The sequence below is a fragment of the Chlamydotis macqueenii genome, chromosome 4 (genome assembly GCF_036417535.1).
Source record: "Chlamydotis macqueenii isolate bChlMac1 chromosome 4, bChlMac1.mat, whole genome shotgun sequence".
NCBI classification, from domain to species: domain Eukaryota; kingdom Metazoa; phylum Chordata; class Aves; order Otidiformes; family Otididae; genus Chlamydotis; species Chlamydotis macqueenii.
This window is the reverse complement of record NC_141559.1, coordinates 26,009,406-26,115,200: the sequence shown is the minus strand read 5'-3', so window position 1 is coordinate 26,115,200 and position 105,795 is coordinate 26,009,406. Positions and strand designations below refer to the sequence as shown.

General features: G+C 45.3%; 1 protein-coding gene across 5 annotated transcripts; it reads right to left on the bottom strand.

The window, feature by feature from the left end:
• Positions 1–11,230: 11,230 nt before the first annotated feature.
• LEF1 (lymphoid enhancer binding factor 1) lies at positions 11,231–81,883 on the bottom strand. Of its 5 annotated transcripts, none has more exons than XM_086746258.1 (12): positions 81,728–81,883; positions 80,888–81,116; positions 79,959–80,022; positions 78,323–78,456; positions 40,751–40,883; positions 36,645–36,735; positions 34,108–34,191; positions 32,144–32,266; positions 31,242–31,404; positions 28,488–28,595; positions 24,668–24,716; positions 11,231–12,354 (listed from the first exon to the last, which is right to left on the bottom strand). In XM_086746258.1, exons 2-12 carry the CDS (start codon positions 81,095–81,097, stop codon positions 12,275–12,277), a joined length of 1,239 nt encoding a protein of 412 aa, XP_086602384.1. In that variant the 5' UTR covers positions 81,098–81,116; positions 81,728–81,883; the 3' UTR covers positions 11,231–12,274. The 5 variants fall into 5 exon arrangements, with proteins under 5 accessions (XP_086602384.1, XP_086602385.1, XP_086602386.1 ...); XM_086746259.1 differs by lacking the exon at positions 81,728–81,883 and adding an exon at positions 81,503–81,523 and having other exon boundaries at positions 80,888–81,119; XM_086746260.1 differs by lacking the exon at positions 81,728–81,883 and adding an exon at positions 23,982–24,022 and having other exon boundaries at positions 80,888–81,308.
• Positions 81,884–105,795: the final 23,912 nt, after the last annotated feature.

Below are 105,795 nucleotides of genomic sequence, written 5' to 3'. Positions count from 1 at the left end.
TGCTTCTGCTGAATTCTGTTAGAGAAGGGTTAAGTAGAGCCACAATCTGATAACCGTAAAGATAATGTGTAGAATGATCTGTCTTTAATTTTATGATCTTCTCAAAAGTTCATATCAAAACTTAAATCCCTTTTTATATACCATTTGCTATCCAGTGTACTTTTCCATTTATAAATGCAGTGCTATACGATCATAGAACACTATGTAATGAGGTCTGGGGTTGTGATTGATAATATACTAATCAAATTTCGGTTTGTATGCCCCTGGAGCAGCTTTGCATTTTTTCAACTCACTCTTCTCTTTTATTCCCTTAGATGTTTTCTATTTGGTTTTCTATAAATTGCAAATAACTCGCAGCAGTGCATTCTTTGCAAAGAAACTAGCACCATAAAGCTCTAATGCTGACTGGATGTTTTGGTTGCTTCTGGGGTAGGAATAATACAAAACATCAAACCCAGTTATTAAAGGAGCTGTTCCTTTTGTCATGTGGTGGCATGAAGCATCATAATGAGGCATAAGGCCAAGTTTTGTTTCCAGCTTTGGGTCAGATGCTGTAAGTTGGCCAGGACGCAGGAGGATATTTTAGCACAAGGCTTTTGCTTGGCGGGCGCTGAAGAACTTGTCACTTGCTTTGGCTGTTCCATGCTGCCAGATAACAGGATTTTTTTTTTTTTTTTCCCTGGCCTGTTGTTCACTGCTGCTTTGCTTGGTGCATCTCTGTCCTGCCTGGTAACAGCTTCTTCTATTCTGGTCCCATTTCTCTGCCAGCAACCACTTCTAGGGTGGTTTTCTGTAAATGGACAAACCCTTACAGTATTCACTAGTTAAAGAATGCAAAATTTCTGTCATTAGTAACCTAAACCCCCCATTTGGAGTCTTGGCTTCAGCAACAAAAATCTTGTGGATTAACCACTTTCACCAGCAAGAGGCTTTCTGATGAGCTGTGGGAAGAAGTGTATGCTTGGTGGTAGGTCTACAGTAAACAGCTGGAATTTACATGTGGTGAATTAGCACCAAATAAAATCCCCCTTTTTTTAGCTTAATTATCCTTGCATACTTAAATTAAAGTATTAAACATTTGTGCAATAGAAATTGGTAAAACCACACACTTACAATAAGTGGGTTTTGATTGTGCACAGACCGAGATTTGTGTGCTCTGCTGGTGGCAGGGCCTGTGTAGGTAAAAAAAGAGGTCTATGATCTGATGAAGGACCACTGTTCCCTGGCTCCTTCTCAGCATGCCACGATGCCCTGAGCCAGATTGAAGCACTCCAGCCATTGGAAGCCCTTGCTTCAACTCTGAACCGTCAACTACTTTACGTTAACTTTTGAGACCTGCTGTTTTGAATCGTACAAAGCTGCAAGCATAAGCAGGTGAAAGATATACTGCATTTATATTACACAAGCTTTTTAGTTGTTGGTTTTCTCTAAAGAGGTTTTAAAAGGTAAAATGTTTCTGACAACTACTTGAAGTCCTTGTTTCTCTGAAGACGATAAGAGGGCTAATGGGTTCCTTACAGCTGATGTTGCAATTCTTTCTTCTTTGCAATTTAGGATGAGATTTCTAAAAGCCTTTTGTTTCAATTGGAAGCCTAGTGATGTTTTCCAGAATGTCTAAGCAGGTGAGGCATCTAGCTTACAATTATTTCTTTTCAGCACTGAAATGCCTCTGAGAACTTAAAAGAAAAAGTTTTTATGGAAGAGCCTGGTTTTGAGGGTCCTGGTTTTTTTTAAATCTTTAACTTAGTTTTCAAAAGAATGGGGAATATTAGAAGAGAACTGATGTGAATTTTAATGACAAGTTCCCCTATCCTGCTCCCGTTCTTGAGCAAATGTGAAAGAAAACAGCAATTTTCAGCCTTTTCCTTCTCTGTTTGCTGTTTATCTGCTTTTTTGAACAGAGCATCAGTTGCAGGAACAAAACTCTGCTCATGCTACTAATTATTAATTTCAGGCAGTAGCAATCAGACTGTACTTCTAACAGTCAGAAAAAATACTGCCTTTCGATCTCTTTACCCTCCCCCTTCACTTTCTTTTGAGCCAAAGGGTTATCATAACTCCTTATGGATGGATTTCTGGGTACTGTCTTGACAATAGTGTCAGAGAGCAGGCAGCAGAAGTTAAGTGCCCAAATGTTTTAACCGCCTTAAAAAACTTGTGGGTCCTTTGAGCATGGACTGTGGGTGAAATAGGCTACAGGTAAATACTTCATTGAGAGAGAGCTGATTTGAATGAAACTGTGGGTTCTAAAACCCAGTCAGTGCTTTTAGGAAACTGGCAGCGTCTGTTAAGAGTGAGATCTATGATAAGCATTTACACAGCTTACTTTAGGAGACAGGAGATACTTAGATAGTTTATTCAGTACTAGAGAGATGAGGTTTTTAAAGTGGTAAATTTTTCTTTTAAAAAGAGGGAGAATATGGGGGGAGGAAAGATGCTGTTAATTTCACATAAGTGGTTTTCCTGATACCATCTTTTTATTTCTTTAAACAAAAGCATTAATTGGAACTGAGGAAGAAGTCATTCTCTTTCTTACAGACTTGGCATTTTATTTTTGGCTAAGACTAAAAGCTATTGTTGCCTAAGTTGACGCTAAAATGGCAAATCTATGAACTGAAGCCAGTATTGTTACTTGGATCTAAATTTGTAAGGACATCTGATTGTCTTAGAATGAAAGTTGAGTATAGTTTACCTCAAGGGCACTTAAATTCTAAAGATTTGCACAGGTTTACAGCTGAAAACGTTGCTTAGCTTGTTGACACATGACTTTTAAAGTAGCATGTTGGTGGAAGGGAAGAATAATGGCAAATTATGAATGTGTCAAATGGTCATACAATAGACACAATCTTCACCCGCAGGCTCACTGCTCTTTGGCAATGGGCAGATGCTAGCAGCAGCTAGCATTACAAGGAGGAAAGTTTCCAGTGAAGACTGTGATTTTGAAAAATCACTTTTATTGTATTTTTAGGGAACAAGCTATTTCAGCGACAGATAAGACTGGGCTTAGCTGTGGCTGGTATCAGTTTGACCATCTAAGGAACCTGAAGGTGATGAGTCCATGGGACTTCATGAGATGCAACCACAAGTCCTGAGGGAACTGGCAGATAAAGTTGCCAAGCCACTCTCCATCATATTTGAGAAATCATGGCAGTCTGGTGAGGTTCCCACTGACTGGAAAAGGGGAAACATCACCCCCACTTTTAAAAAGTCAGACCCAGGGAACTAGAGGCCAGTCAGTCTCACCTCTGTGCCTGGCAAGATCATGGAGCAGATCCTCCTGGAACCCATACTAAGGCACATGGAAAATAAGGAGGTGATTGGTGACAGCCAACATGGCTTCACGAAGGGCAAATCATGCCTGACCAATTTGGTGGCTTTCTACGATGGGGTTACAGCACTGGTGGATAAGGGAAAACCAACTGATATCATCTACCTGGACTTGTGCAAAGCATTTGACAGTGTTCCACACAACATCCTTGTCTCTAAACAAGACATGGGTTTGACAGACGGACCACTTGGTGGATAAGGAATTGGCTGGATGGCTGAACTCAGAGTGGTGGTCAACGGCTCAATGTACAAGTGGAGATTGGTGACGAGTGGCATTCCTCAGGGGTCGGCCCTGTTTAACATCTTTGTCGGCGACATGGAGAGTGGGGTAGAGTGCACCCTCAGCAAATTCACCAGCGGCACCAAGCTGTGTGGTGTGGTCGACATGCTGGAGGGAAGGGATGCCATCCAGAGGGACCTTGACAGGCTGGAGAGGTGGGCCAATGCAAACCTCATGAAGGTTCATCCAGGCCAAGTGCAATGTTCTGCACGTGGGTCAGGGCAATCCCAGGCACAAATACAGGCTGGGCAGAGAATGGATTGAGAGCAGCCCTGAGGAGAAGGACTTGGGGGTAATGGTGGACGAGAAGCTCAACATGAGCTGACAATGTGCACTTGCATCCCAGAAAGCCAACTGCATCCTGGGCTGCATCAAAAGGAAGCCTGGCCAGTAGGTCGAGGGAGGTGATTCTCCCCCTCTACTCTGCTCTTGTGAGACCCCACCTGGAGTACTGCATCCAGCTCTGGAGTCTCCAACATCAGAAGGACATGGACCTGTTGGAACGAGTCCAGAGGAGGCCACGAAGATGATAAGAGGGCTCAAGCACCTTTCCTATGAGGACAGGCTGAGAGAGTTGGGGCTGTTCAGCCTGGAGAAAAGAAGGCTTCAGGGAGACCTTATAGTGGCCTTCCAGTACCTGAAGGGGGCTTCTAAGAAAGACAGGGAGAAACTCTTTAGCAGGGCCTGTTGCAATAGGCTGAGTAATGGTTTTAAAATAGAGGGAGGTAGAGTCTGAGTGGATATAAGGAAGAAAAATCATTTACAATGAGGGTGGTGAAACACTGTAACAGTTTGCCCAGAGAGGTGGTAGATGTCCCATCCCTGGAAACCTTCAAAGCCAGGTTGGATGGTGCCCTGAGCAACCTGATCTGGTTGGAGATGTCCCTAGAGGACCTTTAAAAGTCCCTTCCAACCCAAACTATTCTGTGGTTCTATGACTTAGAATTTCATTTTAAGTCATGCTATGCGAGTAGTGCAAACATACAGGCACTCAGCTCAACTTTCAACTGATTTATATTGAAGTTGGAAATTAAAATCTAAAAATCAGGCTAAATAATTAAATTAATTCAGTCTAAACAAAGGCAGTGCCCATATAACTGGCTATCCTGATATAAGTATAGCGGTTTGCTAAGGCTTGCTTGCACATAAAGCTTACTCTCTTTTAGCTAATATTCCATGTAAATTTTTGGTTACTGTCAAAGAAGGAGAGCCACTTTCTCTGTCCTTTGCATGGAAGGAAGTTCTTTTCAAGAACTTGCTGGATCTGCTGAGGAATAGAGAGAGAAGTAACAAAATGTGATCTTTGGCATGGCAGCTGTAAATCCAGGGTATGTTAAAGGATTTTAGATACCTTTGACTAGAACTGATTCGAAGATGTGAATTAGCAAGGACATCCTTCAGCCTCAACTAGAGGAACTTTGCAGGCTTTCCTGTCCTGTTCAGAAGTTGTCATGTATGTAAATTGCCCAATTTGTATTGGCTGTTATGTCTGTAAAAAAAAAAAAATGAAATTTGGTAAAGGGACAGGTGAGAAAGTGCTGCCTTGTCTTCAGTCATAGTAGTGGTGGGTAGTTGGGACTGGTGTTACACTTTCCCATTTTGTCTTTTCTGTGAGCTGCTAGCTCTGCTTCCCTGGGAGCATGGAAGAGTAATGCTATAATACTGCACAACAGAAAATAGTTCAGGTAAAACACTTAAATTCATGCCTGTCAACCTACTCTGTTCTCTTACTGTTCTCTGAGTTGTTACCATTGTCTCTGGAAGTAAGGTAACTCCCAAAAGTGACAAGAGGTTAAGTTAGTGAGACAGCTGTCAGAGTAAGGTGATCTGAAGAATTCTCTTGATTGTTGGTTGATAAATACAATATATGCCATGTTTATATAATTGTGTGGTAGCAATTATAATTATACCCATAGTGTAGTTTTATGCATCTCATTTAAGATATTCCTTAATTCCTCTGTCTGTTGTTTACACTAGTTATGTATAATCCTATCTGATGCTCACAACGTGTCTGTGAGCTAAGGAAGTACCATCCTTAGAATGCATTTGGGGAACAGAAAGAGAGGGAAATTCTGCCTTAAATTGACTTGAAAGTAATATTTTCACCCATTCTTCCCATTCTTTCTTCAAATGATATTTATTTCCAACGTGGACTGAATGAAGATACAGTATAGGTGTTAGACTTGTGCTAGATTTAAGTCTGTCTTTTTATGTTCATAGGAAATCCAGCATCAGGTCATTGGAAAGAGGAGATGACTTCCCAGCAGGTGAGAGCACTTAGCAGTGCTGTTCCATCAGCAGGGAAGCTCCAGCTGCCCATGAGGACAGGGGAGGAGCAGAGGGGTCAGTCAAACACAAGAGAGAAGTAGGAGGATGGAGAAACCCTAGAGCAGGAGTGAAATTGAATGGACCAGAGGAAGAAGAGAATAAACTGCTTGGATAATGAAATTGCTTGCTATACTGTTTCAGTAAGTAATTTCCGTAAATTCACACTTTAAAAACAAACAAACAAACAAAAACCAAACAAACAAACAAACCAAACCAAAAAAAAAAAAACGATGGGGAATAACTGCTTTAGAATACCAGCATAGGCAGAAGTAGACTGCTCAGTGGTTAACTGAGTGCTGTGAGTGGTTTTATTTCTGAGTCATGCAGTTATACCAGTGCCACACAAAGGGAAACTTTTAGACCATACGTCAAAGTCTTCCTTATACAATCTGAATTTTCAAACTGTGACTAGAACTCCTCATTATTAAATTTATTGAGGGACCTTGGAATAATGTGTTTTGATTGTGAATTCTTTCAGAATGTACTAAAAAGTTGAGTAGACTTTGAGCTAGCAGGTTTTTACAGGAAAAAAGCAGTGGCCATTCTGGATTCCTCAGGCATGGTTTGTTTGCAAATATGATTACTGCCTATCTAATTTAGGATTGAGTGGAGAGGAAGAAGTTGTTGCTGATGATGTTAGTCATGACAAAACAAAACAGGTTTCACAGGAGAAGAGTAAGAAGGAAACATTTCAGAGTATCAAAAGCAGCAACTAGATTTTAAGAATCTCGTCTACGTCAGGCTTTGAATCTTCATGTCAGTCAAGGGGTGCAGCCACTGCCATGTTCTGGTGTGTACTCTCTCTCTTTTATTACCCAGCAGTTCACTTTCACAGGCAGGTGCTGAGAAAACCAAACTCTTATACAGCATTTTGCTGTGTCAAGATCTGAGTCCTTGTTTCTGTGGCTTGTTCTGTTTTGAAAGAAGACGCAGAGATGGTCGTACCTCAGTGCAATCAATATCCTGCAGGATTTCTTAGCCAGTTTTCTTAGCTCTAGGTAACTAGTCCAACAAGTTGCCTCTCCAGGTAAGTGTATTGACCATCGTGAAGTTGTGGAGTATGTTGTTTAGTTACCTTTTCTCAGGACAGTGAACAGGACAGACCAGGTCTTGGGTGAGTTGCTCTTCTGATATGAGGCAGATGAAAAGTTTTCTTCTAGCTCTGCTGGTTCATGTTGGTTTTCCGTAGCTGTGGAGAATGAACAAACCTGTCACCTCCTTGTATATGTTGGGTTTCTGGGAGATGGGATGGCTGAGTTTATCAAAGTGTGTTTTAGGTTTTCTTCCTGTGAATGATTTTCTTAGTCTCCCATACCAGGTAAGCAGTGACTATTATCTCAGCCAAGCAGATGCTGCTTCTGTGGCTCAGTGAAGTTATGGTTGTTGCAGGAGGAGCGTGCCAGCCAGAGAGAATCATAGAGTCTTTTAAGGTTTGAAAAGACCTCCAAGATCATCAAGTCCAACTGTCAACCTAATACCACCACACCTGATGGACCATGTCCTGAAGTACCACGTCTACATGTTCTTTGAACACTTCCAGGGATAGTTACTCCACCACTTCCTTGGGCAGCCTGTTCCAGTGCCTGATCACTCTTTCAGTAAAGAAGTGTTTCCCAATATCCAACCTAAACCTTCCCTGCTGCAACTTGAGGCCATATCTTCTTGTCCTATTTGGGAGAAAAGACCAACACCCGTTTCCCTACAACCTCCTTTCAGGTAGTTGTAGAGAGCAATGAGGTCTCCCCTCAGCCTCGTCTTCTCTAGACTAAACAATCCCAGTTCCCTCAGCTGCTCCTCCTAAGACTTTTTCTCCAGACTCCAGAAGATGTTGTCTAAAGCCCATGGCCTGAAGGTATGACTCTTTACCTGGATGGGGAGCCAAATTTTAGTCCTTGCTTTGACCTGTTTGAAAGCTGGTGGTTAAGAGGTTAATTCCCCATATTTCTGGCAGATGTTTCCCTTTTCCTGGGGAGGCAGATGCTTGTTTGCTTGCTTGCATTCTGAAATTGACCTTTCTGTCTGTGAGGAGACTCACAGGGTATATTTGTACATTAATCCAGAGTTTCTCTTCCTTGCCTGTCGTGTGGAAAAATTAATGTGTTTGGGCACACTTTCTAGGTTTTTGGCTTCATCTTGGAACGTCTGTGTTTACAGCAGGCCATTTTCCTGTTACAGTGGCTCTCCTTTTGGCTAACTTCCTGCTTAGCCCAGTAGTTTTGTCGCTGACCCGACTTAGGAGAAATGTGTTTGTAGCTGACAGGCTTCTGGCTATTGGTGGAGTCACTTCTTTCCCCCATAAAGTTCTAATTTATATTAGGTTTCTCTGCTGGAGGAGAGGCTTCCCGGCATGTTAGCCCCTTTATGAATGCGAGGGAACAAACTGCAATTGTGTTTTTAGAGCATTTCTTAATCTCTGCAGTGTCCTTCATTTTCTGCCTGTCTTGCTTTCACCTAATTAGCCACCATGTAGATCAGAGCAGGAGGCCATCAGGAAACAGGGAGTGGTCGTTTTGAAGCCTTGTGCACTGCTGTGGTTTCAAAGGAGTGCAGATGACTGACACTCTGGATTCTGCTGTCCTACAGCATGGAGCAAGGATTGGGTCCTTCAGGTCCCACGTTTGCTGCAAATTGACCTCACGATCAAGCTATCACTTGTACAGCTAACTTACTGCCTTTTCTGTTGGCTAATCCAAAGTGGAAACTACAACAGAAGATAATTCTCTAGAGCTGGTGAGTCCATGTACGCACAACTAGTGAATCTGTCATCGCTTGCTGTGTGAGAAGCCAAAGTTAGCCTGGAGCATTGTTCTTTTATGTAACAGAGGGGAAGTGGCTCTGATCCAGGTGATCCAACCTGAGGAGCCAGACCATCCTGTGATGTTGGCCTGACTAGCTGTAAATAATCCCGCCTCAACTGCCCTGTTCTGTGGCTTTGCCCTTTGCTGTTTCGTGGGTGAGGGGAGGGGGAAGGACACGTATTTTCTAGCTACTGGGGTATCTCCTGTCTTGATGAACGGGACTGAACGGACCCTGTACTATGATCTGAGCAGAAGTGGTTTTGGTGCATGCATGAAATTAAGTATGGAGGGAGAGAGTGGGTTTATGAATGCGTGTACAGAAGCATCTGGATAATTAACTCAGCCATTAGGTAGGAGCCTTAAAGACATTTTCTGTGGAAATACAGGGCAGTAATCTCCTCAGACACCTGGGAGAGACATGGTTAGGTGCTGACTTCTGCCTTACTTGCACATCACAAATTTAGGTGCTGTTTTTGAGTCTCACCTGGAATAATTTATTCAATATCACCAGTATTTAAACCTAGGGCTTAGTAACACCGTCATCGCTAGGCCATTTTTACTAGCTCCACTGACAAGCTGGTGCAGTACAGTGAGGGCTCAGGTCACTTTGCTCTTTCAGTCCCACAGGAAAATGTGACGATCAGCAGTTGGGGCCAGGAGTGGACACTGACCCCAGTCACAGAGGGTATTTCAGGATAGCACAGTTACTTCATTTCAGGTGCTCTTATGGGAGCATCCTAAGCCTTGCATATTAGTTAACCTTTCCCATAGCTGCTCTATGTGAAAGGTCTTTGATCTATGAATGAGCCCAACACATGGTGCTTGCTCATTTTATGTTAACAGCAGAGATGTTATTTTTAGCTCCCGAGTTCTTTTTCTCCTTCACTGTAAGAGCTGAAAGACCTTCTGTCCTTAAGACAGGTGACTGTTCGCTACATGGTATATTAGGGAAAATGTGTTACATAAGGCTAACACCTTTATAGGCAACAACTGTTTTGCAAAATGGGTAAGTGGTTTTTTAAAGAGCCATTTAAAAAAATCTAAATAAAGTAGTCATGCTTTAAAAAAAAATTTAAAAGAACTGTTATATTTGGAACATGTAATTTACAGAACTCACTACAGTAATCCTCGATTTAGAACAATTACTGCACTGAAGTACTTGCTTTTTTCCCTTTAAAAACAAAACCAAACCAAAAACCAGACAGGTTTCCAGCAAAGGCTGAGATAATTGACTGAAATGGAAATGTAGCCAAGTCTTGCAAAACTCCACTATACAGCTCCTGTTTTCTTCAGAGGTCTTTTCTCCTGCCATCTGAGAGCATTCCTTTCCCTGGTCACTTATCTTGTTTGTTGTTTTTTTTTTTTTTCAACATAATCACTAGTTGCTAGAAATAAATATTGCAAGAACTAATATGCTGGTTACATTCTTACAATTGGGTTTGTGTGCAGTGCCTGCTGGTTTAAGAGGAAGCTGTTTTATAACACTTTTAGTTATGAAATTTCTTATGCAATGGAGTTTAAGGGTGAGTTACAAACAATCTAATCACAAAGCTTCCTTGGGCAGTAACTCACCTATGTCACTTCCTGTAGCTCAAGCTTGACTCAGTCCAGTCTCACACCAAACAAGATTCAGGAGCTAGAATACAAGGTATGCTGATCCAATGTACAGTTCATAGTATTTCTTTTGCAGTGGTGCTCACAAACCATTGGAGTAGCTGATCTATGGCTACAGTGGGTTTTTTCCTTTTGAAGTCCTTCAGTAGAAGTCAGGCAGCTGTGTGTGGAAGCCCTGGAATAGCAGTCCCTAAACAAAAGGGGAAAGGTATCAGAGAAGTTGCTGGTAGTGCTTGGGGCTTGAAAGACTCAAACGCCTGTATTTTCAGTTTTGAGGCATGCAGAGGAGCTCCTTGCTACTGCAGGAATGTCTCATGGGCACCACTGGCAGTAGGCAGGCCACGCAGACTCTCTGGATCCAACAACATGAAACTGGGCCCTCTGCAGCTGATTCTGCATCTCCAGTCACTGCGGGATAATTTATACAGCTGTAAGAAATTTAACTATAGTCTCCTACCCCTTGTGTGGGCATGGACTGCATCCAGAAAGAAGGGAATCCATATTCCTGATCATCAGCTTAACCACTGCTGTGTTCACAAAGATTTTAGTAGGAAAATGAAGATAGAGGGAGGGATCACAGACCCTGGTACTTCCACTTGGGCCGTATCTAACTGGGAATACGGGAGCACTGAGCCTGCCCATTCCTTACTCCTGGTATGAAAACAGAGACTTCTGCTCTCTTTAGGAAGGAAAAGAAAGTAATCTTCCAAAATGACTTTACTTCAGGTGACCAAACAGACACGTTGTGTTTTCTACAAGGGAAGACTGAGCCAAAAGCCTTAGAAGTGACTGTGCCTTCCCAGGCTTGCTTCTACCTTTGAGGGATTTTACTCCATCAAGTGTGAGCCTTTCTTTCTCATCTTTTTTAAGCCAGACAATTGACTTTAGTTTTATTACAAAGCTTTTATTAAAAAACAAATGCTCAGCACATTAACTCAAACTGGAATGACAAAAAAAAAAAAATCGGTTGACAGTATTTTTGGCAAAGGCTGTGCCTTACTATTTTAAAAAATGGGTACATCAATGCTCATTTCAACAACTGGCATAAAATCCCACTAACAGGCTAACAAAAACAGATACAAATACAGAACAATTGAAGTAATAATTCAAGTGCTGGGCTTTTTACAAGGAGAAGGGGAATGGGTGAGAAGGAGAACTCACTGCAGTCAGATTTGCTGGATGTATTGCTTATGTTTACAGATTAGATGATTCAAGACTGACGTGTCTACTGACCAGCTGACTGTTGTTACATTTATTTAGTTCTATAGGACACTGTATTATATAGAATGAGAGGCCACTATTTGTTACAAATAGTTTAACAAAAAAAAGCCACCTTTTTTCCATACAGGTTTTTCCTCTGGCAGAAAAAAAAAAAAGAAAAACCCCTTTTATTTAAAAAAGTATTTCAGAATTCTGACACTTGTTTAAAAGCTCATACCTAGTAAAATATACACCAAAGAAATTAGAAACTAAAAGTTAAAATATAAAAGCATTCAAGTTTCTTAAAAAAGCTAAAACCAAAATTGATCCTGTCGCACCATTAAATAAAAAGAAGGTTGAGTGTGTCATCCTGGTCCAGGCAAATTCCGTTCCTCGATGTGCTGTATGGGGCAGCTGTGGTCTGCGTTATCCTGTTGGCTGAAGCAGGCAGAGAAAGCCACGCTACTTTGTTTGCTGGTTTGATATGGACACAGATGAGACAGGGGCTTAAGAGTGCAAGGCAGAGGTGGAGTGAAGACAAAAGCTGCTCTGCTGACCCAGGAGCTCATTTGCTCTATTTATATCGGGGCTGGACCTCATGATAGTGAAGGATTTTGGCAGTGATTGTCTTTATGGTTCAGTGTCTCTAGCAGTGACATCAGGGTGAATGACATCCTAGACAGACTCCTTGGGGGTGGTCTGCATGGATGAAGGACACACCTAGGGTTTAACAAGCTTCCATCTCCAGAAGGGGTCCTGGTGTCGCCGCCTTTGCTTTGCAAGTTGAGAAAGCATTTCTTTTCCCACCTACAGAGAGGGGGGAGAGAGAGAGAGCATGATAAAGACAATTTGACACTTTTTTTTTTTTAAATCCTTCAAAAGCCGGTTATGGGTCACTGTAACTCTATGACACAACTGGATTAGTGGAATGCGTTCTTTGCGATGTCAAAGTTAAGTGCAGAGTATTGCTATTTGCTCTTGCTTGAAGTTTGCAAGAATATGGAGAGTACTTCGGATTTTAAATAGATGTCCACACCAACTAGAAAGGTGAGGGGTTTTTAAAGCTATTTAGACATTATACATACTACAGAAGCAATTCCCTTTTGTAGTGGATTTCATTTATCTAAAACATTTGACCCAGATACCTGTTATAAAACTAAACATCCTCAGGCTTTGGTGCTACAGTGATTGAGGTCAATTAAACCTCTACTTCAGAGCCTGAAGCTCTGCTCCCTGCAGAAATGATGAAATGCTGTCTTCTGTAAGCAGCTGTGTAGAGGAATGTGGTGGGTGAGGTTTGTGTGAACACTGACTCTACCATGCATCCACACGACTGAGGAGGATTCGTTCTGCTCTTCAGTGAAGTAGGGTACGTCTTCCAGTTGCATAAAAGCCACAGGCCTCTTACCTAGCAGTAAAATTCACTAGGATCTTGGAAGGAGAAGGATTTATGTTCTTATATCATGTCAAAAGGACAACAGTGCAAGCCTTAGGTATTGCTCATCCAGAGAGGAAAAGTTCTTCATCATTAGGTTACATCATCTGACTTACGCAATTGCTAACTCAACCATCACCCCTGCCCTTCTGACCCAGACAACTGGGTTACAACAGGGACTCCACCCAAAGACTGTCTAATGAGTCAGGCGTTTTTTCCACAGACACACATGCTGTCCAGTAATGGCCTCAGGATTATTGGTAACTCAAAAAAATCAAACCTCTAGGCCTCCAGGTACTGCTCAGCTGCCAGACAAGTAGTGAGTGAGTTCAATGAGCAAAGTGTTTGAGAATGACCAAAATTAGCACAAGAATGCAGTTTGGAGAAGGGGAGTGAATTTTCACCAGAAGAAACACAAAATGCTTAATCACACTGCCAGCACCTCGAATCACACAAGACAAGACAGAACAAGTTTATAAAGAAATGCTTTAAACCACAAGTCAAACTTCTGTTAAGATTAATCATAACAGATGATAGACTGCTTGAGCCTGGAAGAGCCACAAGCAGATTTAATCAGCAAATATTACAGCAGCAGTATTTAGACCAGAGCCATTTATAACTTAGCACCCACCTCCCATCTGCTGCAGCTTCCATGTTAGCCTTTACAATGCAAAGCATTTTGCCCATACTGGTCGAGTACGGCTCTGGAATAAGAAGCTGCACAGGCTAACGTACTCCAAGGTAGAATGCTTTCGAAACTGATTTTGGACCCTTTGATTTTAGCCAGCGCACAGAGTCCCCAAAATCTTACTAAACAAGGTGACTCCTCATAAGAGGCCACCCACATGACCATTGTTTTAGTGGAAAGGAAAGTTGAGGACACTGTAGTTCAACTGCAGACTAAGTAAGGTAGAAGGAACAAGCACAAATTTATATCGAACTGTCCTGTATAGCTTTAATTTGAAGGACACGCTCCCCTCCCCAAATCCCACCATCCCTGTTACATAATGAATAATTTTCACCTGCTGCTGGTAGCCACAAAAGGACAGTTAAAGCCACTGCGGCCTCTTAAACAGCACAGCTGAAAGTCCACTGGCAAACCAGTGGTTTCAACAGAGGTGGTCTGTATTGACTAATTCAGTTCCTATTTCCTCATAAAACCAGCCCAAGTCCCAACTAAAAAAAGCCTTCTGAGCTTCCTGTCTCTCCCTCTTTTTTTTTTTTTTTTTTTTTTTTTTAATAAAGTAGCGCAGTGCTCCATAACACATGCGGATCAAAGAGCTGCGAAGGGCTCTACCTTTCCAAGGAGCACGAAAGAGGGGCCAAGCAAACAGCAGAGGAACACTGGGGAGAGCACCCTGCAGCTTTATATTTATTTTGTGCCTTTTCATCCCGGATTTTCAAAGGTTTGGTCCAGGTTGCTCTTTCTGGGAAGGTTTTCCTCTCAGTCTTACATGAAAACATTCAGCTTCCTGTTGAGGAATGGCCTTGAGGCGCCAGGCCAGTAGTTCACAGCAGTCTGATACAAGCGCTGTGATTCAGAGCTACTCCCCATTAGCAGCCAGGAATGTCTACTTCACTGAAGGAAATGAAATGCTCTTCTGTTGAGATGGTTCCCTGCCTCCTCCCCCCTTCCCTTAGCAGCAAGCTGTCTTTGAAGTCAGGAGGTTAAAATAACGACTGCGGCCTTGCTCTGGCCCTCAGCTTTTTCAAACCTCAGCCATCGCCTCTTCCTCCATCCAAACGCAGCTTTCGCAGCGCCTGCCTCCTTTCCACGGCCCCTCTCGGCGCCCAGGAGACAGACTGCAGGGAGACTACTGTGATTCTGCAAGGGGACAGGCACAGTGAAGCCCCAAAATATTTGTATTTCTAAGCGAATACTGCAGTACAGCAAATTACACAGTAGCTATCCTGAAAACATCGCCTAGAACCCAGCCTTTCCCCAGCTGCACATTAAGGCTACATGCTGGAAATTGCTTCTACTGCTGATAAACCAAATAATACCTAAAAAATACGAATGATGATGGTGTTGCCTTACAGATATAAAACAGGTCAAATCAGGATTCTTTTCAAGAAACCACAGGCATGTGCTAAGGAGACTGAAGACTTCCCACATCTAAGGCTTCACTGGGGGGCTGTAGCTGAAGTCTCGCCAAGCAAGGCATGCCCTAGCAAAGCCCAATCCACAAGTGAAGTCGGCGCAATCAAAGACTGCAATTACAGCTCCCTGGCTGTGGTTAGGCTTCAAAGAAAGTGCTGCAAGTCACATTTTACATATGTGAAGTCTTGAGCCTGAGCCACAATAGGAGGCACTGTCTGTGCCATTTGCAGTGTACATCTGACTGCAGGAGGAAGGTGGGGGGAGGGAACCTCCTTGAGAAAGAAGCAGAAATAAAGTTCAATAATAATTCAGTGTAAAAAATAAAAGCCTTACTACTGAAGTTATAAAACTGTATTCCGGGTAATTTACAGTAAAACTAAAGCCTCCTAACAAGCCTGGGCTCAGTGGCTGAGGGCAGGAGCATCAGAGGGGGAGCAGCCATCCTCCCCATGCTTGGGAATGAGATGGATTGAAGGGTGGATCCTCAAGGGCCTTGTGCTCCTCCTCTGGGCTTTAACTCATCTTCATTCTTCTAGAACAAGGGAGACTATTATGCAGCTTCATCCAGGTCATGCTAATCGGAAGAGGTTATGGAAGGAAGTCAGGAGTGTCTGGGTCAGTAGAGGAATAAGCACAGAGTGAAAGAGGCAGCTAACTCTTCACAGAAAGCAAGAGAAAGTAAAAATTTTAAACTAGGTGCTTTTTTTTTTCTACACCTTTCCCTGCCATAGGTTGTTCTCATACAGTTGTGAGAAGAGACAACACTACATATAATGGTAGTTATATGTATTTAAAAAAAAAAAAAAAGTCAGTCTCCAACCCTGGCTTTTAATCCAGTACTTCAAACAACATAGCAAACTCAGGGACCCGGCAGCTGAAACTGTCATTTTTCTTTTGAAGTCCAAAACGAACATGTTCCACTTACTGCCAAGGTCTACCCAATACTCCAGAAACTTGGGTATGCAAAACCAGGTCCTTATTTACCAGAAAGGTTCATGCTGTTTGTGAAGCCCCTTTGTATTTTTTTTAGCAGCAGAGCTGGAGAGAGTTTCAGGCGCAAGCAGATAAATGCCAGTGCTGCAGTCTACTCCTCTTCCTGCCCAGCTGTGCCATGGTTTGTGGGGTTAGCCTAAACCCGATCCTTGAAATGTTCTGGGCAAACAAAAACAAACACTCCACAACCTTTGTTGTTTCTAAACAACAACAACAAAAAAAATAAACAAAAAAAACCCCACCTCCCAACAAAACCCCAGTCATTTTAGTAATCCGATTTGCTTCAGGGTCCCACAAGCTGTTACAGCACATGGATGGAGACACCTACGGGAGAGAGGAAAAAGCCCCCTCTGCAAGAGCTGGATACCAGCAGGCAGCAGAGGAAACCTCTTAAGCTGCCTTTGTTGCCAAAGAAATTACATAAAGTTGTACCCTAAAACTGTAACAGATACTGCCATGTTGAAGCTGTGTCAGTAGTAAGGTTTTGTTTGTTTGTTTGTTTTTGTTTTTCCCTCTTGCTACTGTTAGCCTCAGCCCGTTGCTGCAAACTCTGAATGGAGACTTCAGTAACAAATTCCCCACTAGTGTTTTACATGCCCTGAAGTAACTAGCCCTAAAAATGCCTCTCCATTGATTACAGGTGAAGTCTGAAGTCCTAACTTCTGTCCTCTTTGTTTGGCCTAAGGTAGATGCATTAAGTGAACACCAGGAACGCACCTCTGTCTCTGTGACTCCGAAACCTCTTCCAGAGCAGGTTAGTGTCAGCACAGGAAACGCCCAGGTATTTTAGGGCTCTTGCTTTGTGCAGCTGAAGTCAGTGATGCCAAAACAGGTGTGGCTCTTATCAAAGGCCCCCAGTGTAGGCAGCATGAAACTAGAAACTCTATCACTGAGCTGCAATCTTTGAAATGATCCCACTGGAAGACCCAGGACATGTTTTTTCTGTTGGGAGTGGGAGGGGAAAGAGGTTCCATGTTTATAATAAAGAACAGATTACCTCTAGACAGCTATCTCTAGCAGCTTTTTCAAGAGGACCAATATACTAAAAGTGATCTGCAAGGGAGGAAGAAATAAGCTTGCCCCCTTTTTGTATTTCTATGGCATATAATAAATATTCAGAAGACTTTTTAAAGTTATTTATTTTATAGACTGAGAGCTGTGAAGAAAGATGCATCAGTTCTAGGGGTACTGAAATTGCTACCTCAGTTTTTACCTGCTGTAACAGAAAAGGCACGAGGTACAGGTAAAGTAGTATGTGAAAATTATTTCTAAATAAATAAATAACATAGGTGAAGTTTCCTTTGTAGATCATCTTTTCTGCCACAATTAAACACAGGTTAGAATTTACACTGTACTTTGAAAGACAATCTTAACATTTAAATCTTCTAATATATGGAATAATTTAAATAGTTGCTTTCATGCAACCAAAGGTAAGTCAGATGTAACTTGAATATCTTCTTGAGCTTCATCAGCTCTTCTACACGCAGACATCTACAGAGCAACACTACCAGTGTGAGACAGCAGCACACGGAAACCACTACAGAATTCAGACAAATCAACCTCACTTCGATGCAATTAAGTCATCTCAGCGGAAAATCTCTACTGGTCAAAAATACACAAGCCTCCTGTTGTGTATCTCAAAAGTCACAAATATGGGAAGAAACCCAACTATTCATCAAAATATAGTCTCACCTAGTGTCAAGGCAAATGCATACACCATAAATCTAACCATATGTAGTTATTTTGGCAACAGCTTGTGCAATTTCAGGTATCCCCTGAGACGAAGGACAGAAGGGGTCTGAAAACTGAGCCCTTAACATCAGTGAGGAAACATGCATCTTACTTTTGCAAGAAGGAAGCAACTTCAGAAATTATGTCTCTCTGCTCAGCGAAGCCTCCTTAGTTGTCTTACCCCCTGATCCTGCCCTACCGACGCCTGTGGCAAGAACACTCATTCACAGAGGTGGTCGTTGGTACCATTGCCCTAAGCTGCAGCTAACCCTGCTCACACACTACACCCCGGTGCCAATGACGCCTTCACTGCACAAATGCATCTGACATTTGCTCCTGTCAGTGGAATCAACAGCAGAGAGATGGTGTCCTGAAAGGTCGGACTGAAACCCACGCTGTCTAACTGACGGCCAGTCTCACGGCAAGCCAGCGGTACTTCAGCTGGCCCTGCTGTGAGCTTCCTTCCTTGTACGGCTTTCCAATCTGCACACTTTCAAAACTGTTTATATAGTACAGCCTTAACAAAAGAGTAAAGGATCAGAGATTTAAAAGATAATTTGCATAAAAAGGTCTTAAAGTAGAATATTAAGGAACTGATTGGTATGAGAAGGTTGGCTCTTATTAGCAGTGACTTTTGCAACATCAAATTTAGGCTTTTTGGTTTGGTTATGTTGGTTTGGTTGGTTTTGTCTGCAGGACGGCTGGTTTTGCATTCATGTCTATCAAAAGACTGCTTCAATCAAGTCATAATCTCTAAAAGTCAGAGGCAGACAGAGACAAAACTCAGTGCTAGAGTTTGCTAAGCTTTCACAGAATCACATTTGAATACAATTCTGTTAAAATTAGAGGACAGATTTCACCCAAACTTACGCTCCAGAAACAAATGGGAAAGACTTTGACAATATCATAACAATTTGCTTTCTGGCTGTTCAGGAATACAGGATCAATTTCTCATTTTGAAATTTTTCATGTAAATACACTGAAAAATTAAAATGCAATACAGACCTGAGATGAACACTAAAATGCTGATGTTTCTTCCAACTGGGAATGAAACCACATTTCAAAATCTTACATTTTCTTTATGAAACAGTTTGTTTCTACAGAGTTTTTCTCATGACCTTTGAATTCTCAATCTGGTGGCGAGTTTACTAAATCCACTAAAATACACCGTTTTCAACCAGAGAAGAATTGTGCACCGGCCATCAACTCCCTGTCCCCACCCTATCCCACAGGAAGAGTTAGAACAATAGTCATCCCACTGTTCCTTCATCCTAGCCCAAGCCGCCTACTGCTAACAGCTCAGAAGTTAAATTGTGGCGTTTTTTTTAATTACCTGTAAACGTGGCTGAGTTCAAACTCAGTTAGGCATCTCTAACTTCACAGCAGGATCTGCAACTCAAGCATCTCTGACAAAATAAACAGGCTCTAGACATTCACCTGCTGAATTATCTGCTTTTGCTGACACTGTCAGTTTAAAAGACAAAAGGCTGAAGGTCAGCTTCATAGCTGACCATGCTACACCCTTTGACTGCAAAAAACTGTTTTGTAAATACGTTAAAAAATTTCTTTCTCTAACCCTCGTATCTATGCCGATTGTCTAGTTGAAGGTGTTCTGCTCTTTTTTTTTATTTAGAAAACCTATGCTTGGCTCCTACCCTGACTTACCCTTATCCCTCCCATAGTCTCCGATCACACCCAAAATAGCTTTTATACCCTTTCCTTCCTTCCTTCCTTCCCTCCTGCACTTCACAAGGCTCCTCCGCCAGGCTGGGAAAGGAAAACCGGGAATTTGCTCTGCTCTGCCGCATCGCTCCCAGCAGGTGTCAGTACCCCTCTCCACCTGCCCCCTACACAGGAGGCGCCTTTTCTTCAGGTTTGTGCTTTTGACGTTTTTCTTGATGTCAGAGAGCCTGAAAGAGAGGAGGTTTTCTATTTTTCACCCCGGCAAGATCAATGTCAGGTCAGAATTAAGTTGCGGGAGGAGATCTGTGCAACGGCTATACCGCTTGTCTTTGGAAATTTTTATGCCTATCTGAAAAAGGCTGAAAAGTTAACCCACGTATTCAATAACAGAAATGTTTAAATCCAGGAAATTCTCTTGTGTTCGTTCTGCCCCTCTGGCCTGTGCTGACGGCCACACTGTTCATTGGCAAAACAGGGAACGGGGAAACACGAGTCACACATTTTTAAAGCAAATCAGGACATGTCTGTGCATCACCATCACCACACCAGTTCTCACACTAATTTCCGTGCCAGTCCTTCAGGCTCTGTTTAAAGCTTCCGAGCAGTCAAGGGGTATGGAAAGGGGTAGAGAGTTTGATTCACTTTCAACTACTCCAGCAGCAATTTCAGGGGCACCAGACAAGCCAGGTTAGGAAACACAGGCCTCAGAAAGCAAGGTACCACATCCTCTTTGCATCTGCTTTCTAGGATGCTGGCCAGAAACCCATGGTCAACCATGACCACAGTCATCAGACAGTTCTTTTCCACAGCATTCTGCCTGTAGATAGGTCCACTTTGTAGTCTGCTTTCACGTCATCACTCCACTTTATTTCTAAAAGTAATAATACAGTGAGAAATTGTTTGTTTACAGGACTATAAAAAAGTCACTTCTGCACCAAAATTTGGCTCTGATTTCCACGTAGGAAGTTTGAAACATTATAGATAATTCACTGTTTAAACTTAAACAGTCTTAATCTGATCCTTTTAAGTGCTTCTGATTGTAAATCAGTATTAGTCAAGTTTTCTCATTTTTGAAAGCTTTGCTAATCTAAATGCTAATTGTAATGGATTTTTGCAAGCCACAAATATACTTCTCACAGGTTTCCAAACGTCTATTAAGCTTCTCTATCACTTTTTTTATCCCTTGAAGATATGCCAAAACACAATGTTAAATGATGTAGCTTGTGAGGACTTCCCAACTACATCCTTCTGTATGTCAAATGTTGTGCCTTTTACAATTACCGTATGTAGCAAGTCAGAAGACGTTAACTATTTTCACATTGCAGAACAATCAGGAGGACTTTTTGTTAGTAGCTATTTCCTTGGTGATTTACAAATACTCATGACATGCTAAAAATCAGCTTTAGTCCCTTCCAGAAGTCATATCAGATAGGAAATCAGGAATCTCCACTTCTGACACAGAATTGTTCCCATTTACAAGGGAGACTGTGCTTAAAGTAACAAGAAAACACCCACCTTTCTGAAAGGTGCTCAACAGACAATCTTGACATTGTCCATAATCTTTACTTTCCTCATTTCCCTTTCCCTCCTGGCCTCTCCCAAACTCATTTTTATCATTATCAGGTTTTACACCACTCTTGGTTGATTTCAAAAGGGGAGAGTAAATAAAAGTTATTTCAAGCTTTGTGTTGGGCCATGTCAACTGCAAACAAAATCCTGCTTGGGAGCAGTTCTACAGCTCTTCAGGAATGGCCACACACTTTGCAGTATCCCAGACTAATTTAGCAAATACTGGAGCACCAGGTCACAGTATTCCTTAGGCATTCTGACATTAAGATGTTTTACAAATTGGCTGGTCAGCAGGCTGGAGGAGATAGCAGAACTCAGCTAAATCCTACGCACTGAAGCCATAAGAAGCCCTGCTGCTGTGTACAACCCCCGGAAGAGGAGCAACTTAACACTGCTACTTTGACTTCATCACTCAAATGATGTCCAAGCCAAAAAGCAGGTTAGAGGTCCACCTTAAAAATCAGTTATGTGCTGAAGTGTTCACGGACACAAAAACCCCCCGAAACTTTAACAGTATCTTAAATAATTTCTGTTTGCCTGTCTCTTCCGTTACTTTGCTCTGAACATCCCACCACACAACCCTCCCACTATTTCATCCTTCTCACTTACATCACTGTAATTACAGCCCTGGCTGATCTCCTTTGTGCTGATCTCGAGATTCTTTCTTTGGTCTTGCCACCTACTCATTTCTGATTCTTCTCAGATAACAGAACGCTTGTCTCCTTCCCAGACCTCCCACCCTCCTTCCCCCTCTTCCTTGCACCATCCGTATGAGTGAGAAAGCTAGTGTTTTCCTGTCTCCAAGAGCTCTTTGCGGCACTCATTGAAAGGCATTCCCAAACTTATTATCTCCATCCAGTAAAGACTACAACAGCTCTGCTGTGGGCCTGGTAAGATATTATGCTTGTGGGCAAAACATTCTTTGGATTAGGCTTGCAAAGGGCATGAGTCTTAACCTTCAGAAGTTTACTTTGAAGTCTGGCTGATTCAGGTTTCCTAAATCATTGCGTTTACTTACAGCTAGAGCACATTGCTGTGTCTCCAGTGGAGAGCATTCACTTGGTACACAACATTTTGTGAGGCTCCCTGCATGCACATACAGGGAGTCGACAGCACACTCCCCCTTCAGTGGAAGAATACTGTTCCCATACAGCAGGTTATAAATTGCATGGGGACAGAATGACAGGTATTACCAACAGTTTCCACACAGTTACAGAGCTTAAGGGGAAGGAAAGGAGGGGTGTAGAGGTAAAAGGCAAAGAGAGAAAACCCACATACTCAGAACATTCATCCTCTTCTATTTCAGCTCATCCTGTACTATGGAAAATGCAGAGTAACTCCAACAAAGGTAGTTCAGTGTAGGCAAGACAATCATCCTTACAGTGTAAGGTATCCAAGAAACCAAACATCCCTGCTTTTTAACTGTCATTTGAACCTTAGTTCTATGCCAATCCCAATTGAGCGCTCTGCATCAATTCAGATAAAATTATGTGTGTTTTGCTTACTGGCACTGTGTTAACATCAAAGGGAAAAATACTCACAACAATCATGGACCTGAGCAACAAAGTTGAAATATCAATTATAAAACTCAAGGTTAAAGCACTTGCCTTTTTTTTTTTCCCCAATAGGTATAATACTTATGGCAGTGACTGTAACTAATGATACTTTACAGCTACATTTGTTGTGTAGGCTACAGAACCCAAATACTGCAATCCACACCTAAAATCAGCGTGACTCAGGCATATTGCAAAGGGCAAGACTATCTGCCTGCCTGAAAAGCTTTTGCTTAGCAGGATCAAAAAAGAGCATGCATTTTGCCTTTTCACTTTACCTCAGCTTTAAAAAAAACCCTAAACCCAACCAAGTTTAGACTAACCAGCACAATGGCATAACCACAGAAGAGACCTGAATCATGCTGACTGACTGTCGGCTGACACACTGCACAGAGCAAACTTAACTTGGCTTTCTCTGGCTTAAAGTTCAAGCAGAGTGGAAAGCCAAGAGGAGGTCACTTTGCTGACCACTCTGAATGTCAGGGGGATCATGTGGCCAAACAAGTCAGAGGGAGTGGGCATAAAGAGCCCGCTTCTGTTATAGTCCATAGGTGAGTTTAGAAAGTGTTACATCTTGCATGGTTCCTGGAATTCTCGGCAATCTCCCAAGAGCGGTTTGTGTTAATTAGACAGCAAAGCCTATGTCAAATGAATGCCATTCCTACTAGAAATGTATCACACTGAGAGGAAGAGAAGGACCAGCCTTCCAACACAAACACTGAGCGATGAGGATCTCGCTGAGCACTCACGAGCAGCCTAGATGGTGTTACTGGCTGTGTGTAATCAGTAGTCATTCCACCTTCCGTGCAGATGATGTGATACGAAGAAAGAAAACACACGCTGGAAATAAAACCGAAAAACCCAACCCGTACCACACATGAAATACCACTGTACAGTTGAGGGAGAAATTCTTCATGTAACTGAAATACAGTCCCATTTTCTTAGCAGATGTTTTGTTAGTATACAGATGAATAAATTTTTAAAAGTATACTCTGCCAGACAGCACCTTGCAGATGTCAGCACATAAAATGTACTCTGAAGCCAGCGTCTCACCTGCTCTTATGAACTGTGACAGTCTGCTGGCTGGGAGGGTTTGCACTGCTTAATAAACCCATCCCTGTGTTTCACAGGCAGACTTGCAGCGAGTCAGTGAGGTATGGTCAATTTGAAAATATTAAGGTTAAGAAGTGAAATGGTGAACACCTGATAGATAGCCGGTATAAAAACCATCAGTAGTCAAAGTAACATTAGCTTTGGGATATGATACTTCTGCAATTTTTGCTAAATTCATATTATTGCATAAAATTTATAAGAAAGCTTATTTTACAATTCAGTTTTATCATCAGGAAAGCTTTAGAGATGTTCTTACCATGCTTCAGATGTAGGCAGCTGTCATTCTGGGGCCTGTACCTGTAGAAGATTGTTTTCCTTTAACAAATTTCTGTTACAGAGTTTTTTTGCACATTCCAAATAAGTTTGTTTGCTACAGCATTACATGGATTTTTTTTTTGTGTGTGGTTTTGGTTTTGTTGTTTTGGTTTTTTTTATGGTTCTTATACCAGCCATTTTTGTTGGGGAAAACAGGGTGTTTCTCTGCATCTATTTTACAGGCAAAGAGGAGACCTCACTGATGCTTTTAGCCAACCTATTAGGCAGCTGTTAGTGTACACAGAAATGTAGAATACAGCAACAAAAAACAAAAGGTCAGTGTAAAGTCTTCAGTGTCAAATAATCCCACAAAGTATTTGAGATATAGTTAAGTCTATGATACAACACTGATTGAGGAGAAAAGCAAAGGTAAAGCAGGACAGTGATTGCAGCAATGCAAAAGTTCAGCCAAAGATGTTGATGCTGTCAGGACTGCTGCACGGAAAGGTGTAAGGGAAATGAGACGTATTGTGTGCATTTTCACAAGCTGGCATTCAAAGTGAAGTATCTTAAAACATTCATCAGAAGCAAGTGTTAGAGAAAAGCATGTAAAAATTAAATAGCAGAAGCCCTGGTTTCTAAAATATACCTGAGGTGAGTGGTAAGTAAGAGTTGGTCATGGCCTACCTGATGCTGATTCCTGCAACTTTTCTCTCTTCCTCTTCTTTTTTTTCCCCTGAAAAATAGGCAATTTTACCGTTACAAGCACAGGACTTTTTTTGTTGCTCCCTCACCTCACAGCATAGAAACAAAAGCCATCTGGACACTCAGAAGGCAGTTAGGAAAAAAAAAACAATTGTTTTGGGGGCAGTTAAAGCCTTTCCTAACCCACTTCCAACCGTTTCAATGGTAACAAGGTTTGCTCGCAGCATCTGTGGAGAAATATGCACAAGAGCAATACACATTTTTATATCCACATGGAATTACAATTTCTGGCAGTTTTTCAACTAACACTGGCAGTTGCAAGCATCTGAAAGACTTCTCAAACTTAATAATCTGATGACACATATGTTGATACCATAATTCATGGCTCTTACGAGAACTCTTCACATATTCAGATACTTACACTGTCAAACACAGCAACAGCAGACAGGGTGTTGAAAGTACCGAGGACGACCATGACTTGTCCCCAGGGTGCAAAGCAGCCAACTAAAACTGTTCTGATAGCACTTGTACCTTAACAAAAGCCAAATCTCGTATGGCTGTGCCCGGAGAAAGCGCTGTGCAATAAGCAGAGTGCTGTGGAGCGGAGCACCCTTAACACGACCGAGGTGCAGGACAGAAATGGACATCAGGCAGCTGTCTTTCTTGGACACCACATTGGCACCAGCGTGCCGGTGCAGGCTCATCATGCCAACCCACACACTCAGCCTTCTCCCGCACCCCCATCTATGGAAAAGGCCAGAGTTCCCGGTTCGCAGAGTCTTTCAGGAAACAAAAGGTCAGCTTAGACTCACAATTTTAAACCTCAGTCATCTTGCATTGCCCTAATTACCACTTTGATATTCCTCCATATGACTTCTCTTTATTGTTCCATATTGTCAGTCAAAGCTTGTTTTTGTTTATTTAAAAAGAAAAAAAAAGGAGAGTCATATCCATTTATATTCTAAAGAAGCCTTCAAGCTGCCAGGACAGGCCAGGCTGTTACAGATGAGCTCTGGCAAGCCCTGGTGCAGTTGCTGTAAGCAGGACTGCAGCCTGCTGTCCATCCTTCTGCCCCCCAGCCAGAGGGCACCCCACTTGGCACAGCTGGCAGCCGTCGTGCATGTCCTAGTGTAGACTGTGCCACACACAGTGGCCACAAACTGGAAGGGCTGGGGTGGAAGGACATCTTTCCATCAGGTAGCTCTGCAAGGCGACAGGATGGATAGCAGGTGATGTGAGAAACCACCTCAAACCACTGCAGTACTCACTGACAGACAGCAAGCCAGGGCTCCAAATACAGGCTACAGTGAAGCTATGGCAGATGGATTTGAGCAGTCTCCAGTTTGCTCTGACAGTCTGGGCCTGCCTGACTCTTAAGCTCCTGTAATTTATCCTGAGGCTGGCAAGAGGGCTGGGCAATGCCTTGTGAGTGAGCTCCCAAAGTTCGGACCAAGACTAGAAAATGTAAAGCAGATTTCAAGGACTCTGGGAAACTCACAGTGATACGCTTCATCACTTAGGTACCAAGGAAATACTTCTTTACAGAGGGAAGTGCACTAGTGCAGATGTTAACATGGAAAAATCATAGGAGGAAAATCATGTCTTATTCTCTATGGCAGGCTGACTTCAAGTGCTAAAACATACTGGAAGCTGATCTGAGATCCATCTATGAGATAACAGAAGCAAAGAAACAGAAGCAAAAGGCTAGGCTGAAAACTACTTGTCAGCATTTCCAAATGAGGTAGTTTCTGACAACTCCAGCACACACAGATGCCACCCCGTTATGAAAACACTGCTTCTCGTGACTATCACACAACTTTGCAGGACTACTTTGGGTGCCAGTAATAAAAAGCACACAGATGCTGTCAACAGTTGAATAGCAATGCTTAATATTTTTTCCTCAAATTTCTGAAATCCTGAATAACCAGGCTTCTTAAAATAGAAGAATTAAAACCAAGTAGTACATATTTTAAACTGTACTGTTTTGTGAAATTCAGCCATGTGAAACCGAAGAGTAACCCCTAACTCACTTTCAGCTCTCAAAATACTGCAGTAATATCTGTGCTAAATGAATACAATTTCATTTTTTGACTGCTCAAGTTAGAAAAAATGAAGAGAAAAAAAGGAAAAAAAAAACCAAGATGGCATATACCTGAAAAGGTTTCAGTGATAAACTGCAATCTACTGTGATCACCTTCTCACCACCACTGCAACAAACATGTGCATTCCTGGAGAGGCAGAGAGAAGGACTGCAAGAGGAAGCTATCAGAGTTCTCCATTGTAACATATAGGACTGAAGTATGTCAGAGCTATACTTCCACACAGGATGTAGGTTGGAAGCACATCAAAGAGAGAATTCATATGTGCCACCTTACACACTCCAAATGTCTATCAAGACACTTAAGAAACTGCAGGTCCACTGCTTGTGCTATATGGCAGTAGGCTATGGCCTCAGAGTCAACATGACTGAGCAGCACAGGACAATCTTGAGGGCCAATGTTCAGTATGCATGAGCTGACAAGGCTCAAAAGCGGTTTGATTTTCCATCAAGTAAGTTCAAGATAATTGAAATCCCCTTGTTTTCAGGGAGTATATCACTAAGGCCCTATTTGTTCCCAGGTGTGTTTCACGAGAGCTCTGTTGACATGGTCTGGTTCCTGGAAATAAACCTTACCTGCATAAGGTCATGACAGTTCATCTGCTAGAAAAGATGACTGTATAAAACAGGCTAGGGCTTACAGTAGTGTCTGTGCTCACAAAATTGAGCATGGATGTCAGCAAGACCAAGGCATTTTCTTCAGAGACAATCACACAGTTTCTGTGTCAATGCTTTCCATGCCAACGATCTCCCTAAGAGACTCTAGCCATCAATGAAAATTTTGTTTAAGCTGAACAGTAGCTGTGCTGGATTGGAAACGTCGGGTTCTTCTACAGTTTCTGTTAACGCTGTATTTAGGTACCTCAATCTTTAATGTCCATTAGACATAACTGAAGTAGAGAAATACTACTGTCCACCTATTGCAGAGGGAAAACTGAGCCAGATATACCATGTACACTTCCTATCACAGTAAATAATGCCACAGCTGATGGGGGGATGGAAAGGAGCCCAGATCTCAGGCTATGATCAGTCTCTCAGGATTGCAGCTTGCGAGTTTCATAACATATGACTACACTGACAGCTCATTGTAAGCACAATAGTGTAATTGTGCAGCACAAGCTGTGCAATATGCTATTAACACTTGTTTGATATTTAATTATAAAATAGGAGTAATTGTAAGAGAATTTCTTAGCTGCACCAAAAGGTATAAAAGCAGGAGCTATCATGAAGTTTACTTATACAAATTTTGCAGGCTTTATTTCAGAGACGGACCGTTCTGAATTACTTTCAGCTCAAGTTCAGTCTGCATTTAGACCCCAGGCTTTTGTTTCTCTTGAAAGAGACACATCCCTTTATTGCTCAGGTCTAAAGAAGATATCTGGATAGCAAGTGTTCAAATAGAAAATTATGGAAAATTCACAGCTGTACAGTAGAATATAAGCTTCCAGACAGTACTGGCCATTGTCTTCAAAAAAACCCTTTCCACGTTAGTTTTTAAAACTGTGACCTTCTCAACAACAACAAAATCTCAAGTTTTCTGGATGAAGTGCAAACAAATTCTATGATTCTAAACATAAGGCTTATGTTATTTTGTTCACCATCCCTCCATGGAGAACTTTCCTCAAGTTAAAGAGAAAAAGAAGGGAAAAAAAAGTTCGGTAAAGGAAGTTAATTTTTAAAAAAGCCTTCAAGTGAGTGACTTACATAGTTGTCTCTTGCAGACCAGCCTGGATAAAGCTGCATGTGTAGCTGCCTTTCTTTACGAGCTAGTTCATAATATTTCGCTTGTTCTTCACGGGAGAGAGCATGCCACTGCAAACAAAATAAACATACCATTAGACTAGGAAGTAGCTCATACCTAGGTAACAGATGACATGAGCAAGTGTTTTTGTGACTTTGATTCAGTCCTTCCTCACTGCAAAAATTAAATTCATTAGCAATTACAAGCACCTGTGTTTATTAACCAACTTTCAGGCATTTGTCAGCTCTGCAATTGCCAAGTGCCTTGAGCCAGACAAAAATCATTTATGAAAACAGGGCTCACAAAATAATCTGCTCACAGAACCATGCTCTCCCAACTCTACTTTAAAAAAAAAAAAAGCAACCCAACATAAAAAACAAAAACCCAAACAACCAAAAAGCACCCTTTAGCTCCTAACAAAATAGAAAGGTTTTGTGCTGCTGTTAAAGGGCAGCAAGCTCCCTACCACAGAAGGATTTCCTGTCTTGTTTTTAAGCAGCAGCTACACACGGGTTTTCAATGCCAACAGAAGGCTTTCTGGGCACTAGCAGGCTCCTGTTCCAAGATCAACCACTAAGTATTGAGCGTCAAGGTACCTGCTTTCTGGTTAGTTCTTGTTGTAATAGAAAAAGAGAAAATGGCAACTGCAAAAAGTTTCTAAGGTACAGAAATCACAGCACTGTAGTTTCCCCAATTACATGAGCTGACCTCTGTAGCCAAAAGTAGGGATAAACTTCCTGCTTTTACGTACTTAAAAAAAAAAAAAAAAACCAAACAGAAAACCCTCACAACCTGCACATTTCAAAAGGCACCAGCTACTTCAGTATCTAATAATTTTGTTCTTGTTGAAATACTTATCATAGACCTGAACCCAAAAAAGCAAAGGCCTTTTATTTAGAATCAGGTTCCACTGCTGCTGCATTAGACTTGCGTCTTGCGTGACTTTGACAACACACATGAGGAGGTGGAGGGAGAAGTTTGTTGTTTTTTTTTTTTTTAAAAAAAGGACAGATATGAAATCATTAAGACACTCATGCAGGAATAATTTACAGAACTAGGATTTCAGATCAGAACACATTTGTATGATTTAATACGACATTTTGTTACACATTGGAAGATGTGAACTAAAGCACTTGTCTGTCTTGACTTGGCAAGTTCGATGTGTTACTGAGAGCACAGCAGTTCAGCCCATTTGCAACTCTCAAACTCCACATGTGCATTCCAAAGCTGGAAGGTAGTGAACATCATGCCGTGACACCAGAGAGCCTGGCAGCATGCAAAACACCAGCTCCTGGGAACAGAGGTGGTTCCTGTTCCGGAGTGGTGACCAGGATGACTGAACACAAAACATTTGATAATAATTAATCTCCAAGCAATGATATTGGATAACTCATGCGTTGTTTGCACCACAGTAAAAGCGGAATTTGAGGTACTTTCACGGAGAACAGTAACTTGAAAGGAGGAGTACAAGTTGTGGAAAAAGCAGGCAATGGAGCACTGAGGCTTGATTAATTACCAAAATGGAGATAAATAAGCTAATGCCCTCATTCAGGCCAAGAAAAAAGGCTGACATACTAAGCAACTAAGATCAATTACTGAGGCAGTGAGAATGAAAACATGATCCTAGACACTTCTGAGAAAGAATGGAAAAGGCAAGCACCAAGATGTCCTTTAAGAGGAGGTAACAAGAACATCAGCGAGAGGGCAGAAGGCTGTAGGAACCAGTTCAAGTACCAATAGATTTCTGCTCTGTTTGAGAGGTGGGGCGGGGGTAAGTCTTCAGACTGGAACAGAGAAATAGCATTTAAGGTCACGTACTGACTTCCCACCTAAAAAGAACCGGGTTTTCAGAGCTGCAGTGTCTCTCAAAACTGCCTTAGTCAGTGGTCAAGAACAGGGGTTCACTGAGCAATAATAATGGAATAATCTCTCCTCAAATTCAGATTGATACAAAAGTTGTCCCTTTTCTCATTTCTGGTACAGTCAAGGGCAAACTGGGCATTTACCTCTGCTGCTTTCCCTTGGAAGAGTAACACTGACAGTGAACATGAAGTTTGTAATTGTGGGCTGGCCTGTGTACTTTTTTTGGGGGGGGTGGAAGGAACAAAATATGCCTACAATACCAAAGAAGCAAATGGCTCTTAGCCAGGCTCTGGGAGGTATACCAGGATCATCAGTACTTGCCTGTTGACTTCAGAGACATTCAAAACTCGACTGGACAAGTCCCTGAGCAACCTGATGTAACTGGATCTGCTTTGGACAGGTGCTGGAGTAAACGACCTCCACAGGTCCCTCCCAACCTACATAACTTTACAATTGGACCACGTTATATTCACTTTCAAGTTCCATCTCCACTGCCATCCACTGTCCATCTTTAAATGATCCCCTCCTGCTCTGATGGATGCCAGCCTAAGGGAGGACCCAGAAGGTGATCTGAATGCTCCTGCCATGTGTGAATGAGGATATTTCATGCCTGAGGTGGGTGGAACCATGACATGAGTGGAACAGACACCAATTTGATGATGTTGCTAATGCTGAAAAAAGAAAATCAAGACACTGCTTTTATTTTTAGTTGCATGTTTTATCTTCTATAGCTAATTTGATAGTTGCACATTAGTTAGCACCTCGAGTAGAAAGGGAGCCATCACACCCAAATAAAAGGAAACACACACAAATTAGCAGCACACACGAGTACATACACACCCTCCTGTACATACCCTTCTGCCAAGAATCTGGTTGATAGCTGCGCTTTCTTTCAGAGTACACTCTGCTACAACGTTCGCTCTCATTTCTTTCATGTACAACATGAAAGCATTCAGAGGTTTCTTAATATGAGGTCTTTTTGGCTCTTGTTCTTTTCTCTGTTCATGCTGAGGCTTCCTAAAACGTGGTGGGGGAAAGGGAAAGGAGGGGGAAAAAGCATCCATTTACCTTCAGCCTAAAAAAATCCCAATGGAAAATTACCAACCTGTGGTTACAGTAGCATTTAAGTAGTAAGAATTTCAGGAGTCATGTCCCATCAACTCTCATATCTTTTCAGAGAACTGACTTAATTTAATACTCGGGGAGGAGGTCAGGTTGACATTCTCTAGCAAATAACATTTGATCTGTGAATTCGCTCCAAATTCATCACTTGTCTCAATTATCTTTTTGAATGGCTATCCACAGTACCCTAGAAGATCACTGCTACAGGCAGCAGGATGGCTCCTCATCCACTTCTTTCTTAGGCCTTTTGCCTTCAAGTACTAAGGAAAAGTGCTGCTTTTTACTTGTACATTTTACAGTTAAGACCTTTTCAGCAGAATTTCATGAGTTCACCCTCAAGCAACATCCACAGGTAAACAGATCCATGATTATGTCTGAATCAAGATGACTGTTGCTGATAGCTTAAAAGTGCTGGACTGGAATGAGAAATGGTTTCATGTCTCATTACTCTTCCCAAACAGTAGCCCACATCTCCTGTTGTAGTTATAGAGTTGTAGGAGAAGAGTTAAAATTCAAAGAGGACATGAAAGGCACTTTTTTTTTTTTAAAAAAAAAACCTTCTTGACTCTTCTTCAGATAGAGTTAGTTCTTAAACATTTATAGATTAAGGGCTAGTGCAGAAAGGCAGACTCACACATGCATTAGCTCACTGTCGTTGTGCGGATGTTCTTGTTTTACTTGAGGTGTTACAATAGCTGGGTGAGGGATTCCAGTTGTGTGAGGGCCTGGAGGACCAGGAATCATGTGATGTGAAAACCTAAAAGAGAAAACAAAGGAAAGTCTGAAACGCTAGTGAAGACAGGCATCAAACATGTATGACAGCAGCAGAATGCAAACGCTACGGAGCTTGCAATGGAGGATAAGTCTTTAAGAATGCATGAAAAGTAGTTGGCTAAGATTTGTGCACTGTAGCCCACTTACTCAAGAAAAACAAACAAACAATCAGTCAACATTTTGGTGGTAAAAAAGTTACTTTATTTCCTTTCAGGCAAACAGTTTTAGCAATGCACACAAGAAACATTTAATGGTTGTACTGTTGCACTGACTAGCAATAAAAAATAAACGTTTCTTAACCAAAAACTGTATTTCCACACCAAGATACAAATATTCCTAAAATATCCACCACCAGCCAATGCAAAGGAGGGAACTGCCATGCAAAAAAAAAATAAAATAAAAGAAGAGTCTTTTCAAGAAGTCCCTGATGGCTCTCTAAGGAATCTCTTACTTTTCAAGGTACTTAAACTAAAAGATTTTAACATCACTTCACCTAAACTTACTATCCTTCCCTCAAATGCTTAAAATAAAAATAAACTTTAAAAATCCTGCATCCTGAAAGAAGACTGGGGGGCAGGGAGACTTTTGTCCTAAATAAACCTTCCTTTCATTTGTACAAGAAGGAAAATGGAAAAGAAAACCAAAGCTAACTCAATCATCCCACCCTACTAACCCAGATCATCCTCAAGGACAGCTGAGATGGATCTTGAAGGTGCTGAGCATTGCAAGGTCAGGCACAGCAGAAAACCTGCATGCTTTATGTTGAATTGGTGGAAAGCACCATTAACATCAAAAACAAGCTCATGCTCCAAAAGTTTGCTGAATGAGTGCTGGTTAAGGAATCACATCCAGCCTCTCCTTTCTCCATCCCCTAGGCACCTCGCCCTTTTCCTTCGTGCCATCAAAATAAAGCAAACACAAAGCCCTGTAACCAAATCAGGTAATTTTATTATGGAGAAAGAATGGATTTTCTTCCCAATCACCCTGACAGGCACATGCTTATCATTCCCTGCAAAGAAGTGAAGGGACAGTGATAATCCAAAGGAGCTGACACAAGTAGAGGCAAGAGGACCCACCACTCATCAAGTGGCCTGTCTTAAGTCCCCATGCAAGAGGATGTGTCTTGTACAAGTCACACAAAAAAAGCCCAAGAATGGTATATTGCAACCTCGTGTACACCAAGCACAGGATGCAGAAGCTGTCTTTAGAGTGCAAAAGCAGAAGAGAGGAGGTCTGGAGTGTGTCTTGGCCAAGTCTCAGTTAGCATTGCTTGCTTGCACTTAGACATAAAGACACAGTGCCTGATTCACACACCAGTACAAATATACTGTGCTGGCATCCCTTGCCATTAGTGGCTTTGGGCTATGAAATACCTACTTGCGAGCAAGTTTCCACAAGGAGTGATATCTAAATGGTTCAAGACTAATTACCAATGACTTTGAAATTAGAACTAGAAAATGCAGACTAGAGTAACAATCCACCTGGTTGCATACTTGCATGAGCAAAACCCAAGGATGCACACTATATGTTGCATCTAGAAATGAACTAATGACTCATTTCAGATGAAACAGCTCAATTAATTGTTGACAATTCACCGGTGCTCCTAATTGCAATACTTCAGAGATTGCCAAGAAAATGCTGAATGAGACCAGTGTGGGATCCAGGCAAACTGTATATACACAAGTATGTTAAAAAAAAATGTACGCATAAAGTTTTAGCTGACTGAAATGCAAGCAAAGGCAGATCAAGATGCAAGCAGAAGAGCAACTTGCCCTCTAATGCCAGCAGTTACTCCCCAGTCAGTCATTCACCTCCTACACCTACCTGGACATGGAAGGGTCGACTGAGAGTGAGGATGGATAGGGCTGCCTGAATCCACTCGAGATGGGATATACAGGCTGACCTTGCCTGAGGTCACAGAAGAAAGGAACCCATCAATCACACGATACGGTATTCAGTAGTTACTCTAGAGTTACAAGCACTTGATGGGAAGTCAGTAACAGTCACAAAAAATAATCACAGGTAATACTTTCAAGAGTTCTGCTGTATTCAAAGCTAACGGATACTTGAACGTTTTGGACTTCCTCCCTTCCTACTGAAAGATTCCCAGTCTGGGTTTCCACTGGGGAAGAAAGCAAAATAGAGGGAGGTAGATTTAGATTAGATATTAGGAAAAATTTTTTTACAATGAGAGTTGTAGAACACTGGAACAGGTTGCCCAGAGAGGTGGTGGATGCCCCATCCCTGGAAACGTTCAAGGCCAGGTTGGATGAGGCTCTGAGCAACCTGATCTAGTCAGGGATGTCCCTGCTCCTTGCAGGGGGGTTGGACGAGATGACCTTTGAAGGTCCCTTCCAACCCTAACCATTCTATGATTCTATGATTCTATAAAAACAACCAGCCTTCCTACCCCAGACCACACGCATGCACGCTCTCTGTCTCTCTCCCTTTCTCACTTAGTTTTAAAAGTACTGGAATCAAATTTGGTTAACTAGCTCTTAGGAAAGAGGCGTTTTATTCCAAATAGTTCTGTAGATCAGACTGTGAAATGTCAAGCTAGGAAACCTTTAGAACAGTTTTATCAAGTCTTTGGAAACTTAGGACTCTCTCCATTTGCATCTTCTATAGTGAGGCAGAAGTGGCCAGCTTTCCTAAGAAAGTAGAAGTTTGATAAAAAAAACTCCATAACCACCTAAAAGCCGACAGTAACACAAGTCCATCTTAACCAGTTAAAGTTCAAACTTTGCAATTCAGTAAAAGAAGCTTGTGTGAAATTCTTACCTCCTTTATACTCCCACACATACGGAATATTTTGTCACCAGCCTGTCATTTGGACTCTCTAGTTTTTATCATCATCACTACATTAGCAATGGTTCAGGATGTGACTACAATTAACACCCTGAAGTAGCATGCTATGGTAATGCAAACAAATACCAGTTCAGCCCAAATACCTGACCCAGCCCAGAAAGACCACCACACATATCAATCCTGTTCAAACAGTTACTTATTGACTGGCAGATCAGCTTTCAGTGGGGGAAAAAAAAAGGATATTGGCCTTTGTCAGGTTCAGGATATAGGTTTCACACTTGGAATATGTTACTGGAAATGAGCAGTGCTCAAAGGGAAAGGGAAAAAAAAAAAAGATGGAGGAAGTCTCAGTAGTGCTACTGCACAGAAGGCAACTGGAAACCGTATAGCATAAGGGACGGCTGGGGTATGTCCTGCTGTCAGTGAGTGCTGCTGAACACATCCCCAAGCTTTATAAGATCAGATCTTGTCTCTCCTCTCCTTTCTCTTTTCCTCTCTTCCTTCCCCCCAGCCTCTGTATCGAGAAACCATTCAAAAGAAATGATTGACCTCATCTGGAAAACTAATGCTGGGTATTGCCTGGTGGTGGTGGAGGTGGGGACTCAGCAACAAACAGGGAGGAGGGAGGGCAAAAAATAAGGGGGGGGGGGGAAAGAGAGTTAGATATGTCCACATTTTAGTTTGGGATCTGATAATAGTTTGTTCCAAAAAGGCACGTGGCACCTCCTGAAAGATTTGCCAGCAATAGAGCATTTCACCACCTTCCGCTATTTTCTATGCCTACTGTCACTGGCATCATATTTCCCTCCCATAAACACACTAAAAAAAAAAAAATCTGCAACGCTCACTGCATGGGCACAGATTTAGTGCTTTAGATTCTCAAGCACTAAGATTGTTGCTGAGTTTCCTTATTCCTTGCTCCAGCAGATCTGAGGGCAAGTACCTATCTACTCCAAGTAGACGTGAAGAATCCTGCTCAGCTGATTACTCTGAAAATACCATGTGTTTCCTCCAAAAGGAGAATGACACCTTGAATGTCAGAGAAAGATCCTGAGAGGGTTACTATTAGCAAGAGCTGCAAAATCTCCCAGTGACAGAGGCTTCTCTCCATAAAGAAACAGTAAAAAGCAGCAGACTGCAAAAGTTTGTTTGCCATTTTGGTGCAGTTTCAAGATTTCCCCCCCCACACATACTTCAAAGTTCCTTCTTACCTCCCCTCCGCTCAGTAATTGCAATTTTGTTTATTAAAAATTTACATTTAATTCCTTGAGAACTGTTTTCTGCTATCTTTCCAAATGCCAAGAGCCACAAATCAGAGCCATAAGAAACATATAGACTTCAAAGTGAAATCTACACACTTCAATTTCTGTATGTGTTCAAAAACCACATTCAATTCATTTCAAAGATCGACATTTTTTGATCTTTTCAACTAAAGTAACGTCGTAATTTCTTTCTGCAGTGACAGTCTTATTTTGTAAATGCTGCGATTGATTCAACAACAGTGAACGGTGTGAGCATGCACCTTAGTCTGAAAAGAAGCTAAAAGATCTTACCAGCCAAGAGGTGGTGTTATCTGTCCAACCCCCCCTGGAGACAAGGGATAGAAGGTAGGGAGATCAGGAGCTGGAGGATGCCTGGACATGCCTGTTAAAGAGCACAGAAGAATGAATGATTTTCCCCTCAAAATGCTACACGTGAGCTACAGTTCACAGCTAACATGGCCAACACCACAATGGAATTAGTGCTCTGGATAAGAAATAACCACCTTCTTGGTCAGTGTTAAAAGCAAAAGCTACCTTTAAAATAATAAGTCACTTGCACATGATATTGAAAAAGGAAAATAGTGGAAAAAACAAAGTGGAAGGAGGGAATGAATGTATGGGTAAGGCCCTGCACAAGTTTAGATCTCCTGCAAAGCACATTAGGCAATGCTGTCGTCTCAATGGTTTCACCAAACCCAATCGGGTCCCGAGGACCTCTTCTAACACAGCATGAAACAAGAGAAAAATAAAGCGTTGTCAAAGAGGCAGCGCAGCAGAGCTATTAGATTAGGTAAATTGCTACTTGTACGTTTTCGCGGGTTCCCTTATGGATTCACAGATTTTGGAAACTTGCTACCACAGAGGATCAGTGGTTAATTAAGAATCATTTTCAGGCCTGTAATGGTCACACTTGATATGATTCATTTGGCTTCCAATTGTCACTCCAGCTCCAACTAAGCTCTTCATCAAGTTGACTCCTGTGGGCTCCAAGGTCAATCTGTTTTGCATTGGTAGTATTTCATGAAAAATAAGAGTCCCATCAGAAATGATCCATCAGCTCACATTCCCCAGAACACAGAGTCCTACAACTGCAAGAATCACCTCAAGATTAAAGCTAATCCTCATCCCAAAAGGGTACACGGTCTCCATTCTTCACCTAAACCTCGTGCCCTCAGGAGACATAGAATTACGGTTGCAGAGGCCACAAAGACATTGGTTTATTTAAATGTGTTTGGGGAAGAGGGGGCTGAAGCAGAAGGAATTGTTAAGTCTACTTCACATGTTAAATCAGCTGCTTTAAAAGGGCATTAAATATTTATGTGGTGACACTCGAAAGGTCCAAGATTGAGTGTATGCTACCTTGAGATTTGGTTTATAGATTGATGCTACTGATTTATTTTCCCTTCCTAGTTTGTATTTAAATCTTCTGAATTTAATTATAAGATTTGAAGAATATCTTTCAGGATTGTGCACACAAAAGGATGGAAAACAACACTGGTAGTGTTACTGTCTCAAAAAAGCTAAATTCTCAGACTTGGGACCACAACCTAAGGATCATATTTTTGGCCAGCTGTCTCTTCAATGGTGTAAAACAGCTGCTGGTTGATAGGAGAGGGAATGCTTGATATATATCCCAGGGTTTTTATGTGAGAGGGAATACTCTTTTAGAACAGTTTTTAAAAAAAGTGAAAAATAAGCCCAGCCTCTCATCTCTTTCATCTCTTGTGATGGTTGATGCTCCTGGGAATGATGACATAACTTTGCCTCTGCCAGACCAGGTTCTGTGCAAGGAGCTAGCCCGTTCCTTCCCCAAAATCTGTATTTCTGACCCATGCAGACAATGCAGCTCTTTCTGCCCTAACACACAGTGGTTACTGCTAGTCCAAAACTTGTGGCCCCTTATGGTGAATTGTCCTCAGCAGGAACATACACAGCTACTGCGTGGCCAGCACTCTCCAAAGCAAGCTCTTGCTCACGGGAGGGTTAAGAAAGAAAAGAAAGAGAAAAAAAGAAAAGAAAGAAAAGAAAGAGAAAAAAAAGAAAAGAAAGAGAAAAAAAAAAAAGAAAAGAAAGAGAAAAAAAGAAATAAGTGATCATCTTCAGAAAGGCAGTGTCCATCCCAAAGGGCCTGGGCTGCCAGAGGCAGTGCTGCGGGCAAGCTGCTGTGGTCCCCCTTGCCAGGGGATTTTGGCTGGGAGGAGGGCACTCTGGCATCAGGGCTGGGGCACCAGGGCAGTGCCTTGCTCCAGACCCATGGTGGGAGGTGAGGACAGAAACAATGGTCAGAGGCGTTTGGCAGAGGACCTAAGGGAAAAAAATCCTCTCTTTTCAGCAACTGCATGAGACATTTCACTGGGACTGCTCCCACACGCTAGCAGCACTGAAATGGGAAGCATGGAAAGACCACACACATCAAGGAGACTGTCACAGCCAAAACCAGAAGTCTCTAGCCTGCATTATCCATCCCCATCTTCACCAAGATGAGCAAAGGGACCAAGTGCCCATTCAGGAACACCAGAGGGGCAGGAGCTCTGCACCAGAGACGCCCTTGGCCGCCCCACTCCAGGCTTGTGCTCAGGGACAGGGACGTGAGCGGTGGGATGCACTGGGGCTGGAGAGGGGAGAGGGTGAGAAGCAGCAGAAGGGAGGATGGGCAGCAGAAACAACAAACCAGATGTTCAGTGTGAGTCTGCAGGAAAGGAGTACAAAAATAAACCAGGGGTAAAGGCAAAGAACTGGGGCACAGGAGGGCAAACCCATCGTGCAGTAAGTGAAAGTCTCTTGAGTTCACAAACTGCAGCAGTGGCGTGTGCCCCCGCCATCACAGCCAGCTTGGTCAAGAGGTGGAAATCCTGTTCTCTAGTGTATGGCACTCCTGGGATTTCAAGGAACAAGTGTGAAAATCTTTCTCCTGGGCACTGATGCAAAGAAGGAAGACAAATGAAGACAGGAGGTCTCAATTTGCTTCTTCCAGATCTGAAAAAGATATTATACATGTATGTACAGGCCAGGCTTTCCAGGCAGAGTGCTTTTTGTATTCCCACTCCCTAAAAAAAACAACCAACTAACCAACAAACAGCAAAAAACACACAGAGCCACAAGGGCATGGTATTTTCTGGATGTAGCCCATGTTATTATCTGCGTAGCAAGGCCAAAATAAAAACTAGGCATTCAGGGAAAGTCAGAACTAAAATAACTCTCCCTGAACAATGGTGGCTAGACACTTCTCCAGATAAATGGGACGACTGTGCATGTGGATGTGTGCCCAGGTAAAGCAGAGCTTCATGATCTTGTCAACTAGGTGCCACGCCACGTGGTGGGACACGTGACCGCAGAAAGAGGCAGGGAGAGGCACCCTCCAGGAACAGTCCCAGCACCAACCGACTTCACACTCACACACAGACATCCCAACTACAGCAAATGTCTTCATAAACCCTCTACTCCCTCTCCTTCCCTCCTTACCACCACCTCTTCTGCGCAGGCTTCTCCTCCTCAGGTGCCTACCCAAACCCTGGCTCAGACCTGTGCTGGCCAGCATCAGTTCTTCCCTTGCACCTCCCCCAACAACCATCATGTGCTCTCTCCAGCTCCTACATTCCAGTGCAAGCAAGCACACTCTCTCCAGGAAACCCCTGGGTTTGCCGGGGCGCTGGGTGGGAATTCTCAGTGCAAGCTGGGCTTGGCACTTCAGAGGCTGCCAGCACTTCCCAGGGGGCCTGCAGACTGACCCCAGAGTGGGGCTGCTCTGACGCTCCCAGATGAGGACCTGGGAGACTTTTTTTGTTTGTTTTAAGGAGTCCTAGGGATGCAGAGAAAACTGACACCCTCAACTTGGACATCTAAAACAATGTTATCTGCAGAAGGCAGTGGGCATAGGAAGGTTAAAAAACATCACTTTTGAAAAGCCTTAACTTGCACAGGCTCAAAACTGTATTTTATGGGCTACGCTTCAGTTATAGCAACTGACATAAGGAAGAATTTGAACAGGCAGAATGCAAAGACATAAAATTTTGAGTAAAAGGAAAAAAGAAAAGGTTTCAATAACATCACTACTGAAGTACTCTTCCCCTGTTTTTGGGAAGGTGAGGGATCATTGCTGTTTCCGCATCTGCGCGCTGCAAGCCTCAGGCACCACAGTGGGTGGTGGGAGCTGACTGTTGCTTATTGAGATTTTAAAAGATTTCAATGAGTAAAGCAAGCCTGAATTATCACATTAGAAAGAGCAAGAAGACTTACACAGCCAAGTTAAATATCAGTATCATGGCAGAATTACCGTCTCTGAAAGCGGGCATGCACACCTGGAACCCTCCCTCCAAAATATTACAAATAAAGCCCTATCAGCAGCGCAGAGGGCATTGGGACAGCTCTACATCCCCACCATGCTGGGATGGGCTCACCTTGTTTGGAGCTGACGTCAGAGGGGATGTGAGATGGGTGCGACCCCGGGGAAAAGTGCTCATCGCTGTAGGTGATAAGAGGGGTGAGGGGGTGAACCGCATGAGAAGGCTGTACCACTGGCACCTTGTTTGACTGCAAAAGAAGAAAAAAAAATAAATTAAATAATGTTAGCGAGGTGAAGCCTCTGTATTAAAAAAAAAGAAAAAAAAAGGCACTTCCAAAATGCAATTTTTACATATTTGTATTACTGAAGGGAGGGAATGGATGGACAGACATGATGTTGGGACTGGTGGATGGCAACCAGGTTTGCTGCCAGAATTGGCATGCTCAAACCACTGGTGCCTGGGGAGGGATGCGGGCACTGAGGAAACACAAGGAAATGGGTGGGGCCAGGAGCAGGACGAAAGGCGTCTAGGAGACAGGCTGGGGCCCTGGGGCCGAAGCAGGTGGAGAGCCACAGGGCAGGAGGAACACCACGCCGGGCAGGCAGGCACCACACACCAAGAGCTGCAACCGAAGGATGTCAGAGCCAGTAGCAGCGCTAAAGAAACCCTTCAGTTACAGGTTCAGCGTTAAAAAAAAAGGTTTGAAGTGCAGGCTTGACAAATCTCCAGCCTTGAGAGCAACACAAGCTTCATCAGCTCCACTCTTCTCCCTCGCTCTCCTGTTCAAACGCAACATAGCACAGTGGGGACAAACCCCCACCGTTGCCAGAGGGTACGGCGGGCTTTTCCCCTGGCAGTTTTACAGACTCCAGTTGAAACCTCCTCATCTGTGTGGCTGGTAACTGAAAAGCCACCCTTAAAAGCCTAATTTCATATACAAGTGGTTGCCAGTGGTCTCGCAAAGGGGTCAGAGTTAGGGAGGAGACCTGCTGACTGCACAGGGATGGCTGGGAGGCCTCTCGCTGTGTAATGTCACGGAGAAACCAAAGTGCTACAAACACCCCAGAGAGTCCCGAAATGGGTGCCATAAAACAATGTCCATATGCAGGCCAAGATGCACGCTTCCTATCAGTGCTTCTCACAGAGGCATAGGGCAGGGGGTACTTGGCATGCCGAAGGGATGTCACCCAAAATCATGGTCTTGGATCAAGACCGCAAGACAATGGGACTCGTCCATCCCAATGAAATGCTGCTCTGTTAACATTGCTTGAAACACAAGTTGCTCCTCTCATGGTGGGATGAGACGTACCAGCAGGCACTCCTCATTTGTACCCCACCACTCTACCCTCTCCCTTAGCAAAGATAATTATGGTACAAACAGGTTTTTAATAATTAAAAAAAAAAAAAAGCTGTCCTTCAGACAGAAACAGTGATAAAACAGCCTGTCAAATATAAGGAATTAAGAAAAAAAAAAGTTAGAGCCCAATGAAATTAATTTTCTTTGAGTTCACTATTGAAATTCCGGCACAAACAGATGTTAGGACAATACTCAAGTACAAACCCAGGATTCCTCTGGACTTCTGGAAGCAGAAGGGTTGTTAAATGGACAACTCAATTCATTGTTAAGGCTGGTAGGAATAGAGGAAAGGGAGCAAATGGGATCCAGTGCAGCATTCTCTGCTTGCCTTGTTTCCAGAGCACCACCTTAAGGAACTTGCATTAGCAGGCAGTATCTTCTTAATGTCTGACCTACCCCTCCAGTCATATAGCTCAGAATCTGGTGCCATGAATTTTTGCTAAATTATGCTATCCTTGCTCTCCTCTTAATTTTACGGTTTTCAACACAGATTTGCTTTCCTGTGGGAAAGAGATAAGAACCTGAGGATTTTAATTTAAGCTTTGGCCTTGTCTTATATTTTGCAAGATGGAGAGAGAAAGCAGCGCTAGTAGGTGTTTTAAAGCCAACAAGCATTAGGTCCATTTTTGTGACCAAATAATAAAAGCAATATGAATTCTCAATAATATATATGAATTGAGTTGTAAAGGGGATAGCTCAGACTGCTATTCATCTTCCCTGTCTGTATAAATTTGACAAAAAACAGATGCCAACAAATTTCAGATGATTTACAAATCAGGCCTCAGTCTTCAGCTACAAGACTTGTGGGCCAGCCCACCATTCAGTAATTACTTTATCAACAATAAACTGTGTATTACAAATAAAGATCAAGTAATAGATGTATTTAGGTCACATACACGCAGCTGCTAATCAGCATTAATTTCTCAAAATTCAGTAATTAACATTTTGTATTATACTGGATGTAATTGTTATGCACAACTCTGGTATCAGGGTTATTTGCTTTCAGAAATCACCCATTCGTACTCTGAGCAAGCCAATGCCCGTACCCCCTTGCTCTCCAGCATCCTGCAGATTTTATTTTCTAATTCTCGACACCTTATCCCCTAAGCCCACGGCAGCGGCTTTCAATGGGCGAAGGAACCGTGAGAAGTCAGGAGAAAAGCAAAACCATTTGTCAGTGGGCTTAAAATTAACATATGAACAGGCTGTGTCTCCATTAAGAGCATTTGGGGGTCTGCAGAGCCAGGAACTGGGGGGGGAGTAACAATAAATAATAACACTAATAATAATCTCCCCAGCCCTCCTGCTCCACATCGCTTTGGGAGGACCTAGGGAGCTCTGGCAGCTAAATCCTGCTGGGCACCCAGGTGTGCCACCAGCCGGGGGCTTGGTGGGCACAGGCTGAGCCTCCCTGTTCCCTGTGGTCCCACCAAGATGACCACAGTGACTGACAGGGGGAGAAAACACAGGCCAGCACACGCAAAATAAAACCTGGATGAGAAAGGCCTGCTGACGTATTTTCCAAAAGCCCTATGGACTAAATCAGTTCTGCTATGGCACCTGCCCTGCAAGTCAACCCAGATGGGTTATCTGGGCCTTCCTCCCACAAAGGGTTCAGGGCAGAAGACCCAGATCTTGTATACAGATCTGGATGCCTCTCTCGCCACCCTCGCAACCCTCCCACTCCAGGGTGAGGAGCAGATTGGCCACATGCACCCTGTCTGGCCCCACAGATTCTGGCCTGCACCCTTCACTCTCGGGGCCATCCAGTCTGGGGACAATGTCAAAGCCCCTTCTACCACTTACTGCTTGCAGTGGGCATTGCTGCCCCAAAGGCTTTTCAGGGCTGAGTGACATGGACAAAATCCTACCTCACACTGAGGTACAAGACAGTGCTCATTAAACTCCTCCTACTACAGCCCAGTGTCTTTGCCCATAGGCTTCCTCCTTCCCCCACAGACATGCCATCCCTACCACATTCGTCTTCCCAAAACCTCTAAAGACAGTGCATACAGCTGCAGAAACACTTGAGTGACTGACAAGAGACCTGAACCCAGGGATCACCGATCTGGGTCAACATGATCTCCGTGCAGCAGCAACTCGGTCTCCCATGCTTTGCTCAGCCCCTGCTAACCAAGCCAGCAACTACCACATCTCTCCCCAGCACACTGGTGACATTTACATCTAATAGAGGCACAGTTTGCGGAGCACCTTTTCTCCTCAGCACAACCTTAAAATCTCCTACAAACCTCAATCAGTCCACACGCTGTTAATGAGACAATTACATAATCACCCATTGTCCTACATGAGGTTTTCAACATTTCAGTACAGAAATTATACTTCATCCACTCACCAAAACACAGTATTTTGGTGCAAGTTGGTATCTAAGCAACTTCTAAAGAACTGCATCCTCATCTGCTTTGTTGTGTTTCATTTCCAAGACAATCTAAAGAAGCTGGATATTTGTTGAAATGGTTCCTGACACAGCTGCTATATGGTGTACTACCAAACCACATCAGTTTAGTCCCCTTCATTAAATTCTGGGCCTAAGCTTCTACCTGGAAAGTAAAGGAAATTGAATGTACAGCCTAGCTCAAGATCCACAATTAGGAAAAAATAAATCATTAAAAATGAGGACCTGTGGTTTACACACCTGAAGACCTTCTGTTAGGCTTTAAGGCACCTTATCACACCTGTTGTGAACATTAATGATTAACAGTGAAGGGATCATCAATGCCTGTTGGCCTGGGGACACCCAGCTGTGCCCTGTACGCAGCTCAAAGGGACACTCAGCTCCTGAGCGACTAAACCTTGGTGGGCTCCTTCTCAGAGGCCGCTGGCCTACCAGGGCTCCAGTCCCACTGCACAGTCTTGCAGCATGGCCTATGGTAGCACCCTTTGGGAACTGGCCTTGCATCCAGGAGACCTCTCCCCCACCCTTCCTGGGGCACTTTTGCTGCTTGGGCATTTGTTCATCAGCTTGGCCTTCACAGCCGTATCTTTTATCTCTCCCGAGCACGTGTGCAGGCTGATGTGAGGCAGGGCAGGCAGGGGATGGTCCCCTGAAGGGACACCCAACAGGGCAAACAAGCCAGGCTGGAAGAATATACATGTACTGGAAACAGCAGGAAACAAATTATTTGGCCGGTTAGTGCAAGGATAAAGCTGCTATTCGGTTTTATGGCTGACCTGAAAAAACCAAAATCCCTAATAAAATGATGGTGGGCAAAGGGTAAGAGTTCGCAGGAAAGAGGACCCTGACCCAGCAGTAGGCATTACCCTGGCAGAAGCTTCGCTGTGCTTCATACACCAGTTTAAAACTATTGCTGTGTTATGGTAACGCAGGAACAACTGGCCAAGTTGGTACAAGAGCAAATGTTTCCATTGCAAACAGCAGTCACTGTTGGCAAGTGTCTGCCTTGAACCCATACTCAGGCATTTTGGGCAGGGCAAGGATAGGGGGAAGAAATCCCCCTGCCACAGCATTCGCACAGCTGCTGCCACACGGCTGGGTAACCCCTGTCAGGGCTCCGCACTGGCCATGTCCTACCTGGGTTTGCAGGGTTACTCGCCATTTTAAACAAGCACTGCCCTAGCATCCAAGGAGTACACTTTGAGACACTTTGAGTTTAATGAGCCGATGGTGAAATGCTGCATCTCAGATTCAGTCTGGATCCAGGAAGTTTTCCCTCTTTTTTTAAACGGTCTTGAAAAGAAAGACAACCAGAAAAAAAAAAACCACAAAACACCAAAACCAAGCCTTCCCCAAACAGCTAGCTAATGCTTCAGTGAAGGCCCACACCTGTAAGGTATCCTATATGCAACAAGTGTGCAAAAACTATAAAAAGCCTGAGACAGCCACAGGAAAAATGCCTATAGGTCAGCGCCGGGCGAGGCGGGTGGCTTGGAGCTCCCGCTGGAGCTGGGGGAACCATTTGTTCCAGCTGCTGTGCAGAGAAAGATATTAAATTAACGACCCTTCAAAGGACGCACGTCTACAAAGGAGGTCACAGATGGGCAGGGAGGTTCGCAGAGAACTGTGAGCAAGTGAGCCCGTGCACACAAGACCCCAGTGTCCCCAGGTCAACACCCAAAGAGGTGCTGGGTTGGTTTTTGGTTTGTTTTTCCTCTTTTCTTTAAACACAAAGCTACTTCTGAAAGTCAAAACAGGCACCAACTTGTCTACTTTTCCTCTCCTGTCAACAAGTTGTGTGTTGGGTACAGGCACTAGCAGATGGTCTTCTCAATTCAGGCTAAAATAAGCCAAATAGAAAAAAAAAAAAACAACAACCAATCAAAACTTAAGGATGGAGAAATACATGCATTTCCTTTTGTTCCTGAAAGAGAGGGTCATTTTGAAAAAGCATGGCTTCAAGTTTTTGACAGCAAATGTTAAATCCAGGGGGAAAACACGGCAGATGATAGCTCCTAAAAAAAACCCAACTCCAAACAACTCAAAACCCTTCCACTATTGCGACAGCAGTACCTCAAGACAAAAGAACCAATGACTTGCTGGAGGATTTGAGGATACCTTGATCTGAAAAGATAAGAAAAATCCATCATTTTTTAGCCTATTTAACTTGTAGTTTCTAGAACTCTGAAATCACCTTCAGGCAGAAGGTTTTAGCAAACCCAGAAGACAGCAATTTCAGCTGTCCTCTCAAAACAGTGACAGCATTTTAATGGCTAAACTAACCCAGCATTTATGCCTCACTGACCACCTGTTGCAATAAAAATGCAAGACCACAAAGAACGTAGTTCTGGAGCACTGTCAAAACCAGGCCCATGCCCAGGCTCATCATGGACAAGCTTTAGCACAGGGTGACCAGAGGCAGAAGAAGTAAGATGACACAGTAAGGCGTTTTGGCCAGAACTACCTACCAACAGATGAAATAAGCCCACCAACACCAGCAATAACTGCAGTTACAATTTGCCACCTCCCTGGGAGCTATCGTACAATCCCTCTCCATAGACAACTTTGCAGAGGTGTAGCAAGCTTGAGACCTAGAGAGCTCAGGTTACTCCTCCCCATCCCCAAACCATTTATGTAAAGCAAACAGTTTTATGTGCAAAGCCAATCTCCTTCTAGGCTCTTGACAGGAGAGATCATTTTATGCTTAATTTTAAAACCTCCTCCAATCCTTAGACAGTACAGTTGGGAAAATGACACAGCAGGTGTGAGAGTGGCGGATTTGTAACCTCGCTTTTAACCCCGCCTGAAGCAAAGAGGAGCAGGGATGGGAAAGCATGCCCACAGGAACACCCCGCTCACAGGAAACAGGGGCTTAGGAATATTGTGATTTATGAAAGCCAAATAAAAATGGTGCAGCCTTTTTACCCTGCTTCACAACTTGGCAACGGGAGGCCATTTATCTCACTGACCTCTCATGCTCACAAACAGCAGGGGTGACACCTCAGGGGCACGCCACGGTAAGGCGGCAAAGTGAAACGCTGCATCCACACCAATGTAAAGCTTTATGGCTTTACAAATGTTAACACTCATTCAGAAAAAAAACTAAAATAAAAATTGCACATTTCATGGGGTAAACTGATGGCTGACTGAGCCAAGATAAAAATCTTCCAGGTCCCCTTTTTCCCCACGTACTATACTTCAGCGCTTCGCCAAGTAATTAAGTTGTATTTAGTGCTGGGAGCCAGGGAAGGGGAGAACAAGAAAGTTACTTTAAGTCAGTCATTGAAAGTTTCCCTCCTCCCCAGAACATGTTTCATCAGGTGACCACAGAGCCACAGCATCCCAGGAGAGCCCTGGGAGATGGAGAGAAAGCAGCTGCCAGCACATTGACAGGCAAAGGAGGCACACAGGATCCTTACTAGAGCTTCCCATGGTTATTCAGGAGCAGGAAAAGTTTGTGTCCCTTTTCCAGCTGCCCAGACCACCTTCCTTCTTGGAAAGCCCAGCAGCAAATGGCTGTGGCTGCAATGCATGGGAAAGGCAGCTTCATGGCTGAGCGTGCTGTGCCACGGTCTGCAGGCACAAAGTTCAGGGGCGTCACGGCTGCAAACGCACACAGCATACAAGGAGAGGCAAGAGGAGTTGGAGCAAACTGCTCTGCCTGAAGCCCAAAGTGTTGGTGTGTAATAAAAACTTCAGTACAGCAGCCAGGGGAGCATTGCAAAGAAAAGTGTAAATGCGATTTGATAAAGCCTGGGATAAGCATCTATCTAGACGGATTACAATCAGTAACCAGATTCAGGTTAATTGCCACGTTAGTGAGAAACCACCATGCTAATGGCTTGTCTACATTCTTTTCTTTTTCCTGCTTCTGCCCCCCTCCACTTCAATCTTGGAAATTAATACAGCACAACTGTGATGGGTTTTTGCTGAAAAGTTGTAATAAACATTTGAGTTCCCTCAAGACAGCTTTAAAAACATGGGTGTTGAATCTCTGACAGAAACATGCTTTATTTCAAGCGTTCATTAAGCACTGCCATTAAGTAAGTGATTAAAGCACATCCAGTATTAAAATAGCTTGATTAGAAATCCCCTGCTATCTCAATTTTCTTCTCTCCCATGACTTCTTAATTTGTTTGTTCTTGCCTGCTCAGGAAGGCTGTCGGGAGACCCAGAGCACCAGTGAACCACGCGGGGAGCCAGGCAGGTCTGGCAAGGCTCTGATCAAGGGAGGACAAGCCCATTTCTATTTACGTACTGCGAGTTCACATATACACAGACTGTACTTAGCTTTCCACTGCCCATTAGTTGTAGAAATATGTACTAACAACTGATAGGGCATTCAATCACCAGCAAAGTCACATGCTCGCAGGGAAAGCTTTCCTTGTTAAAGTATTTTGCAATGTTTCGTTTCATTCTCCAAACTCAGCAGCGGGTCCTCTCTGATAGAGATTAATTGCCAGTAAATGCTCTGCAATCTGCCAGCCAATGCTCAATTTAAGGTCTGGTTCCCGCATGATGGTGCTTTTACCTTTGCCCATCCTGAACAGTTCATCTTTTTCCTGATGTAAATATGTGCACCAAGAAGTGCACACCCAACAAGCGGCAGCCTGCAGCATCAACTCACACACTCGACCTCAGGGGTCACTACGCACTCCCCAGCCCTGGTAAATGGGACCACTGGCATTGGAAATACTCCGGACGGGAACACGCCCCATGGGCCGCAGGTCCCCAGCCTTTACCCTGCTCAGCATCCCTGCTTCTGCCTCATGCATCCTTGTCGCACAGAAGTCAGTCCCGTCAGTCGAAAAGATGTTTCTCCCCCCTCATCATTTCCTGACCTGCCCACACCCTTTTCTCATCTTTATTGGCCAAGGGGAACACAGGCACTGCAATGTTTTAACAAGCCCAAGCTCAAGCCTCTGAGTTGCAGGGGTCTGGTTCATTAATTGCTTTGACGATAAGGACAATTGCTCCAGACCAGCAGAGGAAGCCCACAGGACATCAGAGGAACTGGAGCCCAGAGCCCGGCCACTTGCCGGGGCAGGATCCGCAGGGGCCTTATGTGCCAGGGAGCCCCAGGGGTTTTGGGTGAGGGGAAACATGCTGGAGCATCTTCTGGTTTCTGTCAACAGAGCCATCTGCTGAGTTAAGACAAAGACACAAGCTTGTTTTGCTTGCCTCAAAAGGTTATCAGGATCCCTGCTGACAACAGCTTTGGCATCTTCTCCAGGGTACTCAGACCCCTGAGCTAATGTGCCTCTCCCGGGCAGAGGGATGTGCTTTGGTCCAATATTCAAACCAAGGACTCCTCTGCACCCTCGAGCACCCACTTAAATCAAAAATGAAAACTGCTCAGGCAAGTGAAACACCATCTACCACATAAGCATACAAGTTTTGTGTGAAAGCAGGTGGTCCGACAGCAGCCTCTGAAGCTGGTTGTTCCTCTTCTGGCAGACAATGTGCGTCACAGGATGGGACGACTTTTCCTCATCGACCTCCTCATGTCCCACAGGATATGGACCCAGGCTCACGGAGGGGAACCAAGGAAAAAACCCATCCTACACCCTGGTGACACTGCACACACGGTGGATCAAAAGTGCTTGAAATAGGACCTCCCTTAAATATATTTACATTAAGGCTATTGTTCCAGCCTATTCAACACCACATACCATAACAAAGACCATCAGAGACCCAGAAGTCTGAGAAATTGGTCAGCTTCTCTTTGAGCAGCAATTTTTAAGATGCACTGAATAGAAATGTCTTGATTAAGAAAATGTGAGAGCATGACATGCATCAGAAAGACATCTTAGCTCTGCCTCATAGAAAGTACAGACAAGGGCTCAGATGCCTGCGCAAGCACCTGACACACCTTTATGTGTCCAAAACCTCTGTTCACCATGCCTAAATTTGCAACTTGGAGGTTGACCAAGCAGCAACTGTTTACTTCTAGCAAAACAGAGATCAAGCTGTGCTGGCCACGCTACCCAGCGTGACTGACATTTTGGAAGTGTTCCTGCCTCATCCACCTTCTAAAAACATGGGGAAGATAAAACCCATAGAAATGGATGTGAAGATGGAGGAGTGATGAATTTGATTACATCGATGACTCCGCAACTGGTCCTTCGTCCCGGCAAGCCCCACTTCCCACTGCATCGCCACTGAAACGCTCCTGCAGGGAAACTGCTGCTGAACCGACCTCCTCCAGCCCCAAAGTGGCAGGGCTGCCCATGCTTTGCTGAGAGGCAAGGAGCCCCTGCTGCTGGGATTTCAGCCGCTTCAGGGGGATTTCCTGGCAGATGTGGAGCAGGGCTCGAAGCCCAATGCCAACAACCGGGGCTGCATGAGTAGCGTTAAGGATGGCGCAGGCAGGCAGTGCCAGGTGGGATTGATCCAGGGGTCGCTCGGTATATGATGGGGTATGAAGGAAGCACCAGAGGGGCCAGTTTCTCCAAATTCAAGGCTCTCAGGCACCGCTGACCTTGTGCACGCACTGGAAAAAGTTTTCACGAAACTTCCCTGAGTCCAGCTAAACCGTATTAACAGATTTATCCAATAACATGCAAATTTAGGTTTTAATGAAAAGTCTTAAGTCCCAGCTCTAAGTGATTTGGTCTTTTCTGCTAATGGCATCTGCTAATGACCAAAGATTTAATGCATCAAGTCTTAGCATACATCAGTGCAAACAATATAACCATTTAGTGGAGGTAAAAAGTCATCTCATTAGACATCCATCACTGGATGTGGGCAAGATGGTCCAAAGGCTTAAAATAAAATATTCATTTTTAAACTAAAAAAAAAAAAAAAAAAAAAAAAATCCCTAAAAACGTACAAATGATTAGGCCAAAAGTAGCAGTCTGCTAAAGCTTCACTAGGATTGAAAATGCAAACTGCAACGTTTATCTGGAGGTAAAACGCATTTGCAAGTACTTAATTTCTGCAGTACTGTTCCACAGAAGACAAAACCAATTTTAACAGGAATTAAAGCAATAGGGCCCTCCAGAAACAGGATGTCTCTCAGACAGGTTATTTGAACCATCAGTTGAAGGTCACAACGGGAATTACTTCTCTACCACATTGTGCAAGATGATTCAGAACAAACAAAAGTGTTGAAAAGCTACTTATTTAATTTTATAGATCAGTCCCATGAGGGTTCGTCACATCAATGAGACACAAAAACATAAAATTACATTTATGTGTAGCTAAAAACATAAAAATCACAGCACACAGGTAAGGACGAGCAAAGAATGACTTGAGGAAGGCACAGGCTCAAAGGAGCAGGGCTGCAAACACTTTTTTTGGCCCTAACCATTGATGCCAACTGCTTCATTTGGACTCCTGGCATAAATAGGACCAGTAAACCTACTACAAAACACTGCTGGATGCTGAGCTTACTGACACATAATCTAAGTGCTCAGTATTTTTAGTCACATTTGCCAATCAGCATCTCAGAAGATACCAAAAAAGGGACTGACGCCTCCCAGCCACAGGCTGCTGGTGGGAGATTACCCAGGTCAGGGGAGTGCTGCAATTATAATGGGTCTGTGAAGGCCCCCAGCCTGTTTCCAGGAGAAGCGGAAAAAAATAAGGGGAAAGGGGTACCTAGACTAGATGGAGCACCCCATCTTCGTGCCTGCTATCTCCCAGGGCCGCTTAGGAAAGATTTTTTTTCCCTGCCTCAACAAGCAGACACAGCAACCTCTCAGCAAGCCTTGCCTCCAGCTGCAGAGAGGGACCAATGAAGCAGCCCTGGAGGGATGCTCCAATGTTGGCTCTGGGGCTTAATCAGCTTCCAAGAGCTGCCCGTCCCTGGTGAAACGCACCCTTGTGCCCAGGGAGAACTTGGAACCCAAAATGCATCTTTCTCAGTGTTGGTAGCATCATCTCTCCCCGGCTTTGCTCCAGCCCCACTCACTGCCCACCCTTGCCTCTGCCCCACCACCCTGCACTCACTCCCAGGAACCCCCTGGCCCCGCTCGACTCATTTTACCACACTGCACAGCATTCTTGGGCTCCCCCAAAACAGGCATTTACTCTAGTTTTCAGGCCTTGCCCATGCAGGCACACAGCCATCCTGGGCACTGACCCAAAGGCTCTCCAGTGGCTGGGGTGGCCCCAGGTTGGGCAGCCCATTAGATGGGGAGAGAGAGAGGCAGAAACATGGGGCTCACCTGCTCCCCCTTCCCACCTCATCTGATTTGGCCTGTTACTACAAAACTCCTTCCCTCAGTTGGCCACAGGGCTTAAAAAAAAGTTGCTGGTATGCACAACACACGCGATGCCTTTTAAATCCTGCGTAGGGTATTTCTGCCTGCTGCTAGACTTGATTTTTTTTTCTTTTCCATTCAAACACTGCCCTTTAAAATTTAAAAATCACTCTCAAAAGGAAAAAACACACCCAGCCTACGACCTAAGTTTTGTGCAGCAGGCACCTACATCCTCATAAAACCCCAGGCTGCACTTTGTAACGTGGGTAGAAGTCTAAACATTGTAAAAAAGAGCCTAAATTGCCAGATTGCCCAAACCTCCAGTAAATCACCCTTCCAGATGGGCTTACGGCTGCACACAGAGCCCTGCTAGTAGCAACGGGTCACCCACGATTATATTTCAATCCTACTACATTCAACAAACATTATATGAGAGTTACGCTTGATTTCATTAAAGAGGCACTTCCGAAGTTTACCATCGCCCTGTCATTACCAACAGTTTGATTTTTCATGCAATTAGCGCTCCCCTGTGCAATTAACTCCCCCTCAAAGCGTGGTGGGGGAAGAGGTGGACAATTTCTTATCATAACTGCATCCCTCCTCAGTACTTTCCATTGCAATAAAAGCCACGCTTGGGAGAAATACAGCCACATTAGACTCTGCAAAACGCCACTAAACAATTTATCAGGCAAAAAATCAGCTTATGCTAGGAAAGCTTGGGGAAGCATTCAACCCCTCTACCTCCTCTGCTGCTGACACGGCAGATGGTCAAGAGTGCCAGAGATGCCCAAACGCAATGCTAACTCCTTTCTTTTTTGGGGTGGACACAGAAGGTATCTACAGGAGACCTGCCTGTTGCACGCACGCTGCCGTGAGGCGGTAAACCCCGAAACCGCTGCAGCACCTGGGGTGTGCTGGGCAGACTCAGCCAGCAACATTCCCACCCAGCAACCCCTCCAGCTGCCACCACCAGCCAGGAATGTGGTCAAGGTCTGCAACCATATACTGGAGAAAATGTTAATTTTTACATTTCCCCCTCTCCCTTCTCTCTTTCCCCTGCTCCCAGCAGAACTGGCAGGCTCCTTCCCCATTCCCAGCACAGTATTTTGGAGGTCAGGACCAGACCCTGCAGAGGGAGCACAGATTTTAGCTTGATGCTCTGGGATCTGAGGATCATCTGGAGGTTGGGCGTCAGACAGGTGCTAAAGGCCCAGCAGATGCTACACACATCAGTTGGCTCGAGAGGTCACTTGACCATAGCCAGTTGCGCAGTTTCACACATTTATTTGTGGATGAGGTAAATTTTTACTACCTCTTCCTTCAAGCAACAAATTGGGAAATAAATTCTGGGGCATCGATTTCAGACCTTTAAACGAGGAACCAAGTGCTCTGTTCTAACAAATAATATATAAATTTTCCCCTTTCATGGCAGTAAGTGTCCTTGCTGTGTAATATTGCATGCTGCTGGAGAGGAAGCATGTCTAGGTCCCTCTTACACCTATCCTATACCTAGGATAAGGATACCTTAACCTCATTTAAAAAGAAAAGTTACCCTAAATTTCAGGTTGTTAACATGCTTCTACCATCTCACAGATGCAGAGTTACAGCCAAAATGCTATCATACTGTGAAACATATGATGAAAAAGAAAGAAGTCCCTTCTGCCTTTCCTGTAGTTTCAGCACCCATGCCCGAAGACAAAGCTGGCAAAAACACCACGCCAACCAACCGAGCTCAGGACAGTCAGCCCCCAGCCACAGCCACAGCCAGGACCACAAGCCATGGGACGAAACCTCATCATCCCAGCTTGAGGGGTGCAACCCCCCCACCAAAACAGCACAGATGCAAAAATACAGCATCTAACGTGCGAAAGCAGAGACGGGATTTGCTCATCTCGAACATCTCTTCCTTCCGCTCACCCTCCCCAAACCTCTCTGTCCATGCACAAGCTGCTCGTGGGGGACAACCAGATCAAAGCAAGTCACGAGATGCCAGTCTATCAAAACAATGAGAAAACAACATCCTCTCACTGGAAGATACCGTGGAGAATTTCTCATATGCGCAATATTTTGGAACTCACCGTTTGTATCACTTGCACAAAACTAGGAGCTGAGAACATGAGGAAAGCAGCTCCTTCGGTGTAGCACAGAGACGGAGTACAGCTTTTCTCAGCATCGAGCTCTCTTGCACTGTCAGAGGAAGGAAATGCTGCCTCCCCCACAATTTTTTTTTTTTTTTTTTAAAACCACCTTTCCTCTTCAGAAAACTCAGGCCAGGTGTTACATGCTCTTGACGTCAAGCTAAGGCCGTGCTGGCTAATCTGTAGGTTCACTCGTTAACGAGATAAAGGATTTCAGTGCGGTGCCGCAGCCTGGGCTGTGGGAGCTACGGGCTGGAGGAGTGCTGCTGGCAGTTGAGTGTCACTCCTGGAGGAATGCCTGACCTTTCCTGGGGCTTTGATCATGCTGGCTCGCAGCGTGAGATAACCAGCCCTTTGCAGAATCCGGAGGTAATAAAAAAAGCAGCTTTGAGGCCTCGTGTTTTTGCAGGGAAATACTTACCTGTGTTCCCAGCACACTGCCCACGCTCGCCAGACACCAGCCACTTTAAAGCCAAACCCATCACTGTCAACGAGGAGAATCACTGTCTAATGAGAGTTTTTAGATGTTCTTTAATTTCTCTTAATTGAAGAGGGTACTTGTGTACCGCTCTCATAGAAGATGCACGTTTAGATACTGAAAAAAGAGCAGAGCAACAGGAGTATAGTGTCCAATTAGTATGCGATTAAGCTGTAAGTAAGATAATAGGAGGAGAAATTTTGTATCTTACACAAACAAGATAGCGAAAGAGATAGATAAAGGCACAGAAGGGGAATAAAGCTTTATCCCCAGTTCCCCTCTGAACACTGAACCCGTACAGAAAGCTGAGGATTTGCTGAGGGTTTTTTGTTTGTTTGTTTTTAATTATTTTAAATGGAGGATGTCTTTCTCAGGACAGTTCACGATGGGCAATTTAAACAAGCCAGTGTAGTACCAGGTTAGTAAAGCGTGAAAACACCTGGAGCCCGGGGCTGAATGTGCTGAATCTGTAAGCGATAATTAGATCAGTCTTGAATACTTCCTTTAATGAGTCTACGCAAGCACGACATCCACCCAGCCTGCTTTGGGTCACCAACCTAGAGAAGTTCGCATGGTCTTCTCAGGGTGGGTCGGTTTGGGCCACTGCAGTACCATCTCTAAAGCTGGAGCTATAATTCCTGGGTGCTCCCTGCAGGTCGTACAGGAGGCGTGGGGCTCGCTCTGCAGCGCTCCGCAGCTGCAAGCAGGCTGATGTTAAACCAGGCAGACCTGGAAAAGTTACCCCTCTGGGGGGGAAAAAAAGAGTTGTGCTCAGCTATGCTGTCTTCCTCACGGGGGTTAACTATGTAGATTTCAGATGCAAATTTTACTTTAGGGCAGGCTTTATGGTATTAAGAGTCTCTTTTTCAGCCTTCTGAAATTTCATATGTATACATGCTAGAGCTCTCTCATCTCTGTTAATTGGGTTTTGTGGAATTTTGAGGCCCGGGGGCCAAGGGGGGAGGGCTGCTGATTAAAGTGCGCCATGCAGAAGTGGATGCAGAAGTGTTGCACGGTAACAGGAGGGAGACTGAATTCCTCCAAGCTACCTGCTTTCATGCGTGTGCACCCTGCCTGCCACTTCGGAGGAACCCCATCTTTTGCCTTGGCCTTCCCAAGGGTGCAAGGATGGCTCCTGCCCACTCCGAAGTGCATCGCAGGGAGGATGCTCACCTCTGCTTCTCTGGTTGCACAAACAGATTTTAGAGATTTTGAGGCTGGTCTGCGGCTCCATTTCCTCATAGCACGGTGCCTGTGTCCTCGCTGTAGACCCGAACGGGGCTGTCTCCCTGCAGCCCTAACCCCAAAGCAGTGGCATGGGGAACCCACACCCTGACCTACACATTTCAGGACCATAAAGGAGGAATAAAAGGACATTTAATCTCCCTTCATCCCCTTTCATAACCCAGCATGCACATGTGTGTCAGAATCTGTTAGGCTGCGATGCTTGAATTGATGAGACGACGTGTGTGCATGTGGGTGTCCATCTCCGTGTGTCCATCTGTCCCCACAAGAAGGGCACAGAAAATACCCATTCCTGCACTTGGCCAAACTATATCTCTCCACATACGAGTATCCAGTCCAGAAGCTTGCTTGCCGGAGCTAAATACAGACATTCACACACCCATTATAAATGTAGTCTAGTTTCATTTTTAACCCACAGGAGGGTGTGGAGGGAGAAGACATCAAAGCATGGACACAGGCTACCCTGGCATTCTGGGCGTGCAATTTTATCTTCCCCTCATTTCCCTCCTCTCCAAACCAGCTGCTACAACTATCATGATGCTTGCCCTCCGGCCAGTATGCTGGAAAACTGGCTTCCAAGGCAGTCATTAATCTCCCCCCATTACCCAGCTGGCACAAGATTTTGCTTAGCTTGGAGGAGAGTCAGCTCCGTGCACTCCAAAACACCAGTGGCAGCTCCTGCAGCCATGCGGGCCAGGCACCCACGGGCCTCGCCGCCTGCACCACTGCGGCAGAAGGGCCACCGCGCGAGGGATATGGAGGGTAAAACCCAAGGGAACATGGGCACCAAAGAGCACTGAAAGAAGATCTTTGCTGTGAATTAAATAAAACTTGCCTGTCAGCAATGACGGTGAGAAGAGGTGCTATGCACCTTCACGGGAAGGTGGCTCGGATCAGAGCTAAGTTTAGAGGCTGACTTCTTGCATAGCAATAGTGGCGGAGAGTAGGCCCTACGTGTGCAAGTTATGCAAGTGAAATGAAGATGCACGTAAACCTCCAGCAAGAAAACGCAGCTCAACAACATTATGCCTTTTACTCAGCCATCAGGTTTCGACCCATCTGAGGTAAGAGGGCTGAAAATACACAGATACGGACGTGGTATGCTGAGCACAAGCAAGGGCTGCTCCAGTAAAAGTCAAGCTGAAATGAGAATAAATCAAGCTTAGAAAGTAACAACGCATGATGCTGCAAGTTTGTTAGGGACCTAAAATAAAAAGAAACATGCCATGTGCAATTACCACCATTTTACCGTCCCCCACCATACCCTGTGCTGTCCCAACAACACTTTGAGGCGACATTTGACCATCTACACCAGAACAAAAATAACCTTTTCAGAGAATACTTTTTTGTGTGTTGATGGGGTGATTCATACCTAACCTGTCACATCCTCTCAGTAATACTGCTCATTTGCTACTTTTAGAGGGAACAACAGGACCCACTGAGAGCCCTGTGTATATATACCTAAACCTGCATTTGATCTGTCTGTAGGACCATAGGTTCCCCCAAGAAGAAGAAACACACAGACAAGTTTTTGATCTTCCTTAAAGTACCGCTTATCTCAGCTTTTGTTTGTTTTCTGGTTTTTTGGGTGTGGGGTAGCATCTGATGTGAATGCCACCCACTGTAAGCTATCTAGGCAACGAAACAACCACCATAAACCACCGCCAGAACAAAAATAGCAGCACCTTTCTCTCCCTTGCCTCCTCCAGGCATGGGCCACATGCAGGATGGTAGTGCCAGCATGTGTAGCTACAAACATGTTTTGCAGGTCAGACTCAGAGATGCTAAACACACGTCTCCGATCATTACCTTGCACCCAGACACTCATTAGGGTACTGCGGAGTCCCTCCTAACGGCTACCAGAAAGAGCAGCCCTTCCTAAACAGAGGAGCGAGGGACCGTCAGGATGCTGGTGGGTGCAAACTCCAGCTTGGCCCAAGGAAAGCTGCTGCCCATGGTACAAACGGGTGAGTTAGCATCTCAGCAACACCTCCGAACAGTTCGGTCCTGTGCAACAAGACTAAACCATGGCACACGGAGCCTTCCCCTGCTGCCCAAGTCTTGATCTTCTCACCTTGCTATTTAGAGGGAGTGCCAGTCTGCAGCTAGACACGCGATGGGGTGCAACAACAACTCTAATGTCAATGGGTTGATCTGAAAAGGATCTACTTGAGGTTGCAGATTAAACCAATCTTTGCCCACACTTACGGCTTAGTCCCTCTTAACTCTGGAGGACGTTGGCCAACTGTGGCCACACCTGAGCAGGGGGTAAAGGTCTCCAAGCAGCTACATTCCCACCAGCTTTTGGAGGGGAGAGAAAGCATAAAAATCCCAGTGGTGAGGCAGAGGAAGAAGCTCTTCATTAGCCGGAGGCAGCAAGCAGCTGCTAGGCCGCCTGTTTTGCAGCAGCCAGCCAGGCAAGCACGCAGCACGCGGGGCCACCGGCAAGCACCACGTGAGCTCTCCGTCCCCGGCACATCCTTCCTCACCGGGAAAGGACACGAAATCCCAGGAAGCCCAGCTGCGGGGTCTGCTGCCGAAATCCTGCAGGGCTCCTACTGAAAAACACACTTAAAATGCATGCTAAATATAGAGCCCGCACTGACGCTATATTTAGCAGGAGGGTGCATGCTTTCAGAAGAGCCGCTGTCCCCTCCAGCAGCAGGGATGAGGCAAATGGGCAGGCCCTCGGGATGGTCCCGCATACTGGCACCCAGCACGAGTGTGCCTTGGGAGTGACGCATTTTCTTAGGGAAAGGTGAAAGCAGGCCACAGGAGACCATTTGCAAGCCTGCTGGGTAGTGGTCCACGCTCCAGAGCAGCTGAGCAGGAGGCAGGAGCCTGGCCCACCCTGGAAGCTTCACCGCTGGCCTGTCCCACGAAAGGATGCTTCCTCCCCTGTGCCCGGCTTTTTCTACCCATCTAAGTGGGATAATGGGCACTGTGTTCTTCCTAAAGCACTTACGGATGTGTCACTTCATCCAGGCATTCAGGAGAGCCAGGCATGGCCGTAGGGGAAGTAATATTTAGTAAGGGCCACTGAAAAATCGTCAGCTGGTGAAAACACAAAATCTCCTGCTTAGTTTGTTGATCCAAGCATCTTTCAAAACCCTTGACTTACCTCTGTCTACTGGCTGGACTGCGTAGACTAAGGGGGCAGATCGGGAGCCACCGCAACACAGGCACTGGGCTCCGCACCAGCAAGACCAAAGGGGCTGTTTTGCACGTTCCAACAGCTCGTGCTGGGTCTCCTCTCCCCTAGAGCAAAGCCGAGGGCATGCGTAGCACAAAAAGGAGAGGATGCCATGTGGTCCCTGTGGATGCTGCCCAGGATGAAATGGCACCTTGCCCGTTGACTCGCAGAGCCCTGCGGGGCAGTGAGGCAAGGCGGGGGGCATCCCACCTCCGGCACCCGGGAGGAGCCACTGAAAGCAGAGCTTCTAATTAAGACCATGGCTTTGGTTAATTGAGTCCAATTCACCTGTGACAAGAAGAGCCCCAATCCCATCAACAATAATGGAACTGCATCGGCTTACACCAGTAATGACTTCAAATCAGCAGCATAATAAAGCTAATTCAATACTTCTCCAGGTCCAGCTGATGAGGCTTCCACAGGAGAGCAGGAGGCAGCCTTCCTCCCGCCATGCCGACACTCCTCTGGAAGAGAGGGCGACGTGAACAGCCAGGGGGCCAGGTTGGTTAGAAAGGTAGGAAATGTAAAAAATAAAGTAAGTTTCCAATAACGAGACTAAGGATTATTTTTAAAATTGAATTACTCTTGAGGAGGAACCTGCGCGAGTGCTAACGATGAAGCAGTGCTCCCCGTGACTACCTGCTGGGATGAGGGAAAAGCAAAATGCTGTGAGGCAGCCACAGGTTTCCAACCCACTGAGCGCTGCTGAGCCACCCCATTGAGCTGGACCCACGGATTCTGTGTACTGGAGGAAGGAGTGGCATCACGTGCATGCCGGGTAGCACCCGCCAGGGCGTGGGAAGGAGCTCACGGGAGACGGCCACGCGCTGGCAGCCCTGGGGAGGAAAGTGGAGTGACGTGAAAGTTGCCCGACGTAGGCAGACATGCAAATCAGCAGCTGCACGGCCGCACTGGCAACCTCCTAATTGCTGCAACTGCGACGGCAACCTCCTAATTGCCACATTGCCCGCTGCTCTCTCAGGGCGGGGGCCAGAGGGAAGCCAGGAGGAGTGGGAGGGAGCGAAACTCTCCTGCTGGAGCAGGGGATGTGCCGCCGGGGCTGGAGCCGTCCCAGGATGGTGGGAATGGCACGGCTTGTCCCCCGGCCGCCCTACACAGGCCACTGCCCTGAGCACACAAATTTGCCTCTGCCTCCAGCCAAAAGAAACTCAGCCGCCACTCTTCTGAAGAGACACGCATTATTTTAGAACAGTCAAGTTATGACTGGTCTGATTTCCATAATACACGTTCTGCAAACATCTGCCTGTTATTTAAGGCTCAGCTCCACCGGGACAGAAGTTGAAGAGGGCAGACATTCGAGCCAGCATGTCTGCAGAAAGATCCTTGCTGCTGGAGCGACGTCAGGGCAGAAGCGTGCCCACCAGGAGGTAAGGGTGATCGCTCATCCCTCCCACGGCCACAAATCAACTTCACGTTTCTGCAGTTTTCCCCAATGTAGGCGAGGCTCCCGCTGCCATCGCAGGAGGGCTCTGCCCCTCTCTCATGCCAACTAGCAGCCCCCAGAGCCTCTGCCACCCGCCAGAGGACCTAGCCAGGGTCACCTTTCCCACAGAGACACGTGCTGTGTATCACGGGCATAAAAAAAAATCATTTGGCACCTTCACATCGTCTGCCGCTTTTGCAAGCCGACTGTCGAAACCTGAGCATCCCAATTAAATGAAGTTAAATGCTGCCCTCAACGATGAGTGTTGCTGGCAAGAAAGTTATCCTGGCGTTATTGGACTGCTCCCTCCCTACCAAGGGACTGCAAATTGATGTTTACTTTAGAGGCTAAGTAGGCCAGCTTTGAGAAATCGCGCCTGCCCCACCATCCCATAAGCTCCAGCTTCCCAGAGGTCGCAGGACAGAGCACCGGCTCCTTGCCAGGCACCTCCGCATCATCCCCTTGCTCTGCACTTAGCCCTTACTCTATCCAGCCCAACACAGCGTCAGCTGCTGGTTTTAGTCCCTGCACGCGGTACTGGGAGAGCTGAAAGAACTGAATCTCTGTACTGCAGTGAGTTGACACAGGCTAAATCAATTAGCTGCTATTGCTGGGATACTCAGCTAGCCCAGATCAAAAAAGACAAAGAAAGAAAAGCCCCATGCTGAGAGGAACCAGGCTCAGTCAACACATTTATCTCCAGTACTTGAATCAACGTATTTGAAATGGGAAAGGGAGACTGCTGGCGCTTCCCAAAGTGACAAGGTGCGGGCTTACTCTCCTAAGGCAGGAGGGGCAGAGAGGATAGGCAGAGCCTGCAGCTCCCATTCACCTCTGCTCCATCCTTTGTTTCCATTCAATACACACTTCAAACAAACACACAAAAAAGTGAAATGCTCTGTAAGTTCAGTTAAGGCACTTTCCATTTCAGGTTGGGTTGTTTAAGCCCTGTAAGCCTCCTAGTTCATCCTGATTCAAAACAGCACATTTTGGAGCTTGCACTTAGCATCCTTTAGCAAGGACACAGGAAAGATCACAATGCACCACATGCCTCACGTGCCCCCCTTCTCTGGGCAGGATTTAATATTTTGCAGTAGTCTTTGCTCTGCATCAGCTGTCCCAAGGACTACTGATCTTCCCACTGACTTTTGCAAAACCACAGCAGTCGGTAAGCAGCACATCCCATACCCAGCATTTTGAGTACCAAGCCCTCAACTTGTTTTTGCCTCCATGAAACATAAAACATTTCTTTTGAGCGACTGACAATTACTGCTGACAAGACTTCACCTACAGCTGAGACTGGAGGAAGCCAAGACTGGTAAAGGATGAAAGGGGCTCTGCACCACCCAGCTGTAGCTGAGCAGCCTCCAGCTTCAGCTCAGCCCCTCGGTGCAGCCGCTCCTGATGAGAGGTATCATGCCATGCTGCTCTTCACTTCAAAGAAGACAACCGTAAGGAGAACTACTAAAGCAATTAAAAAAAATTATCTTTAAGATGCAATCTACCCAGAGATGAATGGGAATAATTATCAAGCTGCAGATTTCTGGTTTTTTAAGGCAATAACTGGCTGAATGTTTCTTCTGAGTAAAGTTACCTATAGTAACTTCTACCTTATCCAAATGAGACACTGGAGATACCATTTTTTCACATTGTGGGCCACATCTTCCATACTGTATCTCGTAGTAACATCTATATTCACTAACCCTTTTCCTGTTCAGTTCGTAATCCCATAAACACTTCTGTAGCAGCGAATGCAATTGTTTACATAGAAAAGCGTGATTTATGTTTTTCTCAAGGCAGCAGTTCAGCAGCCTGAAGTGAGAAGAGCCAGCTCTAGGTTACCAGGTAAGTGTCTGAAATCACCTCCTCAAATTCTCGGCGAAGAGCAAGACCTAACATCAATACCCTTGGCTCAGCTTACTTGCACCTGCATATCCTGAATCTTTTATTCCTCCTCTTCTGCTCTGTTGTCTCATCTATGAAACGGACATTATGCCACATGGCAGATGGGAAGCAGGCCCTGAGACATCAGCTACTGAGCTGAAGTTGTACATCAACTAGATTTTCCCAAGTTCTTTGAATATTAGTGCATTCCAAGTATTTTTGCACACAATGTACGATCCATGTCTATTAATCACTTTCGGTTGGATAAATATGTTTTCTGCTGCTGGAGTAGCTATTGCGTGAGGCAATACCCACTCCTGTCTGACCACGGGGAGGTACCAGCACCATCCCTTCGGAGCCACGGATGCCAACAGCTGCCTTGAGCTCCTCCCGATAGGACTCGAACATGCGTGCTGGCCCCTGTTATAAACGCCTTTACAGATGCAATAGAAACAGAAGAAGCTCAAAGTCAACAGACCTCTTTCCAAAGACGGCTTTTTGGTTTGACTGCACCCCGAGATGTTGATCCTGAAGAGGGACACAGAGGGGTTTAGCTTTCATATCGCAACTTTGGGGCGCAATGCTCTCTTCTTTGCAGGTTAAGGCTTAAGCCACATACTTAATTCAATCAAGACAGTTAACTGGCATTAAAAATTTCATGAATCAGCTATGAAAAAGGGTTGTAAAAAATCTGTTGCTTTTTTAAAAATCTATTTTAAAAACTCCTTTGCAATTTAAATTTATTGGGAGGCAGAGGGGGTTGGGAAATAACACCAGAAGGAAATGGTTTTACTTTTTTTTGAGATTACGCATCTTTCACCAAACACTTAAAAAGAAACTCAGTTCATATTTGTAATAACAAGGGATTACCAGAGTCTTTGATTTACTGTTGAAGTCTGCAGTGAAGTTTCGTACCTTAGTGAGGTGCAGCCTAATCCCTGTGTGTGATTACATTTAGGAGTGAGAGGGAGGTGTGCGGAGGGTGGGGAAAAGCAACTTTTATTGAAGACAACGCTTCAGGCAGCCCTGGAGCAGAGTGAATCCAGTTTGAAAAGAATTGGCAACCCTAAAACTTTTTGATAAGATAAAAATTCATTGATGTTGGCTCACACTAGGCCTACTTCAACTCTGCACTTGTCCTCTGTGTTTCCTTGGCATATCTGTTCCTTTCCTCTATCTGCTTTAGCATAACTTTATTTTTCTCTTTTATCTTTAGCTAACTGCACCCAGGGACTGGAGGGATTGATTTTTTGTTTTGACTTATTGTTTGAAGATCTGTAACTCAAAGCAGCTTCTTGCGCCTCTGATGTCTAAGCCTGAGCAGTATAAAAGGTAAAGCTCGTCCTGTGTACCAAACTGAGCAGGGATACCATTTCATAATCAGGCATCTGTGTTTTATTTTGCCTTTTTGGGAGGAAAACTATTTTAAGATTTTATAGGCAATAATGCTTTAAATAAATATTCTCACGGCAGATACTACACACACCAATTCTCTTTAAAAAGAGTCAGCTATTGCTCACCACTCAGGGGAAGGAAAAAAAAAAGTTCCTAATTAAAGGAGGCCATTATACATCAGAAGATATTTCGAGCATCACGTCACACTACCGACAGCCTACTGCAGCCAAAATGTTACCATGCAAATCTTAAAACGCGCTCGCTCAGAGATGCGCTACCACAAGGCTAGCCTAAATCCCCGCTGGGAGGGGAAGGCAGGAGACGCCAGACAGGCTCGTCAATGCCGTTTGTAAACAGCCATCTCTCACTGCCAAGTTAATACCACCCTGTCCCGAGATACCGAGGGACGCAGAAGGATTTTCATTTGCTTCCTCTGCCTTCTGAGGGCTGAATGCGGGAGATTTCTCCTTTTCCCAGGCAATTCTTCCCTCCTCCACCAAAACACGCTGCTAGGCTGTTTCAAACGAGCAGTTCTTCAGGACACGGCGCCCAGGTTTCTCACTGCACATACACATTTCTGCATCATAGAAAGCCGATAGCCACGGCACACACCGACTTTGTTTACGATCACCCGTCTCCGCTATTCCCTGAAGTTGCCCAGCTTGCTGAAATATGGTTACATATGCAAACATTATCTCCCAATTGTAACCTCATTTTCTGCTCTGCTGGACAGCGTGACCAGCATTTGTCATCTCGCCACCCCCGCCTGCCACATCATTCATGTGTCTATAATTGTCATCAAGATGTGGCATGTCAGCAGGACTCCCGCGTCCGCTGCTTCCCATCTCCACGCAGTCACTCAGGTAACAAACCCATAATCTCGCCCTGTTTTCATGATGGTTGAATTACACATAATTGTTTCTGCACAGTGATTGATTTCTGCCTGAATAGAGACCTCTGCCTTTTTTCAATGCGAGCGAGTGGCAGCCAAGTCTCTCCATCTAGGAGGAGGCAGCAGCCTTTGAAGAGATCAAAGCCAAGGCCGCGAGCAGTTGTGCGCCCTGGGAATATGGAAAGCCTTTATGCTCTCAACCCCATTTCCAACATCATGTTGGATTGCAGCTGCATTACATTCTGCCAGCATTCTTAATGCTTTTAGTATTGACTCTGACATCACCGATAGCTGTTTGAAAGTAACAAAAGCTGAAGGATGACTTATTTTCACAACTCCGTAATTGGAACATGCAAAGTTAGGGGAAGGGAGCATTTGTTTTTAATCTGAGATACAAAAGAAAGCACAGAAAATTATATAAGTTCCTCGAAATTAAAAACACGTTTTTCATATGGAAAGAACAGAGGGGGCATTTTTATAGCCTAGACCACACAAAATGAACTGATTATGCACATGCTTTTTCCAGCCTAAAGGCTGAAGTAAAAATATGATTGGGCAAGCGAGTCAAATTGGGAAAAAATATTGTGACTCACAGCACGTTTAGTGACTTTTAGCACCTGATGCAAGGCAATATTATGCAGATGCCCAGGCTGTCGCCTCCCCTCTGCAGCTCCTTGTAGTAAACTGACAGCGGTCCACTCGCCCTACGCCAGACACATGGCACATGGCAAACGAAGTCCCCATTAGTTATCTAAAAAGATAAAAAAGCGATCTAAAAGTGTAAAACACCACAAAGCGTCCTCTAAGATTCTCTCTCCTCCAGTCATACAGATAACTCATAGGCTGCCTTAAAACTGCTCTTGCCACAAAATTGTTTTCAGGGGCATCAAATGCTCCCACGTTCCTCCTCCCTCTTCATCTGGCTTCGCTGGTGAAAACAAAAGTAAATCTCTATCGAGAAAGACTGTCCTGAACTTTAGTTAAACGTACATCTACACTACCCTGAAAAAAAAAAAAATTTCCAGGGAACTTTTAAAACTTATCGATTCAAAGGAGGGGGGATAAGGACATTAAAAGCGAGAGCCCGGGAGGGTGCAATAGCTGAACCACTCTGCGTCCATACACTGACCAGTCTGACCACCACTGCTACTTCCATAAATACATTTATTCATTCTAAAACCACTGAATAGGAGCTTTTAAAAGCAGTAATTTTGAAACATGGTAGCTGCCACTACAGCACGCAGAGTGGTGAGGAAGGGAGAAGGTGCAAATAAAGCATAAGCTGTAAAGAATTAAACATTATAAGCTGTAAAGAATTAAACATTATGAGCACCCATGTATTAGCAATAAAAATAATTTCCTCTTAGCTGTATCATTTTTCTTCTGCTGTTCTACGACTCCTTTTTTCCCTGTAGTCATTAAAACCCTGACTCGAAGACAACAGCAAAGGGATCTGCCCTCCCTCCCTGTGGACACAGAGCTTATGCCCTTGTCATTTCAAGGCTGGGAAACTGTCTCATTTTTACTTCGACTGATTCTTAACACACACTAACCATATTCAGGCTGGAACTAGAGCCAAACGTAGCAAGCTCTTTACCAAGATGTAAAACCTTATGTTTTTTTTTAGTAGTATTAAGACAGAAGTCTTTTCTGTGTTAATCCAAGGTTTTGAGTTGCCCCCCGCCCCCCCCCCCCCCATTCTCCTGTGATCCCCAGCAAATTTACTGCTTCCTCTACAGCCTTTCTTAAATCAGGACTAATTCTTTGTGGCTCTGGTATCCACTCCGATAACCAGAGGGATGCTTATAAAGCAACACGGAGGAAAGAGCGGCAAGATACAAAGAGCTGGAGCAGACACTGTTAAGTAGAGGTATCTGCTGCCATGTCAGCAGGGCAGCCAATTCACCTTCTGCCTATCCCATAAGGGAGTCCCAAGTATCTGGAAACGAATGCCAGCCTCTGGAAACTGAGCTAGCAACGTGCATAGCACTGAAAAGGTCTCCAAAACACTCGCTGCTATGAAGAAACAGCAGCAGAGAAGTCACTTTTATATGATGCTGCAACCGTGCCTTTCAGCATCAAACCATTACTGTGATGAAAAAGTATGTTTTACCGTAATTACTGCTTATTTTCCCTTCCAGGGACTTTTCTGTTCATTTGCAGAGGATTCACTTGCTACTTGATACTTTTGCTTGAAAGCTTGCTACTTTTTTGCACTATTCACTGACATTTAAGAGGCACCATTTAGCCCAAAAGAGGCACACAAAGGCTGTTGGCTAGCTTTTCATCCTGCACACCCCACCGCACAACCTGCGCAGGCAGCTCTCCGTGCCCCAGCAGAGGCACAGCTTCTCCTCACAGAGGCTTTTTCAGTGACCGCCTCAGGGAGGGCCTGACTACAAACCTTACCAGCTCCTTCAATCCTGATCCCAGCAAAGTGACGACCTGCACGACCGCAACTGAGTTTTAGGCTCGGCTGTCGTGCTGAGGAATGTGCAGCTGCCAGCTGTGGCCACTGTGTATAGGCTGCAGCTACAGGATAAAGAAAGAAAGGAAAAAGAAAACGACACCGATGACTTGGGTAACCCTGGGGAGGTGATGCCACGGGGGCACGCCACTCAAGAAACACAAATAGGAAGCTGAGAGCTGTGCTCCAGTGAGCACAGCCTGGGCACTCATTGAAGTATCAGGTATTTCAGGATGTCCAGAAGTTGAAAGTCCCCAGCTTTAAACCAACCAGCATCTCCTTGCAAACCACTCTTCCCACCGGAGGCTGCTGAGGTGCAGGGCACGGACATGGCTGAGGCCACAGCTGGTGCCCACCACGGCTGGAAGAGGAAGACAGATGCCATTGCTGCCAAGACGCCATCCCAAATCGCTGCTTTAAGAAGCAGCAGAGCAAGGTCCTCCCAGTTAAACGACAAAAGCCCCACCACCATGCTGCAGCCCAGGGAAGGCAGCTGAGAAACCCCAGCCCATCATGTGCAAGAGCTATGAATTGATGGCAGCTTCCTGGGAGACGGAGCACACCGTGCTGGTTATTGAGCCACGTCTGGGCTGAATTTCTGAGAGACGGACTGCGACAAAAGTGGGAGCTGCAAATAACGATGCTGAGCGCAAGCAGTCTGCCCCGTCTGTGGCGAGTCGAAAGATACGGGTGCTGCTGTGATGGCAGGGAAGGAAAATGGGAAAAAACAAAGTCTGCTTTTGGACAAAAAGTTTTTAAGCTAGTTTTTTTAAGCCCCCCCTTCCATTTCCTTAGAAACTTCAATAGGATTATTCGGTCCTTAACTGAAAGGCTGAGTATGAAATACAGCCACAGCCAGCACTGCCACCAACTTTCTTCTTATCGGCACTGCCTTAATCCTCTTATTCCCCTCTCCATGCACATCCCAGTTTTTACTTTCTCAAACTTCTGGTTTGTTTTCATGAAAAAAAAAAAAAAAACAACCAACCCAAGAAACATATCTTTACAAGCAAGCTGTGTTTCAGGTGGGTTCCTGAAGTTAACTTGGGAAATGTGTATTTTGTTCCCATCTCTGCCATTACCCTCCTCTAAGTCTCTGAACAAATTTTATTTTTTCATTTCCCCATTTGCAGAAACCTCCTCCCAGACCTCTGCTTTTGGGAGCAGGGTGGGGGGGGGGCAGGGGATGTGACCCCCCCTCCCCTCGTGCCGGCGTGGGCGCCAGGGATACCTCCCAGGAATTTGCTGGCAGCCACCAACGCACTGCGATTTCCATGGGTCACGTCCTCACGCTAGACTCTACGTTGGGTAATTATACACAGAATTTACCTATTTCATGCTTAATTGCACAGGCACAAACTTTTGCTCCACCCTCGAAACAGCTATAGGCAGCTCGCCCAATCCAGGCTTAACCCCCTAGGCTCAAATCTCAACCACTGTCTTAACCAGCCATCCCTTCCTGGGAGAACCCACCCAGCCCAGCAGAGGAGAGGGGACACAGGTAACATGTGAAAGGCCAACGTCAGCCCACAGCTGACTTCAGAGCTACAGGCTCCCAGGCTGTGAAACACTGCCTCCACAAGAGAAACGCAAGACCCACCTCGCAGGCTCTTCTGCTGACTGAACCTGAAAAAATGCTTTGTCCAGTAGACACTGTCCAGAAATATTCATTTAATGGAGGAGGGCATATTTTGTACAGTGAGCACAACTGTTCAGCTTAACTGAATGTATTTACTTGCAGTCCTGGAGCAAGAGCTGGAAGACAAGCTCCACAAAACCCCCTCTGAAATCTCCTTCTCCTAAAAAGTCTGCCTGCACCCCAAACACAGGGCCTTCTGAACTGGCTTTGATTAAACCACATTTCCTGACTGAATATTTATTGTTCTGCCCCATTAGCCTGTAATATTCTCATTCACACACATATCCCTGGACAGAAAAAGACAGAAAAGGAAGGATTTACTGTTTCAAAGAAAGAAGGAAGGCTTTCTACACAAGTTGTTTTGAGAGGGCCCTTGAATTAAGAAAGTTTCAAGCAAAACAGCATTTTGACCAGCTCTCCTAGAGTCTCTTAATATTTCCTTATTACAAAATATGAAGTCATCTTTCACAGGTCAAGAAGCTTAGTAGTTGTCAGTTTAAAAAAAAAAAAAAAAAGTGTTTGCAATAGCGCTGTAAAACTGTCTGGGGAGTTGCCTAATAAATTAGCATTTTTTCGTGGTTCTCCTATTCCGAGTTTTCCTTCTAAAGACTTACATCTAAAACAGGGATCTCTGCACTATTATCTTAGAAACATCCTCAAAATAACTGAGAGAGGAAAAAAAGGTCTCAACAAAACCTTAAAAATCCACACACTTAAGAGCTAAGCTTTTTAAAGTTTTAGTCCTTTTTTCCAATAAATCCAGCACAGCTTCCTTTTCTCCCTAGACCAGAGGTATTTAAGACATGAAATAATGCGTGAGAGAAGGTTCTGAGTAACAAATTTCCCAAATCCAACGTGCTCAGTTCAAACTTATTTTTTATAAGCTGAATTTCAGTTGCGTGCAGAAGGAAATCGGGCAGTAAAGAACAGACACAAATACAACGCTGGGTGCTAGTGTTGGAGGGCAGCAAAACAAAAAGCTTTAAGGGCATTCTATAGGGTAAATTATTTTAATTGCTGATACTTTTCAAAATATATTTCAGTATGTTCCACAGATACAGCTTATTTCCTCAACATCCTTGAAAGCTCTCCCTGCGCCAGCTCGGTGAGCTCACTTCTTGCCATGCCGATGCCCGGCAGCCCAGAGGGGTCCGGGGCACGCTGCCGCTTGCCCCGCCGCCCTGGGCTCCTACACCTGACCCTCACCCACCTGCTCGCTCCCGCTCCGCTCCCAAAAGCTCCTCAAGAAGCTGCACCTGCACATGCACTTACATCTGGGAGAGGAGGACCTGTACGTGAACCATCTTTACTCTTTGCAGGGGCTAATTCACATGGATGTTGAGAGGAGAAATCAGAGTCTCCCCCAGTTCGGAGGGGTCCCTGCACTGTGTCAGGCCCAGCTGCTCTCTGGGAGACGTAACACTGGGTTACGGTGGTGGGAACCTTACTCACCATGGGGGTACATCGGAGTTATACAAAATGGCCAAAATCACAATTACCACTTGTAACTGCAGCTTCCTAAACCTGATATGACACCAGTCAGACTTCAGAAACTGGAGATGCTAAACAAATCACTGGATTGTGGCATTTTAACAAAGTAAACACATTTGCACTGCTGGACACAGTTTATCTGAATTTTAGCACATCACCAAGGAAAGGGCCATCTCTCCAAGCAGGGTCTGCATTTGACAAGTGTTGACACCTTTAATCGTCACCTCCGTATTGTACTTTTTTTTATGTTATACAAAGCTTGCCAACGCAAGATTTGGGGGGAGTGAAGAAAGATCAAGGCAAGAAGATATGCCAAAACTGTGGAGAGACAACAGACATCCACAAAGATAAATCTCTGAGGCAGTTCTGAAATACACAAAGAGGCAGAAAATAGAAGAAATAGAGCCTTGTAGCGTAGCTAAGTGACCAGTTACTAAGACAGAGCCTTGACTCCGAGCAGCTGGTGTCACTAGGACCTCAACCCAGAAATGCAGGGCCTACAGGGATGGCTTTTTAGAGCTCACCGCTCTCCAGCTCTAAGCCAACAAAATTGCCCAACAAAAGCCCCATGTTCACTTTCCCTGTTTTTCTGGACGTAGCTGATGAATCAGACCATATCCAGACTAGTTTTCTTTGGATAACCCCTACATCCCCGTCCAGAGCTCCGTTCAAGCCCGCCACGGGGGAAGCCGAGCTGCCATCAGCTTTGTTCGAAGTGCCAGCATTTTCAGAAGGCACTTCATGGCAAACACATGCATCAAATCACTGCCTCCCACAGGACTTCTCCCCCGTGCACCAGCCTGGGTGAAGCAGACCTGCCCGTTGACATGCGTGGCACTGTTTGAAGTACTGGGCTAGAGAACTGAAAGTGCTTGGATCGACAGATGCGTTTGGGAATTAACCGCTCTTTGGCTTGCCTAATAACTCCTAACCAAAGCAATTCTCGGGTTTATATGTCACACCTGGTGACAACAGTACACTTACTTTTTAAGTTAAACTGCCCATTTTATAAATATTCAATCAAAACCTCGTAACTTTACACTTGTAATTTGTGCTGACTAAGCTCATCCTATTGATTTTATGCCTCAACCTCACCTATATCCACAGCCACTTAAAGGAAATAAACAAACATCACGTGCACTTTTCAGCTGCATGAGAACGCTCTTCTACACGAGGGATTTGGTATCTTTGAAAATCACAGGCGAAGATATTCTGGGTCCTTCATCTCAGCCTGAAGCATCAGTGAGCAACACCATGGCCAGAAGCCAGGGGAAGGCATGCCACTTCTCCTCAGGCAGTTCAGGCCACTTTTCTTCCCCTTTAGGAGAAGAGGCAATCCCTGGCTGATTAACACAGTTGGCGCACATGTTAACTCCCTCCTGCACTTTTAGCTCAATCCCAAAGATTGAATGAATATATTTTTATTTAAGTGCTCAATCACTTTCTTGCTGAGAAGACAGATTCCTTTGAAGTGGGAAACCCAAACTAAATAAACATATCCACAAGATTCAAGTCTCAAAATAGAAGCCATTGAGTTGCTAGATTAACTTATTCTAAATGCAATTTTCTTAAGTGAATCTAATGCTTACGAAGGGCTGGAGTGACAGAGACACTAATCCCCAACTGCCCGGGCAGGAGCAGCACACCGAGCAGCTGCGCCGCCTTTCCCCCAGCATCCTGCAAAGAAGGGACCAAACCCAACAGTCAGATGAGAACATGCCAAATGTGCCTCACAGCCAAAAGCAGCTTAGCGATAACCGCCCACTAGCAAGGACAGGGGCAGTTTGGGGTAAGCGGGAGCTATGTATGCACAGCTGGAGCATCATGGCACACGGCTCCCCGGCAGCAGCGGGGAGGACACATGCCGAGGACAGCCAGGTCGAGGACCTACAGACCACCCAGCTCACAGCACCGTTTCCCTGGGACCAGTCACACAGTAGATTGGTGTCAGTCCATGCAAGAGGAACACTGGAGATCACAGTGGGCCACACGATGCACAGATCTCAGGCTGCAAAACGTTCAGTGTCTGTATTAAAGCATGCTCTTGCATATGTGTCTTCTTCTGAGAGACACAGACAGTATTTTACTACTAGCAAAAAAAGCACATGCTCTAATGGGACTTCAGTAATATTAAACCAGCAGTAAAATGCTTTTGTGTGGCTTATTTCCTTTGCATATCAGGAGGAGTTTTCCTTAACTATAAACAGAAGTTAAGTACTCGGGAGGAGCCAGGCCTGCGGTACCCAGGCTTTCGATGCCTGCAGCCACACAGTGCTGCAAGTATCTGGAAAAAGTCTTTTCCTCTTTTGATGCCTGAACCTGTGGAGCTTCAGGCTTTCTTCTCGAGCCATATCCTCCCTGGCACTTGCAGCCTGTAACAAGCTATTTTTATTAGCATTTTTTCTGGGCTGGGATTAAGTTGGAGAAGAGGTGGCACAGCACCAAAACACCAGGAATGACATTTTGCTTTTAAACCACCTTAAAACGAAAGCGGTGGCTCCACCTTTTACAGTTTATCTCAAATTAGCTCCTAGATAAATAGAAAAAAGGAGATTCAGCACATAAGCATACACACATATTGATATACAAAAGCTCCAACTTTGATGATTTACAAAGGGTGGGGTTTTTAATTACATCTCTGTTGAAGCCACACACACGTAATTGCTGCCTCTGGACTGAGACATCAGGAGAACATTTTCTTTCTCCCTTGCCCATTCACAATTAGGTAGATTTGCTAATTGCATCACCCTTACAAGGAGAATAGGCTGTTTTCTTTATCAGCATGTGCCCAAAGACCAAGCTCATGATAGACATACGTACATAAGACTCTGCCTGGACAGTGCCATCTTACCGCGAGCAACCAGATCAAGCTTCAGACAAAAGCCAACCTAGAGGCACCACAGTAACTTCTTCTGCTCCCCTTTCCAAATGGAAAAATCATTTTACTAAGGGGGAGAAAGCAAGCACCACCCAAACTCGTCCCACGACCATTCATGGCTTGGATTTGTGTTTCACAGAGACCTGGCTCATATCTTAGACGGATCAGCTGTGACGCTTGAGTCAGAGCAGCTGACAGACGCGTTCGCAGCAGCGAGGTCCCTCTATTAGCACTGAGCAGATTCCTCTTCTCCCCTGGTGCTGGCATTTGGCGCGACTTGCCAAGCCCCTCAGCAAATAGCGCTGAAATTCCTTTCCGTGCAAACCCAAATAAACCCCAGCAAGTTCTGCTTCCATAGAGCTGGGAAGCTCTGTGCTCCTTTGCACCTGATTTCAAAGTTATTTAAGGAGCTAATCAGCATCATTCAACTTCATTGAGGAGACACGCACTGCGCAGGGTGAAGCCTCGGTGCCAAGTGAGCAGCTCCGGCTTGTTGAGCCCCTCAGCTGCCCATGCAACCCATTTCCTCAGGCACAGATCTGAGCCTGCAGGGAGAAAAAAGAGATGCGTGACAGGACCACAGCTGCCTGCGGCCCTTGGAGCATCCTGCTCCGATGCCAACCTAGGAATCAGTGCAAAGATGGGCGATACAGGAGCAGGAGCTGAGCCCCAACATCTGTGCCACTTCGCACTGGGCCAGGGAGCTTCCCACTGACCACGGCTCCCAGCAAGTGCCTACAATTGCACAGTCAGCAGAAGCTGACTCTCAGGAAAAGATAATATTATGAAAAATCAGGTTCGTGTCCTTCTGCAGCTGGATATGCTAGCTCTAACACTCCCGTACATTCCCCTAGGGGCCCCAAAAATTCCCCACAAGCCAGTGAACCAGTCTGCTTTCAGAGGGACAGTAAGATGCAGCTAGGAAAATAAACCACTCTTACTGAGGCTTTGTAGCCACTCATTCTTGCTATTTCCACCCGCATCCTTCCTCCTGTCCAAACTATCCACATAATCTTTCCCAGGACGTTAGCTCTTCAAGACAGCAGCTATCTTCATACCCCTTGCCATGCAGAAGCACACAAGGAATATCCAAAACTTGGGCAAGGCAGGCCGGTCCTGTGTACAAACATTGTTCCTTGCCTTCAAACTCTCTTAGCGGAATTCCTCATCCATTTTCAAACAGCTATGCTGTGTTTTGCAAGTCGCTGTAAGGTGTTTACAGATTGTATCCCCCACCTATTTAACACCTCCAGCTGCTACAAAGAGACAGTTTAGCCGCCAAGAAATAAACTCAGACCCCAAGAACAGATAAGAACAGAAAAAAGGGAGGTTGCAGAAATCCTCTGTCTTCCCACAGAAAGTTTAATTGATTGGCAAAGAGGGAGGAATAAAGACAAAGTGATTTTCTGGACGGACTTAAGACACAGAGAAATTATTCTTCGTCAGTCATCTCCTTTGTCCCCACGTTCTCATCACACAGACGAGAAAGGTTTGCTACCCCAAAACTAGCCTTGTTAACGAAAAAGCAAGAAAAAACCCACACGTGTTAGAAAACAAACAGCTGTCTCCACCTCCTATCTTCAGTACCCCCACGATGCCGAGAAACCACCAAAAGATATCTCGAGCACACAGGATGCACGTTCACCAGGTGTTACTGCGGTTTTGGCACCATCACGTGCCACTTCTCCTGCAGCCTCCCAAACCAACTGCTCTGCTCTCTTGCTTAACCAGCTATCTGATAAGGACACGTACTGCGGCGCGCGAGGGCTGTACCTGGACTCGTAACAAACACTCTCCTGCTCCTACAAATCCAACTTGTAAAAGGTAAATCAGTTTACAGTAAAACAAATCAAAAAAAAGAAAAGAAAAAAAAAAAAGGAGAAGGGAAGATGTGACCACTCTAACAGTAGTAGATTCTGGAAGCTTTTAAATCCTCCTCATACACTGTCTCCTCTCCAAAATCTGCACTGAAATTACACTTCAGTTTCCTCCTTTTACGACTTATTAGACACGTTTTCTCTGACTACAGATTTGTATTTTTAATCTTACAGAGTAAGAACGTGAAGCGCTTGCCTTTTTTTTTTTAAAAAAAAGCCTTTTTTTTTTCCTACATATGTTGATGAAAGTAACTTTTTTCCCATTCCAAGAAATCTTTGCTCTCTCTGCGCTGGCGCAGGGAGCCAAAGCCACCTTCATCCAAGATGGTCCCCGTCCTGGCTCTGGCCACCTTTCTCCGGGGCCACATCCCCCGGGGGGCTTTTGCAGGCAGCCGGGTTCTTCCCAAAGGTTTTGCACCGGGCGGGGGAAAAAAAGATTCCGAGCCCCGGGGCGGCTTTTTAATCCTGCCTAACACCTCCAGGCAACAGATGCAGCAACAAGAAGCGGCTTTTGTCATGCAAATGGTGGGCCGCAGGTACGCACCGCAGGGCTGCTCCCCGCACAAATGGCCGGGGGCTGACACCCCAGGGGAGACCCCCCCACCTCCAGAGCTCTCGGACTCCCAAAAAAGGGGAACAAGAGCAAACCCGCCGGGGCTGGGGCTGCGGTTAGGCGTGAGGGCGAGTGAGCGTGTCATCTCCTGGACGCGGCGTTTTGATCTCACGCGCATTAAAACCCAGCTGTCAGCTAGGAGACTTACAAAGATTATAGTTCAATTAAACAAAAAAATTATTTAATAACTCGAGCGTGTAGCCTTGTGGTTAAACTGAAAGAACTCCAGGCTTATGTCAACATTGCAGCCCCGCAACAGTGCTGTTTTACTGAAATTGTGGTGCTGCCTCTAACACGCAAGAGCAACGCTGAACCAAATCGGCCCCTCAGATGTTCGGCAGGCAGTTTTACAATTCGAAAGCAGATGTGGTTCCCCCCCACCTCCCCTCCGGCATACCCACGTAGGACGGTTCCTCAAGCACCTGAACAGCCAGATTCAGCAAGAAGCCGATATTCCAGGGGCATTGACGCCAAATCAGTAAAGAGCGACAGCCCCACGGCATGTGTATGTGGAGAAAATCCTCAGTGAATAATTAAACTGGATTTTGTTGTTCAAAGCCTTGCACCAGCACTGGGGACTTCCTTAGGAAGCTAATGCGGGAAAGAGGGGGTGAAAAAAGAATCTGAAATTTCCCAGTCCTCAAAGGGGCAGGTTTGAGTCTGGGTGCCCTCTTGAGAAGCTGCATCCTTTTCCCTATGATACATCTGAACTGAAGTTTTCTGCAGAGCAGCGTTTACAGCAACAAATATCAACAGATCCCAGTCATCATACTTCACCCTAAATGGCTGTAGGCCTCTGAAGTGTGATTTATACACAAAGTCCTTTTCAAAAACAGAGCCATAGAAAGCAATATGCTGTGTGAGTTTTTGCATCTTTCAAACGCAAGCAGCGACGCATAAAAAGACAGATCCGTGTATTTCCCAAAGAAATGTGCCAAAGCACCCTGCCATTTCGAACCCAAACATCCACTAATATAACACACTTTGCTACTGCCAAATTACCAGTACAGATTAGGCTCCCTCTTCTTTTGTTTTTGAAGTCAAGAGCCACAATTCTGAAAAAAAATCAAGAACGTTGGAGAGCAAAATAATGCCAGTTGTTTGACAGAGACCACCAAGCAAAAATCTAAGAGCCAGTAAGACGGAAACCTGCTTTATCACAGGGAAATAACAGCATCCAACTTTTCATAACACAGCACACACAACTGCAGCAGCATTTTTTCAGCAGGATGCCTAAAAGCAAATTTGTTTCCTGCTCCACTCTGGTTCTACTAATACAATTTCATCAGCGCATTTTAACATTGCCTCTCCATTGCTCTACACGTATACAAAGAGGTTTACAGAAACACATGGGAATTGACTATCCAAAATTAAAAGTACATTAAAATGCGTCTATACCAATGGAAACAGAGAGACCAACCTGGAAGAATCAGTGCCCACCACAACATAAAAGAAAGCTGTAACTACTGCGTCACAGTTGATGTTAATTCCTAAACGACCGTTTCACAATTTGTGGCTGAAGATAGAGAGTATGTTTCAAAGCATACTGCCAGATACATAAAGCCTTCACGCAGAGCAACTGATGGCAAAAATAAATATCAATCAGCGAAGAGCAGTGACATATCTGAAGGTAAAAAAAAAAAAAAAAAGAATCCAATCTTTTCATCTTACTGACAAGCAGCCTTAACAGTTCTGCTTTCAGCCCTCGATTTTCCTCAACAAACGAAGAGTTAAAGACAGAAAATTCACATCTGTCCCAGTCACTACAAAGACAGCATTTACATCATTCCGCCATACATTATCCTACAGTTGTAAACCAGGCTCCCCCCACAAAGCCACCAGCCCTGTTCAAAGGATGTCAGACACCGCAGATGTTAATCTCAGCTTTTCCACTGCAGTTGTGACCAACACCTCTAAGAGCTCTCAAACTCCACTGGCCAAAGGCTCTGAACAGCAGAAGCGCAACCTTCACTGTAACTGAAGCTATCCGAAAAACCCCAGCATGGACACGCACTGCAGACCAAACAGGAGGAAACCCGGCTCGCCAAAACCGGTCTTTGGAAGAGATAACTCACTGTTCTGGGGATTGGTGGCGACAGAGATCCATTAGGCATGTACGGGTCGTTATTCATATTTGGCATCATGATATACCCAGAATAACCAGAGTATGATGGTCCCTTGCTGTACAAGCCACTGTCTGGATGCTTTCCTATGGAAAAGGAAACAATTATTACATTATTCCCCACATACGCATTTCTTGTGAGTTACAGCATTTAAACAGGTACTGTGCATTCATAAAAATGTTCCACATGCAAACATTTCCTTACTCGTGGAAATTACCTCTGACAGAAAGCGGCCCGCAGCAATTTGTAATAACATTTTTTAAGAAGAGTTAATTCTTAAAGGAATAAGTACTTTCAGTGAGGAGTTTACGCTTAAAATATGGAATAGCCTCAGAGTAACCAATTTATTTTTACTACTCGCTGTTCAAACCAGGGCAAAAACATCAGCCATGACATTACATTTCTCAAGTAGCAGTTTTCCCCCATTTTATACATCCCTCCAGGATTTGTGGATTCAGAAGTATTGCCAGCACAGGTCTCTCCAACATCATTTTTAGGAAAGCGAGAAACAGGGCAGTGATAACTAGATATAATAATTTCCTCCTCTTGCTGAGCCACTGCATGCGGCAAACAATTCATTCTGGCCACGCTCACTGGGAACAATTAGAGAGCAGAGGCTGGCTTGGAAGGAGATCCTAAGGATTTGGAGGGGGCGGGGGGGCAGGCTGTTGAACACGCATGGCACTAGAGTCAAGAGGAAGCCAAGTGAGGGAGGCTTTTTCGTAAGAAAATAAAGAACTGGGGTCCAGGTCCTGCAAAGGGGGAGTGAACAGGTCTCCCACCTATATGACCATTGACAATGATACTACTCAAAGCTGAGTTTTTAAGAGGATGCAAGGTTGCGAAGAAAACTACACAGGGTTGACCTCCTCCCCGACTGCCAAAATACTATGAGTGTGGCCATTCTTGCTGTTAGGCTGTTTAACGGCCAGTTTGGAGAAAGATGGCCACAGAATCCCGGGAAGCACCAGGACTGAACTGTGTCCGTCTTTACACGGAATTTATGATCCAGTGTAGTTCGTGATCATAAGCATTTCATTTTAAACATAATCTCCCATCATTCACAGCACACATTCTTTGTACGTGTGTCCAGCTTCCTAAGTGATATTCGATGAACTCTGTTATTTCCTCTGTCCTCCTCAATCAAAATTAACCAGCTGGAAGATTGAAAAAAAGCAAGAGGTCTGTTCATGCGTAGATTTGGAAGAAGAGATTTAAGCAACAAGACTTTGTCTAGGGGAAAAAAAAAAGCACAGGAGTTTCTGAACACACACAACTCAGCTGCGCTGCATGAGTGAAGAGATAGATGTGTTTAAGCTGATATCCTAAAAATAGTTGGTTCTTCAGCGAAGATCCATTTGGCCTACTTATCAGTCTCTAAACAACTGAAATGCCATTTGGTCACTCAAGATAAACGTGCTGCACATTCATCTCCTTTTTAAATGCGCTTTGAAAGCACCCTGGCATCCCCCTTCCCCAAAAGGTACTAAATTTACGTTTCCCAAAAGAAACCCAGCTCCAGTTGGAGGGCTGTGTGGAGGCTCACAGAGAGGGACAATATCGCTAGAGAGGACCGCGCGCTTCTCACCTTCCTCGGGGTGCTCTCTGCCTTTATCATGGTAGGAATCCTGCCCTTGAGTCTGCCTGGAAACCTGAATGCAGGGAATCCACCGTCAGAAAAAGAAGAAGAAAAAAGAAGGAAAGTCATCGTACGGGTTCTCATTTATCGACTACAGCGCTACAGCTTCTGCTAGAAAGAAGAAAAGTTATGGCAAGAGATAAGCATCTTTCTTTTCCCTCTTAGGCCGCGGGGAAGGCAACTGTACCAGAAACACTTGGCTAAACGCTCGTTTTTATGATGACGTGAATAACTATGGTGCTTCGCAGAAGCGCCCTACATTTAACCAAAGGGGCTGACGTCTGGAAAATATTTGGAGCTTCCGCGGACAAAACACTCTCGGTAAAGAGATAGCAAAAATAATAACGAAAATCAGGTTGCCCTTATTACCAGATCTTTAGGAGAAAAATAAAGAAAAAAAAAAAAAGGAAAAAAAAAGAAAAAAAAAAGGAAAAGAAAAAGAGCAGGTACTCCGCTCGCCCTGAAGTTGTTTTAGCGCCGGGAATTTATTCCCAGTTTCGGGCAAATCCCTTACAGAGCTTACGGCCAACATTCCGACCCTGCCAGTTTTATCGAGGAAATTTCACGGCTGCTTGCGGTCTGACACCACCGCACCGTCGGGGGACCCGCGGCAACTTTCTCGTCCCGGGCAGAAGCGCGGAGGGGGCTGCCCCTCCCGCCCCCATCCCCCAGCCCCATCGCCGGGCGCGGAGCCCGCCCGCCTCTGCCCGCCGCCCCTCTGGGAACGGCAGTTGGGGTGGGATGATATATATATATATGATTTTTTTTAGGGGAAATTGGGAAAATAAGAGCTGCCTCCCTCCCTCCAGGCGGCGGCGGCGCCCGGGACCCGCCAGCATCCCGCGACCCTGCCCCGCGGCGCCCCCGCGGCCGCGCACCTCGTGCCCGTTGGCGCCGGGGGCGATCTCGGACTCGTTAACGAGGGAGGACTTGATGTCGGCCAGGTCACCCTCCTCCTCGGGGTGGCTGATCTCGGCGAAGATCTTCTCCTTCTGGGGGTCCCCCTCGTCCTTGAAGGGGATCATCTCGTCGGTGGCGCAGAGCTCCGGGTCCCCCCCACCGCCCCCGGCCCCCGGCAGCTGCGGCATCCTCACGGCAGCGCGGCGTCTACTGCGGCCGCCGGCCCGCCGCGGGAAGGGGAGCGGGAGCGGGAGGAGCGGCGGGGGGAGGAGGAGGAGGAGGAGGAGGAGGAGAAGGAGGAGGAGGAGGAGGAGAGAGGAGGGAGGAGGAGGAGAGAAGAAGGAAAAATCCCGTGAAGTCCTCGAGGTTACTTGGGGCAGCTGGAGACCCCCACCCCCTCGGGGCCCAGGCACCCCCACTCCCTCACGGCACTGGCCCCATGGGTAGCCGAGCCCCGCCGCGCCGCGCGGCCGAATAATTTGGAATACACCCGGTCGTGTCCCGCCCGCCCCCAGGGACCGCGCCGGGGCCCGCCCCCCAGCAGCCCCTTCCCCCCCGCATCCACTCCCCCTCCCCGCGGGGCCCGGGCGCACCCTGGGGGTGAGGGGACGCGGAGGGGACGCGGAGGGGACGCGGAGGGGACGCGGAGGGGAGGGGAGCGGAGCCCGCCCGACTTTCGCCTCCGAATGAAGTTGCCGCCGCCCGGGCGGGCTCGAGTTAAAATGACTGGAGAGGGGGGCGGGGGGGGAAGGGGTGGCGGGCAGGAGGAGGAGGCGCCCCGGGAGATGGGGACGGCGCTGCCCGCGGCGCGCACCCACCGGGCCTTTGTCCGCGGCTCCGGGCACTGCTGAGCTCGGCGCGGGGGGGATGGGGGGGCGAAGACGAAACAGCCGCGGGAGGGAGGGAGTGATGGAGCGGGTGAGGACGCGGCCCCCCCCCGCTTCCCTCCGCGCCCGTAGGCAGGGAAAAAAAGTTGCCGCCGCGGCGCCTCCGCGCTTTCGGGGCCGCCTCCGCCTCTGCGAGCCCGCCGCGGGGCCGCCTCCTGCAGCCGGCGGGCGCGGTACCCCACGAGGGGCGGCGGCGAGGCGCGGGGTGGCGGCGGAGGCAACTCCAGCATCGCCCCCGCCCGCTCCTCCCCTCCCCTCGTCTCCCTCCCTCTCTCCGCCGTCGGGGCGGGGCGGGGGCGGCGGAGATGAAAGGAGCCGCCGCCGTGACGGACAGCGCGGCCGGGGCGGGGAGGGGGCCGAGGCCGGCGGGGAAGGGGAGCGGGGGGCGGGGTGAGGGAAGGTTTGGTCGGGCGCTCTCCGGACCCGCTTCGGAAGAAGGGCAAAATAAACTCATCGCCGTTAAATCCATCAGGAATGTGCGGCAGTCCCCGAGGGACGGGGAGAAAACCGGCCGGGGTGAGCTCGCCCTGGTTTCAGACAGGGAAAGGGAGCCCGAGCAGGGACAGAGATTCGCCCCGTGCCGCTTTTTCAGCCGTCGGGCCGCCCCGTTAGCTCCCCGGTGGCATTGCCCCGCTGCAGGCTGCATAGAAAAAAAAAAAACAAAAAAAAAAAACAAAAAAAAAAAAACAAAAACAACCAACAAACCAAAAAAACCATCCAAACAAAAGCAGGCGCTGCGCTTGGGAAACGTCAGGATCCGCAACTTCTTTTATTTTGCCAACGAGACGGGCGCACATTCTGCAGGAAACAACTTCCCGTAATTTTGGCGTGGGAGAAGCGCGGTTCCCCCTTTGCACGTGCCCCGCCCGGCCGCTAAAGCTCCCAGCGCCGGGAGACGGAGAAACGGGAGCGTGGGGATGCTGAATCCGTTTTCGGCAGATGCGGGTCTGGGCTGGCCGGGACACGGGCACGTTGAGCCCGGCTGCCCACGCCCGCTCGTGTCCCTGCATCGTTGCCCACCACCCGGTAATTAAAATCCAGCTGAGAAATGAGACCCTGCCGGGAAAAGGGAGCAGGTAGCGGAAAACGGGGGATGGACTAGTCAAGCCGAACAAGCGCGTAAAAAAAGAAAAAAATAATCGAGAAAGAAAGAAATCAGCAATGTAAACACTGGGAAGCGGCTTAATTGGGCAGCGCACCCCGAGTGCGGGGAAAGCCCCTCTCCCCCGAAGGCGCATGTTTGGGGGTCGTTTGGCAAACGGCAACGCGGGGCTCGGCGCATCCCTCCCGCCCCTCTTCGGCTCTCGGCGAGCGCGGGGCATCCAAGGCCGAATAAGATGCCCCGAGGCGGTCTCTTTGGGAATAAATACATAAACAAATAAATAGAATCCCCTACGGGGAGCGCCCAAGGGTCGCAGCCCGCTCCCCCCGACGGGGCGGCCGGGGCCGGGAGGAGGCAGCACGGCCGCCCCTCTGTTTCATTACCGGCTGCCGCTGGAAAAGCAGCCTGCCCCCCCCCTCCGCCGTCCCGGGGTCTCCCCCTTCATGTGGGCTGGAGTTTTTCCCGGATGGTTTTTTTTTGGTGGAAGGATTTTGAAGGCAGAAAAGGGCCGGGGTGGGGGCGGCGGGGAGGGGGGAGGGAGGTGGAGACGGTAATGATTTATGACAAGAGGATAAACTCAGGAAACCTCAACTCCAACGCCAGATTTGACTGGAGACAACACAAAGCTGTCGCTTTACTCGCAGTTCGCGGGGTTGGGGGGGGGGGGGGGAGCACGTCCCAGGGTTGGGGGGGGGAAGCATCCCGGGACGCCGCCGCCTCTCCGGGGACCGCACCGCCGGGAGCGCGCCCGCCGCCGTGCCCGCTGTCTGCCGGCACCCGGCTCCGCACTGGCTGAGCGCGAGTCGGGACTTCAACAGGATTTGGTTTTGCCTTTTAGGTGGTGGGGGCTTGTTTGCTTGTTTGTTTGTTGTTGTTGTTTTCTTTTTAATTTTAGCATGGTTTTGTATTTTCGCGGTTTTTTTTTTCATTTTGGATGCTTTTGCATTTTCTTTTTTTTTTTTTTTTTGGTCGTTGGAACGGGTTTTCTCATTTCCGCGGTTTTTAAAATTTTTCTTTTTCTTTTTCTTTTTTTTTTTTTATTTCATCCTTGAGGGAGACCCCACTTCGAGCACTTCTCGACGGCCACCCCAGCTGTCCCGTCCCCGGGGGCGGGGAGGTGAACCCACCGCCGGCTCCGAGCCGAGCCCCGCGGAGTTTCAGGGGGGTGCTGACCGAGGTCAACCGGGGTCCCAAGGACGAACCCCCCCACCTCCGCGCGCATTAAGCGGGGGGGGGGGGGGTGGACACCCCCTCGCATGCGGAGCGCCCTCCGCCGCCGGCGCCCGCGATACAGGGGAGGGGGCGGGAGCGGGGCGGGGCGGCGGCGCCTTTGATGTCCCGCCGGCGGCCCCTTTCATCCCCCCCCCCGGGCCCTTTGTGTGACTAAATTTGGCAGGAGCATGGAGCCGCGCCAGGGCGCCCACGTGTGCGCCGGGCTCCCAGCTGAGCGGGCGAGGGTTTTCTTCCGGGTAAGGAGACAGCGAGGGGGAGATCAAAGAGTTTGGGTAGCTGGAGCCGAAATGTGCCGTGGAAATAAAATGAAATAAAAATAATAATGCAAAAAGAGACAGGGGGAAAAAAAAAGACCTCCTGGGCGCATGCCAGCCCGGAGGCACGGGGGAGAGGGGAGAGCGCCGCGCACATGGTGGGGAGGGACCGGCGGGAAGGAGCTGCTTTACTCCGGGAGGGGGGAAAAAAAATTAAAATTCCTATTGCAAAGGGGGTTGCAGTTCTTTTCTAAGAAGAAGAAGAAGAAAAAAAAACAACAAACACAACCTAAAACAAACAAAAAAACCCTGAGCCCTTTTGTTTCGAAGCACCGGGCTGTGGAGCCAAGCGGGCTCGGGCTGCAAGAGCCGCCCGACGGCGCGGCCCTGCACCCGCCCGGCCCGGGGCTGCGCGCCCCGGGGGAAAACTCCTTTGTATTGACCGACAGACGCGCGAACAGGGGAAAGCCCCGTCCCCCCGCCCGAGGGGCCAATGCCGGTTTGGAGGGAGTCTTTCGAGGCAAACCCTCTGCGCGTTTTTCTCTTCCGGGAAGCCCCTCGAGGGGTGGGTGTGCGGGAGCTCTTTGCGGCACCCCACCCTGCGCCCTGCGGCTCCCCGACTGGATAGGCGTGTGCCCCCGCTGCTGAGGTGCAGCACGACGTTTTTATGAGCTGTGAGGTGTGTGGGTGGCAGAGCTGGGGTGCGGGAGGGGAGCCCCACGGGGCCCCACTGCCACCCTGTGCACCCTGCCTGCCCCAGGCCTCTGGGGACGACCACCCACCTCTGGGCTCCCGCTCCTCCCTCGGGACTTCAAGGCACAAAAAAGGATGTCAGATTTCAAAAATCTCAAACCCAAGCTTCCACAGTGCCTTTCCGAGGCAATGTGACCAAATAATGTGTGTTCCCCAGGTCTGCATTTGCCACCCTATTTAGGTAACACCTGTGATTTATGTGGGAGTTGAATATATAGGCTGAATTCCCAAATTCCTTCTGAAGCAAAGAAATCCTCCTCTGTCAGGACATGAGGTGAGCAGGGCCTGAGCAGGGATATGACAGTTAGCCCTGGGCTCTGCAGCGTTATCGCTGCGGTGTCCCGTGCATGCCGCTGCTGCGCAGCACCGCTGGGAGCCAGCCCTGGGCTGCCTCAGGATGCATCAGTGTATTTAGAAATGGGAACCGATTCCTCACCTCTAAACCAAGGATAATACTTCTAAGCCTCTTTTTCACCCAGTGAGAGTAAATGGGATATTGTGTGTAAGAGGCTCGCGTGCTCCTCTGACGAACACCATAAGAAAAGCTGTAAATAACAGATCTGGATGGGTTTTAGGGCAAAAACCAAAGTGTCCTCACTCTTGTGTTGTACCCAGCAGATGGTCCCTTTGGCAGTGCAGTCCCTTTTCAGTGCTTTTACTAATGCAGGGTCCAGATACCTGGTATGGCTTTGGGTTTGGGTCCAGGTTTGGGTTGCAGACACTGTGGCCCACAGCCCCATGACCCACATCCATCTGCTCATCAGTGTGGGTCATCTGCTGTGGTCTCCAGATGCTGCTGGGGCTGTGGAGTCCCGGATGATGAAGCAGTGATGCCGGTCCCCGGCAGCCTTAGGGGGACTTAGGCAGGGGTGATGTGGGGAGGATTTCTCACCACACGGTTCATCACCTGCCTCATGCATGCTAAAACAAGTTCTTCCCAACAGTCCATGGTTGGGCAAAGTCAAGAGGATATTGACGAGTGAAGGGAATAGCTCCGTATTTGCCGCAGGTTTGTGCTTTGAATGGAGGAAAAGACAAAAAGGGAATAATGCGTGCTGGTTTCAAAAACTCAGTTATTATGAGTCTTTATGAAATGCAGACTCATTTTTTTAAATTATAACAAAGGGCATCCTGGCTGTGTTTCTAGCAGCTATATCAAAGAGTAACTGCGTTTCTCATTTAAAGCTACTTTGAAAGAGATCGCATATAACAAGTATTAGGATATTAAGAGTGTATATGTGCTTTTTGCTTTTTAATTTACACATCCAGCTTTCCAGTTCTGGGATGCCATTAATGTTCTTAGCCCAGAATTATTCTATTTGAAGAGCTAGGTTTTCTTAGCCCTTGCGACAACATGAGCTTTATGAGATTTGAGTGGGCAAATCTCACCAGCGCATTTTTACTGTAAGAGCTTTTGTTTAGAGGAAGGCCTTGGTGGCTCAGATCTCACGAATATGTTGTTATCTTGTTTTGAGATTAAAATAGTTAGCAGTTCAGGGGCTGCTTTCTTCTTCGTTCTTGAAGGGCAAGATAAAATACAGGGGAAGTGGCATGGCTTATTCAAACACATGGTGACACGAAGTAGCTTGTGAACTAACCCTTACATCGAGCAGTCCCATTGCAGGATTATTTCTGATGACTCATCAGATCAGATAATCCGCAGCGTGTGGATAAAAGTGGAGGTAGGACCTAGAGTCAGAACCAAACCCAGAAATCCACACATGGGAGAATGCAAAATGTGTGGTTAATGTTGTATTAAAGGTAAGGTCTGAAAAGAGCACAGCAACTTGCTGCCCCCCAGCAGGGATTTTTAGGCTGGGATTTTTGAAAGGACCGAACAGATGTTCAAAGGGAATAGAGTACTACATCCCTGAGGGGGACTTTGAAAACCCACACTTCAGTAGTTTCGTTGGACACTGCATTTATGAGAGATTCTGGCTGAAGATGTGTGTTTTAATTGCAGAGTAGCAGTTCTGCCCATTTACATCAACATTTCCTACTTTCTTAGAGTGGGAAGTTCTGCTCCTGAATAAATAAATGTTATACGTGGCCCAGAACGGATGAGATTTTCTCCGTCCCCGAGAGCCAGGATGCCACACCCGGGGGCCGTGTCCGTGGGCAGGCTTTCAAAGGCACCTCCGACTGACCCCTGCTTCTGCTCCTCTACCTTTGCTCTCTGAAGTGCCAGAGCATGTCTCACACTGGGACTTCTTGGATGCACCAGGGAAAGGCACCGAGGGGCTTTTGTCAGGGGTTTTGTGCATGCGTTGTCAGAAGCCTCAAGTTGAAAATGTTTATTTCTATTGGTACTTGCTGGTACAGTGTAAATTAGTATCTGTAGTCCCTGAAGTACGTAAGGTGCTTTGTGGAGAAGTTATCCTTCTACAGAAGCCCTTGGTATGGCTATAGCTAGGCCTGTTTTGGAATTCAGTATAAAGCAATTTATATATTCTGCCGAATATATAATGAACATGCAGGGCTGACTGTGCACCAGTGTTTTCTCCTAGCTTTTGAAAGGGTGACCGTTCCCTTTCTGCCCTCCCAATGGAATCAAAGCATCTTGTAATCCCTCGCTTGTTTTTAAGTGACAGTAGTCCTCTGTGTCCTGACAAATATTGCCGGCAGAAGCCTGGTAGCTCCAGACAAGGTCCTTTGAAAGAGGTGGGAGGGGAGGGAGGCTCCGTGGGCAACTTTCCAGTGGCAGCTGTGCTCTAACGGCATGGGAGTGTGGGAGGCTTCTCCCGGGTTAGTAAGACAGTTCAGCAATGTGGTGAATGTGTGCTCCCCATGCATGACTTCTATTTACTTCTTTTTAATTCTCTGACCTCTGTCTGACCAAGTCCGTCACACATACGCAGCTGGACGGGGAGGGGGAACAGCAGCCAGGCCGTACCAGGGATCTCACTGCGCTCGGAGGAACGCACAGCATTCCCCTGGGGGAAGAGTTTGAAGTTAGTAGTGAGGTGGTGAATTTTCCTTCTGGGAGGTGGGTTTTATTTTAAAGTAACATCTCTCACTTCCCAGGGAAGTAACGGCCATTAACTTGCCCAATGGAGGTATTAAACAGTAACAGCTGAATGCCAGTCAAAGGTGGTGGTGATTGCTAGGGAAGTGCCAGAAGAAGACAATTAGAAGTTTGCAGGAGTCTGGGGTATTGTTCAGAGCCTTGTCATCTCAGTGTCACAGCTTCATGGTTTTGAGTCTAGTAACAATCCAAAAATATGCATCTTCATGGTGACTGGAAGGCAAGAGACAGCGCATGGGAACAGTGGTTAGGGCTGACCTTTCGACGAAGAGCAAGACCAGTCCGAATTGCAGGTGGTTGCTTCACCTTTAGCTCTATTCTCCTTTGTATGGGTCTCGTAGGCTGCTGTGTCCATGTCCTGGGAAAACGGGCAGTTTCAACTTGCAATTCAGAATTTCAGAAAGGCTTTCTAAGGCTGAGAAAGCTAAAGGGATGTGAGCAAAAGTCCTGCAGGTGTGTCTGGGTTGTCAAAGGACAGTGAACCCCCCTTACAAGGAGGTTTGGGTCAAATTCTGCAGATCTTGACTCATAGTTGTGCTGCAGCAAGGACCTACAGGAGAGACCTTGAGCTGAAAAAGAGAAGCTGAGACATTAAGGACAGTGTAGGGTGGAGGAGAAAACCGTAAGCGAATGGTTGCGCTTACCGTCACAAAATTCCCTGTGCGGTGCTGGGCTGAGTCTCTCAGACCACTTGCGGTTCCTGCTGTGTTCAGCCAGAGCTGTGGGTGCTCAGCCTGGCTGGGAATAAGCCCTGCCTGAGGAGGAGGATGGCTTGTGCCCCGCTGGAGAATGAGTGAGAGGGACCTGTTGAGACTGGCCAGGCAACTTGTGGAGTGTTGAAGCCAGACAGGGTGCAGATTATGGCTGTTGTTGCTCGTCTGCCAGGTCAGGCCATTACACCACAATTGATCAGCCCTGTTCTGGCTTGCGTATCTCCATAGAAAGCCAGGCTTTCTCTCCAGTATTTCCCTTTCATCCTCTCCTGCTTTGTGCTGGCCACAAGGAAGGAGTCGTGACAAAGTTTGTGTATCTGGGTGAATCTCCATCAGCCTTGCCCACCCAGCAAGGCTTTTAAACAAAACAAGGGACTCTAGCGTGTATTACTCTGCTTGGCTAAAAGACTTTAATGACTTTTACTAGTTTCAATACCTTTTTACACCATGCATAATTAAACTATGAAGTGCCTTGCCGTAAGATGTTATGGAGGCCGAAATGTTGAATGGATTCAGAAAAGGATTAGGCAAATTCATTTTGTCTATGAAACATGACCGGTTGGATACAACCTCTGGCTTAAAAAGTCTCTGAACTCCAATAGTAGAAAGTCCTTCTGGACACAGGGAAGGTACTGCAGCAGAGGAGTGCAGAGTGGGAAACCAGAACCTGCAGAAACCAACCCAAACACATGCTGTGACAGAAAAGTCAGATGTCTGCAATCTGATCCAACTTAAAATGAGATTTAATATATCAATCAAGAGGATCACCTTTTTTGTTCTTCAGAATTTGAATTTGCAGCATGCTGTCAGTCACTGGCCTCAAGCTATAACCAAGATTAATACCAGCTGATGTGTGTGTGCCGCTAGTATGTTGATAATGAAATAAAACTTTCCCTGGTTTATTTGTCTGTCCCTCCAGGAATTCAGTCTTTCAGACCTCTCTCGCAGCCAAGACTACTTTTTATAACGTTTATTTATGTTTGCTGGCAGTGAAGCGTCTAAATAGTGTTTCATAAAACAAAAACTTTATACAAGAAAGACCAGAAGTCTTGCATGGCGTTTATACTTCTTTAAAGAAAGTATCACTGGCATGCAGACGGGCTGCGGCTCAACATTGTATGTTAACAAAAGATCATCCATGAAACATTCACCATAACAAAAATAATATTAGATAACTAGAAAAATTAGTTTGTAATGGAATTTAATTTAATTTGTGATATATTACTTTGATTTTCGGTAAATCTTTCTGGTTTCCCTTGAATGCAAGCAAACACTTGTTACGTTGACCTCTCTTCTTTTCCTCTTATGCATCCTACATTTAGCCCTGATACGGGCATAGGATTCACCAGATTATTTTGCATTAGAAGAGTGCTATCTTTAGTGAGAGCAATTAAAGCAAAGGGGCTGCAGGCCAAAGCGCTAGAGCCGTATAAGGATAGCAGAAGCTGTAGATTAAGCTATATATTAATTACTCGGTTCCCTACTTGAAGATATGAACAGTGAATTCTTTAATTTTATGTTGCATTTTTAAGGTAGTTTGCGGTTCACTAAACCCAACACATCAGGAGGTTTTGTACATAGATATTAAAATGGTGGTGCTTGAGGATCTACTATGGTGTTTTGAAAAACAACTGAGGCAGACTCCAGAGGCGGATCCAGAGGAAGGGTGCAGAGCAGCTTTTGGGGCTCCTCATTATGCATGCTCTTGCGCAGGGTTGAAACCAGCTGGTTTCATTTCATCCGCACCCTGACCTGTGCTGGTGGATTTGATGTTGTGGGTCCTCAGGAAGGTCAGATTTAGGCAGAAAGGTCTCTCCACCTGCTCCCTGCTGTGGTTTATGGAGGGGCCCATGTAGCCTCTGTTGTGCTCTCTGAATTAGCAGGTCTCTGCTCCAAGGGAGCTTCTGCTTTGGAAGAAGCTCTTATCTTTGAATTTATTTGAATTATCCTCATCTGGGAACTGAATTATCCTTCAGCTCCCTCCCACCTCAGAATCTCCCTGTCCCCTTAGTCACACTTTGTCTCCCTTGCTATTGCTGCACATCCTCCCTGTGAACTCTCCCCACAGCCAGGGAAGCCTGCAACATCCCCTGGGAGCTGCTAGTAATTCCAAGCCATGCACCAGGGCAGCAGCCTCGTGCCCAATGCCCAAGGAGGGGAGGGGGGTCCTGCTAATGTTACTTTGTTCAGTTGGTCTGGGTCTTATAAAACATACGTGCTTTCAAAAGTCGTGACTCTGATCTGGGAAACAGGTGGCACCTCATAAGCCTTTTCAATGGGAGTTCTCTTCATCTGCTGTGTAATTTAGGCCCCTGCATTAAATATAACGCAGTGTGGAGCAATGCCTGGAACTACTGCGCTTTGGCCAACATCTGCATGTTGGCTCAGTGGGGCTCTGTGTAAATGCAAGAGTCCCCGCTGGGCACCCCCAGCCCAGGCTGAGGGCCTCTGCCTGCAGTGGCTATCGTCTGTCACACAGGCAAGGGATCCTTTGCGCCTTACTCCCGTCAAAAGCACAAATACCCATTTGCTGTATGGTAGAGGAGTAAATGGCAGCAGCAACAATTTTCACACTGATTCTAAAATCCATCCCTGTGATAATGGAGAGATTCTCCTGATGGTATTGTTGGAAGTGGTTTCGAGGGAAGATGGGCCAGGCTGGCTGAGGACAGAGACTGTTGCGGCACGGTGGTGTGCTTGGCAGAGGCACAGGAGGGGAGCCTGGGAAATGCTCAGGAGCAACTGGTGGCTAAACGAAATGGTGAGGAAGAAGATGGAGGAAAGATGGGGGAAAAATCCTTGAAAATGGCTCCCTGGCCATCTCAAGGCTGGAAGAACTTGCTAGGTGTTCAGCTTTGAAAGCCTAACCTGTTAGAGGCTAGAGCTAGAGCAGATGTGACCACAAGACGTAACATAGCCTTTGCAATTGCCCTCTTGGGAGTCTTTCCCTCCATGCTGGATGTACTGGAGGGACAGGCCCTTTTGCCTGTGAAGTTACGTGCAACAGATAGATGGTCTGAAAATTGTCCCAAGGTCACTTACTGTCTCTTGTTTTTATGAGACTCAGACATGAGGTCAACAAAGAAAAAGAAAACAGCATGGACCAAGACCTAGAAGTGTTTAATGTCAATTGTTCCTCAGTAAAGGGGAGAAAACACAGACTCCCTGTGGAAGAAGTCAAGGAGCCGCTGTGGTGCTGCTGGGCTTAGGATCGAGGAAGAAGTTGTTTGAAGGAGGCCGGTTGCTCATTCCTAATCTCTTGGCCTCCAGCACAGGGGACAATGGGAGAGCTTTCAGGCACATACTTTCAGTGGTCTTGGCAGCAACTGCGTAAAATTAATCCTTGCTTGTGGTTTCAGAGACTTGCGTCTTGGAGCAGGCTCATGGTACCCTCTGCATTTGTACTGTGAGAAGCCCAACAGGAAGCCAGTCCCAATTAAAATACACACCTATATGTGCGTGTGCATATACGTGTTTGTATACGTATATACTATATAACCAAGCTGAGCAGCTTGGTGTGAACACCTGTGTGGCCAAGGCAGTGGCCCAGGCCAGCAGACCTGGAAGAGTCCGGCCTGGCCCTCCTTTCTCTGGGCCGACAGCACAGGTCCCTGCCTTGCCACAGGAGAAACCTTGCTCCCCTCCTTTCTTTGCTCAGATGAGGCGTGCTTGGCATGTGTTTTTCTTGGCAATTGTAACACTGCAGGTCTGTGATAGTCACTAAATATAGGTGTTATTTTAATTTGTAAGTGCCCCTTACGCCCTGTGATTAGCTCATGTGGAGGGTGGTGGAAGCCCAGCGGGAGCCTCTCAGAGGAACAGCCATACAGCACAACACCTTGTGTGGTTTTGAGGATAGAAAATGTCTTTATTTCAACCAGACAGCCAAGCTGGGAAGCTGCGAGGGATTTTCCTGAGGGGAAGTTTTTAGCCCTCTCCCTGGAAAGGTGAGAGGCTGCCAAACCAGGGCATCTTATTTGTTGTGACCTCCTTGCCCTGTCTGAGTTTAGTTCACGTAGCTGTGCGGCGATGCACGTATGCCTAGCTGGGCTAGTTTGTTGGCTACAGTTTTCCTTTCCAATGAAAGGCTTTCTTCTGTGCAAGTTGCTGTAGATGAAAACAAGCTATTGTCCTGGGCTATACCATTAACCATACTTACTTAACCTAGGCAGGTTTCTGTAAACAGTCCGTATTCTGTTTAGTAATGGTGAGTAGGTCTGGCCATTCAGACACAGTGGTGTAACAAGAAGGCTTTATCGGTAGGAATTTTGCAGGAATACTGATTTATTTCATTTACACAAAATTATAAGGACAGCTCTCTAAGTTTGTAAGGCTTTAAATGCTTGAACCAAATGAAACTATTAGAATACAAAGCTGGTCACTCACCTCTGCGAGCCCAGCTCCTCTCTCAGAAGTCCACCTCTGCCGACTATAGAATAGATATGGTTATATATTCTTTGCAGTGCATGAAGAGGCTTTGATGCTGTCCTGGGAAAAGTGGAGAGAGCTCTCCATAAAGCTGAAGGGGCATCACAGCCAAATGCTGTACCCCAGAGCCCTTCTTCCTTCAAACTTCACACCATTTGGCACAAGCACCTCTGCCAGCTGTGGTGGTTATGGAGTAGTGCAAGCAGAAAAGCTGCAAGCCATTTGGAGAAAAAAAAGTAAGACATCTGACAGTAAGAAATCACGTGGGGGTATCAGGGATACTCAACAATTACACCTGTGTGTTCATGAGCAACCTCAGTTTTGGGGTTGTGTTGGCCATTTCCCTGACGTACAAGGAGGATCTGCCCTGCTTCTCTAGAAATTTGGAAATCATTCAACCTGAGAGTTGGTCAAACATACCATCTCATCATGCTTATGTGCTTTCTTGTGTGTTTTAACCTAAAAATATTTTTTCAGCAAGATTTTGGAGCAAAATCTATTTTTAGTTTCTTTTACAGCAATTTGAAGCCAGAAATAAACAAAAAAGCCTCCAAATCCCAAACGAAAGGGTGCCACTGAACAAAGGGGCTCTTGTTTATAAACTTCTACTTTATAGTGTTGTTGCGTATTTGACCGGAACAGTTTTTCATGTTTCACTTACACAGTCCAATTTTTAAAATACTGACCTATTCAAGAGTCAAGTACTTTTTAGTGCCTTTTTGAGCATCTTCTCAGTGCTGTGTCTCTGTTTCCCAGAAAGCTGAACTCGCTTCTCTCCCATGTATCAATCCTCTTAGATAATGTCTCCAGCAAGAAAAATAAGGGAGTGTTTTAGTTAGCAGAGAAGCAAAGTTAAAGAGACCAAGCTGAATCTGTTCTGTAATCTGTCAGCCACAGAGCCTTCATCACATAATGATCCTCACCTCATGTTTCTGCCACTTGCAGCACAAGAACAGGACTCGGTTTCAGAAAAAAACAACCCAGGAACAACAAAAAAAATCCCACTCCCTTGCTCCCCTCTCAATTTTCCTTTGGATCTAGACGTGGTCTAGCCAGGAGACTTTTTTTTCTCTGCACTTCTACCTTAATATTTCTGTCTAGATTGCTTTGCCTTTTTCTGCCGCCAAAGCTAAGTGTTTGCTGAATTAAATAAACCATGCCGCGTTGACAGAGCTTGTGAATGCTGCTATTGTCACCAGAATCCTTTCGTTGATCCGACCCCAAATCCTAATGCCAACTCTGCGCTTACTGGTGCAGTAGTATGTGGGCAAAAATTGATCACGCTGACGAGGCTAAGAGAATCTCCAAAAAGTCATTTTATAGGCTGGCTTTGTCACCATGCAGCAAAACTTTGAGTGTGTTGTATCTGGAAATCAGTTCTGTCTTTAGTAAATGCTCAGTAAATTAGCAACACGTTAGAGAAAAGCTTTTTGTCCTATACTTGAAATAAAAATAGTTGATGATTTCAGTTGTATGGCACTTAATAATATTGGATTTAATTGGTTTCTAGTATTTGTGTAATGCAATAGGGGATGGTGCAAGGATATGGATTGTTCCTGTCTGTACTGTGGTGAGGAACCATAAAGCTGATGCAATATAAAGTTTCTAAGATGAAAAATTGAGCCATTTTTGACAAGATGTCTTAAAACCTGAAGAGGACATGTCCTGTAACAATTTGAGTCTCCTAAATTTGCATGTCTTAAATGGCTACATGCTGTTATATATTCCAGAACCAAATAGCCTTGTGTCCTACTGAGAAGTTCACATAAAATATTGGGTCTACTGTTTTTGTGTGAGGTCTAGAAATAAACGTGTCCACTCATTCTTTGTCAAGCTACCTGGGAAAAGAACATCTTGTCTCAAATCCCATACCATTATTTCCTCTGACGCCTATTGTTTCTTCTTTTGGGTAGGCTAAACAGTAGAGCAAGAGAAGAAATGCTTTGGGCAGTTATGGCGAGGAGCTGATGGCTCCGACTGGTATTGAAGTTCCAGAAGTGGTACTGGCTTAAGGTTTTCGTTTTCTCTTTTGAAGTATTTGTGTGAGACAGAACAATAGCCTTTTTTAGCAATGTTTTCCTTTCTGCTTTGTTTTTCTTTCTGACAATATAGTGCACAAAAACTCAATGTGATTGTATAGAGAGTTGCTGCACAAACGGCTCATGCTGTCTCCAGACATTGTGTTTCACCAACATGTATCCTAACTTGAGAACTATGGTTTCAGCCCTGTGGTTTAGGTGAGTCATGCTCAACTCAGCACCTGGCAATAGGAGAAAGGAAGCTTTCATTGATTTTTCCCAGTTTGGCCCTTGTCAGGGCATACTTACTACTGGGTTACCTGTGTTCTCGTGGAAGCACTCTATCTGTTATGCTGACCTTTGCCTCTTAGGCAGGGTCCCCTAACTTTATTGATGGTTTGGTGTCAAAGAAGGTTGGAAGATGCCTAGTTTCTCCAAAACTGGGCCCTTTCTGTGTGAGCTTTCTAATTTATAGAAATGAAGGCAATTATATTCTTTCTCCTTAAGGTTTGAGGAGAAAAGTGTCACAGTTTATAATGCTTTCAGGTTCATAAGCAGAAGCTCTGGGCCATCAGGGCTTGCTCTGCTCATGCTCTGGCATCTTTGAGCATTGCAGGAGAGACGGCTCCTGCAGGCTTTGGAGGCAATGCAAGAGCATGGCAGTGGAAAATAACTTCCTTCCTTGGCCAGGAGAGACCCACTGCTTTTACAAAATCTTGTGTTCAAATGATGACGCCAACCTTACCACAGCAGTGGCCAGCAGAGTCCAGGTTGCCATTTGACTCCTGCTACGCAACTAGAGAGCAGGGGCTGGTACAAACCAAACTGATAATTCACATCCACTGGAATTCAGGTTGCAGCTCAGAAGTGACTCTTTAAAAGCTCCAGAATAATTATTTCACCTGGAGTTGGAAGTTTTTCTCCAGGCTCAACTTATGGTTTATAAATATGTGAGATAGGAGATTGGTAATTCAGTTTATAGTTTGTATGAACCCTGAAGCTTATGTCAATGCTGTTATCTATTATAGAAATGCAAACATGCTCTTTGATGTGTTATTCTCAGTGACTTGGGAGGATAAAGACGGAATACTCTATGGGCATTTGTAAAAGAAATTCAGAAATTGCAAGTCTACTAGGACCTAATAACATATTTTCATTTTTTTTTTCTCTTTTGCAATCGTCTCGATTACAGTAACTTAAAAACAAGAGAAATATTGCATCTGTCTAGATTTCTGCAGTAGGAGAGCTCTAACCAGTTTCTCTGCCTGTGCCAAAGCCCCCTTTTTGAGTATGCCGAACTTTTATTATATTATAGTGGAAAGGAAATTTGGTGCCACGTATCTATGGTTTATTCTGTCGGACAGATTTCCTTGCTATAGGAGCACCTCCTGCTGGCTCTGCACTGCGCTGCCCTTGAACTGCTCTTGTTTTCCAGACTTGGGAATAAAAAAGGAAGCCAAACAAAGTTTCTTGAGTTAAAGTGAAATGATAAGCGTAGGACCAGCTCTGCTGCTGTGAATGGTGATAGGGATGGCTCTGCTGACTGACACTACCCAGTCTGCTACAGATACATATTTATATAGTCCCTAATGGAGTAGTGGCACTCCACTAACTCAGCTCAAGAGGGTCGTAACACACTTTCTGTTCTCACAGTTCCACGGTGACCCAACTGAAGTCCACAGAATAGCTGGCAGTAAAACTCAGTAATAGGGAGGTGAGAAATAGCAAAATGGCCTTGTGCTTGTCCCTGGTAGTTTCAGCTAGTTCATAAAAAAATAATTCAGAATGTTTTCCCACCAAAAATGCCATTTTTATTTTTAAAAGGGAACATCTAGTGGGTTTGTGACCATTTCATTGAATTTTATTTGAAAATATGAAAGCAAGACATTAATATGTCCTTTTTGATTACTGCCACAAGCAGCTTCAGTGTTTTGTTTCCAAACAATTTTTTTTTTGAAGGTTTGCATTTTATTTTTTTAGGATGGAGTTAAAAAGTAATTTTTAAAAATAAAATAAATCAAACTACAAATGATATGTTCAACGTAAGCTAAATAAGCTATCCTGACCAGAGTGGCTTTTTCTCTTGGCAAACTAAAACAATTGAAAATACTTGCTGTCATTCAGATGCACAGTAAAAATAAGTTCAAAATATCAACATTTTCCCCAGAATGCGAGCACTGCCAGCACTGGCATGTTCCCTTTGGTGATCAAAGCCCTTGGGATGGATGGAGATGACATAAAGAAAACCTAGTTTGTTTGTTTAAATGCAGTAGGTGGAGAGAATGAGAGAGCAGAGTATTGTAGGGAGTAGGACTCGCACAGAAAATGAGCAGTAAAGATCTGTTCATCAACGCCTATTACTAGTAGTAAGCATTAACATTGTAGCAGCACTTAAAGGCTCCTGTTATTGTTATTCCAATAGTATGTAAGGAGGATGTTGAGATAAGCACCAGAAAACAAGCGCAAAAAGACACAGACCCTGTCTGTACAGCGACTGAGCTTTTGTTTTACAAAGGGACGACCCATGGTTTATTACAAAAACATTTTCTTCTTTATTGTCCCATTTTAATATTTTGACACATCCTAATGAAAACACAGCATGCCATCACAATGCCATGCTATACTCTGTTGTCATGTATTTTATGGCTGTGTGTACCCTCTGGTGTGCTTCTGCAGCCTCCTCCCTTGGTTAATTGTCACCTGTGGCTGGTTGGCTGCTCCTAGGGAGGATGTCACAAAGGTAATCGATAAGTGTTCGCCTAACACCCATTGCAAACGCACATGCATTGGCCCAGACAGATACTCAGCCGGGACAGTGCCCACAGTCCTACACCTCATATGGCACACATTTTACAGAAAGGAAAACTAAAAAATAATTTGGAAATACTGTTGAAAATGGCTTAAAACTTCTCTGGGGCTATTTTGGTAAATCTTGCTTCTTGTAAAGCCGGACTCCTTTTATCTCATAGGGACTGAAAGGCAGAAGAAAATTATGACTAACACATTTTTAAGAATTAGAAAAAATTACCTAACCCCACATATTTGGAATATCAGAATATTACCATTTAAGGCTGTGATTTTCAAAAGAGCTTATGGGAGCGTGGCACCCGGACCTACTCCTACCCCCACTGAAATGCATATTAATTTCCTATCAACTTTCATGTGAGGGATCAAAACTCTTCAGCTCTCACTGAATTTCCCTGGGAGTTTGATGACTGTTGCAAAAATCCCAGCTCAAACCTCCTAGCTGTCACTCTCTTTTCAGGAGGAATTGGGTGCCTATTGCGAAAATCCCAAGCTGAACAGCCTGATAACTTCTGGCTTTCTAGCCAGGAAGCAAGCACTGTGCATCCTACCCGAAAGCCACCAGGAATCTCTCTTTTCCAGGGCAGAGGCTTTTGACATTTTGCCCTTCACTTCATCCCTCAAGCTGGATGGAGTATGACCTGTCTGAGGCTTGTGATGGGTTTCCTTTATTTGAGGATCAAGGAAAATCTATCTACAGGCAAGAGAAAGCAATATTGGATCTGGCTGTAGTGATCCATTCCTATTACGTAGTTACTGTTTGAAAGGTGCCCAAAAATTTGTAGTGACACAAAGTAGGTCTTATGAGCTGGACTAATGGGTGAAGGTGGTTGGGGCAGTCACAAAGATATATTGCTGTATATTCCCAGCCCATTTCAGTGCCACTGTCACACAGGTGCCTTTCTCTTTCTGAGACAAAAATCAATGTGTGCGATATTTGATACAAAAATACAGCAACAGGGTCTGCGCAGTGGCTTTTTAAGTCAGCGCTGAACATAATCAGCTGCGGTCAGTGGGATGCCGCCAGAGCAGAAGTAGTCACTTGTACAAATCTAATTACGAGACTATTGTGAGTGGCGGTGCCCTTGCACGAGTGTACATGGGGGTGCACACCCTGCCACATGTGCGTGCAGATGGACAGCAGCAATGACAGGGGCTGCTCATGGTAAAAAAAAAAAGTCTACTTTATAGTAACAGCTCCAGATCTGTGTTTTATTTAGAAGAAATAATGCTTTTGTATCAAACAAATAAAACAGCCCCACTTGCCAGTGCTTTCAGAACGATGGTAATTACACAGATTTTTGGTCAGTCCTGTCATATTTATTCCACTAAGTTGATTAACCTATGTAATGAGTACAGGACTGTGACCAAGACTGACCCCACATCAAAGGCTGGTATTGCTGCTGTGTGCTGACCTGAATTTTAATTGTTCACTAGGTTTTGTAATTAAACCACAAATGTGCTAAAGAAGAGATTAGGCATTTTAGCTGGCAGTGTATGCGTTTTCCCAGATGTGCCAATTGTGTACGCTGTAAAACGTCTGATGCCTGCCACTAAACATGCCACTTCGCAGATACCTGAAGCCTCTTCTGTTTTTTTTTTTTTTTGGCTTGGTATCTTAAAATAGGGAACAAATGTAATTTATATGCTAAAACTTCTGTATACATTACTGTGTATCACCAAAGCTCTTGCGTAAAGGTATATAAATAAATCAACAATGAATAAATTAGGACTTCAAGTGACTGTGAAGTTCCCACAGGCTTACACACTTGGTCCTCAGAGTCCAAAATAGCTATTGCAGACAGATGTGTTTTCCTTCTTCAGGATCATCAGTGTGGTAGGTACATCTGTTGCTTCAGCCAGTGGCTATGCCGGACTTGAGAGAAAAGCCGTTGCTCCTTAAATGAAGACAATGATCAGAAATAAATGAGAACATTTTGAAAGCTACAGTGCCTCACTTTTGTTTGAAAGACACTTCTCCCTTGGAAGCTCTCACAACATAAAAGAGAGGAACTGCGCTGCCCCGCTCCACACAACCCCTCCCTCTCTCATTGTCCTGGATCAAAAACACGTGTTTCCACATCTGAGTTTTCCAGCGCGTGCTACCTTCTACCTCACACACCCGCTCCTTTGGCAAGGAGCAGTCCAGTGTCTCTGTTGGTGCAGCTCCCTGCTTTGCTTCTGACCGCACAGAGGAGACTGAACTAGAACCAAGTGGGTTAATCCAGAGTTGGGTAGGTTGCGCTGGAAAGGAACAACTGAGAGGAAGATCCATCTTTCATTCATAAAATTTTGTTTGAAACATATGGGGAGAATTAGGAGCTACATTTTCATCTTGAAGAGCTGGGACTTGGGAGCCTGTATTGAGATTTATGCAAGACCATTTGGTCTGAAACTATTCTTTGGTCTGCTTGTACTTCTTCCATCTTCCCATGATTTAGCCCTCCTGTGATCTACCAGTGATGGGCGTCATCAGGACTTACAAAATGTTGTTGACTCTGTGGATTTGATTGTGAACAGAGAGTTTTACTGAAGGAATAGCAAAACCCAGATTTCTTCCCCATGGGAAGACTGTTGTGCATAAAAAATAACGAGGGCAAGATGACAAAATGTGGCAGGTTTGGGGAGCAGCAGTCTCTGAGATACAAGTTATTCATCTCACACCTTTGACAGTGGGAGTTCTAATATGGGCAATTTGCAGTTGTCTACTGATACTTTGGAAAATAATAATTCCCTATGCAGCTGTGTAATTTACTGGAATGGTGAGACAGCCTCAGTCTTCTTTTTTTTTTTTTTAATTAAAAAACCCACCCTGCAAACTATAAGAACACCCACCTGGCACTGAATAGTGTCCTGTAGACACTGGTCTTAATGTAACAGTTGCAACATACTCTCCAGGGACAGTCTCCGCTTTGTTTTTCTTTCCTGCGTGCTGCCTAGGAACCCCAGAGGCATCTCTGGGAAGATTTTTCTTTCAATAGGGGAATTGTTGGTTCAGCCATGTAGTTGAATTCACCAACTGGATGCGTTTTTCCTCTGCAGTGTCCTCAAGCATGCCTTGATCCACTCTAGGACCCTCAGAATCCAACTGAGTGTTGCTTAGGTGTGAACTTCTCTGCCTGTTTCCTAGTTCAGGTCTCTCTGAGGCACAAGACTTTGCAACCTATTTCTGTAGGTCCTTCCATGAGGGTAATTCCTGCATGCTGGAGTTTTTAAGAGAACTGATTTATGGCATACTGGCATCAGCATACTGACATTTTCCTACCGTTTTGCAATAGTTATTCATCCATTTAAGCATGTGACCAGCCTTGAAAACTCAGTGAAAACTCTTAAATGCTCACTGCTGGACTCTATGAAGAATGGCGCCTTTGCTATCAGACCTGAATACGCAGAGGAACCTTGCTGACTTGTTCCAGAAGCACTCTCGCCTGTACAGAGAATATCGTACCTGAAGCCTGCCGTGTCTGGCCTTCTTGAATCTATCTATCTGCAACGACTGAGCGTTAAGTAATGTACCTGCTAGCTAGAGAAAATAATGTAGCCCTGCCAGAAATATGGATGTGGTATATTCTTTCAGAGTGCCTGCATGCACCTGTAAGAGCAGATTTTAGATTGTAAATAAGACCTCCACATTTTCCTCCTGTGTTTTAAGCTTGCAATGACAAAAGCCTGTGCAGTGCAGAATGATGCCTCCAAACGAAAATTTATAAATGTCCTAAAAAAGAAACGTATTTGCTTTCCAGAAATCTCAAGCTCTGTGAAATAGATTTTGACTCTTAAATTTAGACAGTAGTATTCAAACAAAATTAAATGTGATATCCCAAGATTGAAATTCTAATATAAGAATTAATGAGGAAGAAAAGTCATAAACAAATTACTGAAATATAATTTTAAGGTAAATATGTTAATTTAAAATAAGTTAGAGTACTCATTTGAAAGATGTAATTTCAAGAGAGAATAACCAGTTTAAAATTAATATAATTTATTAACAATTAAAAATTATAACACAAGTGGAGGGAGGTTGTAGGTGAAATACTGAGTTTCCTTTGATAGGTAGAGTAATTATGAAGTATGCTTTTGAAGTTCAAGAAGAGAGCCTTAGGACACAACATTTTTTAAAGTAAAAATTGGCTTGCACTCTGTTCAAGTGATTTATTTTGCACTAAGAAATGGGTGTGAGACATGATGTGATTTAAAATGTCATCCCTTGATGGAACTGCTTGAGGGTGACATCATTTTTTTTCTTCTTTTTTCTCTTCTTTTATTTATATTTTTGGCTGCTTGATTTCTAAAGTTCTCTATCTTAGGGAATCTACTGAAATTATGTAGAAATTAAAAAAAAACCAAATCACCAAAACCCCCATCCTCCCCCAAATAAAACTTTCCCCTAAAGTTCAGGAAGCTAAAAGCTAGACTCTGGAGGGAGCCACCGGGAAGGAATACATTTTTCAGCTGCATCTGTGTCATCCATCTTGTCTACCTGGTGGCCGTCTTTGAGGAATACTACTTGCATGTGCCACTAAACAAATGCATGTAACAAATGTTGTAGGAGTGTTGCTTCTCTTCAAAACATGGTAGCTAGTAAAAATTATGATTATTGTGACAAGTTTGCTTGCACGGGGCTTTACTGGCAGGAGGAGGCAACGCTGACTTGTGGCAATGGGCCCAGAGAACAGCAGTGGTACTATGGCCAAAACACACCCTTGCAGACTCATCCCTTGTAAAGCTTTTTCTTCACCTCAGTGGCATTTTTATATGGCTGGTGATTTTTATAATAAATCTCACTACTTTTGTTCGAAGCCCTGGCTATTGGACGCAAGGAATTTATGTGAGAATCTCATAGATTTAACTCCATGGTAAATCTCATGATGTTTTTTTACCTACTGCTAGCTGAATAGATCTTAAGGGTCCTTGATGGCACAAGCATCAGGACACACAGTAGCTTGGTTGGGCAGCTGTAGGGGAGATCCACTTGCACTTGCTACCTACGGAAATTCCAGCCAAAGTTAAAAAAAAAAGAAAATCACAAACTCGTCAAGTCTCACACAGATGTGCTCTAGGAGGCTCTGAGATGTGGATGCTCTTCTCTCTCTGAGCTCCACCAGCTCTGTGGGGCTGAGCAACTGAAAATAAGGGGAATGTATTTCATCACCAGCATGAATAAATTATAACCAAAGACACACAGGGCACAGATCTGCCAAGTAAGAGAAGCCACTTTTTTCCTTGTCACTTTTCAAATAAAATTGCCATCTAATCTAAAATACAGCAGTCTTGCTGAAAGTCTATGAATTCTCTTTGTACAAGGAGCTGTAACAAAGTTCGTAGCCAGACTTGTTATAAAAACACAGAAGTTAAAAATAGCTGTGCAGTCAGGAAGCAGGATCCAGCTCTAAATGGGTGGCCCAGTTTGCTCCTGCATTCAAGTACCGTAAACAAAAATCAGCCCTTTTCTTTTTAGGCTGCTGCTGCTAACTTTTCCTCTTGCCATGGGGAAATATCGACACTGACAACTCTCAACTATTTTTGTGGTCTTTGTTTGTGAAAGGTCTGTGTCAACAATGTACCATTTTGACTGGGAGCAGCACATCATTGGGAAGATGTTTCTGTTGGAGGAGAGGGAGTTGTTTTGTTTTTGTTTTTTTTTTTTCGGAAGACTGGAAATATTTCTGCAGGACCTTTGCAAGGAACTTGCTACACTTTTCTTCTGGGCCTTCTACAAATCTTGCTGCCACTCTGGTTAATAGAGAAAATTGCTGCTGCACTGGGAGATGGATTGGCTCCTGGTCCTACTCTGACAACCATGAGACCAGCATGAATGACATAGTCTAGTGTTTTGGGTGGAGCAATTCTGGAAGATTCATCCCAGCTGTGTCTCACAGCAGGTGGCAAAACAAACTATGGAGCCCTGAGGGGCTGGGGATGTGGGCATATGGCCTCCCATCTTCCCTGCTGTGGTCTGTGTGATTGCTGCCTTCCTTGTTGCACCAATGGAGAAAGTTGAGGCTTTAAAGGAGGAGAGGGCAGGAGATATCTAAGCTGGTGTAAGTCTCTTATGACCAGAAGTTTTTTTTTTTTTTTTTTTTGCTGAAATGCTTGGTTGAAGAACTGAGCCAAGCTCTCTGTGTTTTCTGGCTTGCTCTAATCCTTGGCCTTGCTGGAGGCTGCGCTGTTTTACTTTGCAGACCTTGTGTATGTTGATTAAATATAGTATGGAGAGGTCTAGCCATCTATGAAATGGGAGAATAATATTTATTGATCTTGCAGGGCTTTTTTGGAGATAAATTTTTCTTTTGTTTTAAACTGTAAGCATTTTGAGACAGAGTTCTTGTCTCTTGCAATTGCTTGGTGCCAAGCAGAGGTGCTGTTAGAGGCAGACTGTAAAAAGTGCTTTAAAATCGCTAGATGTGAGTGCTACAGAATGAAAAGGCATTGTTTTATTTTAGTTGTTTAAAACATTGACAGTCCTCAGAAAGCTGTAGGCATGTTCTCCATTACAAACTCGTATTTTAATGTGTGGTCTTACAAAAGCAACAATATCTGCTATTTTCCTGAAATCGATATTCTTAGTAGTTTACACCCTTCTGATACATTGTGAGGGATAAAGCCAAAATATATATCTGTTGGCCATGATGTGTTTGATGTTGTAGCCTATGGTGTCTTACTGCTGAATCGGCGCTTGCAAGAAGCTTGGTAGGCATAAAAGGAAAGATGTTACAAAGCTGAGGAGCATGCGGCTAATCCATAAAATCTTAAATATATGTAAAGCAACGTGCAAATGACACCTACTAACTGGAAATTGCTACAGATAAAAGAGATCTGGCAGCTGAATCACAAAATATTATTCAAAGTAAATACTTACACCAACTTAATAGCCTAGAAACAGTTCCACCAGTCGAACAGCCTTCAGAATATCAACTAATTTGAAAGAGTGAGACACTGTTAAAATAATGAATCCAACCTCATCCTCTTCTTGGTATCCTCCAGGCTTTCTCTGATGGGGTTTTTTAGTGACGTTTTTTTTGTCTGATGCAGCAAAGCACTAGGCAAATCTTAGTCTTAAACACAAGCTTAAATCCCTCTGGGTGCAGAATAGCATTTCAACACGTGCTTAAAGCTTGGCACATTGTTGTCTGTGGCCCTCTCTACCAACAGCACAACCCAGCACATGGACAACCTTGCATTGCCTCTTGGCTAGTGAGATGTTGAAATGAGGCAGTAAGCTTGTTCTCATGCTGCTTAGTTGTAAATAAGCACTTGAGTGTGAGTCTAATGGTTTGCATGGTGATGGAGAGATGGGATGGCTGCTACTGTCTAGCAGGCAGCTTTGGCTGGCATCCCTGAGCTTGCAGGAGGCAGACTGCCAGTGCAGGAGGCAGAGGTGCATCATGAGCTAAGGGGTTTGCTTGTGTCTTTCATTTCCTCAGTTCCTAATTAGATGAGCACCTACATAAACACTATTCCTCAACCTTCCTTGTCTCAGCTTCCCTCATTTTAGTTGTGGCTTGTGCTCTGGCCGCCACACCAGCCCCAGCAAGCTGATAGGTGGCACATCAGGTTGGGTTCCCCTGTGCTGGCATTGCTGTTGCCCTTCTTTGCTTGTGGGTCCTCTGCGCTGGTGGGGCACAGCTGGTGAGGCTGGCTGGCCAGTAACTATACTTTCATAGTGTT

Excerpts from the sequence above, each read along its gene's own strand:
- LEF1 (XM_086746258.1), bottom strand. The coding sequence starts at position 81,097 with ATGCCGCAGCTGCCGGGGGCCGGGGGCGGTGGGGGGGACCCGGAGCTC. Across the intron at positions 78,457-79,958 it reads CAGAGAGCACCCCGAGGAAG|GAAAGCATCCAGACAGTGGC; the intron begins GTGAGAAGCGCG and ends CCTTTTCCATAG. Across the intron at positions 36,736-40,750 it reads TGACGTCAGCTCCAAACAAG|GCATGTCCAGGCATCCTCCA; the intron begins GTGAGCCCATCC and ends GCTCTTTAACAG.